Source organism: Ciona robusta, chromosome 1, assembly GCF_009617815.1.
Source record: "Ciona robusta chromosome 1, ASM961781v2".
NCBI classification, from domain to species: Eukaryota; Metazoa; Chordata; class Ascidiacea; order Phlebobranchia; family Cionidae; genus Ciona; species Ciona robusta.
The window spans coordinates 9,026,426-9,134,772 of record NC_143235.1 but is presented as its reverse complement, the minus strand read 5'-3'; the positions used below and the strand labels follow the sequence as shown (position 1 = coordinate 9,134,772).

The following is a 108,347-nucleotide window of genomic DNA, read 5'->3' as shown; positions in this document are numbered from 1 at the left end:
ATGTCGCTGTTGTTGATAATGTTCATCAGTAGAATGAACGTCGTCGATGTAAAAGTTGATGGCTCAACAGGAGAAGCCAAGTCAAAGTTATTTCTTCATATTCATCGCCTCATAAACAGGCGGTGTCAAAGTTGATTTTCATCGAGAATGAAAACGTCATCTTTCCTCTGTTTCTCCGTTTATCGTATTCGCTGCCTAAAAAAAGAATAAAACGATTAGTTTCTTGTCAATATAAGATTTGTTAATTAATCATCAACATGTATGTTGGGATGAATCAACTTACCTCAATATTTGCAGCCGGATTGTTTCTTGTTTCTTTCACTGCATCAGTTGTTCATACAACTTGCATCAGCTGGTAGTTATCAAACGACACCACGCAATACGGTCAGGTGATGCCATCGACTTGTTTTAACTTCTCATCATCTTCAACTGTTGAAGTTTTCATGATGATTATCTTGGTTTTCCTTGAAGTGGAATTGCCGAATGCTTGTCGCTAATGACTTGGATGAGGAGGTGTTCTCGTATTTATAGTGAGCCCAGCGTACTCCACATATCAAGTAAACATATATGTCGACGTAAATTCGACACCGAAACTATTGTCGAAACGCCTGAACAGGCGCCTACAAAGGTTTCCCACATCCCGAATGAGGATTCTGGTGTCGATTACATATCACCGGCGGATGACAACATATGTTGAGGTAGCTTATGCACGCGACCATTGTGAGTTGGCAAAACTACACGATCTCATGAGTCTGAATGAGATTTGGTATCAAATTTCCTAATTGCATATTTTCTGTTGTTTGCATCAGTCAATAAGATTTATAGAACAAACGTTAACCATGGAGTGCCGACCACAACTAATTTTCAAACTTGTGTGGCGTATTATTGATCGAACGACATTTTAATAATTTTATACTACGGTGCACTGCGACAATTTGTGCTATAAATAAAATATCTAACTGTTTTCAAACATCGGTTTCTTGTGTTTGTTTACTTTAGTTTTACCAACATGGAATAGGTACTTAGGTTTGGTCCAAACCTGTTCACTACGAATTTGTTTTTGTTCTTTCTTGTTCTTAGTGGTAGTAAACAAAGAACATGAAAAAAGTATAAAACCATTTCCTTACGACTCCCATAGACCATTCTTAATTGTTTAAAACACGATTAGGATGTTTTGATATAGTGTACCAAATGTTTTCCGAATTACCCCGTAGAACTATATATGTATGATTTCTCGTTTCTCGTGATCTACGACTTGTAATCTATTTGAAACGCTTAATCGAGTTCTTGTTTCCAAACATTAATACATATGATTTTTCGGCTACTCCACTACAACGTTCGTACATACGTCACAAATTTTTACATTGGACTGTATTTTATTACCTTAACATATGTCGAGCTTTCGTCAAAAAATGCGAAAGAGTCACACAACAATAAGAACATGTTACAACACGATTTCAAACACCCTTTCTGGTGTTGTCGTTATTTTGCCACCTTTCGGTCGGTCGTTATGTTTTATGTAATTATACAATTACAATGTCGATAAGTCGAGTCACGTGTGGAAACATGAAAGTCAGAAGAATAAATACAAAGTTTCAGCTGAGAAATTCAGCATTTGTCAATAAACGGAGTATATCAAGTTAAAAATACAATTGAGTAAACTGATGTTACTTCTATCAAATAATATACATTCTAACAGCAGATAATTTGCTGCGTAGTTGTGAGAGTTTGCACTCTGCAAACTTGTCGAAACACAAAGTAAAAGTTAATATTCAGCATAACCAATGTCGCTGTTGTTGAAAATGTTCATCAGTAGAATGAACGTCGTCAATGTAAAAGTTGATGGCTCAACATGAGAAGCCAAGTCAAAGATATTTCTTCAAATTCATCGCCTTATATACAGGCGGTGTCAAAGTTGATTTTCATCGAGAATGAAAATGTCATCTTTCCTTTGTATCTCCGTTTATGGTATTCGCTGCCTAAAAAGAATGAAACGATCAGTTTCTTGTCAATATTAATAATTGTTAAGCATTCATCAACATGTATGTTGATGAATCAACTTACCTCAATATTTGCATCTGTTTTGTTTCTTGTTTCTTTCACTGCATCGGTTGTTCATACAACTTGCACCAGCTGGTAGTTATCAAACGACACCACGTGATACGGTCACGTGATGCCATCGACTTGTTTTAACTTGTCATCATCTTCAACGGTTGAAGTTTTCATGATGATTATGTTAGTTTTCCTTGAAGTGGAGTTTTCGAATGCTTGTCGCTAATGACTTGGATGAGGAGGTGTTCTCGTATTTATAGTGAGCCCAGCGTACCCCACATAATAAGTAAACATATATGACGAAGTGAATTCGACACCGAAACTATTGTCGAAAAGCCTGAACAGGCGCCTACAAAGCTTTCCCACATCCCGAATGAAGATTCTGGTGTCGATTACATATCACTGGCGGATGACAACATATGTTGAGGTAGCTTATCCACGCGACCATTGTGAGTTGGCAAAACTACGCGATCTCATGAGTCTGAATATGATTTGGTTTTATGTTTCTGAATTACACGATGGCTGACGCCAATGGAAGACAACTTTCTAGGAAATTCGCACGCAATATTAAAGTGACGTATGTCAGTGCGTGCAGAACTCATTTTAACGATTCTACTCTGCTGGAGAACGTAACTCGTTGGTTTTGTTTTCTTTACATATGAAATATTCATTTTGCATCTGCACACAAAGAGATTTGAAAACAGGTTGAAACGTTAAATCAATAAATTATTGTTGTGAATTTATCGAGCCTGATTGATATTTGGTAATAGAGATTAACTTTTTATACATGTTTTCTACCGTTTCATAGCAGTGATTTAGATTTGTAAGCCATATGTTGAGGTTGCTTATCCACGCGACCATTGTGAGTTGGCAAAACTACACGATCTCATGAGTCTGAATGAGATTTGGTATCATATTTCTTAATTGCCTGTTTTCTATTATTTGCATCAGTCAATCAGATTTGTAGAAATTACGTTAACCACAGAGTGCCGACCACAACTAACTTTCAAACTTGTGTGGAAACGTATTATTATTTTAAAGACATTATAATAAATTTATAATATGCTGTACTACAAAAGTTTTCGATTGGCTGTAAGTGAAGCGTCTATCTTATTTTAAACACCTGTTTCATATGTTTGTTTATTTTTATTTTACTGAAATAATTTACTTTTGTCTGTGAGAAAAATCATCTCTTCTGTTACCCTTCTTCCGTTCCTTTTCGTCATATAATAGCTAGGGTGGGGAAAGGTGGGACACCTTTTCACTCTATTTTCTCGTCTCATTTGGTAGTAAACAAAAAACATTTAAAGAATTAATAAACCATATAATTACGACTCCCATAGACCGTTATAAATTGTTTAAAACACGATTAGCATATTTGGATATGATGTGCTAAATGTGTCCTATCTTTCCCCTTTCTACTATATACCAAAATGGCATAAACCTAAAAGGAAACATGCGTTACGGTTGTGACTTTTCGTGATCTACGATATATACTCTTTTTAAAAACGTTTAATCCAATTTTTGTTTCCAAATTTTGACATTAATTTTTTTGTACTACTGTACTGTAAGGTTCGTACATATGTCACAACTTTTTGTATTATTGAGTATATTTTATTACTTCAACATACGATGAAGTTTTGTCCAAAAATGCGAAACAATCACACAACAACAAGAACATGTTACAACACGATTTCAAACATTTCTGATGTTGTCGTTATTTTGCCACCTTTCGGTAGGTCGTTGTGTTTTATGTAATTATACAATTACAATGTCGATAAGTCGATTCACGTGTGGAAACATGAAAGTCGGAAGATTAATTACAAAGTTTCAGCTGAGAATTTCAGCATTTGTCAATAAACGGAGTATATCAAGTTAAAAATACAATTGAGTAAACTGATGTTACTTCTGTCAAATAAAGTACATTCTAACAGCAGATAATTTGCTGCGTAGTTGTGAGAGTTTGCTCTCTGCAAACTTGTCGAAACACAAAGTTAATATTCAGCATAACCAATGTCGCTGTTGTTGAAAATGTTCATCATTAGAATAAACGTCGTCAATGTAAAAGTTGATGGCTCAACATGAGAAGCCAAGTCAAAGATATTTCTTCATATTCATCGCCTTATATACAGGCGGTGTCAAAGTTGATTTTCATCGAGAATGAAAATATCATCTTTCCTCTGTTTCCCCGTTTATCGTATTCGCTGCCTAAAAAGAATAAAACGATTAGTTTCTTGTCAATGTTAATATTTGTTAAACATTCATCAACATGTATGTTGGGATGAATCAACTTACCTCAATATTTGCAGCTGTTTTGTTTCTTGTTTCTTTCACTACATCAGTTGTTCATACAACTTGCACCAGCTGGTAGTTATCAAACGACACCATGTGATACGGTCACGTGATGCCATCGACTTGTTTTAACTTCTGATCACCTTCAACGGTTGAAGTTTTCATGATGATCATCTTGGTTTTCCTTGAAGTGGAATTGTCGAATGCTTGTCGCTAATGACTTGGATGAGGAGGTGTTCTCGTATTTATAGTGAGCCCAGCGTACCCCACATAACAAGTAAACATATATGATGAAGTGAATTCGACACCGAAGCTATTGTCGAAACGCCTGAACAGGCGCCTACAAAGCTTTCCCACATCCCGAATGAAGATTCTGGTGTCGATTACATATCACCGGCGGATGACATCATATGTTGAGGTAGCTTATCCACGCGACCATTGTGAGTTGGCAAAACTACACGATCTCATGAGTCTGAATATGATTTGGTATCCTATTTCTTAATTGCATGTTTTCTATTATTTGCACCAGTCAAATAGGTTTGTAGAAATAGCGTTAACCATTGAGTGCCGACCACAACTAACTTTCAACTTGTGTGGCAACATATTATTGATCGAAAGACATTTTAATAATTTTATAATTCGGTGTACTATTCTCTGTGCTATAAATAAAGTATCTAACTGTTTTCAAACAATTGTTTCTTGTGTTGGTTTACTTTGATTTTATCAACATGGAATAATTACTTAAGTTTGGTCCAAACCTGTTTACTTTGAATTTGTTTTTTTTTTGTTTTTTTCTCGTCATTAAACATAATGATACAAACGTAAGGCGAAACATGTGTTATATATAAAAAGAATGGGGAAGGATGGGACACATTTTCAATATATTTTCTTGTTCCTTGTGGTGGTAAACAAAAAACATGTAAAGAATTATAAAAACCATTTCCTTACGACTCTTACAGACCATTCTTAATTGTCCAAAACACAATCAGGATATTTAGTTATTGTGTAGTATAAAGGTGTCCCATATATTCTCGTAGAACTAAATGTTAGGCTTCTCGTTTCTCGTGATCTACGACATGTTATCTCTTTGAAACGTTTAATCGAGTTCTTGTTTCCGAATTCTGATACACATGTTTTTTGTACTACTCCACTACAACGTTCGTACATACGTCACAAGTTTTCGTATTGTAGAGTATATTTTATTACCTTAAAATATGCCAAGGTCACGTCAAAAGTAAAACAAAATATTGCAATACAATAACAACATGTTACAACACGATGTCAAATACCAGTTTGGTGTTGTCGTTATTTTACGACCTTTCGGTCGGTCGTTTTGTTTTATGTAATTAAAAGAAATTTCAATGTCGGTAAGTTGAATCACGTGTGGAAACATGAAAGTCGGAAGAATAAATACAAAGTTTCAGCTGAGAATTTCAGCATTTGTCAATAAACGGAGTATATCAAGTCGTAAAATACAATTTAGTAACTGATTTTACTTCTGTCAAATAAAATACATTCTAACAGCAGATAATTTGCTGCGTAGTTGTGAGAGTTTGCACTCTGCAAACTTGTCGAAACACAAAGTAAAAGTTAATATTCAGCATAACCAATCTCGCTGTTGTTGAAAATGTTCATTAGTAGAATGAACGTCGTCGATGTAAATGTTGATGGCTCAACATGAGAAGCCAAGTCAAAGATATTTCTTCATATTCATCGCCTCATATACAGGCGGTGTAAAAGTTGATTTTCATCAAGAATGAAAATATCATCTTTCCTCTGTTTCCCCGTTTATCGTATTCGCTGCCTAAAAAGAATGAAACGATTAGTTTTTTGTCAATATTAATAATTGTTAATAATTCATCAACATTTATGTTGGGGTGAATCAACTTACCTCAATATTTGCAGCTGTTTTGTTTCTTGTTTCTTTCACTACATCAGTTGTTCATACAACTTGCACCAGCTGGTAGTTATCAAACGACACCACGTGATACGGTCACGTGATGCCATCGACTTGTTTTAACTTCTTGTGATTTTCAACGGTTGAAGTTTTCATGATGATCATCTTGGTTTTCCTTAAAGTGGAATTGTCGAATGCTTGTGGCTAATGACTTGGATGAGGATGTGTTCTCGTATTTATAGTGAGCCCAGCGTACCCCATATAACAAGTAAACATATATGACGAAATGAATTCGACACCGAAACTATTGTCGAAAAGCCTGAACAGGCGCCTACAAAGCTTTCCCACATCCCGAATGAAGATTCTGGTGTCGATTACATATCACCGGCGGATGACATCATATGTTGAGGTAGCTTATCCACGCGACCATTGTGAGTTGGCAAAACTACACGATCTCATGAGTCTGAATGATATGAGGTGTCATGTTTCTTTAGTACAAAATCACTGACGCCAATGGAAGACAACTTTACATGAAATTCCTCACGAAATGTTACAGTGACGTATACGAGTGCGTACAAGACTGTAATTTTCGATTCTACTCTGGTAGCAAAAATGATTGGTTTTGTTTGGTATACATCGAGTGTTCACTTTACCTTTTCGCTCAAAACAACGTGGAACCGGCTTTGAATTAGCAAATCAAGCATTTTTTTGAAACCTTAAAAACTTTTATTATTTTGAAAAAAAAAAATTGAATTGGTTTTCAACTATATTTTTAGTATAGGTTATTTAATTTATTCTGCTTTTTTCCAATCTGAAGGTGCAACTTGGAAGAGTTTCTGCAAAAATACGGTCACTTGCCCGCAACATGAACTTCTGTATCTTTTGTGGACAAAAATAAAATAAAAGAAGAGTCCAAGAGCAAAGAAAGCTATTGCATAAATATAAAGAAAGTGAAGTTCGCTTATCAGAGGTAGAATAACAAACAACAAAGAAATTAATGTCATAAAAGCTGGAATGATCGTCGGGACCTGGATATATAATAACGATTTATTTTTCTTCGTAGAATATGTTAGCCTTCTATATAGGAGTTTAGGTCTGTATACTGTATTTACATTATTGATCCGTATTGATCATGTTGAAATATTGTATAGTTATAATTATGTTTCGTAATTAGATGCTGTACACACGTGTCTACATGCTTAGGCCGAGGGCCTATAGGCCGAAGCGAAGCAAGATTACGTGCCGCTCATTGACGCGTTACTTGATGATAGATTTTTACCAGAACGTTACCTAGTTTGTTCTTTGAGCTGTATTTGCTGTCAAATAAAGAATTTTACTCGTATGTACCTTAAAAGGACGATCGAATTCTGGTCTACGCTTTCGTAAGATTATTACTGCAAGAGAGCTCAATCCAATGAACGTCCAAGTGATAAATCCAAACACATCGATCAAAACGTTAAACTCTCCAAGGGCTATGAGAACAGTACAACCGATCGTATTTAGAACCAGGGCAGGACCCGGAGTGTAGTTGTTAATATGCAACATGCCAAATACCTGGAAAAGATCGGTTCCTTTAATTATAGTGCATGTCCACTATGTCCGCTATGTCTACAATATTTAGATTTACTATGTCCGCTCCATATATTTCGAAAATTGACATTCATGTTTTCATGTACAAAATATAAACTTAACCTGCGGCAAGTGGCCACGTCTTGCTGCCACGTAAGACAATCTACCAGAAGTTAGAATTCCACCATTGTAAGATCCGGCAGTGCACAGACAAACTGTGAGGTAAACTATCCACGATGCTCCTCCCATCGCTTTCAATGCGAATGGTAATGCAACGACTTTAGAAGATGCCATTTCATCAACTGATAAAACTAGAAGCAGAGATTTTATTTAGAGAGGAAAATTTTGAATTTTGCAAAATATCCAAACCTAGGAAGTATGCGCAGTTGATAATTAGGTAAGCCAAAGTGATGACACATATACTGAGGACAGAGGCTTTGGGGATCGTTTTTTCCGGGTTTTCTATCTCTTCCGTTACATTACAAAGAGTGTTCCAACCATCATATGCGAACATGACCTGTTGAGCAAAATTGTTAGAACAGATCGTGGTGAACTTTATTTATTACCTGATAAAACGACCTTGATAATGTAAGAATCGTAATACCTTCCAATGCCTTTTTATCAAATGCTCCCAAGAAATTTTCTCTTGCAATCGAAGCGTCCTTGGCGCAGAAGATCAGGCCACTAATAACAACAACAGCAATGGCAGCTAACTTTGACCATGCAAGCACAACCTGTGACAGTAAGAGCCTTTAATATTCGCCTTTGTACAAACACAAGTTCTTTACCTGGACCCGGATTGCCAACTTGACGTTAAACACATTGATTGCAGTAAACAACAACACCAAGCAGATTGCGACAAGTTTTACGCTTTCTTCTGGTGGCTTTGAGTTTGAACCAACAAAGAAAGGCTCTGTAGCGTAGCGAGCAAAAGTAAGAACAAGTGCTGCATCTGCACTTGGTACACACGTGTACATCCACGGTATAAGAAATGCCAATGCTGGATGATACGCGTATGTCAGGTAAGTGTAATCGCTGCCCGACTCTGGTATCGAAGTTGCAAGTTCACAGTAGCACAGTGTTGAAAGCATAGCAATCAGTCCACCAAATACCCAAATAATCAACGTGACGCCCACACTTTTGTTGGCAGCAACTGTAACGGTATTAATTAGCTTTTATGAGTTTCTATACGAATAAGACCCTACATGGTGACATACTGCAAGAGGTCTGTCATTTCAGTCACAGTTCTAATACGTCAAGCTTGTTTTATACAAAATGACAAAACTTACCCAAGACGCCATTTGGAGTAACAAATATACCAGATCCAATAACAATGCCAGCCGCTACAAACACACCACTAAACAAGTTGATGTTCCGTCGAGTCGTAAAAGTCTCCTGTACTCGTACTGTATTTTCCGATGCCACAGGCGCTGCTGTTAAACCTGAGTAACTTTCTTGTCGAGACAGAAGCAAAGGCGTGCGCTCATCTGTCATACTCTTAGGTTGAACAGTATCAACATTCTAAAAGTACTATACTGTAACTCATAACTCATATTAATACCAGCAACGCTGAGTTAACACATTAACAAAATAATGCAAGGCATGTAAGCATAACATGAGAGACAGTGATGACGTAGCAAAACAACTCGATGCTAAATCTGCTGACGGTCTTGGCGGAAGTCATGCTATCGACAACTAAAACACTGCATTTCTGTGTTGCAATAGGTCTAGCTACTTGAACAGCTCACAACGCTGTAGGCAATTGGCACTTCGTGTCTGATCAGTGTAACTGCTGTTCAGCGCGTGATATATCAGCGTGTGCGTTTGGTTCCTAACCATGTATGTGCGTTACGAGTATAGATCTTTAGTATTTCAGTTATGCAACAGCAATGCAAACACATTTCTTCGCTTTATTAACTTTAATATAATTGAGGTTGATGTATTTTTTAAATATACGTTTCAGATTTCACGTATTATACAAATACAGCACTTTAGTTTGTATACAGAATGTTGGAGAGAATTGGGTAAAACTTTCAGACCGAAAAAGACGACGATGTCATTAGACCAGATTTCTACTGTTTCGTTTTCTCTCATGAGAAAAAATCTTTGCTTTATTATTTTGTAACGCTTTTACTTAAACACAATAGAATATCGTCAATACTGAATTGCGCATTTAATTAAGTCAAAATAGAACACATATCAAGGGTAAATGGAAGGTTAAGTGATTGAAGCAGTTAATTTGTATTCTGTAGTTAAAGGTAGACATCATTTTTAATGTATATAAATATTACTCAAGACCCAAGGTTCCGCATGGTGGAGCTGTTAAGTAATCGTGGTTGCAGATTCCGACGTCAGGGTCAAATACAGTACCTGTAAAAAAATTGTGTTGACGTAAAATACTTTTCAGTTTGTATCATAAACACCAATTTTCTGCTTTTTTAGCAATGTGCCAAGTTAGGCCTAAACCCCATTCCACTGACATATCTTGCCGCTAAACCCCACAACATAATACTTCGAAAATGCTAATAATCTTACCAGGAGCGCATTCTCTGCGCCAAATGTTACCAGAGGCACATTGGTAATATTTTGTGCAATCTGTGACATCCGGCATATAACTATGCTCTGTTTCGTCTTTACATTCTGGGTACAAGGGTTCTTTCGGGCATGGTTTTGGTGCACCTGGACAGTAACATTTACCAACACTGCGGTCCCAACATGAACCGGTGATATTGCACTGTTAGAGAAAATTGTCGTTGAAATGACTGTATTTAGGGTTTATTAATTTTACTTACGTCATGCTCCGTGGTGTAACCAAAGGGTGGTGGGCCAGCAAGCTCTTCGCTTGGGCAGAAACCTTATAATCAAAATTAAAGGTTTAAAGTTTTTTGGTAAAAAATTAAATAAAGATGGCGTGACAAGTTGTGCGAAAAAAAACATTCGGATTTAGTTTCAAAAACACGAAAAAGCGAGTGCTAATTTACCAAGAGTAACTTCATCTTCCAAAAATTCAAGCATCTCGTCCGGGGTGCTGGGTTTGTCAGTCAAATAAATTGCCCCGCCCGTGGTACCAGCCAGGTCATAATACAATCTTTCACTAGTGCTTGTTGATCTTGCGCCTGTTTAAGAATATTTTACTACTGCGCAATAAAAAATGAGTATATTGTTGCCAAATATTTGTTCAATTTTGATTGACAGCTTAAGTTAAATTAAAGTTACCGTAGCTTCGTTTCTTGCGCGACAATGTTGTTCCACGATTGTCAGTGACGAAGTTTGTGCAATATTCCGCGTCTTGAGAAACACAAGGATCTTCGCATTCGTGACAGCAACCGGTTAACATTGGTATAAAAACACAGTCTGCAAAAAGTGCATGCGGTATGAATTACCCCTTTGGTGTTTATTTTTTACTTACTGGTATCTTTGTACAGCTGAAGTGTACTGTCTAGTAGTGAGCCGTCTTTTGCCGTAGCGTCAGTAAAAAAGAAAATTTTGCATCCGCCGTTTTCTTTTGGTATAACCTTAGCTGCATTCTGCAAATAAAGATAGTTTAGCCGGATGTGCAGTGTGTAGCAATTATCGGTTGTTTTTCGCGATACCAACCTGTATTCCTGTCATGCTGTATTCAGGACAATCTCCCCCACCATGAGCATATAGATCACCGATGGCTGATATAATAATACTAACGTCTGTCGTTGGACCAACCAGTTCTCCGAGGTCTAAAGTTAAAAACCTTATTAAAAAAGGAACCCTACACCAGACAATAAAAAAACTAATCAAAACATTTTGCCAAAAAATAGACATCAAAGTATTTCGGTAAATATTACCAGCAGGATCGTTAAATGTTGTCAGGACCCATCCCCCGGTTGGTGCATTCGCGCAAGATGCATAACTACCATCCACACAGTTAGAAATCCATTCTTTTACCGCCACAATCTCATTGTACATGGATCCCGTGTCGTCGACTACGAACCCGACAAACGTTGGAGCTGTTAACCAAATATAACGTTATGAGTCGATACCTTGCTCTTGTTCAAATAGTAATAAATCAAAATTATGCTTGAGCATGAACCTGTTTTTTGTGGTGTTGTCGTACTAACGAGATGGGTTGTTTTTGGTGGCGATGTTGTTGTATCGAACGGTGCTGAAATATATAAGAATACAATTTAGATATGCATGGACGCCCGTGCACATATTATTTTTAAATATTTTGTACTTACGGTCATGTGTTATTGGAACTGTTGTTGGTGGAAATGTTGTCTCAAACGGTGCTGAAATACGAATAGAATTTAGACGTACATGAAAAATTTAATAAAAATGCATAAAAAAAGAAAATTGATGATGCGCCAGTATACAGTACAATTACTTTTGTACTTACGGTCATGTGTTATTGGAACTGTTGTTGGTGGAAATGTTGTCTCAGTGGGTGCTGAAAATCAGATTTAATTTATATTTAAACAATGGACCAAACTATTATTTGTTACTATATATGCACTCACGATGTGTTGTAATAGTTGTTGGCGAGGTTTTTATAGTAAACCCATGATCAGTGGTGGATGCTGAATGAGATGTATTTAACCCAGAGTTATCTTCCGTTACTGGTGAGGTTATTCCTGTTGTTGGCAATAAGGCGACAGTTGTACTTGGTAGAACAGTTGGCATTGGAGTGGCAGGTTCAGTTGTACTTTGTGGCAAAATTGTTGCTGAAGCTGTTAAATATGTTTGGTAAAATAAATATAGAAAAAATTCCAAAGAATATAAAAGCTGTTAAAAAATCCACAAAATAACCAATGCGTTTACCAATAATAGTCATCAGTAATACTAATAAATGCGTCCATACTTACGGTTAACGTTTATATCAGGGAAAACTGTTGTTAAACTTGGGATGCAATCCGGTGGATCAGAAGGATTATCGCACAACATACTGTCTGGCTTAAACACAAGACCACCCGGACATTTTCTCTCCGTTAGTTGTGCTGAAAAATTAATGATATAGATCACTCACACCACACAAACAGGTTATTCTATACCATAGTCTGCTGTCGTTTCTATTATGCGTGATTCAGTGGTGTGAGGTGAGTTGGATACGGTTAGCACATATTGCACCATATTTCAGAATCGTGTTTTTAACAGTCGTGAGGATACAGTTATATGCTGTAAATATTTGTTGTTTAACACCAAATCAGACGATTAAGAGAATGAAAACATAAACCATCTCACCCCATCCGACTATTTTCATCAAACACAATTTTAACGAAGTCTCGCCTTATTTAATTTTGAAATTTACGTATTATTATGTCAAAATATTGCTCCTTAGTTTGAAAAAACAAACATAGGACCGAGAAACAATTTACAAACCATTTGAACACTCGTAGAAAGTATCGCATGTCCCAGGTTTAGGAAATGGCTTCTTTACAACAAAATTTCCCTCCTTGTCGTAGCAATAGTAATCCGTAGCATCTGAAAATGCAAATAATCTGGATTAAATTTTCAATGCATTTTAACATCAACATATGTACCTATTCCGTCTACGTCTTGGCATCCCTTTACGGATCTGGGGTAATTGCATATTCCCAAAACTGGATCAAATGCAAGTCCTTCAGGGCAAGCCACTTCTGTGCGGTATCCTGAGAATGTAAACATTTATGACGCAATTTCCGATTAAACGATAAAAGTTTAAGGCTTTAAAATATTCAAGTGGTCACAGCATACCGTTTGTACAAACGTAGTAGTTTTCACAATCACCCTCGATTGCACTTGGTCCAGCAGAAATAGGTTTGCCGTCTGTCATACAATCGGAGTCTGAAATAAAATCATATTTTTTTACTTTATTTTTTTGTTACATTAACCTAGCTATAAGTAACCTACCTTGGCTCCGACAAACTCCAACAAAAGCTAAAATCGTTACAAGGAACACACTTTGAAACATGGTGGTCATACTTCTTTCAGAAAAACGATGAACATATAAAACGAAAGAGGTAACATCGCCTTTATTTATAGCTCCCAAAGGCGCTAGAACTTACACAATATTTGCGCACGTACTTTAAGAAAGTGTGTGGTTTTTGGAATACGAATTTGCTGTGTAAGCACAATATACAGACTGACAGCAAATAAATTAAATTTGTCCGTCGTTCTATTACCACGTGTGGGTAGTTAAACCGAAATTAAACTTTTGTGAAGTTTTATTTAGTTTAGGAGTTCCTCCGAGACTTTTATATTTAAAATAAAGTACTGAGAATTGTTCTTATTTATATGTTCTACTTTTCTATTAAAATTGTATCTATGTGTGTGGTTCTGGTCCTGATATATTGCTCCCTATTTAAATATAAGTCGAGCATTATTGTACTGTAAGCCCGAGGTAGTACATAATCGACCAAAACGATGCGTTGTTTTGTCAGTTTTATTTTTGTTAATACAGCAGCACCACAATTGAAACATTTTTACACACTAAAACCAAACATGTTAGTTTTCTACTTTCTTTCCGTCCGCATCTGCTCTTCTGCAAGGTGGAGATGTAGAATCACCTGTTACATCCAGCACATTTGAATCGAACAAGGTTCCTGAAAATACAACAGAAGTGACCATGGTGCTAATGCAAATGATGTATCTCACTTACTGGGGGGACACTGATGCAGCCAGGTCGTGCCAAAACTGCATTTGAAATACTTAGTGTTGTCGGTCACGTCCGCCACGAAGCTTTCGCCCCTAACTTTACCGCAATCTGGAAACACTGGAGCTGTCGGACAAGGGCCGGTCTCGCTTGAACAGTAACATTTTCCAACACTGCGATCCCACCAAGAACCCGTTGTATTACACTGTCAATACATCAGTTAAAAATTCTTATTATTATCAACAAGCTTGTCAACTTACATCATGTTCGTTTGTATACCCGTATGGTAATGGACCGGCAAGTTGTCTGCTCTTATAGAAACCTGTAAGAACCGATAATACTAAATAGAAAATAGTTAACCTGAAAATATACAGAACCGGTATACATATATACAAAATAAGTGTATATAAAGAACCGGTATATATATATACAAAATAAACTATAAAGAACCGGTATATATATATACAAAATAAGTGTATAAAGAACCGGTATATAAAGAACCGGTATACATATATACAAAATAAGTGTAGATATAAAACTGGTATGTATAAAAATCCTATTCGGCCATTGCCTATAACACTAAGTTGGCCAAAAATTTAAAATTTCTTGTAGAGGCATAATAGACCGAAATGCGTGGCGTGCCGTGTTTGTAATCAGCGGACGCACAGAAAGCGTGAACCAATAATGATGAAATGTGATGATTGACCAAAACAAAGCGGAATTTTGTTTCAGCAGGCAGCAATGTAGTGGATAGTATTGAACAGATGTTTGCTTTAATGAGGTTATTGTTTTGAATATAGTCTTGTATGTGCTGTGAATAAGAAAACGTAAGTATAGGCTATACAGCAGGATGGGGGATGATGGGACACTTTTAACTCTATTTTCTGGTCCCATTTAGTAGTAAACAAAGAACATTCAAGGAAAGATGAAACTCTATGTCCTCATGACTCTCATGGACCGTTGTTAATTGTTTAAAACACGGTCAAGATATCTGGATATTATGTGCTAAAGGTGTCTTCTTCCCCCACCCTACTATATAGGTTTGGGATAATTAGTGTAATGACAGATGTTCTTACATTGTAACTTGTAGCGTATAGATTCCTATTCTCTATTCTACATTAGTAAGGTCCTGCAGCCTGATAGACGTAGGTTTACTAAGTGATTACCAAGAGTTAGTTCCTCTTCTAAAAAATCCAGCATCTCGTCTGGGTCACTGGGCTTGTCGGTCAAATAAATTGCACCACCTGTACTACTAGCCATGTCGTAGTACAATCTCTCTGCCGGCGTGCCTGGTTTATTAATGTCGAATTTAATGACGATAAGTTTTTATATACAAATTTATAGAGAGGTGTTAAATCAAAAAAAACAGCCAATATGTAAACAATGTATATTGTATATTAACTGCAAATACAATAAATTTTTACCATAGCTACGTGACGCATGCTGTGATGGTGTCTGTACCCGGTTGTCAGTGACGAAGTTTGTGCAATATTCCGCGTCTTGTGAAACACAAGGATCTTCGCATTCGTGACAGCAACCGGTTAATACCGGTATGAACACGCAAACTGTCAAGAAATCCTCTTAATTGCGATAAATAACTTTTGCAAAAAAACTTACGATTTTCCTCAAATATTTTTAGTGTACTTGAAAAAAAGTATGCGTCTTTTGCAGTGGCGTCGGTGAAAAAGAAAACTTTGCATCCGCCGTTGTTCTTTGGTATAACTTTCAGCGCATTCTAAAATAGTTTTGACCGTATATATTTCACCAAGCTGCTTAGAATGAATAATTCACCTTAATGCCAGACATGCTTAATTCGGGACAATCCCCACCGCCATGTACTTGGACTTTGTCAAGGACTGAAATGATATGATTGACATCTGTTGTGGGTCCAGTAGTCGCGCCAAGGGCTACAAAGGGATACGTTTAAGGTTAGCTTTATATAAGGTTATAGTGAGATAAGATGGAACACCATTGGCACATTTATCTTATATTTCTTGATTGTTTTAATAACGTTCCTTTAAAGTAGTTTAGCCACGTAAATAATGTATTTACTACCAATTAAGGATGCGACAAGAAACGAGATTAAAAACATGTCTCATCTTACCCCACCTTACTAAAAACAAATTAAACATACTTGGGTCGTTGAACGTCGTTAGAACCCAACCACCGCTCGGTGCGTTTCCGCATGTGGTGTACATGTTGTTGTACGTGCAGTCAGTAATCCATTTCTTTACTGCTTCTATTTCATTGTTCATCGAAACAGTATCGTCCAATACAAAACCAACATACGTTGGAGCTGCGTGAATAAAACAATGGTGTGTGGTTAAAAGTCGAGTTTGAATACAGTATTGCAAAAATAATGTTTAATGTAATAGATACCTGCCGGTTTTTGCGAAGTTGTGGAAGCGGTTATTGTTGTTGTTGTTGGTATAATCGGGGTTGTTGATAGTCGTGAAGTTGTCGTTGTGGACGAACTGTGTGTGGCTGGCGGTATTGCAGTGGTAGTTGCACTTAAATGAGCTGACAAAGCAAATTTAATCAAACTTGAATATCGGTAAAATTTTACTCAAAAAGTCTGACTTACGGTCGTGTGTTTCAACTGTTGTCGTTGAAGCTGTGATTGGGTCTTTAGAACATTCAGATGTACTTGGACAATAACATTTTCTCACACTATGGTCCCAACAAGAATTAGTGACGTTGCACTGCATGTAAATTTAATGTTATGAAATTAATACAGATCTTTGTTTATATGACTTACGTCGTGTATGTTGGTATACCCAAATGGTGGTGGACCTGCAAGTTCCGTGGTTGGACAGTAACCTGTAAAATATTAACAATTTTATTACATTTCCTCAAAAATGTTATAAAATAATGCATTAACGAACTACGGATTAAATTTACCGAGAGTAACTTCCTGTTCCAGGAATTCCAATAAATGTTCCGGACTTGTAGGTTTGTCAGTTAAACTAATCGCACCCCCTGTGGTACTAGCAAGGTCATAGTACATCCTCTCAGCGGGAGTCGATCCAACACCTATATTTACACAAGGTTTATATACGACATAATGTGTCACTCTTGTACCCATTATATCCATTAATAAAACCGCGCGGTCTAATTCATTTGTATTTACCGTAATCTTGTTTCTTTTGCAAGAATGAATCTGCTCGGTCGTCGCTGACGTAGTTTGTGCAGTATTCCGAGTCTTGAGAAACACACGGATCCTCACATTCGTGACAACAACCCGTTAATACAGGTATAAACACACAATCTAAAGAAAAGTGTTTAATTGTCGCTTACACCAGTTATAGCTCTCTCTTACTGTTTTCTGTAAAAACGCTCATTGTGCTTTTGAATGTGTACCCGTCTTTTGACGTTGCGTCAGTAAAAAAGAAGATCTTGCAACCTGTGTTCTGCTCAGGTATAACCTTTGCCGCATTCTAGCGGAGTAAGAATATACGTCAAAGTATGTAATTCCAAAGGTATTTCTAAAAATTTGTAATTCCGATTCTTTTTTCACCTTTATTCCTGTCATACTGAGTTCGGGACAATCGCCACCGCCATGTACTTGCAATGCGTCCAGAGCTGTAATTATTCGATTGATATCTGTTGTCGGACCTACTACTCTACCGATGGCTGCGAAATATCGAGGCGGTTAATGGACACGTTCTATACATCAATGTAATTAACAAAGTAACTTTATTGTTTTGTAAAAAGTATCTTATTCGTACTTGGATCATTAAAGGTCGACAGCACCCACCCTTCAGTTGGAGGGTTACCACAAGAAGCGTAGTTTGTGGTCACACAATTTGAAATCCATTCTTTAACAGCGACGATTTCGTTTTCCATCGAACTAGTATCGTCAATTACAAATCCAACGTAACTCGGCCCTAAATTGAATTTTAAAGGATAATGCTATCAATATACTGTAGGGTGGGGTAAGATGGGACACCTTTTCATTCTATTTTCTCATCCTATTTGGTATAGTGAACAAAAAACATTCAAAGAATTATAAAACCGTATTGTCACGACTTCCATTGACCATTGTTAATTGTTTATAGCTCGATCATTTGGATAGTATGTGCTATGAGTGTCCCATCTTCCCCCACAGTACTATATATACTTTTACAATGGTATATATGATATATAGAGGGAATAGGGTGACAGAATATGGATCACTTTTTTATTCTACTTCATGCGCCATTTGGTATCTAACAAAAACATTCGAAAAAATTTAAAATCACATTCTAAGGAATACCACAGGCCGTTGTTGATTGTTCAATACACGATCAGAATATTTGGTTATTATGTGCTAAAGGGGTTCCGTCTTCCCAACCTTTCTAAGCATATGAGCGCAAATATTCGTAGCGATTCGCCACAAGGTTTTAATAATAGTTTTGAGTACAAATAAGTTAAAGTATGAAACGGAGTACGTACCAGTTGGTTTTTGTGTTGTAGAAGTTGTTGCCGGCCAGGTTGTTGTCGAAGGTTTATTCGTTACTTGTGCTGTTGTAGTAGTAGTTAATACATCAGCTGCACAAAAAGTAACAATAATAGATCTCAAAAATCAAAAAGGCCAAAAAAGGTGCCAGACCTGGCCTTAATTCTACGACACATATCGTACCACGCGGGACCTTAACCCCCATAAAGTATCGTTGTTATTGTTAATATTGTTTAATCTTGATAAATATTTGTTGTTGTTGTACCTGTAGTATGTATTGAACTATTTGGAACTGTTGTTGAATCAGTTGTTGTTGTTATTTGTGTTGAACTGATAGGAATTGCAGTTGATACTGTTGAATCAGTTATTGTTGTTGAACTGATGGGAATTGTAGTTGATGTTGTGGAATCAGCCGTTGTTGTTGTTTGTGTTAAACTAATGGGAATTGTAGTTGATATTGTTGAATCAGTTGTTGTTGTTTGGGTTGAACTGATAGAAATTGTAGTTGATGTTGGTGAATCAGTTGGTGTTGTTGTTTGGGTTGAACTGATAGGAATTGTAGTTAATGTTGTTGAATTAGTCATTGTTGTTGAACTGATAGGAATTGAAGTTAATATTGTTGAATCAGTTGTTGTTGTTTGTGTTGAACTAATAGGGATTGTAGTTGAAGTTATTGAATCCGTTGTTGTTGTTGTTTGGGTTGAACTGATAGGAATTGTAGTTGATGTTGGTGAATCAGTTGGTGTTGTTGTTTGGGTTGAACTGATAGGAATTGTAGTTGATGTTGTTGTGGTTTGTGTTGAACTGATAGGAACTGTAGTTGATGTTGATGAATCAGCAGTTGTTGTTGTTTGGGTTGAACTGATAGGAATTGTAGATGATGTTGGTGAATCAGTTGGTGTTGTTGTTTGGGTTAAACTGATAGGAATTGTAGTTGATGTTGTTGAATCAGTTGTCGTCGTTTCGGTTGAACTGATAGGAATTGTAGATGGTATTGTTGAATCAGTTGTTGTTGTTGCTTGTGTTGAACTGTTAGGAATTGTAGTTGGTGTTGTTGAATCAGTAGTCGTTGCTTTGGTTGAACTGATAGGAATTGTTGTTTGTGTTGTTGATTCTGTTGTTGTTGCTTGAGTTGAACTGATAGGAATTGTGGTTGATGTTGTTGAATCAGTAGTTGTTGTTGTTTGTGTTGAACTGGTAGGAATTGCAGTTGAAGTTGTTGAATCAGTTGTTGTTGTTGTTTGGGTTAAACTGATAGGAATTGTAGTTGATGTTGTTGAATCAGTTGGTGTTATTGAATCAGTTGTCGTTGTTTCGGTTGAACTGATAGGAAATGTAGTTGGTGTTGTTGAATCAGTTGTTGTTATTTGGGTTGAACCAATAGGAATTGTAGTTGATGTTGTTGAATCAGTTGTTGTTGTTTGGGTTGAACCAATAGGAATTGTAGTTGATGTTGTTGAATCAGTTGTTGTTGTTTGGGTTGAACTGGTAGGAATTATAATTGATGTTGTTGAATCAATTGTTGTTGTTTGGGTTGAACTGATAGGAATTGTAGTTGGTATTGTTGAATCAGTTGTTGTTGTTGCTTGTGTTGAACTGTTAGGAATTGTAGTTGATGTTGTTAAATCAGTTGTTGTTGTTTGGGTTGAACTGGTAGGAATTATAATTGATGTTGTTGAATCAGTTGTTGTTGTTGTTTGGGTTGAACTGATAGCAATTGTGGTTGATGTTGTTGAATCAGTAGTTGTTGTTGTTTGTGTTGAACTGATAGGAATTGTAGTTGAAGTTGTTGAATCAGTTGTTGTTGTTGTTTGGGTTGAACTGATAGGAATTGTAGTTGATGTTGTTGAATCAGTTGTCGTCGTTTCAGCTGAACTGATAGGAATTGTAGTTGGTATTGTTGAATCAGTTGTTGTTGTTGCTTGTGTTGAACTGTTAGGAATTGTAGTTGGTGTTGTTGAATCAGTAGTCGTCGTTTTGGTTGAACTGATAGGAATTGTTGTTTGTGTTGTTGATTCTGTTGTTGTTGCTTGAGTTGAACTGATAGGAACTGTAGTTGATGTTGTTAAATCAGTTGTTGTTGTTTCGGTTGAACTGGTAGGAATTATAATTGATGTTGTTGAATCAGTTGTTGTTGTTGTTTGGGTTGAACTCATAGGAACTGTAGTAGATGTTGTTGAATCACTTGTTGTTGTTTGGGTTAAACTGATAGGAATTGTAGTTGATGTTGTTGAATCAGTTGTCGTCGTTTCGGTTGAACTGATAGGAATTGTAGTTGGTATTGTTGAATCAGTTGTTGTTGTTGCTTGTGTTGAACTGTTAGGAATTGTAGTTGATGTTGTTAAATCAGTTGTTGTTGTTTGTGTTGAACTGATAGGAATTGTAGTTGATGTTTTTGAATCAGTTGTTGTTTGGGTTGAACTGATAGGAATTGTAGTTGATGTTGTTGAATCAGTTGTTGTTGTTTGTGTTGAACTGATAGGAATTGTAGTTGTTGGTGTTTTTGAATCAGTTGTTGTTTGGGTTGAACTGATGGGAATAGTAGTTGATGTTGTTGAATCAGTTGTTGTTGTTTGGGTTGAACTGATGGGAATTGTAGTTGATGTTGTTGAATCAGTTGTTGTTGTTTGTGTTGAACTGATAGGAATTGTAGTTGATGTTGTTGAATCAGTTGTTGTTTGGGTTGAACTGATAGGAATTGTGGTTGATGTTGTTGAATCAGTTGTTTTTGTTGTTTGGGTTGAACTGATAGGAATTGTAGTTGATGTTTTTGAATCAGTTGTTGTTTGGGTAGAACTGATGGGAATTGTAGTTGATGTTGTTGAATCAGTTGTTTTTGTTGTTTGGGTTGAACTGATAGGAATTGTAGTTGATGTTGTTAAATCAGTTGTTTTTGTTTGGGTTGAACTGATAGGAATTGTAGTTGATGTTGTTGAATCAGTTGTTGTTGTTTGGGTTGAACTGATGGGAATTGTAGTTGATGTTGTTGAATCAGTTTTTGTTGTTTGAGTTAAACTGATAGGAATTGTAGTTGATGTTGTTGTATCAGTTGTTGTTGTTTGGGTTGAACTGATAGGAATTGTAGTTGATGTTGTTGAATCAGTTGTTGTTGTTTGTGTTGAACTGATAGGAATTGTAGTTGATGTTTTTGAATCAGTTGTTGTTGTTGTTTGTGTTGAACTGATAGGAACTGTAGTTGATGTTGTTGAATCAATTGTTGTTGTTTGGGTTGAACTGATAGGAACTGTAGTTGATGTTGTTGAATCAGTTGTTGTTGTTTGGGTTGAACTGATTGGAACTGTAGTTGATGTTGTTGAATCAATTGTTGTTGTTTGGGTTGAACTGATAGGAATTGTAGTTGATGTTGTTGAATCAGTTGTTGTTGTTTTGCTTGTTACGAGCGCGGTAGTTGTTGTTTTGGGCAAAATAGTAGCAGATGCTGTCAAAACATTACCTTTTTACTTTTTTGTAATACGTTTTGATATAAAAGTTTTTCTTCATTTTACTGGCTTTTATTATTATTTTTTAGAACCACATTAACTTACGATTTTCATTAATATCTGGAAAAATTGTCGTTGCGCTTGGAATGCAAGTTGGAGGATCTGTTGGATAATCGCATGCCATGCTGACTGGATTAAATATTAGACCAGGGACACATTTTTGTTCCGTCAACTGCCCTGTTTAAACAAGCGAAAAAAGCATCATTTATATTTTTCAATATTGGAATTTGTTTGTTGCTTCATTTAGCATACACAATTGATATACCGTTAAAACACTGGTAATACGTGTCACAGGTTCCAGGTTTTAGAAATGGTTCTTTGTAGACAAAGTTCCCATCCTTGTCGAAGCAATAATAGTCTGATGCACCTGCACAGCACCGAAAAATAAGAATCGGACAAAATGCATATTTTAACGCATTTTGTTGGTTTCATACCTGTTCCGTCCATGTCTCGGCATCCTGGTACATTTTGTATGTTATCACAAACTAAAATTTCTGGATTAAATGCAAGACCCTCCCCGCATGATATTTCGGTACGTTGTCCTGCACAACAACGGTTGTAAAATTAAATACAAGAAGCTTCCGCAGATGCTTCAGACGCAACTTTGTTGGTTTAGGTTTGTTAAATATACATAGCTTAGTTTTAAGTACCATGAAATTAACGAGCTAACGAACGTTTTAAGGGTCGAAAATACGTAAAACTATTTTGTTGTTTGAATACGTAGTAGGGTTTGGGTATGATATAACACCTAACATATATATCAATATTTAAAAGTTAAAATATACGACAGTTTCAGGGTAATCACATTAATTTGTTCTATCATACTTTTATTAGTGATCATACTTAATAACGCGCATAGTTGTATGGTAAGAATATACCAACGAATAATATGAAACATACGTTTTTATATATCATCAAACATATAACCATAAAAGCAGATTTTAAAGGTGTACCAACTTGCCCCATGTTTCAACTTACCCCACCTACTATACTGAATGGTAAGATATGGGAAATACCGTTTGAACACATGTAAAAGAATTCGCATTCTCCTTCAATGGCGGTCGGACCTTTTGAAATCGGAATTCCATTTTCATAACAATCTTGTTCTGTGTTTTCAAATGGACCGCTCAATATTAAGTCTTAAGTTTCTGTATCTTTATATATGTACCTTGTGAATTAATTGTTGATGTCAATATAGTGTATGTAGTTGATTTTACTGTTGTAGTTGGTAAGTAGGTCGTTGGTTGTTGAGACGAAGTATCAAGACTTGTGGTGGATTGTTGAGTTATATCTGGTCTTGTGGTTGATTTGGGCAAAATTGTTGCCGACGCTGTTGACATATAATATATATTTAAAGCAAACATATTATAAATTATAATCTCTTGCAAATAGTCGCCTTAAAAGTTTTAATTTTGTGTGTAATCACTCACAATACACTATAGGGTGGTAAAGTTTCATTTGCTTTTTACGTCCTATTTATCAGTAAACATAGAACGTTTACAGAATAATATATATACCGCGGTTGCCTCGCGACTTTAAAAGTCCGTTGGTATTAATAAATACACGAACAATGAAACTGTACTATATCTAAATTGATGTTACTATTTATTAATTTGGTGCACCCTATACGACTTACGATTTTCATTAGCATCTGGAAAAATTGTCGTTGCGCTTGGAATGCAAGTTGGAGGATCTGTTGGGTAATCACATGCCATGCTTACTGGATTAAATATTAGACCAGGGACACATTTCCGCTCCGTTAGTTGTCCTGAATGCGTACGATTATTACTACTTTTTCAGTTTAAATGATTGCAATTAACAATTTGTAAAACAAATTAGAGCCCAGCTGACCGTATGAGCATTCGTAGTAAGTGTCGCACGTTCCAGGTTTTGGAAATGGCAATTTATCAACGAAATTTCCCTGCTCGTCGTAGCAATAGTAGTCGGTCGCACCTACGTATACAACATATTGTCTCATAGGTTTTATTTGTGGAGCCACTTAAAACAATTAAAATATGTCCTAATTATATAATAAATAAAGTAGGGCGAGGGTAGATAGGACACCTTAAGCACACAATATATAAAACTCCTGACTGTGTTTTAAACAAATAACAATGGTCTATGGAAGTCATGCTCTTAGTAAACAAAGAGCATTTCTTTAAATGCTCTTTGTTTACTAAATGGAACGAGAAAATGGAAATATGTTCCATCTTCCCCAACCTAACAAAATCTTCATACTTTTTACCTGTTCCATCCAAATCACGGCACCCGTTTACATTTTGGATCCTGTCGCAATTTGAAATCTCTGGATTGAAAGCGAGGCCTTCCCCACACGACATCTCAATACGCTGACCTGTTGTATAAGCCTTTTTTGTTTACGGCATTATACCAATTTAAAAATTGTTATATTAATTTAGCACCGCCCTACCGTTGGAACACATATAATAGAACTCGCACTCCCCTTCAATTGCTGTAGGACCTGTTGATATTGGAGTCCCATTATCGTAGCAATCTGTGTCTGCAACCAAACACATCCTTTATATTGTTGTCTGTCTAAAGTAAACTGTCTCTACGATTATTATACCTTGACACAGGCAGGTTTCGATTTGAAATAAAATAATCCCGAAGCACAGCAAAACTCGTAGCTCATAAACTGCCATGACACTTGCTGCCCGACAAATAATTCCCTTTTAAATGTACTTGTTGTTGATATACATTCGTTTCTTAACTTGAACTTGTTTTCATCAGCATGCAAACGATACATAAAACAGACTAAGAAAATATTTGCACATCAGTTAGTCCAACAAAACGTTGTTTTGTGTAATGTACTCCCGCTAAGTTGAAATAAACGTTGCGACATATTAAACAAACTCAATAACGCGGGGGGGTTTAAGATGTGTTACACCGGCAAACATACCTCTTAATTTGATCTATATGAACCGCGCGTTTAAATATATAATTTACAGCGTTGTACTGTTTGCGGAGTCGTGTCTACTCTGCTACTTCAAACTCTTAATATTTTATATCAAGGTTACACGGGTAGGTAGTAAATACATATAGTGGAGTGGGGGTAGACGGGGCACTCAAGCACGCATTGCACAATATCTCCAAAATCGAAATATATGACGTTTTATGGCCGATACCTCGAATTAGTACTATCACATACTTTATTTATTAATTAACAACAATTCAATAATATAACAATTCAATAAATAAAAAAGACGGGTCGGATCTAGCAAATAATATCAAATATTCTGATTGTATTTTAAATATTTAACAACGTCAGTCTATGGTAGTCATGAGAATACGATTTTAAAATGTTTTGAATGTTTTTGTTTACTACCAAGTGGGACGGGAAAATAGAAGGAAGGGTGTCCCATCTTCCCCACTCTACTATATTAAGATACACAAGGGGTTATTTAGCGATTCGCACAACATGTGTGATTTTACAAATTCAAAAACAGACAGTATAAGCAGGATAGTTTAAATCCTTGTTAATTATAATTAATAAAAGATTCACCCATCAAATTTAAACACTATTTTCCTGCCCTTCCGCTAAGGTGCTATATTTTTAAAGGGTTACCCATACGGTATATTATTGGGTATTGCTACACCGTTCTTCGCACATATGCCACTTAAATTTTGAATATAGTTTTTATATATCATCTTGTCATTATACCAGTTGTTATGTTTAAATTACCCCTGAGGTATAAATTATTGACTTAAAAACAAACACAACAAAATTTGGCAATAAAAACAAATAAAGCTATACAATGTGGGGGAAAATGGAAGAAAAAATTAAAAACATTTTTACATTAGTAGTATTCTGCAGCTTATATAGTTAACCTACCGAAATTAACCGACTGTGTCGCTTTCTTTGCCATGTAAGCTTTAAATATTTATCTTTAAACATTGTGTTTTTATTTTTTTAACCTTAATTAAAGCCATATTGACCCTTGATGATTCAAACTAGCAAACTATTAAATTTCGGGAATCATAACATAAATAAACAAGCATTGTAAAATCGATTAAAATCCTGCTTAAAATACAGACTAAGTATTTGCCTCAGTTGATCCAAAGTAAGCAATGTTAAATGCGAACTATATTCTTTGTCTTTGCTTGAGAAAATAGAACAATACTAACAGAGGCGGGTGTGAACTGATTTGGGAGTTTTTTGGTTACTAGTAGTCTAATTATCGGCACGGCAAGATGTCTAACATAATAATAATCAGACATAGCGACGCCAACAGTATAGATAGAAGAATGTTTCTTGGAACGATGTAAAATGTATTTGATAATGATTTTATGCGGAACGTTTTCCATTTCAATAGACTTCGTATTGTTTCGCATGCGCAGGTAGCGTTGGGGCGCGTGAGCATTAGCGCCCGATACAAAAAAAACAAAACAAACAAATATGTCACGACACCGGCCACGGCCTACTAGAAATATCACTGGAGATATATCTCTAGTAGGCCGTGCACTGCTGGTCAATGGAAATTTGCATGTATAAACCCCAAAAAGGTACGTGTGAACCCGTTTCCCATCTTCCCTACTTTACAAAAAGTTGCACATGGCAGCTTCCGTTTGACAAACGACGTAAAGATTTAAAATAGTGTTATTTTGAAGCAATAATATTGATACGGTTAGCTCGAGCAGAGACAAAGTTGTTTCACTGACTCTGTGCTCGAGCGGTTGCGGAGTTGCAGATGTACTGTAAATGAATGAATGAATGAATGAATGAATGAATGAATGAAACTTATTTCGTCTCTTCGGTCACGATGTGAAAGTAGTGTACCACCGCACGTTACTTTGTATAATACAATATTTTGTATTTTGTAATGACTGTTTTACTATTGATTTTTTTAAACGTTTTATATTTTTTTAGCAAAATTTATAACTATTTTGCGGTTTATCGAACCTAAAGACGATAGAAAATACTCTCTATTGACTTAGATTAAACCAAAGCATATATCCTAAGCTTGAATCTGATTTAAATACCATTTCTATTACACGACATGAAAAATCAATGAGGCGTATCGTCCTTAAGATGGCGCGATTTAATGACGTTTCGGCGTGCGCAGTTGTATTGATAAAATTGTAGCTTTGTATGTTATTTATATTGACAAACAAGACAGATAGGACCGATTGTTTGGTGTACTATACTGTGTGTATTTAATAGCCAGACTTAGGTATGCAATTCAGGAAATTTAATTCTGTACCGTTCTTAATGTTTCGATTTCTTACGCTGCCGTGCGTTGATTGGATTTCTCTGTTTAAGATTAACTTTAATATACGTCTAAAGCGGTTGACTATGCTTTGAGTACAGATTTAGTATTTTAGTTTATCCCCATTTCACTGAATGCATAAATAGTTTATACTAATAATAACAGCTGACGCCTGACGAAACGTGATTATTTCAATATTTGTGCTTTGAGCGTTTCCTATGACCCTTGTTATAACAATGTAATATTAGGACAACGATAAGAAACTATTCCCTATAGTGTTACAATGCTGAAACTCTCTCTTTATGTAAAATTTTGTTTCTCACATTTATTTCTGCGCACATGTCTCTTGCCCAGTCTGCAGAGTATGGCAGGTTCACAAGCGATTTTTTACAAACTTTTGGTTATGCACGCCATAATTTGTCCCACACACGCCAATTAATTAAACAATGAACAAAATACGTATTAAATTAAGTAGGATTTCCTATTGTGGCTTGGAAATGTACATGGTTTGCACGGCGTTTTTTAATGATAGCACGCGCGCCTGCGAAAAATAACCGTCTTGCACGTGCGAGATCTTTGAGGAACTGCCATACTCTGCAGACTGGTCTCTTGCCATATAAGAGTCTGATCATGTTGAGCGAGGTGCGAGTACCAGAGTTTAGGACACATGGAGGTAGCCACAGTTCAGAGTTCGAGTACGGCAGGTGGACGCGCACCTGCTCCGCAACTTTGCCCACACGTCTGTCACATATTAGTCATTTAGTAGAACATATTGCTTTTAGTCTACCTATATTGTTTACTAAACTTGTAGGCAAAATGCGCTTCTTTACTAGATATTTAGACTCAATTTTTCGAGTCTGGTAGTGTAGTTAAAATTTAATATCAATCTAGGTACATTTGTGTGTAAAGATGTCATTTCCACCAGGAGTACCACTCCAAATTCCACGTTCAGTGTATACAACAAGCACGGTCCCCTCTGGTGCAATGATGGTGCAAATGGCTCCAGTACCTGTTTCTCAAGTAATGGTGAGGCCGGTAATGCAGCCAATAATTACTGCACAGCCAATGATGGTTGCAAGACCTACTCAGTTGGTACAGACTAATCAGCAAATTTGGATTAAGTCGCCCACAATTCAAGCACCGCCTGTACTTCAAACACCAGTGGATTCATCTACAAATGAAGACAAATCTGCAGATGCTACATCTGCTGAAAATGGAAGTGATACGGACCCTTCAATAACTGTTTTTGTTGGAAACATTTCTGACAGAGCATCCGATGCATTAATAAGACAGATACTCATGAAATGTGGTTCTGTTTACACATGGAAGCGGGTGCAGGGGGCATCAGGCAAGCTGCAAGCTTTTGGGTTTTGCGAATATCGTGACCCAGAATCAGCCCTAAGAGCGATTTGTATTTTACATGACTTTCAACTTGGTGATAAAAAGTTGCTTGTAAAGGTTGATGCTAAAACACAGGAATTGATTGATGAGTGGAAAAAGCTGAAAGGGATTGAAGATAAAAATGAAGACGGTTCGCTTGTTGAGCCAACTGGTGTAGCTGATGCTCGTTCAGCCATCGAAGTTCTACTTATTGAATATGCAGGTGAACTGAACACTGCCAAACCAGATTTAGTCCTGGAAAAGCCGGAAGCATTACAACAGCACAAGCGAGAGTATCCAACTGTAAGAGAATCTCAAAATGTTGAAGAGAATCTTAAAGAACTTGAACTGGAAGAAGAACAGAAAAACTTTATAAGTAAAGAAATCAGATCATTCCGAGAGACCCAGAAAATTCAGGAAGAAAGACACCAAAAGGATAGAGTGCACAAAGATAAAGATTCTGACAAACGCCATAAAGACAGAGATCATGACAGAGAACCTCGTGATCGCCATCGCGAGAGAAGCCAGCGCAATGAAAGTCCTTCAAGAAGACAGATTCATCGTACCAGAAGTCGCTCCCCAAGAAGACGGGAGATTTCCCGACAATCTTCCCCACCTCGTCGACGAAGAACAAGATCTCCAATCCCAAGAAGATCTCCACCAAGAAGAACGCCACGAAAATCCAGAAGTCCCCCTCCTCGCCGACGGAGTCCCGGGAGTCCTATCACTCGCCGGAGAGTTGATGATAATGATGAAGATTCAGAACTACATGAGCAGAGACGTCTGGAAAGAAAAATTCGAGAAAAAGAGGCAGCTTATCAAGCTAGACTAAATGCATTTGAAGGTCGGGAAAGAAGAAGAAACAGAGATCTTGAAAAACGCGATGAAAAAGAGATTCAACAGAGAAAAGAACTAATTCGTGAAGCAAAGCGGCTTCGTGAGTTTTTAGCAGACTATGATGATGATCGCAGTGATAGCAAATATTACATGGGAAGTGCTTTGACCAAACGACAGCGAGAATATGAGCGAGAACAGGATGCTGATGAACGGGACCGAAAAAAAGAGCAGGATGAAATTGATGCTTTACTGAAACGTCTCATTGAAGAACACCACCCTGACCCTGATACCGCAATCGCCAAAGTTATAAAAGAAACTGAAAATATTTGGGAACCTTTGCTTCAACCTGATACCCCACCTTCTAAATCATTTGAAGAAATTCCAGTGGACAATGCTCAGTCTTCTTCTGCTTCCTCATCTGATGACGAAGATTCAAATTCAAATGAGTCCGACAAGAGTGATTCTGATTCCAGTGACAGCGAATCTGAACAGAAACCTAAAAAGAAAGGTAAAGAAGCAGCTCCAGAAAAGCGAATGTTTGCTTCAATGAATGAAGTAAAAACTGAAGCAGTTTCCCAACCCACCCTAATTCCAATTGCTAAGTCTCCGATATTTGCTGATGTGAAAGAGAGTTCGGACCCAGCCCAAAAAATGGAGTTTTCATCCGTACCATCTCCAGCAGCTGCCCCGCTTAGCATGCCCCAGGTTACGATTAATCCTGCTCCTAAGGTAGACGAAGCTGCACGCAAATTGTCTCCCAACCCACAAATACTTACGACTGCAACTAACAAGCGGAAGAAGCTTACTGTTTCTGATGTTTTCAACCAAGATGAAGAAGAAGATGAACTCCCACGAAAGAGGAAGCTTGTTCCCTTACAATACACCGATGAGGAACGTAAAGCCGTCAACAGTGCAAAGCAGGTCGAAGAAGAAAAGAAACAAGATGAGCAGAAACGCAAGATGATAAGAGCTCTGATTGAGCGCATTCCAACAAAGAAAGATGATTTATTTGATTACACATTGGACTGGTCCATGGTGGACTCTACCTTGATGGAAAAGAGGATACAGCCATGGATTACGAAAAAGATTATGGAATACATTGGGGAGGAAGAACCCACCCTTGTTGAATTCATCTGCAGTAAAATCATGACCAAAAGTAACCCCGATAAAATATTAGAGGACATTTCTATGGTATTGGACGACGAAGCCGAAGTATTTGTTGTGAAAATGTGGAGGCTTCTTATATACGAAACTGAAGCAAAAAAGGAAGGCCTAACAAAATAACATCTTTCGGGCAAAAGGCATTTTAGGTTACCTTTATTTTTAATTATTAAGGAGGCAATTAGCCAAAGAAATGCTGTTGCTCATGATACATGTTTAGGTAATTGTGCATTTAATGAAAACAAATTTACATACTACTGTTTTGTTTGCTATCTCTAATTTTTAAGTAAGGTAGTAACAATGTCAAAATTTAAATAATTCTTTAAACTGTCATACATATCTGCAGTCAATGCCCGCACGAAAGCAAAGTCTTTAAAGTTTTCAATCATTTTGGTTTAAATTAGCGTTGTATTTGTAATTGACTTACTGTTATACCTATTGTCATTTTTCATACAGGTTAACCCTTTAAGTTGCGTGACCACTTATGTTTATCCCTGCTTTGCTTATTGTAAAACTGTTTTGTACTTATAGCTGCAGCAAGGAACATTCTTGGGTCTGCATAGACCTTTTACATGCTTTTTTTAATATACTCATGAGTCATGTCGCTGATTTCAAAACTTTAAATCTACCACAGAAACCACACAAATTAATGATGAAAACATATATCATGTCCAAATTATGAAGTTTATTTTAAAAGTTCCAATGATCAATTTATTGAACTAATTGCAATGTTAGTAACTGTCAAGTTTTGTTGCACCACATAATGTGAAATATTTTATATGATTTACAAATTGGTTTTTGGTGACGTTATACAACGTTTTGTATGTGTTATTACTCCTTGCTGCCTCTGGGATATTGGTAAAGCTATCTGACAGTACCTTGTGTTGTAAATACTAATTTGATTCCTTTTTTCTTATGTAGAAATGAGAGTAATGGAAATGCTGAGTAGTTCTAGTGGATCTAAAAGAATAAACGAAGACCTTGCATGCTTTACTTCTGGCTCTATAAATAATGGTGCAAAAAAGATTCGAACTGATCGAATAAACAGCGACCAAGTCTCGAAAGTTATTCACATTCGAAGTTTACCAAGTGATGTGTCAGAGCAAGAAGTGATTCAACTCGGCCTTAGCTTTGGTAAAGTCACAAACTTGCTTATGTTAAAAGGTAAGAACCAAGCTTTTCTTGAAATGGAAAACTCTGAAGTAGCAAGAGAGATGGTGAATGAATGTGCTATAAGTCCACCAACCATTAGACAGCGGGTGCTCTATGTTCAATATTCAAACCACAAAGAGCTTAAGACCGATAGCTCACCAAATCAAGTTAAAGCCCAAGCAGTTTTGCAGGCAATGCAGCAAACAGAAGGCGGACCAAATCATGTTTTAAGGGTAGTAGTTGAGAATATGCTTTATCCAATCACTTTAGATGTCTTGCACACTATTTTTACAAAGTTTGGAGTGGTACTAAAGACAATCACTTTTACAAAGAACAATCAGTTCCAGGCACTTTTGCAAATGGGTGATGCTGTTCAGTCTCAAACTGCTAAACTGTCTTTGGACGGCCAGAATATATACAACGGTTGTTGCACATTACGAATTGAGTACAGCAAACTTCCAGCACTCAATGTAAAATACAATAACGATAAAAGTAGAGACTACACCCGCAATGATTTACCATCTGGTGAAAGTTCAATTCTCAACAACCCGCCTTCATCTTTGCAGTCCATACTGTCAAGCTCTGCTGGTCTCATGCCCACGCCATACTCAAATAATGCCGCAGCAAGCATTGCTGCCGCCTTGCAGCAATCTCAACTCAACACACTGTCTAATGCTGTTAGCTCAAGAAGTGCGATCAACAACGCAGCAGTTGCTGCACAGCTCGCCAATTTGATCAACAGTGGTGGAAGCACAAGCAGCAGCATGCCCAGTAGTGGCACGTCTGTGCTACATGTGTCAAACCTGAATGAAGATATGATATCACCACAGATACTCTTCACGTTGTTTGGGGTGTATGGTGATGTGATCAGAGTTAAGATAATGTTCCAGAGAAAGAGCAACGCCCTTATCCAGATGAACGATAACACGCAAGCGCATGTTGCCATGAAGCATCTTCACGGTGTCAAATTGTTCGGCAATTCCTTGCAGGTAGTGACCTCGAAGCACAGCCAGGTGCAAATGCCACGTGAGGGACAAGATATAGGAAACCTTACACAAGACTTCTCCAATTCACCTCTTCATCGATTCAAAAAGCCAGGTTCAAAGAATTTTCAGAACATATATCCACCTTCAGAAGTGTTGCACTTGTCCAATATTCCCAATGACGTGACAGAAGAGTTTTTAAAGGACAGTTTTGCGGCCTTCGGCAAAGTGCACGGCTTCAAGTTCTTTGCCAAAGACAGAAAAATGGCCTTGATTCAGATGTCTACCGTGGAGGAGGCGGTGAAATCTCTTGTGATGATGCACAACTTCCGTCTCTCCGATACTAACCATCTTCGTGTCTCCTTTTCCAAGAGCCAAATTTAGCTGCTCAACTTTTGCTGTTTAGTGATATAATCAGTACCAACGCTGCCTGACATGGCATGCATGGGTAACGTTGTCATGTCGGTGACAATTTGCTACACTGAAAACAAAAACGACAGCTGTTGATAAAACAGATTGGATTTATTCGGAATGTGACATTGTAGAAGCATGATAGTGTTTGGTGTGGTGCAACAGACGGACTCTTAGTTATCATTACCTAGATATGTACTTTAGTAAATTGCATTCTTTTAACCAAAGCATTCCTTGTCCATGCAGTTATTTTGTTCTTAATCTCGTGTTTTGAAGCCAACATTCCTAAAAAAATTAATTCATATAAAAATATCCCATTAAATCTTTGTTTACACATTCCGTTCCAAAAATTAACAGATGCTTTGATCCATTGTATATAATTGCAAATTTGCATGTGGCTTGGTTTGGATAAGAATGTGTTTGTTAAAATAACATTCATAATTTGTTAAAATACCGTTCATGTGCTGTAGCAATCACCATTACAACTGCAAATTACTTTTTTTTACGTATACATAATGCAAACATGACCTAGTACCGTACAAATCATGCAGCCTTTTATGAGTTGCTGCTGCATGTTATTTCTCTTATAAATTACACCTCGTCCTTATCCCTGCTGAAACTAAATAAAAACTATTTTATCATTATCTAAGATCAACCATCTACCACTGCATTTTGTATCGTATTTTCTCGCTGTCAACATTTTATTTTTTTATCTTTACTTTGTCTTTTCCCATTGCGGGATTTTCAACAATGCCTTGAAAATTTTGTTTCCCAGAATTTGTGTATTTTTGTCATGTGGCACAACATAATGCAGCATATAAATAAATGCTTGGTTATTTAAAAAGTAGTATACTAAACAAGTAACACATTAAATGGTAACACATCACCAACTAAACAATTTAGGCAAAAATTGCCTTAAAAGCTTTTTATTGGTTTTTTAAAATTAATGGCTGGATTTTAATTGAACCCAAGATATCCCAAACAGGACAATATAGAATTTGTTACATTGGTGTTAAATTGATTTTAATTTGTTTGTTTTACATCAGTTAACAAATTGATTGTGTTACCTTTTTTTACAGTATTGAAAAACTGTAAAAGGGTTTCATAATTTATTTCCGAATTATGGTGTTCATGATATTTACAATTATTAAAACTGTGTATCATTTTTTTAAATACAAAATTTCTGTTGTTATATAATACTATCAATCTCACATTGTGATGCATTTGTGCCATGTATATATTATAAAACTTTGTTTAAAAAACTGCCGTTCAATCTTTGTAGACCTTATATAACTGTTGCATGTGTGTTGATGTATTATTAAATATATGTATGCACGTGTGAATGATAAGTACTGTTCAAATACGTTGCATTAACTACATGTTCAAACCTGGGTATATTGATTCACACTATTTTCTGATATTCTAATTGACTCATACATAGTACTGAATTCGTAAATTATGTAACAATCCCTTTCACAAGTCTGCATAAGTATTGGTTCTTTCTCTCTTTGCTGGTGGTGCTCGAAACAGCTGTTCTACTTGACCCCATGACATGTTTCAAGTGCTGTACTTTTGTTTACTTGTTCGCCGCGTGTAAATACTTCCAAATTGCCACGTGTATAACTCCCAGCTCCTACACATCAGTGGCATCTATTAATAGCCACCCTTATCCCATACACTCCATGGATCATCTGGGTACTAAGCTGGTTATTGCACGTCTTCTCTTCTATCTTTTCAGTTTAAAATCTCTCATTCTTCATTCTTTCCATGCATCGAAAAACTTGGAAAAGAGTCTCTTATTATTTTTTATCTCCACTACATTTTTTCGTTAACCAGTGTTTGGTCTTAACAGCAAAACTATTTTAACTGTTGCTTAAGTATGTTCCTTGTTTATCATTTGTTCTCGAATTTGAATGTAGGTAGTAGTTTTAAGTGTTTGACTAAATGCCTTTATCAGATCTGCCTACCTGTTAGCTGGAAGCAAATCAAGATAATAAAAGTCAAGAATATTTGGTATGTTTAGTTTTTATACCTTCAAATTAAAACAGTCCACCACAATTTTAGGTTGTATGAATAAATGTTGCATATTTTATTTCTTAATAGCCACCAACTTCCACAGTGTTTGTAACTGTGTAGATGGTTATTTATTTTTTATGTAGAGATAATAGTTTGGGACATTACTTAATAGAGCAGAGATTTCTGGGTTCATAGGCGACAAACTTGTGGTGGTGGAGTAGGCAGGCTTTTTCTGGAATTTTACTCTGTATTTTAACATTACCACCAAAGCACCAATAAATTAGATTTGTTTCATAAAAAATGGGTGTCTAACTATTCCAGCCTTCCCTCCATTTTAAAGTTTGATCTCTATTACTGTGTTAAAGTATTTGCTAAGTGTGCGGACCAATGCCACACCCCCAGAATGGTGGCAGCATTGAGTTCAAAATATTACTTGATTATAAGAATACTGAATTATAAGCTTGATGTGCTACCATTGTAGAAGTAATTACTCCTGATGTGCAACCAACCTTGGTTGACTTATAATACTATATTGTATAGGTATGTTACCTTTAACATAATAATACATAAGTGTCATGTTGTGCAGGAAAGACATTATATCGAGTCAGGGTGTTAACCTAAAAATTCCACATGTTTACTTTCTAGTTAAGCTTGGCTTAATTTTTATATGTTATTGACAATTCGTACATTTAACTGCAGGTTCGAGTTGAAATCTGCATTATTCATGTGAAGATAGAAGCTCCTATCATAAAAATCAGTAAGTGGTGAGTAAACAGTGTTTAACGAGATTTATTTTGTAATCACAATAAAAAAATACTTTTAGATTCCACAGGTTAAGTTTTCTTATATTTTTTCATTTGTAGTGGCAATGGAAATGGGAATAATTGGGTTAAAAGGATCTGTGTTTATTTTTGAACTCTTATACCGCGCACGTTAGCATGTGGTTTAAATATTCTCCAAACTCGTTCGCTAGATGGCGCTGTTAAGTAAAAATGATCTTTTAACTGGGCTAAAGAGACGGTTTGTTATTGTGCGTAAGCAGTAACGTTTTCCGCATACAGATACAGTTTACCTTTAAACTGTTCGTTAACAATAATCTAATACATATTTAATAAATCGTGCTAGGTATAACATTCTAATTATTTCTTCAGGCAATGCATTTAACAATTTAAGTTTCATGCTTTATCAGCAGCACTTGGTTAATCTTTTTTGTGGAGTTTGATTTGTAATTTGGTATTTAATATTTAGACACTTGTGTAATTCAATCGATTGTGTTCAAACACTCGACCATCACGCCACCCGTCACGTGTTTTCCGCTTTCAAATTTTGTTTTGTAGGGCGATCGAGCGTGCTGCCTGAACTCCATAATTCTGCGCAAATGAGTAGCTCGATTATTGCATTGTGTTGTGCCCTTTGTGGGGTTTCTAAACCTCGTGTTTCAAAGCCTTTGCCAAGTCTTTCAGACTCTTGAAACGGACCTATATGAGTTTGTAAATTGTAGCCTATTATATATGCATTCGCAGCATATTATATGTGAGTTTGCAGCCTATTATTCCACGAACACCACTCGTAACAGTGCCGCTTTGCTCTTTTTGCTGTGACACCGCTGCAAAATCCTGCACCCATGTTATGCTGAACGCGGCATTGGTTCAGGCCCATTTCCTGCGTTCGTTTTATAACCCGTCCAGTGCATCCTTTTAACTGCTTGATCATCACAGTCCCGCTGCCCAAATGAATAGTGTATTCATGCCGATGTTTCATCACTCGAACCGAGCTCACGCCACCGTACTCAGCTGACCCAAACCACATTGAATATTTTTTGTTAATTCAGCGGAAAAGACCATTAAATTCGTCCCTTTACATACTCCCTTCAAACCTTCGTAGTATCTCAATGCGTTTTTCTTATTAGCTAATTAGCGAGCAGTCACAGCGTAAATGTTTCCCAGAAATGTATGTCAATTTTCCCAAAATCAGGCACTGGGGATTTTCGCTTTCATGTTTACATGACATGCTGGTTCGAAGCTTCTCTATATTGTTCCTGTTGACCGCAATCTGGTTGGCTGGCTCTGCTCACGTGTTTCCTATATTCATTTGAAGTGCAGAGCAGATGGCACGTGCGTCGAAAATAGCTAGATCAGTTTACACAGTATTACGTAAAAGTGTCCTTTGCTCTACTGTAGTATTTCTCTATTGTTAATTGAAAGCGAACTCTTAATATTGGAAGCAAATTCGTGATAATGTACCATGTTTAAATTACAAATGGCCGCTAGCGGGTGCCTAAAGACCGACTTCCTCCCAATAGCAGTACGTTAATTTTCTATTCCCATTTCATGACTTTTCGCAGTTATGTGACTGATGTACTTCCAGCAATCCTTACCCTGTATTGAGTAGGACACGTCCTTACTTATTCATAAAAACCTTAGCTTAAAATTTCAAAAATGACCAATTTTGTCGTATATATGTCTAAACACTATCTATAGCATGAAAGATAACAATTTCTCAACTTCGATTATTGTTTTTGTTGTATGGTCCTGCGGTGCGCAGTAATTATTGAACATAAATGTTAAGTCGTTGGAGCACGTTTTAAAAAATTACCCCCTCCCTTTGTTTGCAAAAGCGATGACGAAAGAGTCATCCAACCGCACCAAGTGCTCTTCGTTCTGTAATGCTTCTCGATTGCTCGTTACCCCTTCAATAAATCCAATCACGTACTACTTGCTTGTCGTTTGAGTGCCCTCTGTGACGTCGATTTCGCCGCGCAATGGGGACCTTGCGTTCATCAAAACGCTTGGCTTGGAGTTCCCCGCGAATAAGCTGTAACTGCTGTATGTTGCACTTTTCACAGCTGTTCAGGTTCATTACACGAACTCTACCGCGGGGGTTTCATGCCCGAAACGTCTGGGGTAAGAAGTTCGATTTTCCTACCGGCTTTTTTCCCGTATTTCTAAAGTAGTTTTCAGGCAATGTCGTGTACTTGAGTACCGTGTCACTCTTGTATGTTCTACTTAACCTTCCCTTAACCGGTAAGTTGTAAAACCGCAGAGTTCAACTGCGTTTCAGTTCGACGTTATGTAGTCATGGTTTTTGTCAAATGTGTTTTACCCAAGTGTGGTTGTCATGAAAGGTCGGGACTCCTGTTTTTATTATACCAAATCATGAAATGTTTAAAGCTGTGGGTTTTTAAATAGAACTCAGTTCTCACGGCGACATGGTCACGTGTTGTCTGTGTTACGTCACAAGCCAGCAACCTGAGAAGTCTTTCCTTTGTGTCCAATTCGGGTGAATGGGACGAATCTGACTTCAAAGCTTCAGGTACAAAGCGTCAGATTGTTTTATTACTTGAGACCCGTATTCCGTAACACGATACTGAAGCATTGACTATTCGCACATGTCTACGCAATCCTGGTGCCAACCACAAATACGCATATCTGTTAGCACAGCGGAGCCTCCGAGGTCGTTTCCCATTTTTTATCACCCGCAAACCCAATTTGCTTCAAGTTACCAGGGTCGTCGGGTTTAAATTAAAAATTCAATCCACTGGTTTTCGATTGTCCCGTGCGACATTAGCGAGGCTTCGGCTAACGAAAATAGAGAACAGCTGATACCGGCTTATTAATAATTAACTTGCACCGGCCCCGTCTTTCCCTCTATTCACGTGCTCAACGGGTTTCTTTGTATAGAGCAGCTCTCAGCGAAGGGCTCGGCGTTGCAAAAGGTCAGCGCTGGATGTTATATAACTGATCCCAACCAAACATCACGCCATCAATATACGTGGTCGTTGACCTAGGTTTGAGCGTTAGATCATTGTTGACCAATTTGCTGAGTGTCCGTGTAACTAAAGCTATGTTTACCGACAAAACGTTCACGAATGTTAATTTCGGGATCGTTTTATGGGTAAACACATATCAACGGAGGGCAATTGGTTGTTTTGCCCGCTTGCATAATTGTGTATGCTTGTGAAATGCTTATATTTCATACGCCATTTCATGTGACTCAGATTGGCGTCATTACTGTTTCTTGTTATTGGTGAGCCCCTTCAAGCGTGCCTGCGTCACCACTTCAATTGTACGAGCACCCTGTATTGTTAGTAGTCCTTATTATATAATAGCATGACGTAAGGCTTAATTTGCAACGTATAGTCTTTTAACTGTTGTTTCAAACCTTCTTTTAATCCACCTTAATTTCTCATTACTTTTATCATCCAAGTGCTTTTCATTCAACGGCTGATTGGTGAAACAACAGCACCGTGTGGCAAGTGACACTAATATGATCCTTGATTACATACGTATGACGCATGTGCCCTGTTTATGAGTGGTCTGTAAACAACGATATTCACATCAACCAGCATACGTTTTCCCCTTGATGACCCTAAAGGGTTCACAAGGGAAGTCTTCGTCTCTGTTTTCCGTGGCGTAAATCATTTATTGAACCCTTGTTTTTCATTAACGACAATATTGCTCTGTTTCGAGTTGGAGTCGATGTATGCACGAAAAAAAGGTTGTTTGTTTGACGTTTATATGCCCTAAATAAAACATATTTGAATATGAAATATTGTGACTAAAATTGAGTCTTTACTCTTGTTTTACCAAACCTGGCAATGTAGCAATAAAGAATACCCCAAAAACCTCTGTAAACAAACGGTTTGTTTCTGACTCTCCGGTAATGAACGGATTTCCGCTAAAAACTTGGGCTGTTTTATTTGCCTTTTTAAACGAAAGGGGAAGATTAACTTTGAATCACTTTAACAAGAATGAAATTGCTATCCGTCCAATAGCTCTGATGGAGGGACAATCGTCGCTGATTTACTTAAATTGTAATTGCCTGTGTTGTGCTCCCTAGGCGGTTATAAATTAGAAACAATTCGATTTGTCGGCCCCCGCAGAAGCCGTTGTAATAAAATTATCGCGCATGTCATTGTGCTTTTAACGGTGTTTGTTTTTTCAACCGTATATGTTGGACTTGACTTTCCGAGGTAGCAATTCAACAAAACAGTTTGCTTTGCGTCAACTTTGTGCAACTCAGCCTATATCAGTCTGAAGGAGTTTTATCAGCCACTTTGCCCAACTCAAACACGGACTTTGGCCAACCTAAACACGCAAACATTTAAGAGAAAGGGCAAAGTCGGTGGCGGTCGGTTTTGTTCCGAAGCTAATTTACACAGTTTTACAAAGGCGCATTGTTTATGTAATTCATAAGCCATTCCGGACCTTTAACTCTTTGATTGTACCGTATGCCGGTCTTTTTTTGTTTCACATACCACAAGGAGAACCCCTGGCAGACATGCTGGCAATGCATAATTTCTCGGGTAAGCAGATATCCCAGTCTCCTGTTTCATAATGGTTTAGTTTCATTTCAAAAGTACCGTGTTACCAATAACCTGATTTCCCGAACCGCGCCGCTCGCACACGTGCTCTGCAATAGATTATTGCTTGGTTCCAAACACCACACGCGTGATCACACAGATTTCCACGTGCTCCAGACTATAACTGAACTCATATTTTCAAAATGTACACGCGCTGACGGCGTGAATATTGTAATGTATCCGCAGGACAATACAATAAATATAGACGGGCACATGAGCTACTTGCGTTTCGTTTCACGTTGAAACAAGAAAGCGAATCCAACCACCAACCCCCCGTTTTTGCGCTACATGCTAATTTTTTTGTCCTACATGTTAATTTCCTAGGACAATTGCTTTACAATATTAAGGTAATTATAGTGTGTGTTATTCTCCACGGAGATTTTTTTCAATTTTTCGCTATATAGGTAGACACTACTGGCTAACAACGTGCTAAAACATCCGTTTGTTGCTATAAATAACACGTGTGTTTTATTTTCTCATCTATTTCCAAAAAAAACAGACCAGCAGTTAAAGTTAAAGGGTAGGGAGCGTCATCTGGTGCTAATTAAATTGTTCGACCCATTTCTCTCAAGGCAATACACCGTCTATTTAAATGGAAACCTAGGATTACTTCAACAAAACAGGAAATTGGTTCAAATAACCAGTTTCTTAGCACTGCACGTATGAAACGGGTTATTAAGTCTAATTCTGGCGAAAACTTTTATACTGCGGTTTTTCCGGAGTTATATTTATAAACGCGCCCGTTGTTTAACCGCAGGTTATCATGTGAGTCTCTTTTCGTATTACGCATGTTACCAGACTATACGTAGCAGTCATGTGCAAAACACATTTGCGGTGGTTTCACTCGAACTCGCTCGGGAACAGATTCGATTATGACGCACAAGCTGCTATATTGCGAGTTTACGACGCAGTCGTTAACCGTATATTGAGAACCGAACGGTGTGGAACCTCCCTTTGCCTCATTTCTAATCATGTAATGAAGAGAGTGCGTCATACACGATTTCAGTTTACGTCATTTGTGTATTACATCTGTTAGTCACACACAACTCCTTTATGTATCTGGTTACAAGTATCTATGTAACTCTGATTCGGACAACGGTCGTGGCTAGACTTACATGGTTACCTTGAAACCCGGTCTTACGGAGACGAAAGATGTTGCAGTGGTCCAAAATTAGCGACTTACGTCTTTCAAACCAGATCTACGTCTTTTAAGGGCACAACCGAAAGTGTTTTATTTATCGGGGTCAAACCTTCGGTGTAAATTTCTCCAAGACAGAGGATATGATGACGATAATCGTTGTTGTTGCCGGTACACTCTTTGTCCAAAAACACGTCAGTATCTACTCCATTTAAAGGAGTATCAAATTAGGGACGTTTTTACATTGTCAGGACATAATACCGGTAAACAGAAATGTGAAAACAGTTGCGCAGAACCGATTAGTTCCTCCTGCTTTCTTCATTATTTCTCTTGTTATGCAAGGTTTTACCGCAAGCGGACGAGGTTTATTTACCATTGAAAATGTTTATATTGCCTAACGCGAGCGGAATTTCGTGTACTCATTCTCGGTTTTAACTCAAAAGTAGTTTCTCGGTTTTAACTCAAGTTCTATCGATCCAATGCGAAAGCCTGTGGTGGTCGTGCACGAGATACCTTTGCTTTACCGTTTTGTTGTGTCTTAACCTGCGGTTCCCGTTGACATAACGTTATAATTCCTTATCTTTGGCTTTGCTTGTTGTTTAAACTGAGATTACATTAAAAAGTGCACACCGTGAGTACACTATTAACGGTTCCACGAAATGGTCAGTGTTTGGTTTATTCCGCCTGTATGCAAATAATAACTCGATCGATCTTTGTGTAGGGAGTGGATATTGTTTATTGTTTAGCAGAATTATCAGTCGGAACTTCTGTCATTCATTTACATTGTAGACTTTGCACACCTGCATGTCACGTTTTCTCCTCACTCGTTTCCCGCATTACACAAGAACATTTTGCACATGGTCTCATTGCTCTCCATGAGGACCAACTGGGCACAACCTGTCATTTCTCCCGTCTAGTGAGGTAACTGTTGATTTATTTAAAGGCTCCCACGCTGGCTTCGTCAGCACAACTAACCAACAAGCGTGGGCTGAACAATATGGAATTCACCTTCCAACATCGATCTAATTACAAACAGACCTAATCGGTTTCCCTTATCCAACCCAAGCGTAGACAAGCGGGGCTCTCGTGGCCACAAATTCGCCGCGTCGTCGTCTTTCCAAACGCGACTTTACTCCTCGGAATACAATAGCAGCTCCCGCTCCGCTGTTTGGCAAAAGTCGGGGGAATTCAGTCGCGACATCTCAACGACAATAGCGCAAATGTGATCGTGATGGTTTGGACGCAAATGAGGGATTGAAAATCGGATGAGTGATTACACAAGTCGGTTTGGGACTGTTAGCAACCACCGTCGTGCAGACTTCCAACTGCGATTCACACGAATCGTTAAGGGACCGTCTCTAAATATTTAACATTGACAGTGTGCCATGGCAACCCTCGCCGCAGAACTGTTGATCACTGCGGGGATTTACGGCGAGTTGTTGCGTTACATGTCCACGACAAACACTATTAAACGGTGACATTCAGTCCTGCGTGCTTTAATATTTACATTGTGTAACTCATAAATTGTGGGGGTGCCGAAATTACCGCCACGCTCTTGGTCAAATGGTAGTTGTTACACCCAAAATTGAATAGATGCCCGCCCAGTGTATTTGCCGAAACCTGGTTTGGCGTGCAAGCAAACAGGCAACCGCCAACGATCTCTTTTGAAATATCAATATCGATATTTACCAAAAGCCACGAGTCCCACGGACCTGTTTAACATTTCATGACAATATCTTTCAAAATGTTCTTTGTTCTGCTCTTCAAATTGCGATAGCAGGCTCGAAATTGCTGTTTGCGTTGGGGTATTTTTAGACATTTGAACCTAGCGTTTACTTTATGCTCGAACTTTGTCCTTAGGTTTATTAGCACATTCTAAACAAACCAGCAGGGGTGTGCCGAAAGCTGCTGGTCAAATCATTAATCATTTGTCTAAATCAAGTCCCTTGTCGTTAAAGCTAGTAGTGAAGGAACACTTCAGCGAAAGCGTCAATTTGTATTTATTACTGAATCTACGTGCACCGATTGTTGTTTTAAACGTAGTTAATGAAAAGCGATTACTCTCTCTACCAATGCTTCCCGGACCCTTGGCTGGGTAATTACTTTCCAAGCACTCGGTAGCTATGGGTTTGTTATTACAGCCTGGTGGTGATTTCATTTAACTGTATAAAATCGTTAGCTGCCAATGTCAATATTGCCATGGAGGTGCACCTGTGCGCGGTCGAAGCGAGCAGATTCCTGTAAAGCGAATTTTGTTGCTTTCCCGTAAAAATCTGCGATAGCTTTAGTGAATAGCATTAGTCTAAACACTCTTTTTGGCTCGAAGTTTCACGCCACCGTGTTTACATCGTGAATAAAACAGCAGCCCGATCAGCTGACCCGGTTCTTTGTTTGCTTCAACCCTGACAATAAGAGGAACTGCGCCGAAGTGCTCGTTTGCGATTTAGCCGTGTCAGCAAAATTACTTTTTACCACAAAGAAACCTCAAGGGTTTTGTCGATGAAGAACGGCGAGGCGATGGGTGTATAATTTAAACTGTGTGCTCACTTGACGCGCAGACATTTTCAGTATTATACTTTCTGTCATCCGATAATAATATCGCTATTTAATGACACAGTATAAAGACATTATCTTGTTTGTGCATTGGTATTAGATCGTGAATGGATTAAACCATGCGGCCAAGCAACATTTTTGATCAAATTACATGCGATTCGATACTAATATATATTTTAATACCTCGTATAAAGCGCTTAAGCACTTCACTGCCGATCTGATCCGCAGCCAGTGTCAATTATCGCCGCATTCAGCGGGCAGTATGAGTCATATCACCAGCCATATCGGGCTCGCGCAAGACCACTTACGTCACCCACGCGTTTGCAAAGGTCGTAAGCCTATGAACCGAAGCGCGGCTTAAACGATTGCGGCAAAGAGCTCGTTGAATTCTGCATTTAAATTAGGTTAACGTGTTTACTGCTGCAACCAAACTAGCGCGCGAAGTGGAATAGATTTTGCAGCATTGCAGTTGTAATCAGAAATTTCTTACGTAGCGGAACACATTAGCGCCACCGTTATGATAAGCACGAGTCGGATGCCGGTTCTGAACATTCACATGACCGGGAGTGCGGTAGCGTATATGTATGTTGCGGTGCAAAAGGAAGCGAGATTATATACGCTATGCAATCTTTTCTCAGGTGTACAGTGTACACACGCCCCTTGGCCTGGTTTGCACATTGGCCAATCCGACAACGTAACAGCGTTCTTTCCCGCGTCCCGCCCATGAGCTTTGACCTGCATTTTTTGCCTCAGTTAATGATTAGTTTTTAAATTCGCACGGTGGCGTTATTAATGTTGATATAACGCTTAAACATTCGAAATCGTACCCTCTTTAAATAGTTATAGCGAAACCAGCGCCCTATATTCGTCACGCAGCTGTGTGTTCCGCTTCAAATTGGTATTCATCCGACGTGGCATATTCAAAACTCTTTCATTTTCAGAGTTTTTCAAAACAAAATAAACTTGATAAGTATATGTAAAAAGTAAATTGTGTCCTTTTTTACTTATATTTTTCAACTTAATACGTGAAGTTTTACTTTTACCACTTTTATAACTATGGTATTTAAAATGTCTCTATCCGGCCCCGTGTGTTAAATCCGGATTTACTGTTGGTTCCGGGATCCCACTGCGAAAACTGTTTGTTTGAAACCAAGGCACATCGATTTTCCCGACAACCTTTTAAGTGTTTTAGAATATCGTTTATAGATGGTTTAGTGGCCCACCCGTTTCTGAAGGTAATAAGGTTTTATGAACTATAGTGTGCAGGTTGTTGTTTAAGTTGCGTTCCGACCATGAACCTATGTTTTTAGGCGTAACTTGATCATCTCATAATCGACTGCCTACGTTTGGTTACGCAACACTTGAGTTTCGGCCGCAGTTGTAAATACGGAGTCTCCAATTTCTTCCTTTTCCCAAAAATGTGTTTACGGGGGTTTTGCCGTATAGGAACGAAGCTTCCAAGACTTATCTCTCTTTGTTTTTACTCAAGTCTTGTTTACTTCGGGCTTGAGATGCTTTGCCTAGGCTTCTTGCCATGCTTGACCTAGCCTCCGTTGTCGGGTCGTAGAGTCAGGTTCTGTTACTTCAAGTTGTGGTTCGTCTGAACACAAAGCGTGGCGGCGTTCCACTGGAACCGTAGTGAGTTTTTGCCCATGTAAACCCATTTAAAGGCGCCGGTGCAACCCGTGTTTTGGGTGTCAGCGTACGTTACCTTAAATGAATTTGCTGTCATACTGTCGGGTTAAAGCAAAGCACCTGTGACTATTGCATAGTACAGGACCAGTACCTTTGTATACATACATACCCGCCTATAGCGTACAAACACCGTGATTGTTGAGCCAGAATGCCTTCTGGGAGTTCGCGTTTGAGCGACGATGTGGTCGAGAGACGGATATGCGAAAATATAAGTCGCTTGCGCTAAAATTCTATGATTAATAAGTAATGGTGTTTACGTTGGTTTCTTTTCTGCTCTCGTCCTAAGACAAGGATGGCGTTTTTCTCCTCAGTTCCACAACAACATAATGGGCTCATTCTCGGTAATAGTCAGCTGCATTCTCTGCAACTGTTACCGAAAACACCTTACGCCATACCTTTCGACCCACTCTGGTTTTCTTCGCAAGGTGCGCTATATTGGTCACAACAAACAATAGAGGTTAACGCGCGTTTATAATACAAACGTTCGGTTGAAAAGGTCGTGAACATGATGTAGATTACCTACGATGGTTCGTTTGCATGTACCGTGTTAGCCTGAGGCCAGTTAAGTGGAAAATGACTTTTCCGACTTGACAGATGATGGCCTTAAAAGAATTTTAAGATGTTTTACCTGTGTTATTGCCCAAAAGCTCATTTTGTCGACAAAGAAAGGGATATTATGTTGCTAGAACCCGACAGTGGTGGTGAAAATTAATGGTTTTAGTCTTGCCATCTTCTTATTGAAGATCTCCTGTGGCTCTGCGCACCAGTTTGGCAAATACAAAACCACAGAGGAATTAAGTCACAGCTGTCTTCTAGAAACCTAGTAAATTCCTCTCAGAGTCCCCTGGTTCCACAGAACGACAGCGATTGAAAACATGTCCTGCCCCAAACGTGAACCTATTAAGTTTTCATTAGAATGCCGCTGAGGCCTTCCAGACCCCCCCTGTCGATTTAGACGCCAGTTTAGTGTAAACAAACTTTTAATATATGGAATACCGATCGTTTTGTTATTTTTATCGGAGCTACATGTGACAGGGTCCACAAAAGTGTTTACCAAACGTAAAACCAAATGAAAAAATCGGACCTGCGTGAATATAACATTTGTAGAAACATTGGATCTGAAGTGATGTTTTTAAACAAAATCAAAATTCTCATCATGACTACGATGTATTGTTCGACCCCCTTGAGGGGCATACACATAATTTACAATTTTCGATAACGCGGTATTGTTATGTAGAACTCTGCAACGTCCGTCAATTTTCATGGTTATTATGGTTTTCTTGTTCATGTATAGGTCAAAATCGTTATCACGCTAGGACTTTTTTGGTGCATTAAATTTCCAAGAAAAAGCCTTTTTATTCGTGCACGCGAATGTAATCAGATTAAGCAAGCACAGCAAATAAACGCAACGCAACTGTGCTGGTGGACCCTTTTTCGCCAAATGTCTTTTGTCCTCTCATTTTGCGTGACCCTCGTGAGTTCGTAGCACCTTGTCGAAAACAACATTGCCTTCTTCTCTTCGCTATCTATTTACGAGGAAGGAAATCGTTGCCTCGACGTCGAGTTTTGTCGTTTGTTATGCATTGCCTCATCGCATATAACTAAAGCTGCACTCGTGCAGACTCATTCAAGGCATATTCTATCTCCAAACTCAGTTTATTTATATTTTAGACATAAGTATGTTAACGTAACTTGATTGCCATTATTTACAATACTTCCTCTAACCCAAACCAATGGCAAATAATGAAAGCTTTTCAAAGAACCAGACAATGTATATTTGCTTTTAAAACCAGTTTTCAGGTGCTCAAAAAGTAGCTGTTTGCGTAGCTACAACATTGTTTCCAATACCCGAGGGATTTCGCTGCACCATGGGATAGAGATTAATATAAATAGCGTACTTATAACCGGCAGAAGGCAAATGGTCGTTGCGGTTCTCTCGGTTAAAGTGCTGTTACGTTCGGCAAACCCAGCTTTTAGCAGCCTACAGCCCCCTTGTTGCATGCGGCTTATGTAACTGTTTCTATTTTCGTACAAAGTGCACGGCTTGTTGGTATCGTATTACTTTGCTCGATACCCGTGACTTAAACGTCAACAAAATCGTGTCTGGATTGCTGTTTCTGCTACAACAGCAGATTATCCAATTTAAGCTTCACATGGCTGCAACTCCCTACAATGTCCATCGTTAATGGAACCAAGGAGCGTTTTCGCAAATAATCTAATCCTGCTTGGTTTAAATGTTCGTCCCCAGTAGCCTAGTAATAAGGTCGTGCAGCTCTTGCTCATCATTCAGCAGGAGTTTATTACTTGTGCGTTAGGTCGTTGAGTCAATATTACGGTGTTCCACACGACCGCGTCCGAACAACGAATCGTTGTCTTCCACAGCAGCGTGTCGACTCGCCGTCTCAACAATGAACTGAAAACGCCCTTTAAATCCCCAAAAGTACGCGCTATAAGAGAACACGCTAGCCACTGTCCATTTTAGTCGCCCTTACCTTTTACAAATTAAACTTTTACTCTTGTCCACGCTACTTGTGTTTGTTGTGATCGTTTGCACGAAACCGAATAGGAATTTTGTTTTTCGCTGAAGGCTCGGGCTGTAGTAAAACTTATTTATTTACCTCCATTGAATGCCAACACGTGTTTTTAACCACAAAAATAGATTTCTCCCTTATTAACTGTTTAAACGGTTGTTGTATTTTCGAAACTAGGTCAGTTGACCGCAGCGTAAAGTAGGTCAATGCTACCTTCTGCATGTAACGTTATAGATTCAAACTTTGGATTTGTGTCAATTCGTGTTTCTCCTTGTACCAACACCGCCACCGCAAATGGCATTTAAACACATTTCTCACGGATTGGATTTGCGGCAATTCTTGTTCAATGAAATGTCAAATTCGTATCAGATCAGCCACTTGTTCGATTAATTGCATTCGAAGGTCAGCTTTTGTTCAATATTGGGAGTCGCCAATTTAAATCACTTCCTTTCCCACTGCAGTGACGTGCGCGAAGCTTGAACGGAGAAAATCTCCCAATCTAACCGGTCATGGCCTGCTTCAGCCAACACCATGCACTGAACTACCAATTGGCCTATTAAAATAACCGGATGCGCGCATTTTTCAAGCATCCCAATAATTGCAGCTGCGCTTGTATTCTAATCGACCTGCCGCAAACCCAGGAGGTATAGAAGCTGCCACTCCGGAAAGCTCCGCTCAATCAATTGTAATTTATCCCAACGAACCATGTTTCACACACACCTGCACCTCACTTGTTGAATCATGATCACACATTGGAACCGGTTTTTTAAATTGCCATATGACTCAACCCAAAAGTAAAGGCGATCATTTTTTTAATATATTTGTTACTTGTAAGGGGCTTTTAGAGTTTCGCATGATTATGCTTCTGCCGGGTCATACTGTAACGTCATCTTTTAATGCTTCCGTCTGGGAGGAACTTAACGTTGTTTTTGTTGCGTTTTTTTGTCTACGCCACCAGACACACCAGTTGCTTTGTTCTGATCTTGCCCTTCTAAAGAAATAACGAACATGTTACGGGGTAGTACGTAAATACACTTTACACAGCAACTATTAATCAGTAACTGACAATCTCAACATCGCACTACAGTATGTCCTAGTAACACTGAATTTGCACATTACTCAGTGTATGACGTAAACTTGGAAGTCTCCATTGTTTGCACTTGACACTGGTTTGTTTGCACCATGGTTGTTGCTCTACTGGATTACGTACGTTCTAATTCAATATTGCTTTTGGGTGATGTAATGCTAGACTAGCCAACCTTTACCGAGCGTAAAGGATTCGTGTTTACTTCGGGTAAACCGGCCCCCGCGCAGTGTAATGTGGTAAAACACGTTGTTAACAAAGAAAAATATCGCGCGTTATTTGTACTGTAATGCCTACAGGGTGTGCTTTCTTCCCGTATATCAACCGTACAATTTGACAGCTGAATGCAAAAGCGATTAAGTCACAAAGACACTTTACATATTTGCTGAAGGCAAAATAAATATGCTTGTCGCTATCAGTACGGGAAACTCTTTACCAAGTTTAGTTCCTGCTAAGTTTCTCACATGCAAGTTCCACAATCGTGACGTCAAGTTCATACGTACACGACGAAAATAACCAAAACGCGCTCCTGGGCATGTCCTGGAATCGCGCCCATTTGGCTGTGGCTAGGTTGTGCAGGCTTTATTTAAATCCAGTTGCCGTCATAACCGTGTTGCGGCTCGTGAGAAAGGCCTATCTAATTTAGAACAAAAGTTCGCAAAGTCGTTAACCGTTCTAAAATATAGAGCAAAGTCACGAGGCCAAGTTTATACGATTACCTGGTCACTAAAGTTGCCAGTCCGTGTCACTTTCGCCCAGTCGGCAATGAACATGCGCAGCAAGCGTATCACGTCAAATTGGCGTGAAATTTCCGCATGAGCGCATCTGCGCAAAACGCGTTTTAAAATGTAGACTTTACGGAGATTTCCGTGTTTAAACTTGGCAGATAAGAGCCTGCTTTTGCGCACTCGGTACACAGATCTCTTTACCAAGACGAATGGGGTTGTTTTCTCCACACCGCAGGGTTGCCTTGGCGCCCCTTGGTCCCATTTGTGTAGGTACAACATGGAAGTCGACGACAAACGGCTGCAGCTTCTTTTGTAACTAAATCCATCCACTCGAAGCCAAGCTTAAGTGAGCTGAAATGCATCCTGTTGTTTCCGTTACCACTCGACCGATACCACCGAACGCAAGACAGGTGAAGGTTTACTTGACTTGCACTAAACGGGCAATTATGAAAGAAGCAAAATGTCTGTACCAAGATCTTATCTCAACCGCAGTTTACCGTCTAATGCTCTTATGGATGGTATTGCAATACTTCAATCCGCGATCGTTATGGTGTGTCGACGTCATTCTATCTCCGCACAGTTTGTGTTACCAAGACGGGTTGGTGTTCCACAGCTTGTGGTGAATGCAAACGTTAACAGAATAGCTTACACAAACTCTCCTTTTATTGCCCTATATTTTTTGAAATTCCAAATCACTGCAGAGTGCAATGACAATGCAATACTGCGTGGCATCTCGAAAACATCATCTGGTGAATTGTAAACACTCGAGTTCTGCCGCATCACGGCCATTACTTATACCCTGGGAATATCTCGATGTCTTTGATTAAGAGCGTACAGCCTTTGTAGACCAACACTTACGCAATGACACGTCAAAAATTGCTCTGGTACAATGCCTCTTTTAAAAGTGCGTATTATCAAAGAATCCTATAAATCCCGGTTGCAGAAAGAGCACACTTGCTTTTCACATGTCATCTAGTATATAACCTCCGTATATGTTTTTGTCGACCAAGAAATCGTTTCTTGGAAATGCCGTATATATTGAAGCTTTGTGTATTAGTATGAAGCCGATCCGTGTTTCTTTCGATTAATCCGCTTTGCTCGTGGCTATTCAATGTCTGAGGCGCCAACGATGACCCGGCACAATAAACAATTGCGAAGTATGGGGAGAATGATCTATGGCTGCTCTGTCTTGGCGCGCATATGGCGGTATCTTATTATACGACACACCACAATGCTCGTAGCCAAGCCGGACGCCGCTTGTTTCCAATCAAGCATCACCACTCCTTGCGGCGAGAGATGATCGCCACTTCAAAATTGTATCAGCGGAGCAAGAAAAACTATCAACATTGCTTTTAGCTGGCATGCTGTGATCCCAGCTAATCCGGTCCGAGCAAGCCTACGCGTGTTCTGCAACCCGATGCCGTGGTGCCCATCAAGTGTCCTAATTGCTTAGCCGATTGTAATTGTTATTTGTTGTGAAGCACTAGCATAGTAGCGGGTGTTGCCCACGCGGCATTGCTGCAGTGCAACCCGATCTCGTTACAATCGGCTGCTGCTCCCCGCTTCTTTGTTTTTACCCCGCTTACACGTTCAGTACCCCGCGTAAGCCCTTTTACCGCAGTTCGCTGAAAACAAAGATCATTTTTACAACTAAGTTGGGGCTGTTTGGTAACAATTGTTCACAGTGTGTGGTTAAATCACGCTGCACCGTTTCACCTCAAGTGCTACATCCCGACCATAACCTATTCAGTGTCACGCGGCAATTAAACTTGAAATCCTAGCGCGTGGCTCATCGCAAGACCCATCAAAGAATTTTAAGTATACTGGATCGTTCATAATGATACGTTTCGTTGTTTTCTTTAAACCGACTTGCACCAGACACGAAAATCGCAAGATTGAGAACGGAGAATTTCGTACACCACACAACCAAAGCTCTCTCCGAATCTATGATACCAGATTGGTCAACGGTAATAGCTACAATGCGCTTGTTTCCAGCTCAGCCTCAAACCTTGTGTATTTTTAGCTCGGCCATATCTTAAACCTTAACCGTGTATTTTTCGTTCCGTCATTATCTGTATTATGACAGACTCCTTCATGCTTTAGTCTCATTACGTAATACGTACTTATTTAAACTGCCCTTATAGGAAAGCTCGTTGGGTAGCTAACCTTTCTTGCGCTCTCAATTGCAGTAGGCCATTTAAATTTAAACTATAGGCTTTGAAATTTGTGAAGCGGATTTACCAACTACCCGTTATAGGTCAGCGGTAATTACTTTTATAAATGATATTTAAAAGCTCAAGAACCTTTATTGGAGAGTGCAGACCTAGGTTGCTTTCCAAAAGCAAACGCTTAAATTAATAGTATACCGCTTTAAACATATACGTTAACAGTGATTTGGGTAATTTATTTAGCTGGTTTAATTTTCCTCAAAAGTTTTAAAGTGCACAGACCATACAACGTCCCACATTTTCGTGTATAGAATGTCTGATTTAATGTTAAATCAAGGTGTCGCTTAATAAGTGAAAACCAAACTGCGTTTCTGTAACCACGTGCTCGACAGCAGCCTATTCAGAACAAGCTAATTACAATCTGCAAGTAACGATTCCTCTGTATATAGGCATGCAGCGTATTCAGTGTTGACAAACGGCCGCTTCTTCTAAATATGCGGTGGGTAATTGCTTGGTCTTAGGTTTGTAAGTACTTTGTTATGCCGTTTCGAACCATGGAATCGGACAGCACGACTGTTACCGACAGCTCCTATGGTTTCTATGAATCGGTTAATTGCTTGTATGGAAACCGATCTTCGATATCAAAGCTGATGATTAACTTAGTTAATGAACACTGTCGATATACCACGGCCTCATGAATTTAATTGTATCGTTTGTTTATAAGCAGCTCGTTCTTCTTTGGTAACAATACTAAGAGTAATAGAAAGTCCGCTTCAACGCCACAATCATTTTTATTAAACGTACACCAGCTGCATAATCACCAGTAATTTTAGCCAAACACGATCGAACTATTAACATCTGCACACTTCTTCGACGTCACCATTGATTAGCATTGGAAATCCGACAGTGTTAAAATAGCAACCAAACTTGCACCTGACAATCAAGCTACGTAAAGAATTCACGCAAAAAAATCTGACACGTGCATTTATGCATGATCACACTCGTTGTGACATAAACTTATCAGTTGTGAAATGTTTGGTTTGCTGCTGTATACGTGACTTAGTCGATTTAATATGCGAACGTGATGCCGAACACATACAACTTCCACGTTCGTTGGAGTCATTGAAATATAACGTCAAAGTGTGGTTACGGCTACGGTCGACGTGCACGTGCCTATAAATTTTAAACAAACCCAACATATATCATTGCGAAAGATTTATATTTTATTCTGAAGGGCGGGGTCTTCTAGCATGGCAGGCCATGATTGTATTTGGGCGTGGTCCTACACCCGGGGTGTGGGCCAGAGTTGACTTAAGGCCGATTACCTTAAATTTAGATCACAAAATATTTTCATTGTCCCAGCTTATACGAGCGATACGCCAACCAACATTACATCATCCTCGTGACAATAACTTCCTCATTTCTTCTGAAGTTTCGTCGTATGATAACCACGTGGCTCCGGTATTATCAGTATGAAATATTTCATCAGCTTATATCGTGTCAAAACAATCTTGTTGGGGTGTACATCGTCTTGGTGTAACTTTTATATCACTGTAGGCGTTCATCGTTTAGAAAAAACTACGCGTTTTTGTTGTTTAGTGCTAATTTATTTAGTTGTCCTTTACTATTCAAAGTTCTCTACTTTTCCACAGCGAACATATGTAGTGGTTTAAATTTAAATTAATAATATTGCAAACTGTGTACGGTGACAGCATGTAACAAACTCTCCACAAACAACAATGTTGCATAACCTAACATCATTTCGCCTCACGTCATCGAAATCCCGCTTTGTTTTGGTAACGCGTGTGCTTTAATCGTGCTATCAAAGCAATGCAATGTGTTGAAACCTTACTTTTTATGGATTATGGGGATTTCTTGTTGGGAGACGTTTAACCCTTTGTTTTGCTCGTATTGGCGACGGCAACGGGAGTCGTCTGATAAACCTAATATTCCCATGAACCGTTGGTAAAAGTTGCTGCTTCAAACCAGCATTCGCGCGATAACGAATTCCAACCACCAGCATTCAACCTGGTCGACCTACTTGTAAACAGTGGTAGTACTTGTATTCCACGAAGCAGCGTTTGATAGCCACTCCCAAGGAATTTTTTTACGACCGTCTTAGTCCATGTTACTCCTGTCGCCGCGAACAACATTTGCGATAAGACGGTAGTTAACGCATCTCGGACATGTTTTGCTCTCCTGTGAGACCTAGGTTTCTCCCTGTATTTCAACCATGGGTGTTATGTCTGCTGTTGTGGGTAGACGCCAGTATTTTTAGAATTCGCACGCTCGTAACATTGTGTTATCGCAAAAAGGCTTTTGCCTTTTTCTCTTATTTTTATATTAAGCTATTTATTATTTCAGATCACATAACAACAGGAAAACAAAAATTATATTACACCCTTCTTAGATTCCACCTCCTACCTGGGGTCGCATTTTTGTCGCTGGTGCGCAACTTGCTTTCCAGACATTACGTCATACGGGTTCACTTCGTGTCAACTATATTGTCGCTTTTTCGTCAGTTTATGGCGTGACCCTTACATCATGTTGGCCATAGCTCACGGCGACAATTACTTACCGTTAATACGTCATTTACCATCAAATTACCACGTATGTATGCACGACATAACTACGCCCGAATTAATGCGCGCTCCAATGCCCGCAGTCAATAACTTGACAATTTAACAGGTTTTTGTGTAAAATATTTTGACGTATAGGATAACGTGTGCAGCCAAATTTGTTCGGGGTTGCGCAGTTTTCAACGAAAGCTGTGGTATCCGTCATAATATACACCGGGGGCTTCCCACGCGACTTCACCTCGGTGTTTTCCCGCCTCCCTTCCCGTTCCGTTTGTTCACTCACCAAGGAACATATTTGGGTATAGATAGTGTTCCTCGACTACGTTGCGTTTTTTTCCCTTGACAAGGAACATTACGCAATGAACGGCATGCATCACCTTTTCGATACATTATGTTTTGTTTTTAAAGTCTTTAGTCACTGATACGTATTCAACTACGTAGCGGAAATTTTCACTCTTTGTGAAAATACACACACAGTTGTTGTTAATATTGAAAGGTTTGTTGTTGTGTTGGTCATGTTGTGACGCTGCTGAAGCGCAGCACATTCACTCCTACACGTGCGCCGCCATCTTGCATTACCGCATAACATGTGATGATAATTTGTCCAATCGCGTTTGTGCCGGCCGGCGTATGACGTAATTGCTTAATGACTAATCCAGTTCTGCTAATACCAAAACCACGTTGTCTTTAGTTGCCGCTTTTCTGATATATCGTTGTAATAATAAAACACCGGTACTGTCATGCACACGTCATGTAAGATTGCAATAACATGTCATTGGCATGTAAAATGTCACAGCTAAGCAATGCATGCGTGTTCTTTGAATCTGACAGTTTAGTCTCGACCGGCTACTTGTTATACGTCATAACAAATACATGCTATGCTGTAACAAAAACAAAACAACATGTCATAGAGTCATATAGGTTCTGATGAGTGGAAAATTTTCGCAAGACTCATGCATTGGTCAGCCCTATCTCTTTATTTGTGCAAAGTAACGTATACATTTACGTACCGGATGTTTGTGGACAGTGGCAAGTATTACGGTGGACTGTTTGTATTTTCTTCATGTGACCATATACTGCAGATTTTGCAGTGCGTCATATGTTTGTGCAACATGACGTGTCTCGTTATTTTTTTTAAATATGTGCTTATTTAATATTCCAAGTATTACAGTGACAACTAATTCATATACAGCTTCTACATAACTCGCACCAACGTATACGCCGCATTAGTCAACCTTGTGTGGCATGAAATTACCGAATTATCAAATTACTCAAACATCTAATTTGTGCGGGCTGTGTGGTGCAGAATGCAGAAAGCAATTGGCCTCCCATGCACGCCTGTCATAGGCATCAGCTGTTTTTGGATCTCCCGGAAGCGACCTCATGACAGATCGCCCATTCATTATTCATGTGTTTTTCACATGCTGCTATCAGCTGATCACAGCTTGGTCCTGTTGCGCAACTGCACGTCTTCAGCCTTTCCAGTCAAAAATTGGTATTACACACTGGAAATGGTGTATTCTACATTCCATATAATTTTTATTTAATTTGACCTATATTTCATATGTAATGAAGCATGCTTTGTCGTATGGAATCCTAATCGATAAAGGGTAAATACGTTCAATTGATTGACAATTTTCTCGTGTTTACCAAACCTATGTTGAACGTTGACTGCTATAGCATTAAACCATAACAACCGTGAATGCCATCATTATACCTGGAAATGCGTGGACAGTATACACGTTAAACGCTTAAAGTCGGACTACTATCTCTCAACACAAACACGCGACAAATTTACCAAATAGACCATTATATATAGGTCCTTATTGATTTTCGTTCAAACGCACAAAAAGCGAAACATGTGGGGTTCGTGCTTGCTTGAGCAAGCCACCCGGTTGACGTTTGATATTTTAAGAACATAAAGCTATATGTTCGTTTGCCATCGATCCACAGTCTGTTCGAGATTGATTTTACTTTTTACGACGTTTCTCTATTGAACGTAACAAACAACACGGGTTTATGTTGTCTTGGGAAGCCATCCCGGCGGTGCTTCTATAATTACGTTAAAAGCTGCGGCGGGAGTACAGTAGTTCCTCTTTCCTCATAATTTAGTGTTGTTCTTTCGTGCGCATAGATATTGGATAGGAAAGCTGGGTCAAACCGGTTTAAACCGCCCTTCTTCAAATCGCTCCAGCAGAGTGCGGTTTTGGGTGCTCGAAATTTAACGATGAGGTATCAGCTGTGGGTTTCTCTCTGAGGCCAAGTGCAGCGAATGCTTTCTCCTCGTCGCCGCGAGACGAATGGTCTGCGTCAAAAGCTCTTCGCGGCCATGACTTCGGCGCCGTTTCTCAGGGTTTCTAGATATTAGCGGCTTCAATCCATCGTAATTGAACGCAGCAATGTTCCATAGATATGGCGATACAGACTAACGCCAAACCACCGGCCAAAGATATCTCGATAAGCCGACACGCCGGTGAAATCGGTTTCACCAGCAACAAGTTCAAGATGAGTCCTTGCAGACAAATCGTGTTTATTTATAACCAAGCTGTCTCCTTGTGTTTCTTTAACGCAGAGGTAGTGGATCTTATCGTTCGTGGGTTTAGGCTTGTCGTTTATGGATAAAGCGGGCTTTGTATGACGTTTTCTCCGGATTCTATGTTGTACCATCAGGAAATCCATCGTTGTTATCCGTGGATCTATAAAACGGTAATTGATTTCACGTTTACAAACCCATATGAACCTCTTATGCCGCGTTTGAACACATTACCATGCCCTCTGTGGGACCGCCATTGCCGCGTAGCTGGGTTAAAGAGCATGCTGCAGGTCCGACTTAATGCCCTTCTCCTGAATTGTAATCATCTCCTCGATCAATAATACAAAGCTTGAAGACTTCTTCGACCGCTCCGTGTAACTCGAAGCCGAAATTATTCCGCGGCCCCCAATCAATGATAAAATCAGTAGATATTTGAGCTTCGATTATCTGTCCAGTGTGAGTGTTTATTCTACGTGGGACCAAGTGCACACGTACTTCGCCTCAACAGATTGCGGCTTCGCACCTCAGGCGCCAGGCGGCTTAATGCGTGTTGACAGTTTTTATATAATTGTGAATTGCTTCTCTTTCATACCCGTTGTCTTGTGTCAACCACACAGCAATTAGCTTCCAACATTGCAACCGGCGGTATTAGGGACAATAGTGAATTGTCAAGCGTTTCAAGTTTTAATAATTCAGCAGTCGACAATAACCCGCAAATCATATTGCTGTCCGCAAAGCTTAAAATTATAACTTTTACAATATAGGCAAATGAACTGCCATTCTGTTTAAAAAAATGAACCTAAAAGCGCGTAACGGCCGCCTGAAACTGGTTTATATTATACTGGTTTAAACAGGCCTCTAACCGCAACCTTAGTGTTAAGTTTTCGCTTAACTTTGACTAACGCGAAGTTTCGCAAAAAGCAGTTAACTGGGATTTTACTGGGAAATTCCACAAACTCAGGATTTCTCCTGTTAATAGGAAAGTTCTATTAAGTTTAGTTTTCAAATTCCCAATGTTACACTCCGTAGCGTTGTAATAATTGCCGTAAAGGTTTAGTATCGAAATAGTGTTACCAATTATTTTAAAGCTAACATTGGGGAATCTTTTTATAGACAATTTTATCAATTTTACGGTGTTTGGTCGTAGCTGCACTAAACCGGTTTGCTGCGGTTTGTAGCCGAGACAAACCAATTTAGGTCAATTTTCGAGCTAAGATTAGAAATTGCCGGCTTAGCTGACTGGCCGGTGTTGCGAAATATCGCCTCCGAAGGTTGCGCAATCTTTCCTGTACTGGATGACTCCTTCGTATGGGGGACTTACGGTTTTCCTGTTTGCCGGTGTACAGGCAAATTTCTGCAGTTGCGCAATATGGAAGGTCTGGGCCGCAGCTGTGCGACTCTCTCTTGCATGAATAATTTATTTCAATTGAATTGATTATATGTACCCGACGCATATTAGCAACGAACAATAACCATCCTTTACTTGCCCAAATTCGGTTGTCGGTTGGCCTTCTATCGCAACTCAGCACGACAGGGTGACGCAACCACATATTGCGCAACCTTTCTGTCGCCTTTGTTGCGTTGTGTGCTCCTCTCGAACAGGAGATGTGGTAACGTTTTCATCATACGCCGCTCAAGTGAACATCCCGTCTGTGCGAGAACAATTGCGTCTACGCCACTGTTAATGACGTAATAACTCTTACGAAACCGCCGGCCGGTTTGTCAGCGATTGCGAAATTAGGACCGCGTTCTAACTTCCCCACAAGCGTCATACGCCGCCGGTTTTGTTCTCAGGTCACCTCCGTCAAATTGAATCACCTTCTCGTACTAAGGTTCCGTTAATCTTTATTAATTATCAATTCATGTACACCGAAAACTATTTTTTGCCTTTTTTGTTAGCCTGTACAGTCTATTAACGTGACCTGGTATTACAGCCGGTTTAATTAGGCCTTTAGTTGCGTTTCCGCGTACGTGCTATACAATACACTGTAAAACAGTTCTGTGAAAAGTTTTCACTCCGGTGGCCTAAATGCCTTCTCAGTGTTCCACAGCTCTTATTAAAGCTGTTTTGACAGCTATGATTCGATCTACACCGGCATAATGCATGTGAGGCTGTGTCCTCAGGGCGGGACAAGTTCTAATTGGCCAACGGGAGAAGATGTTATTACGTAAGATTGGCGTTGGTACACACCGCTTTTTCAGATTTAAAGTTCGGGGAACCAGCGCAACGTGTCTATCGTCACGTTTGTGTCGTTTGGTTCCAGATAGAGCTTCGATTTTGTGCATCTGGTTTTACACTTTTACGTTGAAACAGCTGGTGTTTTCGTCATATGTTGCCTAGCATCTTTGCCGCTGTGACGAAACAGTGGTTTCGCAATCGCCGCTACATCGATTGACAGGCCGATATATTGATCGCATTTCCATTCTATTAAAACCGGCGATGGAGCCGATGGCAAGCACTCTACCGCATTCTTGCCAAAAATGATTGTTACACGCTGAAATAATGTCTACCTGTTGTCAACTAGTCAACTAACCTAAAACAATTTGTAATGACATTGTTTCAGAGGTTATCGTCGTAAATTCGTATGCTTTAAAATACAACCAGCAAGGATCAAACACTTGATTTTATGATCGCAGTTTTTCACGCTGAGAATGCCGGCTCTGACGTGGCTTATAATGCCGGTTCGTTCACTGATTGGTCGCTGCTAGTATATCAAGCATCTCATTTTCCTCTCTTTGTCTCTTTATTCTCTTTTAATGAACCAATCTAACCCCTCAATCTAATCCAGGTGTGTTAACTGTACATTGGGTTGTTGTATTGAGTTAAGGCAGTTACGTATTCCAAGAATACCTGCTCGTAATATATTACGAAAAAGTACCGGCCTGCTTAACGTTGGTCATCAACGGCGGTACTCCCGTACATATAATAGGCTTGTGTTTTATGGCTGTATACTGTATAATAGAATGACTGCTTTTGTGCGGTATACTGTGTTGTTTCGTAGCCTGTTCTAAATTTTGCATAGTGCATCCTGATTACGTTTAAAATTGCCTGGAAATTGCATGTGTTCCTAAATGGTGGTGCAACCGCTCAGCTCGTACACAACATGTCCGGACTTGTGCTGTGTGGTTTTTAACCATCTCCCAGTTCCCCATTTATTGTTTTCATTACTCACCCTGTATAAGCTTGTACGACTTCATTGATTGCTTATGGTTTACCTTATTTGCATAGACAAGGGCAAAAATGCAAGGTTGCATTGGCCTCTTTAATCTATTTCTCTTTACCAATGTATGTTTTTTCATTGGTAAGCTTAGCGCAGCATATCGCACAGTGCTGACTGGTGTTTACGTTTGTGTGAGGAATGGATGACCCTACAAGTGGGTGGGTGTCTATTTATTTTGCAACGTGCATGTTTTTCCAACACGTAATCGACATTTTAGTCAATATGGATTACGAAATCCGAAGTTTCACGCCCGGTTACGACATTAAAACGCCAACAACATTTCCATATTGGGATAGGCACACGACATACGAACACACTGCAACGCTAAACTAACATGGCGAAACCCGTTCAACAAAGAAAAAAATAGAAGTTCGACCTATTGATTGTTAGGGTAGCGAATCTGACCGGCGAATAGATACGAAGCTCCCATCTTTCTCTTTCCTTGGATCGAAAAAAAAAACGGTTTCATTTATTATGTTAGGGCGCTGTTTCCCTTTATTGTGCAATCTCCGCCTTCTCTTCTCTCTCTTGTATAAAGAAGGAAGTTAGAATTTCGCAACACACAGCTATCGGATTGCTCAATGTGCTTTAATAATGGTTCTGCCGGGTGTCGCAGTTGTTTTTGCTTTATTTAGTTGGCTGTTTTATGTTTTTTTGCAAAATGAATTTAGCCATAAAACACATTTATAAGATGTACTGAAAGATTTGTAATATATGCACGATTTTCGTTCTGTTTATGGTAAAATTAATCGAGTAAACTCGACACGGTACCCCGCTGACTTGAATGGTTGCGTCGCTAACGCTTTTCTTTTTTCTCACTGCAGCTTGGCCCGACAACAACGGCTAGAGCGGCTTTCAAAGCTTGTTTATCTGTAACCAGCAGACTGCTAGATATTATGAAGCCGTCAGTCCGCTGTGCAGTCAGTACCTATCTGAACGAGCTAGAGTCAACTTGCTTTAACAACTGTGTTATGATCAAGATCGAATAAACCATGGCACCACAGACAGCCAGCACGGGAAACGTGAACCTTATTAACGGACGAAATGCAGTATCTGCAAGTAAAGAACTATTAGATTGCAATCACAATGCTGTAATCAGCGAGAAGGCCGCACAACAACAGGCTACCGTTGGCGCCCCGAACAAACGACCCTCAAACGGGGGCGATGTAAACGATCGTAGTCGTAAGTTAATCAAAAGCTGCTTCACCCATCTCAACACTAACCTCAATGTGCTGGTCATCGGAGCCAAAGGGGCAGGTAAGCGAGTTAAAAATTGTTAACATTGTTATGAAAATTTTAGCTCAAAATTTTGTGTTGAAACTGCTGTGGAAAAGATCTGTTTGTTTGGATTGTTTTAATGTTTGATTTTTGTTTTGCAGGAAAATCTTCCCTCATTAACTCCATGAACATGGCTCTTACACAAGAGTGGAAGGACAGGGCAAAATACTGTCCTGGAAGAAATCATGTCATCGATGAGTGTGTTATGTTCCACAACAAGAAAGCAGGCGGGAAAGTAGTTTTCTGGGACACCCGTGGCTTTGAGGACATTCATGCAGATGATCATGCCATTCTCATTCTGCGATACGTCCTCGAAGGTCGCATCCCAGCCAAATGCATCCCGTGTGTCCTTCTCATGTCCAAAGAGATCATTAAGAAGCGATATCACAAGATCTCAGAGACCAAACGACGGATTGACCTGGTTCTGTTCGTCTCTTCCCTCACTGAGGAGCCCAACACCCGGCTTATGTCACTCACTGAGCAAGCCATCACCACCTCCAAACACACCTGTGTAAACAGTAAGTTTCTTTTATTTTTTGTTTAATAACGGATATTGTACCCACGTACGCGAGTTTAAAAACTAATGTGTCCTAGTTAGTAAATGTTAAATATGCCAGTGGTTTGTTTCCACGATAGTGGTTTGTATGTGTTAAGGTTTATTAGGGTATATCCCTTGGGCCCGTGGCAGTTAAAAATAGACAATTATGAATACTTAGGTATTTTTATATCCCCTGAGACACTGTTGTAATGTGAATTAGAACTTGACACTGCGAAGTCCCATTTCATTTTTGGCTGAGCTTCCGCTTTAAAAGTTTTTTCCACGCTGTAAGGGTGAGGTAAAAACAAGAATTATGTGGATAGGTTTAGCGCAGTTTTTGACACCAGTGTGAAAGTGGTCCACGGGTGATTGTGTATGTTGCGCAGTCAGAGGTGCGAATCTAAAACCGTTATGGTACGAATGTTTGTGCCGCTAAAGCGCTGCGGTCGCCCCGAGCGGGTTGCCGCTGACTTGTTTACGAGCTCGACGAAACGAACTTGATGAACGAGCGCTGGGAAGAAAGGCACGAAGTCGATTGCCGCGTGCACTCGTGCAAACCGACACCGGCCTACTTCTCCCTTTCTTTTCTTTGTTCGTTGACACGAGTGTCGGTGAGCGTTGCGGTTGTCCAATTCTCTCGCTCTCCTTATGCCAATGATGCCGCTCCTTAGCGCCACTTAGTAAACAACCATTCTTTGCCGAGTTTAACCGCTTTGTTTGCTTTCACAGGAGTCCCGATCGTATCGGTTGCAACCAAGAGTGACTTGTTCAACACAGTGAAGCCGGACGAGCTGCACGACTACAGCCTCGAGCATGTCGTCACCGAACGCCGTGATTCCGCACGTGCTTCCCGCCGAAGTCGACTCGCAACTGTGCCTGAAGTGGTTGCAAGTGCAAAGGTGGTTGACAACTACCGATGTGAGCTCGAACCCTGGAGTGACGAATCAGCCAACCCTTCCATGGTCAAATCATCACCTGACCGCGACGCTCTCCTGTTGTCAGTTTGGAGAGAAATCGTTTCGAGAACGGCTGCGTGCGCCGGCAACTCCGACCGACGAAAACGAGCTTACTCCGCATCCTCACGACCAATGTGCCGTTGCCTGCCCTTCAAATTCGACTACATGCGACTGAGAAGTGCTTCTTTCTGACTGGCCGGACACAAAATAAGCAAAAGGCCCCAAGCCAAGAGCTAATATGTACGGACACAAGCGACGCTGCATTCTAAACTGCAAGCGAGTTAAACATTATGCGATTTCGGTTCCAGAGGTGACTACCGCAAAGACAATTTTGCTTTACCCATTCATGTAAAAAGCTGGTGCTCTTTGTACGTTTATTTGCACTCGTGATGAACTGCAACTTATGGCAGTGCGTCCCGCTGTTACACGGATTTCCAGCAAGGACGAGCGTCATCACTGAGCGCTCTAAAAACTCAGGGTGCAACGAAGTACCTCTTGAAGTGTACTTGACGCGAGGGTTGGCAACCCTTCAATTCAACCAACATTTATAGGGACTAGAAAGGTGTCTTCGGGAGGCCACAGCGCCCCTCTTATTGGTTAAGGTGTATATCGAGAGCCCCGTCTAGGTGGCATTGCGGGGCAGTATTATTAGCCATACATTTTCTTGGCTATGATAGCTACAGACTTGCCAGAAGCAACGTTTTATTAAACCCAATCGTATTAGGAAATTGAGTGCCTTTTCACGCACTGGTAAATTTACCCGCTTGCCAATCTATTAAACACAAATCTGTTGGATCAAGTCGGGATGTAAATTAGATCATTGTGCTACCCAACCGTCCTTGCGACAAACTTTTTTTGTGTTCATTCTGTGGTTATTGTAAACATTCAATTCATCTCAGGCTTGGTGATCTCCCTAACGCTTTGAACACAGCAGCCGGGCATCGCCGAATAAAACGTTGCTGATTTTAATAAGAGGCTAAATCAGGCCTTGCATTTGAACATGTTGTTCCACGCTTTTCTCTCAGTGTTCGTTTTCGTGGGCCCTTGCCGCGTTTTATTCAAAATAATTCTTTTCTTCTCTGTACGGTGCAGAGGCTGACGCAAAGCGTCGTTTTATTCTGAAGCTTTTTATCACATCTTAACATTTTAGTGCTGCGTTCTTTTCAATCGAACCCAAGAGATAAATAGCAGTTTAATCTTTCACTGTTCTTACCGTTGTCTGCCTTGTTCAATGATCATTCATTTGAAAAGGTGATCGTTCTAAACGTGTTTCTTTGGCGTTTTTTCACCTCAACATTTGTTAGTACTTATTCCATTTCTGCATTTTATTTCAATACTTAAAACAATAAAAAAAAACTTTATAAAATGTTCAATGTTGCCTTCTTTTACACCCTACTCAGTTAGTATCTGGTTATAAATTTAACAGTAGGTAGTATTCCTTTGTATGGTTTGGTGGGGTTGTAAGACGGGACATCGTTCGCACATTATATCAAATATCCTGATCATGTTTTGAGCAATAAACAACGGTCTATGTGAGTCTTGAGGATACAGTTCTTTAAATGTTGATTGTTTGCCACCAAATGGAACGACAAATTAGAATAAAAAGCTGTCTCCTCTTTTCTCATTTTACTATATGTTTGAATTTTAATGAGTGAGGTTTTCGTGTTAATGAACTTAGAACTGAGACCCAAATTAGCGCATCCCCTTTTTAGTTGCATTTCTGCTTTACTTTACGGACTCACTACGTTATGATATTTGATCGACAAGTGACTACTAAAGTTGCTCTCTGGCGCCACACTGGTTTAATGGTAGAACGGAAACGTGTTTGCCATATGGGTTTTCGGACACAAGCGTAAAGTTGCGTGATTAAACAGCCTATTAAAACAGCACCTAAACTATTACCCAACTACTTAAACTCTATACATTTGTTTCGCTTTCGCCAATGTTTGCGACAAGTGAAACATACAGCCAAGATTTTTCCGTTTTTATTAAATGCATGAAATTAAACTGCACGTTGAATTAAGTTCGTAATTTATTTCTTGAACTGTTTCTTTATAATTTGGTCATCACGTGTTGAGCAATGACGTCAACTGCTGCGTAAGTTTCTTCGCAAGAAGGAGCAATCTGAAATGAAATAAAAAATGATATTTTTTATCATCCAACTAGAACCATGTTTCGTCATTAAACCTTTGATTTTTAGGCATCACAAAACTAAATGTTTGTGGTAACTGAAATACGACCAACTTACATTGCTGCAGTATAGCAATGAAAAACGGAAACATATACAGTTTTAAACATGATGAAAGCACCTGGGATTCTGGTAGTATGAATCCATATCTTCCAGTGTCTCTTAACTCAATGGTATATACCAGTGGTACACCAAAGTCCTTGCTGAAGTCGTCCGATCCTCCGGCAGCAAGGTCTGCCGAAAAGTATTTAGTAATATGGAAGTGCAGAAGCAATACGTTTAATATGCTTTATCTGTCGCATCAGTGTAATAAGACACTGTACTTATTCCTGCATAAAAATATTCAAACGTATGTATGTGAGAATTATAGCTTACACATTGATTGATATCCAGGTCCATAAGTGTATTGTTTTCTGTGTACAGCTTCCAATGCAGCAGCCGATGCTATAGCTATATCGTTCTGTTGATATGTTTAATTAGTGACATAGGATTGGGCGTTTAAATACTTTAATATAGATATAATACGTTGTTTGTGAACTTACATGTTCTTGTTTATTGTCGACGTCCTTCACTGCGTCTGAATATGGGTAAATGTACACTTGGCCGTAGCTATGGAAGGTAAGGTAAGCCTGAAAACAGAAAATATCGGCTGTTTAATTCTGAAAACCGTATTTGTTTATAGAACACACCTGTATTTTACCAGTGTGCGATAGTACAAAGTTTGACAGTTCCTTGGATAATTGTTCCGATGCTACCTCGGGGCCGTAGTAGGTATCGGAGCAAGGATTGGAGCTGGAACCTGGGCCGGACCACTCAGCATCGAAGTTCCTATTTGGGTCTACACCGGTGCATACTGTACCGTAATTGCTGCGCGTCTTTCTCCACATACGATCCTATAAACAAGGCGACAGTTGATAATAATATCATAACTGACATTGAATACCATGATCATTTTTTCCTTACATCGCTCCAGGTGTAAGCGTAACCGTCAACGTTAAGAAGTGGGTATATGACGAAAGTAAGGGCGTCCATCATGCTTCTAACATTTGCGTCAGTATTGTATTGGCTCAGCATCTGTGTTGGGTAAAGGAATAACAAAATTTACGTTTGTTCTCTGAAACGACTTAGCACACCATAAAAGCATAAAACCAAGGAATATTCTCACTGGGATATTTTGTAACAACTTGGGATTTAGAATATGGTTTATCCCATTAATCCACCGTATTGACTTACGCGGTTGACGAAGCATTGGCAGAATGCTGGAGAGATCCACTCACGGGCATGGATTCCACAATCAATAAGGAAAATTGGGTTATTCTGGCTTGAGCCCATTGTAAGTCGGACGATATTTCTGTTTTCTTCAGATTTAGTTGGTGTTTCTACTTTAAGAAGGCTGCTGTATTGGCTTTGCATATCAAAAGCCCAACTTTCAATCTGAGATAAAAAAAATTACATATAGTGATGATGAGGGTAGACCCGGGAAAAGACTGGGATTATTTTAAATCTCATTTTATGGGTATCCATTTAAACTAAAATTCCGTGTTAAACGAACAAAAACATTTTTAAAACATGTTTTCACCTCTACGTCAGTGTGGTAAACGTCGTAATCATACGCTCCAGCATAGGGAGTTTTGGTTCCGGTAAACTGGTGGTCAATTGTATCCTGCACGTCATTTACTTTGACTTCAAATTCCATATTAATAGCTGCAAGTACTCTCTTGGTTTTAAAAAGGTATTCTCTGAAAAGCACAAGACGAAAAAGTATAAGGAATGTGTTAACTGTGCACTACATACCGAAGCATTAAAGTCCTACATACGTACAAGACAAATTAAACCCTGCTGTTCTCCATGCAAAACTTACCGAGGGATTCTTACGTCGACGGGAGAGCCCTCTCGAACCAAACTAGGACTGTCCGGTCTCCAGAAATCCGCCTTAAAAATATGGATATTTGAAACTTGCGTTCAGTTAAGATACAAGTTTATTAAAAAAATCCTTACGAATTCCTCCATTTCGTTGATGGTTATAACATGTTCGGAGCTGGTTGGGTGAAGGGTCAAAACCTGATCACTGTGAGAAAAATAAAATGTGAATCACCTAAATTAAACTAAATGCAAAAAGCAACCATATGCAGTACTGCAATTTACCCATCAAATCTTTTGGCAAAAGCCAATGTCGCCAAGGTGAAAACCAAGAATAGCTTCATCTTTCCGTTAAACGTTGATAACGAAATGCCTATGATATGTTTTCCGCCACATCCTTTTAAAGGGAATGTTGTGGTATTTTAAAACTGCATATAATGTTATGTTTACCACAACTATTTGTATTATCGTGTACATAGGGGAAGTGAAAAAACAAAAAAAAACGTGCACGGGCACGCCACGTGCGACTTTCTCAGGAGTCATGATTATTTTTAATGGTTACACAACCGCCTATGCTTACCATCCTATTCATCAGTGATTACAAACCATGGTAGTTACTCATGCCATGCATTGGGTCTATAATTAATAACCGTAAAGTGCCAGCTGTTAGATTATATTGGTCGTGTTTCTGTTTGCGCTGACGGCTCACCTGTAGGTTTCTCACGCACATAGTGACGTATACAGAATGTTTATTTTTCAATGGTACATTCTTATGCTGAAAAGTAACATGACGGTTTGCAGGGAATGCTGATAAAATTCATTAACATGATAAAAAACATTGACCATTAACGCACGGATTATACACGACGTGCTTGGTTAAACAACTTTATATCGTGGATGTTCCTCACTGCATAAAATATGTAAAACAAGACCGCATCAGAACAAAATATTCGGAAACGTTTTGGAACTTTCAACTATACAGTGTCCACGAACACGCTAATTGGTCAATAAGTGGGAAAACGCAGTGTTTACAAAACGTAAATTGCCTAGACGCCGCATAAAACCAATCAGCCTTTTTCATCGGCACCCCGCGTATTGTAAGCATCGGATCGAACACTTGAGTGCAAGAGGTTGTAAGCAGCTCTGTAGCAGTAATCATTGTCACAGGTACCAGCAGGCCCGGCAGGTCCCTATACAAAGTGTTATGAATATCATTTTTACAATTGCACTTGAACAATAAAGCGATCAGAGGTATGTAATTCATATGTACTGGTCGTATTTATTTAAACAACTTACAGTATATCCCGGTGGTCCCTGACTCCCACGCGGACCTTGGCGACCGCGCGGACCTCTGTCACCCGGCTGGCCATGAACAGTTTCACCTGGGAAACCCCTAGGCCCCGGAATACCCATCGGCCCTCTAATTGATTTTCCGGTCTCTCCTTTATCCCCCCTTTCACCTGTATAACCTGAACCAAAGTAAAACAATTTTACAATTTTTTAAACCGTCAAAGTGAAAATCAAATATGCTATGTTGTTGGTCATAGGTTAGCCACTAGACAAGCTTACTGACTGCTGTTAAGTTATTAGGTTTACTTGGTGCACAGCAAAGTGGTTGGTGCGAATGCCTCTAACCAAGAAGTTAAGTGTTTAAGCTTCATTGTTGCTACCATTGTGGGTATATGTGTCTTTGGGTAAAACATAATGTCAATTGCTCCAATCCAGTGGTAATGGGTTGTCTAAATTGTCAGACATAGAAAAATACAAACAAAATGACATATGTGGTTACTCTAGTCGGCATGAGTTGTTTGAAACAGAACACACCTGTTATAACGACTGTTTTTATACCAAGCAACAATAAAGTAAGTAAAATTAACAATCATTCTTCTATAGCGAATAAGTATAGAAATGCCATCTAACTATACCAGGTCGCCCACGGAGGCCAGGTATGCCTTGGATCCCAGCAAGTCCAGGTTCACCGGGTGGACCTGAGGGTCCTATGGGGCCTTGTTCACCAGAGTAACCTCTTTCACCCCTGGGCCCTGGTGCACCCCGTTGTCTAGTGCCAGAAGATCCAAGTTCTTGCTCAATCATTTTCAGAACAATTCTTGGAAGTTCATCTGGATTGAAGAAAAACAAGGGTTGGTATAAAAAATATTAAGGGTGCTGCATAATTTTAACGTACTTGCCAATACTTCAGATACAACTTCTCTGGCTATTTGCCTCACTCTGTTTTCTTGCAACCCCTGTCAAAAGCTTGGTAAATATTTAATATTTATACACAAGGAACATGTATTACCCGAGTAACACCCTTTTGAACACCATTGACACCATTTCTACCAACTTCACCCTTCTGGCCTTTTGGACCTGGCAACCAACCACCGGTTCCATCTCCAGTTCCTGCCCCATCTCTTCCTGGTGGACCTTGTGGTCCAACATCACCCTTCAGAAATTAAACAAGTAAAATTGTTTGCTGAGTTAACACTTTTACTGCTCACCTTCATGCCTTTTTCCAAAATTGTTCCAGGCACACCAGGCAAGCCATCTTTACCCTGTTTATCAGTAAAATGCTTGTTAGCAATTTGAGCAATTTGAAATAAAACCGCAGTACTCACGTTTTCTCCAGGCACACCAGGTTCTCCACGAATACCTGGGTTACCATCAGCGCCAGGGAAACCAGGAAGCCCATCTGCACCAGGAGTTCCTGATGTGCCAGGTGGCCCGGGTGGACCTGGAGGGCCAGGTGGTCCTGGTGGACCAATTATAACTTGTCCTACATCTGGTGGAACAGGTTCCGTTGAGGTAGTTGTACTTTGAATAGGGTTGGTTGTGAACCAAACGCTATCTGTTGCTCCAATACCCGGCAAATCTGGGTTAATTGTGGTTGTAAGCACTGGGGAAGGAGTTTCTGTTTGAATCTGTAGTGGTGGCTCTACCACACTGCGACGGCACTAGATAAAACATTCTGTGTTACTTATTTTCATGTACAAAGTATAAATTCTCTAAACAAACTTACCCGTTTGTTTTTGTAATTTTTTAACTCGCAACAGAGCTCTGGTTTTGCTATGTCACTTGGTGTTCCTTGGTGACACTTAACCACCATATCTTGAAGTGAATACTAAGAATAAAAACATTGTTATAATTGTTTGAACATTTATCAAAGTTTCTTTTTAGAAATTTAATGTTTTTTTATCACAAGCAAACTTAGCCTACTATTGCGTTATATTACCATATATGACGTATAACAATATTTTTATTTTTGCCCAAACACGCTCCTAAAGGAAAGTAATTATTTCCACAAAGCAAAAATGTTGTGACCACTTTTTACCAAAGGTGCTTTGCCACTTCTAACCCTTCCAAGCATAAAGTCTCCTGTATCATCTATCACATGACGCAATGGTACACCGAGTCGATATGAACCAACATGGCGACAGTCCAGGTGAACATTTACGTCATACCGGCCTATGGCAACTTCCAGCTTGTGCCACTTCTGGTTAAATAACTTTGCAATTTCACGATTTTTCACATTGATGTTTGCACCACCTTTCCTGCAATTCAAATTTACAACTGAGTTAGTAGGAAATTGTTAGCTTTTTAAAAATAGAAGCTTAATGGTATTTTAATCTAAATATCCAGAAGTGCAGAACCTGTTTGGTATTCAACCGTATGTTTTGGGGTTAACAAAGTAGAAGCATTAAGTCTTAAATCTTTATCTGTTTGGTTGCAGGCAGTCATGCTAACCGCTGAGCCACAGTACCAGACACTAGCAGTAATTTGAACACAAATATTATTTAAACATAAAAAATGAAATTTTAAAACATCTTTTTTTTCATATTTTGTTGGTTTGAATCTAATTTTTGCTAAATTTTTGTGTCAGAAGATAAGTTATTACTTCTTAGATATGATAATGCTGTTTAGTCACAGTATTTCATATTAATTTAATTACCTTTTAATTATAAGTGAGTTTCGTGGCCCATTGCAAGATATGGAGAACTCTGTCCCTCCCGATGCATCAGTAAAACTCATGATTTCCCAATTGCTCTTTGACACAACTGACTTCTTCAATTTAATAACAGATATCATTGTAAAGTGGCTTGGGCAACTACTTGGAAAGACTTCTCTGGAAAGCAAAATTTCTTATCTCAATTTTTCACCTATTTGCAGGTTGAATTTGGTAAGAAATCTGTGTTTCTTTCTTTTGTTACCTAATACATATTCCTGTATAAGCTTTGGTGCAAAGACTACAAACGTTAACTTACTTTTTAAGCCTGACCAGGTTGCACTTTCGTCCGTTTATCCGGTAAGCCACATCATCTTCCCTAATCCCTACTATTTTTTTAACTCCTCTTTGAGGAGTTCCAAGTCCAAACGATTCTATGCAGTTTACTCCTTTAAAAATAAGTCCAAGTTAGGCAAACTGTATTGGAATATCAGTTTAGAAAAAAACTGGGAATTTTCTATTTTTGCACGATAATGTAATATACAAAAACAAGGTTACAATGTTTGTCCTTTTTATTAAGAGGTACTATGACATTGGTATCTCCACTAACGAGTTTTATTATCGTTAAATAATGTGCAATATACAAAAAAATGCTCACCTTGAATGTATGTTCTATTTCTTTGAATGGTTGGGCATTTGGAATCTATTGAGCAATAAATATACATTAAATGAAGTCATATAACTTATTTACCATCAGTTGTCACTCATTATGACATGATTGTTATGTTTCATACACTTAATGAACACTAAGTTACCACATAAGTAACTGTGTGCATAATTGGATTAAATTTCCGTTTAATGTTATGCCCGAGGTACTTGCACCCATATAAAACATGTATCTTTAAATAAACCAATTAAAGCCTTTACTACAGCTTATTTATAACGAAACACATGTTTAAAACACCTCTTACCTTGGCAGATCCTATGGACCAACCTTGACCTGAGCTTTTCAATATCTTGGTAATTCTGTACAAACATGGTGTGCTGTGAGGTTGGCAAACTTGACATATCTTCCAGTTCACTGAGCTGAGCTTCACCAACTCCAATGCCAAAGATTTTGATTCCTTCTGTGTGAGCCTGGATATTCAAGAAAATAAAATGGATGTATTTTTTGACATACCTCAAGTAGTTGGAAACAATAAATGTAAGTTTAAATATTTTTAAAATTTGCTGTAAAATCAAATTATTATCATACTTCATATTTATTTTTTTCCTTAAAATACAAGAAATGCCAAGTTGACTACATTAGCCTGAACCCTGAAGTGTTAAAAAATGAATATAGACTTACTCGTTCGGCTTCAGATCTTATATTTCTGTAATCTTGGGCTCTACCATCTGTGATTAACAGCGCCACTTTCAATACATTTGGTCTTCCCCCTCTCTCTGTTGAGAATGCATAATTGGTGACAAACTTGATTGCTTTAGCAGTAAATGTGTTCCCAGTACAATGCTCCAAACTCATAATAGCTTCCCGTAGGTCTTCTCTGTTATCGAAATCCTGTATAAAACAATCTATATAGATATGTATTCAGAGGGTAATATTTTTCAAATAAGTTATTATACTTACTGTTAATTGTGAGTAATTTTGTTGGTATCAACAAAAGTCTGTAAACTGTTAAAATCAAAATATAAAATCAAATATATTGAGTAGTTACCCTTAGATCAAATTCCACAGTTGGTTCATTGCCATACTGTACTAAACCAACCCTAGCTCCTTCTGGCCCAATATCGAAACTGTCAGTTAAATTCACCATCAGCAGCTTGACAGCAGTAAAGTCAGCGTTTGTAACAGAAGAGGAACCGTCAATCAAAAATATGACATCTACTGCGCGCATTCGACATTCTGCCAAATAATTTGTAATCTATTTTTTGGTATCCTAATTATCTATAGGGACAGTGTTAATGAGTTTGAAGCTACGCATCTAAACTAGTTGATACTTGGTTTAAGGTTCTCCATGCTGCTATCATTGTGGAGTGTATTTTTAGCACAACAAATACTGGTTAATGCAGTAACCCAGTGGTGACTGCATATTTTAATTATGCAGAAAAATACATAGTAACAAATAAGCAATCCTGATGTTTGAAACCGAACATATGTATTACAATTTTATTTGTTGTAAAACAGTTTTTTTTAAATACATATATTAATCAGTAGATCTAAATTCAAACCTGGGGCAATGGCTGCACAAATTCCTCTTGATAAACTTTTCTCAATTTTAGGTAATTCTCTAAAGTGACTGACAGAGTAGAAGAAAGACGAATATGGTGCGGTAACAATCTATGTTGGTAAGTTTGTTATGAGTTTCAGGGAACTTTTATAAGAAAAACATTATGATTAAATCTGTTTAAGGCATAGATAATGCATATAAGTTTTATGCACAGTTTCTTGCACTACATAGGTTTATTTATATGTTTTTGCAACTTTCAAATGTGAGTGTAAAATGTAATTCCCCTAAGTTTCTGCCACCTTTTGTATCTGCGTTCGGTTCACTTTAATTCCAACGCAAATAGAGAATAACATGGTACCATCATGCATTAGTTCAGTTGCAGGGTATGTCAAGTCATCCATGGAATTTGAGGCAGTGATTACAAGAACAACCTGTATAAATGACAGCCAGTTTTTATTTTAATTCCAATGGGTCCCAATATGTTTTTATTAGTTTTAAAATATAACCAATGAGACCAATCATATATATTGTACTGTTGACAAGTGTTGGGTTATATAGCCATTTAATATTATTAGGAATATTAGATATATGTAGTTTTAAAAGTGGTTATTCTAATTAAACCATTGTGTTTTCTTCTCTCTATATAGTTTGCAAACAACTGTTTATAAATGTTTTTGAGTGTCAGAAGCATGAACTGTGAAAATGGAATTTATTGTAGTCAGTCACTAGAGGCAGTTACATGGAAAACTTGCCTTAGGAACATTTGGTCTCGGCCCAAAGTTATTATTTAGAAGTTGCTCTCTGACTTCAGTTAAAGCAGAACCGAGTAAACAAGGTGGTTCCCCTGCTACGTCATACTCTGGTGAGAGGTCGGCAATTGCTTGCACAAGCGTCAGTGACGAATTGTGTTGGAGCAGGTTGAAGTTAATACTGAGATAAAAGGAATATTATTTGACGTAATTTGCATCAAAACTACAATGTTGTTTACTTGGTTGAATTGTCGAATTGAATGACGGAAAACAAACTGTTGTATGGACCAACCGCAAACGATGACGCAAGCTCCTTGAGGAATTTCTTTGTGTTAGCGAATGCATTATCCCGGGCGCCAATGGAGGAGTCCAACAAAACAACTAGATCCATTTCGGCTTCAGGGCAAACTGCAGAAATGGAACAATATATCAAAACATACGCATTGCTGAAAACAAGGAAAATAGGCTGTAAAGTAAGTGAGTCCGGAAACGCACGCTTCATTCTTACGTATTCTGTTTCTCTTTCTTCCTTCCCCACAAATTTTCGTCACCAAACTACCACGAATCGAATTGATAGCGTCGAAGTTGCTGACTTTGTACACGTATTTAGTATCTGGATCTGATGCGATTGTTTGCAATTGCGGCAACGACACCTCGCCTACGCCCACCTTCGATAAAAGTTGAAATTTAGAAATAAAAAACAAGTTATTTAAAAACATGGTAGATGAAATATAAGTTACGTACGGCGAAAGTTTTAACATCCGACATGTTGTGCATCAAGGCAGACGCCTCTTGAATCGAGTCTTGCGAAACACCGTCCGTCATTACAAGCAGAACCTACAAATGTTTAAAATATTCCTTACTGCAAAAGGTTAAATTCCACAGATTTAATATGGATAAATTTTATCGATAGGAATTCAAGGTTGCTCTGTGTGTCATCGAAATAGTTTCTGTTGAACTTGTGCAAATATAAAGAAGAAATATTTTCGTGTTTTGAATTGTTTGCAGAGTCAGTTTTACCTTTTTTACAAAGGATCTGGCACCCGCTGCGGGGGTAAAGCTGTTCACACGAGTGAAGTTAATTGCTTCTCCGATGCTGGTACGGCCCTTTTTGTACACGATATCGTCAATGGCACCAAGTATGGAGGTTTTCGTGAAGTAATCTGCCATTGTGAATTCTACATTTGGGTGGTCGCTGTATTGATTGATGCCTGCGCGATAATGAACTTCATGTTATGAAATATTTAACACCCTACACGAAGCTGTGGTGACAGCCTTAATCAATTTGTATCGTACTACAGATTCGCTTTGCTAAACAGAGCTTACTTGTATAAACCAATAACAGTTAAACTATATTCCGGTCGAGTGTTGGGTCACACAGTCCTTATATACTTGCTCAACTGTTTCGCCATTGAAGCTAAAAACAACTCGTAGTTTGCCAATGATCGTTCATTTCTTCAATTAGTTTATGGACAAAGAAACAGGAAGGACAACCCGTTAATGAAATTCAATTGAGACACGGAAATGAGCAATAGTAATAATTTTACGTACGCAATAATCAACGCCGCTTTAAATGTATTAATTGCTGTCTTTCAAACAAGAAAAGTTCATGACGTTTGGAGAAAAAAATGCTAATAGTTCTCCAAAGTTTTATTTAACTTAAAGGAGAAAAAACACAAAACAAATTGAATCTTTATATATTTACATATCCGTTTCCATTCTCATGCGACGTCAGGAACTATATACGAACAAAACCAACGCTTTATTCTTTTATGCACTAAATGATGATGTGCGCTTACCTACTCTGGTCGTGTAATATCCAATCTCAAAGGTAGATGTCAGTGATTTAACCCAATCTTTCACCTTGGCGAAATTAGCTGAGTTGATGCTCGTTGAACCGTCCAGCAGAAATTGCACGTCAAGTTCTATGTTCTCACATTCTGAAAGCCGTTAGGTCATAGTTTAGACATGCGGTGTGTAGGAAAACCTTACAAGATCTAATAATACATGCTCTATATGTTCTCGCATTAATTCAAGTTCTATGTTCTCGCATTAATTCACCAATAGTGGAAAACATTGTCACAATTTAGACCAGGTAGTCTGTTTTGTATCCGCAGACCAATTTCCTATACCTGTTTTCGCAGCGCGAGAGATTCTGGTCACCAGTTCCGAAGCTTGGCTGGGAAGCAAAGTGATATCAGAGTTTACAATCATCACATTTTGTGAAGATGTTGCTATGCTGCTTAACTCTACTTGATCGATTCCTGAACCAATCCCAATACTAAACACTGGAATCTTTAATGCACGAAACTCATTTCCAATGCGTGTGACGTCATCGGTGGATCCCGAGTCAGTTAAATGAACCACTACCTGAAAATATGGGTCCCGTCATCAGTTGTGTTTGAGAAATATAGATCCAAGAACTGGAACGGCAGAATAAACGTGCTATGGGTAATGCAAGTTCGAACATTTACCGAGTTTTCAATGGCATACATATTCGACTGGTCGGTATAACGTAAAACTTCTGGAACACTGCCTTTCAACCTTTTCTCGGTTGGTGCACATACACTTTTGACTTGGCCAAAAACTGTTAACCAAATTCTTACAACATCGCCGCACACGAATGTTTAAAAAGTATTCCTAACATAGTGTATCGAAGTGTACGAAAAACAGCATTATAAATTTCATTGACTTATTAGCGGACGATATAGCTTAAACAAACTCACCGGCTGTGCATCAACACGTAAAGAATTTAAAATATGTTTTAGTGTAAAATTCAAGGCAAACCCCGCATTGGATGGTTCGTCTTGTACGAATGACGTCATGTTATTGATATATTCCAGCAGTTCTCCTGGATTCGGAAACATATTGAATCGGTTATGATATATTATACGTACTAATTACTGTTAAAAATAGCTGCACACACCATCCTCATTGCCCAAATCAAGTCTTTATTGCTTACAACTTGTAAAATTGCCCAAAATTTAATTATATTTATGCTTTTTGATGTAGTCCCTAAAACACGGACTACCCAGTACAATATTTCATTATACACTTATATATTTGCGGTTACCTTTGCGTAAATATTCTTCAAAGGAAAACTCCAACGAGCAAGTGCCACTGTACACAACAATAGACACTCTGGTGTAATGGATTCCTATGAAAAAGCTATCCACTACTTGCTTGACGAATGCGGCAGTGAAAACGTTCGTCATGGTCGCAAGAAACCGAGTGGTGTCAATATCACCACCTTCGTGTTCGGGAATTGACGTATGGATCAAAAATTGGAGGTCGATTAGAACGGACGGTGCCTCTGTTGAAATGGGCGCAATTAACTTTTATTTGTCTTTAAAAACCCCGTATTGCTATACGCTTCATCAGTTGTCTGAATTCGACCAAGGTAATAGCTCTAAATTTCCTCTTCAATAACTCTTACTTGGATGTAAATGTCGACATATGCGATCGATAATTTGTGACTTAGTCGCCGAGAGTTCACTGTAGCTTGCTATTGTTGTCACGTGGTGTGACGCAGGTCGTGACGCAATCATACGAAGCTGTGGCCGACTAACCATCCTTCCTACGCCAATCTGTCAAAAGCAAACAAACATGTATGTACATTATGAAAACTGTTCGCTTTCTGTGGGATATTTCGAATATAAAACTATACTCCTGAAATATCGTATATTGAGTTGTAACCCGATGCTATGTTTCATACTTTATATACCAAGCGTGTTTTAACAACAGCTGTTTTGCTATTAGACCTCCATTAATATGTCCTTTGTTATCGTGATCGAAGAGTCAAAGAAAAAAATGTTTTGATCACAAAAATATGTGTTGTTACTGAAATCTAAAGTGATCGTTTACTTACTGTATACACCAACGCACCCGAGAACCTCAGCTCGTTGAGGATTGTCTGTGATTCTTCGCTATCGTCTACAACGCCACCGTCAGTAACAAATATAATAATTTGTGAAACATTTTCTCTTGAACCTGTGGGACAGATTGTAACTTAAGTGACTTGATATATCAGAGTGGTAATGCAAAAAGCATTCTAAACAATAAATATTTTGAGTAGGCGGGTAATAACAGATATTGTGTCGTAGTGGCTGCCAAAGACTTTGTTTTTGCCTTTTGTGAACCTATTGCTTGTGCGTCAAACGACCCCCCGAATGAGTCAGAATTTGCGGTTAAAATGTAAGTATATTTCTTCGTACAGAATAATCGAAACTGAACAATCGGCTGCATGCGCCGTGCTATGGACGTGGTTTACCCATAATAATTGGCACGCTGAATCAACAGGCACCAACGCGAAACTTTTGCTGTAAACACCACTCGATCACGCCAACTAATCACCAGAGTAAATTTACCGTATTGCGCGGTGAGAGATCGTCGTAGGACTTGCAGAATCGCAGCGTACGGACCGGATTCTCCCCCGATTTGAGTCACGTTTGAAATCGCTTCAAACACTTGCGATCCATTCTTTTGCAGAAGGAAAGGTCAAAGTTAAAACTGTTTGTTTGAGCTGTCTAAATGATGCGTATGCGGATCTATCGGCAGAGAAATGCCTCGCAGAGACAAAACATATCAAAATTGTATTTAAAGTTATGTAAAGTAGGACGGGGGAAGATGGGACACTTTTTCATTCTATTTTCTCGTTCCATTTAGTAGTAAACAAAGAAAATTCAAAGGTTTATAAACCGTACCATTTTTACGACTCCCACACTGGTTTTACTTGTCTAAAACAAGGTCAGGATATTTGGATATTATGTGGTAAAGTATTTGGATATTAAATGATTTTGTTGTGTGTTACACCGACAAACTGAACACATCAAGTCATTTTAAATACCTGGAAGGTGTTCAAATCAAATTCTGTATGTGGCTCGTCACCGTACTGCATCATGCCCACCCTCGTGAACTGAGAACCAACTGTGAACTGTTCTGTAATATCTCGCATCCACGTTAATGTGGTGGAAAAGTCATTGGGACTGATGGAGCTTGACCTGCGCAATGTAACGAAAAACATGTTGTCTTGTAGTGTGTAAAACAGACAACTATTTATAAACGTAAAGGTACCCGTCAAGCAGGAACAATAAATCATGATAAGCTGTTCTGCATCCGTGGATAGCAGCGTCGCATAAGCTTTTCCCAACATCGTTGTCTATCACCAGCAATCGTCCAGCATTTTCTATCTTGTGCATTTGAGCCACATGCATGCTTTTCAGAGACATGATCCCGGCTCGAGTAATCCCAATCGCAATAATGGTAAAATCGTAATTGCACCCTCTTGATTCTGTGTTGAAGCACGACAGGTTTTGTGGAATGATATCAGCTGAGCCACCCGCTGATATCACGATTATAAGTTTAGGAACAGCTTGCCGTCGGTCACTACAACTAGTCCGGTTTCTCGCCATGTTGAAGACGTTATCACACACGTGTTGAACAGCGTTTCCAACTCGACGTCTCCCGCCCAATTGCTTTATCCCAGAAATAATATTGACCACGTCACTTTTCTTCAGCGAGTGTGTCCCATCGCCGTAGGAAAAGTTAATATCAAACAGCGAGTTGTACGTAACCACATCGTGACCATACGCGCTGATGGATGGCCGTACGGTGTAAAAACTCACATCGTAAGCTTGTACTACTCTCTTCACGAAGTTCTAAAAAAGTCAGGGATTCGGTTACATATTTAAATTCACGATTGTCATACAGTAGGGTGGGGGAAGATGGGACACTTTTTTGTTCTATTTTCTCGTCACATTTAATAGTAAACAAAGAAAAATGAAATAATTATGAAACCATATCGTGACGACTCCCATAGACCGTTATTAATTGTTTAAAACACTATCAGGATATTTGGATATCATGCGCTAAAGGTGTCCCATCTTCCCCATCCTACTATATATATGAATGTTTCGTGCCCACCTTAAAATGACGCAAAGATGAATACGACACATCAGCTGAAGAATCGATGAGAAATGCAACATCTAGGGCCGATGTCTTACAACCTAATAATTTAAGATATCTTTATAAATCTAACCGAGAAAACAAGTAACCTCAGACTTACCAGGTGCTAACCTTCTGATAAGGGCTTCGTCGCCTGGCACTGCGCACACCAGCAAGCCAAACAACAAACAAACACGGGAAAGTGTACCACTAATCATTACGATAATATACAATCATTGCCCTGTAAAAAAATCAGGAAATATTAACGATACAACCTCCCTTTGAAACAGGATTTGATAAAAACTTATGCTTAAGCGTGTATATAAGCTTCTGCCCTTCTTCTTTTACTTAATTACATCATCAGGAAACTGGGTACAGGGTGTGCCACTTAATCCTGATTAATACACCCATAACATGTCACTGGTGTAATCTGGTAGTACTAATCAATTATATGGCTCACGAGTAACCAACTTAACAGCTGCAGATGCTCGCACTTGACAATGTTTGTTTGCATACAAAAGAGTAACGAAACCCTGGCAAATCACACGGTTCACATCTACACAGCCTCAAATTATAACTCACAAACCGCAACAGCCTGGCCAGAATACGCAACTGCTAAGAAACGAGAGAATTTGCTTCGTAGCGATCACGGCTGTTTACAAATTCGGTTCTTTCCTTACGATTCCACAGGCAAAGCCTTTTTTCTTAAGAAACACTGAAAGGATCAATAAGGAAACCTCATTGTCAAATGTTTCTTCCTAAAAGCTGGGTCCTTCCGTGTCTTATGTAATAACAATATTTTACACGCCACTTTTAAAAACAGTTAGATCGGATTATTTTTCCAAATCGAAACTGAAACCTTGTTGGTATTGCAGTTATTCCTTTCCTGATAAGATTCCTATAACATTACACTTGGCAGGAAACCGACATATTGTCGGCTAATAGCACAGACAAGGTAAATACCTCAGCCTACCCTATCCCGATGGCCTAACCGAGTCGGAAGTAATATTAACACAGCAACTTGCTAGTCTATAGGTGAAGCCGTTTGAGGATCTGACTGGAAAATCCTGCTTTTGTGTCGCTGCAGAGCTCCGCGAATTGCTGTAAAACTTGATAAACAAACTTCTATTCTCGTTCCTAATCGCCAGTACGGCAGCGAAAGCCATAGAGCTATACATCACGTTCCGAATACAAGGTTCTATAGCACCAGCCACGTTCAACAAATATTCACTATTGTGAGCGGTGTATATTACGCTCGACTTACACCCAAGCCGGAAGTAATAAAACTACACGCAACAACTTGAACAGATACCAGCATGTCAGCATATATTAAAATATGATACCAACAAAACCTCAAGCAATGTTGACCAACTGGGTGGCCTGGAGCAGCATATCGCTCGTGTTGTCGAATCTCGGTAATTAATTTTCTCGGTTAATAAGTAACCGCAGTTCAATGAGGCATTCCGCCTTTTTTCATTGGTACAGTTTCTCCTAATTTTCTGATAAAACTTTGTATATTTGGCCTTGTTTTACAATACTTGCTATCTAAACTTCAAGCCCTCTCCAATAAAAATGCCAAAGATAATTTACTTTAAACCAAGTGTATTGCTTTAAGAGTTTCTAGCAAATTTAACTACTGCTTGATACTCTTTAAACCACCTTATCGACAAAGCTAATATTTGAAATGTCGGACCTTCTTTTAAAAGATACCCTCTGTACAAAGAACTTGCTGTTAGCTTCTCCAACCGCCTTAGAATCATCTTATATTAGATCATGCTACTGTACTAGTACTATCAGGTGGTACTGTACTTAACCAATTCACTAGCAAATCACATGCACTCCTATAAATGCGCCCGCACTCCCTTTAGCTCTCATTCCTTATGCGGTTTGTAGGATTGTACAGCAGTGTCACATTTCTCCTTGCTGTCGTAAATCTATGCCGTAAATCGTTCGCCTTTCGATGTGCACCTCATCCACGGTGTACTTCCTGTCATATACGACATATGTCTAGTCCAATGTTTGCTTTCAGCAACATTGTGTTTGGAGAACCTCAGCAGCAGCGACCACCCACGACACAATACCTGGACGGGGTAGATTTAATACCGAAGCGAAAAATACCAAGTTCATAAATCAGGGATCAAAAAGTGGTTGCGATGTATAGGTGTGCAAAAGGAAATAATGAGGGTATAGCAGACGAACAATATAATAAAATGTTATTTGATACTTTGCCATTATAGATTTAAATCAACACGATTCAATTACATAGTTACGTAAGAGAAACATTTTTTTATTTATATTTTATATTTATAAATAAAATGGCTGCTTGTTTAGCTCGCCAAAATGCAAAGTTTATTAGCCAAAAGCTTTACGAATGGTAGCTGTTTTTATAAAATGTATACAGTCGCTCTTGAAAGGTAATACTTGACGAATAAAATATCACATGAAAGATGTCATTTTTAATATTAGGTTTACCACAATCACTTTACAATGCAAACAAAATGTTATTACCAAAATAATTTATTGCCACTAACTATACTTCAATAAAATCGGCCAAAACAGAATTATTCGCCGAGAAGTCGCGTGGCGATCATCGTCAGTCGTGACTACATCCGCCAAAACTGTACAGACCTTGTTTCTTCAGGTCTGTATTGCGCCTGCGTGACGCAAAGGATATTTGCGTATTTGCAATAGTGCGTCAACGACTATGAACTATTACGATTCATGAGTTCCTGATACGTGGGCAGCGGCTCAGCTTCGTTTGATGGAAATTCTAGAACATGAATAATCATTATTGCGGTTTTTATTGTTTTCAGACCTAATTTTTACGAAAAAACCCAGACCTAATTTTTACGAAAAAACAGCAGAAACTCATATCCGCGTCGATTTCGTTACGAATTGTATCCCTAAACTGTAAAATGACCCAAATTTTGGGCATAATCATCGTTAAAATTAAGGTCAGGCACAACAACAACACACCAGTGTGAAAAAGGTTGCATATTACCTGTTGTTCGACCAGAGATGTGACTGATCACCTCCGTGTTATTACTGGAAGGGATGCTGTTATTACTTCTACTGTAAAAACTGCCCAGTGATGGTGCTGTTGGGTTGGTTGGTCCATGTGTGCGGTCCCATGGTGATACTCTTAGTTGTCCCGTGTTATAGTTTGGAGGAACTAAATCACAAATATTGAATTTTAGAAATCCACAAATTATGTTGAAGTCTTGATTTTACAAACTCTTTTATGTTGAAGCCTTGAACAAGCTGTGATTTACAGCTTTAACTGTTTGTTATAACATGCTGATTGATTGACTTGTGGTTTGGGATGACGTTGAAAGGCGGTTATGTTATGTGGCGAGTCACGTACTTCAGTGATTTTGTTTTGTTTCAAAGTAAAAACTAATACACTGTAAACAGAAAAACGTGTAAACATGAAATGTCCGCAAGTTAACAACATAAACATGCAATTATTTTCCCTATTGCGCAATAAGGCCTGTACATTGATGTTCTGCGATTTATGTTCAATGCTCCACATGCATTGATTACATACAAGGACAACTAATCAAAAAACATGCAATTCATTCAAGCAACGTTGGCCAAACCGATGCAAATCTTACTTAACGAAGGATAAAGCGGAAGAACCCGGTGGTAATTTGCAGGCATATCACTTAACGAATTCTCACCTCGGGTTCCATCTCCCGAACGAAGCGCAAACGATTCTTCTCGACCTGTCAATGAAACACAAAGTTGTCTTTAATTTTTATTTAATTTGTATTACATCATTATGAAACAAAAGCTTGAGAAACTGCTTGATAAAAACACAAATTTAATCAATTAGAAGTTGTATTATATTGTAGGGTGGGGGAAGGCGGGACACCTTTAGCACATAATATCCAAATACCCCGATCATGTTTTAAACAATTGACAACGGTCAATGGGAGTCGTGGGATGCAGTTTTACAATTCATTGAGTGTTCTTTGTTTACTAGCAAATGAACGAGAAAATATAATGAAAAGGTGTCCCATATTCGCCCACCCTTTGATATATAGAACCAACAGTAGGTATAAGGATAAAATACCACTTTGAATAACATGTCGAGGTTAAAGTAAGTTACCAGAATTAAGTTCAACTGAGAAGGGATCTTCCACCTCGCTGTTGTGTCTTGCTCCTTGTAGTTTCGGTTCGCAATAATTCTTCCATATGAAGTAGGAGACGAAGAGAATAAGAACAGAAACTCCGAATGCGGCCAGAAGGAGGATAAGAATTTCTAATGACCAAAACACAATAAAAGTTTATATAGTACTGTAGGGTAAGATGAGACACCTTTAGCACAAATTATCAAAATATCTTAATGGTGTTTTAAACAATTAACAACGTCCAGGTAGTCGCAGCGATACGATTTTACAGGTATTTGAATGTTTTGTGTTTCAAATTGAACTTAAATAAAATGAAATAGTGTCCCATTTTCTTCCACCCTACTATACAGTTTGTTAAGTGATATGAGATACAAGACATAACCTACATAATAAGTTTACATTACCTTTTTGTACCTCTGATAAGTTGATCATGCTTGAAGAAAATTGTCCGTAGATTTGTAGAAAGCTGCAAAATGTGAAACGAGTTTCTTGCCACCTTTACTACTATTATGAGTCAGAACGCAAATACGTCATGTATATTACATCAGCAATAGCAATTAGAGCATGAGATCCTACGCATACACGGCATAGTAAAAATAAATTTTCAATGAATGAAACTATACTAGACTAGATAATATAATATATTTAAACAGCTATTACAGTGCAAAATGTAGCTGTTTAATACGCTTAGAAAAATTAACCCCGTATATAATACAGCGATTTGTTGCCGTACTTTGCACCGGTTAAATTAAACATTGTACTTCACAATAATCAGTGATATATATGTGTTTCTAGCTTTAACTGCTCAATAATATCCCACCTGCAATCGCAACTTGCAAAGTAAACACGTCACTATACCTTTTCCTGAATTTAAACACGTTTTGATGCGATAACTGACTTTGGTTAATATCTCAATTTAATCGAATTGAAGTAATAACGTACTTTGACTGTCACTGATTTAGTTTATATTTTAAAAACCATAACAACTAACGACTGCTACGGTATGGCTTGCATTAAACCACACAAAGACAGGAAATACCGTCGTCGAGAGAATGAATACGGCGGAGCTGTCTGATTAGTGTCTGGATTGATTACTCCAGAAGAGTGAGTGGTTAATTGAATGCGAACGGGTTGCTAAAGCTGCTACGTTCGAACCTCTATCTCCGATGTTTTATCTATACTTCCTGCAAACACCTTTTACTTAATCAATAGGATTGATTAAAAGTATAAGCAGCCCTTAGCGTTCCCAAGAGCTTGTAAATACGGCACTCCATAGATCAATTTACACAATACCTTTACCAGTAAGCCATAAATGCAATATGTTGGCGTATTCTCTGTCGCTTCATTTAAATTGTTTTCATGACCCGTCCTGGCACAAACGTATGTGGATCCACCTACATCAGTGTTGTTAATTTATCACATGCATGACGCATTCCTCACACATTATACAACGAAGTAATTGTATGTACGTCATACCGTAGTCATATACATCACGTGCGCCAGTTTAAAACGGGAAGGCTGCTTTAAACTCAGGTGCTGTGGTTGGACTATTATTAGTTTTAACATAACGCGCAATCGCAAAGCATTGCAAACTACTGTTTTATATTTTTAATGCATATGTATACAAAACTCAAGCAAAGGTTTATTTTTGGCTGACCAACGGAAAATAACACAAAATAGCATAAATAGATACAGTAATCAACTAACCACGCTAAACTGAGGGATAGCTGTAAAATATTATTACTTCATTCCATTTTTTCTGTTTCCCCATGTTAAAATGTGACCATGGTCCATGGTCGCATCACCCAATGCCGTTAGACAATGGTATTTGTGGCCACGCAGCCAAGATCATTTCTTCAATTCCACATTCATTCACTCCTTTGCGTATCCTGAAGTACCCGCCTTCGCCCCAGTTGGCACCCCATGAGTTTTGCACGATCTGTATGAATGAATGAATGTAACTTACTTTATCCTCGCGTGGCCGGAAAACGACAGTCGTTATCACATGGGTTTAACACCTCGTGCCAGCTTACGAGTTACCATGTATGTTACTTTGTGTGGGTAATTATTTTTTTGGGGGGGAGATTTTTTTATGTATGGCTGATAATTTAGACAACCCATTAGTGACCACTGGGTTGGAGCAATTGACGTTAAATGTCTTGCCCAAGGACACATACGCCCACAATGGTAGCAGCGTCGAGACTTGAACCCATCACCTCTGGGTTACAGGCAGGCGCGCTAACGACTACACCACGGCGCCGGGCGATTATCACATGCATTAGAAGAAACAAAATTGTCAGCTCTACTTTATCTTACCCAGTATTTGCCGCTGTTCGTTTTACTTTTCTTTTCACCCCATCTGCAATTTATTACAACATATGTTTAACTCCACATACAAGGAAATATTGGCACATGATTGTACCTGCTATTTTGTAACCTTATAGTTTATGTAATACGTGAAAGTTTGCGTTGCTTACCCAATAATTTTCACAGAGTGATACGTGTTGTCTTTCGCTTGTTCGACCACAATATTGTCAATTGCCGTGGAAGAGTAGACTCCGCTTTTGTAAACGAAGAAATCAGGTTGTACTCTCATAACAGCTTGCTCAAAAAAGAAAAAAATAGACACTGAAGTGTTAGATTACAAAAATCAAGCAAGTTTCGATAAAGTGGTAATGACTAGTGTACATTCATATACCTTGTACGGGACCGTTTTCAAATATTTCTTTCATAATATTTTCTTCATTGGACGATACTCGATATACGGGAGAGGTTTTGTAAATCTCATTTGATGAAATGACGTTTCCATTCGGGCATATGTGGGCGCCGGATGAATGCGCAACGAGGCCGCAAGATCCGATTCCTTGTGTTGATTTGCTTCTGGATTCAGGGTAGCAAACTGTAGAAACCACTCTGTAATAAAATGTATTTTACGCTATGTTCATTTTGTCATCAGTGACTGACCCTTTTTTTCTCAAATACCACCATGTACGGTCTAATCTTTCTCCTCTGCCTTCGTGACTCGAGAAGCAAGACACGAGGTGCTGGGGTGACAGTTCCACAACCGTAAAGTTTTTCGATTGGATGGCCAATCTATCTGATAATACACCTTCGAATATACAAGTACTGTTAGTTAACAACTACTTTGAACTATGTTCCAACATGCCTTGAACATACAGTCACTGTGTGCTTCTTATATAGTTTTTTGTTTAAGGTATTTTCAGTTTTTAACCGTACTTGTTGTAGAAAATGCCCAAGACGTTCCTTCGTTTTCCTGATCGCGTGGTAGCGACAAAGAGCCTGGCCATTTTGTTCGGGAATCAAACGTTTTTGGTAGATTACTCGACACGGAGAGAGGATGCATTGCGTTCATATTTCTATAAAAAATCATGTCTTGATAAAAATTTTTGATGTTTACCGAAAATATAAAATATGCGATTAACCAAATTTTAAATATGGTTTACCTTACTTCGTCGGGGACTCTCGCTGTGCCAAGTTTATATTTATACCCTTCTAGTTGCGTCAAGCCCCACAGGAACGTAAAATTTGAAGCCGTCCACCCAAAATCACCTACATAAGAAAAATTGGTTATATTTTTGAGTTATTCAGAATGTTGTACATTGTATCGACTTTACTCATACTTCGAACTTAACTACATCAGTGGTCAATATATAAAGCTAAATACAATTGATTATATGTTAATCGGTATTTAATAAAGTGTTATAGCTCAAACGCCAAGTTGTAAATAATCTACATTTGGTGCTGTTTAGTTCCAATGTTTTCACATTCCCCCCCCCCCCCCCCATGGTCTGCGTTATGTCACCAAACGGTATGGAACCCCACAAATTACACATTAATCCGATAGATAACTCGCGGCAGCAAACACAATGATAATGGTTCGGCAATTCGATTCACCGGCGAGTGCTTGCTCAGTTTAAACACACCAGGAAAAGAGAGTTCGCTGCCATACATCAAAACCGTAGCGACAACAGCTCGAAATGTCGGTAGCAATACAACTCGTTACTGCTCGTGGTGCAACCCGCCAATGTATTGCTTATTAGCGGTCTAGGTACAAACAAACTATTGGGCGATTTCGACAAATTTGTTTGCGCTTGTGGCGAATTTATGACTGACGTGTCATTGTAGTTTCACCTTTAGATTTGCCCGCGTTTCCTGCTCGAAACAAAGCGTCATTATCCCAGGCGCAGCACTGCTAATGACTCATATCGATTAAACAATGTCTTAGTCTTACTGACATTTATTATGAACTTGCGAACCATTTACCACATATTTTCAATAACAGTTGAAGTAATTTTCTAATTTTACCGTGAAATCGTAAAAAGATTCCTTTTAGGAAGTCTATTTTGCCCATAAAGTAATTTTAACTAAATCAGAAAAGCCGTCTTTGTTGACTTTACCTTCGTTTATAGCTTCGATGACATTCGGGCGAACAAGGCACACATTCTCCTCGCAGTTAAATTGGAAGTAGCCATTTATCACATTCTCACAAATGCTGTAAAACAACTATGTTGTAAAGTGCACGTATAGTTCACGTGTTCAATATTAGAGCCTAAATTAGCGTATATAGGCCTTAGGTATAGGTCAAAACATTTATGGTTGCGCTACGATCGCTGTATATGAAACGTGTAAGCCATTACATTTTAACAAAATAAAATATCGTTTACCAAACGTTGCAGTTCCGACGCTTCTTTGATCCTAACCTGTAGCCAACACCATCGAAGAAGCAAACTAAAAATATAGTATTATTTTAATATCCTGTTTCAAAATAATCATACGTTTTCTGTGTGGGTACGTTATTAATATTTGCCTATATGTACAGTACCTTGTGTTAAGATAAGATATAGCCTACCGTTAACATCTATTCTAAATCCCTTACTTTCCTGACCGTGTTTTGAAACTTAAACAGGCTTTTTAGATTCGTGAGGATTTATATGGTTATTTATTTATGTAATTTTATTTTTGCTTACTACCAAATGGGACGAGAAAAGACAATGAAACATGTCCTATCTTCTTCCCTACTAAAAGGAAAGGGACGTGTGATCATAATTAATGCGTGAATGGGTTCTTACCGGTTTCAGATATCGGTAAGTGGGTCGTTGTTGGGATTGTAAGGGTTGATAAAGTTCGAGGTTGAGTGGTTGAGGTACTTGGGCTGTTTGTGGTTTGTGGATCAGTCGAGGTAGAAACCGAAAGCGTCACTGATGGAGTTGCAAGTAAAGTAAAGCGCGAACAAATCTGACTGTAGTCGATACAGCAATCCGGTTGCGGTGGTCGATTGCAGAATTCGTCGCAATAACAGAAATCCCCGTTCGAACCAACGCGACAGTTTTCATTCCTTCCCTTACAACATGGTTCCCGTTTCCCGAAAAACAAGTTTTGTCTTGACCCGCACAATAGACTATCAGCTGGTTGCCTTCGCGGTCCGCTTGCCATGAATGTATTATGCTGGATTCTTGATTGCTTAAGAGTATGAGCAATGCCCAATTCTTTTAAACCATCCGACTCTTTTGCTTGGAAGTTGTCAAACGAATTCTGTTTCTCGCTTTCTGGCCAATTGTACTTTCCGGCCCAAATCCCATTGACGATCATACTTGCGGCAATGTTTAAAATGAGGTAATACTGCATGGTGGCTATGGAGGTAATTCCTAATCTTTACAAAACAAATATACGTATAAAGTTACCACAGAGATGTGTTTTTTAAAAATCTGCAAACTTCTTCACTCGATCCACTACATGTCACGCTATATATAAAACTGCAGAATTATCGAGATATATACACAGATTAGACCAAGTCTGACACACAATGAGCACTCCATGCTAACACACGAAAGAGAATTGCTGAACATATCTATGTATATATATTACCTGCAGAAGAAGTGCTTCGCTCGCGAGTGTATATAGAAACTTTTGATAGGCAGCTCAGAACAAAGCTGTAACAGTCAAAACGCGATTTAGGAAACGAGTATTTGTCCGACGTGTGTTGAAAACAAACTGTGTTCGTTTGTACACAGACGTTGTTTGACTAAACGTGGTGCCCTGGGCTAGGCCATTCGCAGCGTTCACGCGCTACGAAAGAAAAATTCTGTCACGGTTACTGACTTGAAAGAAAAGTGGTTTGTGGATCGAGATACAATACGAGAGATTGGGCAGATACGCCATGTTTCCGTTGCTCCCTCAGCGTTGCATTGGCTTCTTTCCACATTGCTGCAAGCGTTTATACAAAAGCTTTTATGTTTGTTGAAATTATTGCTCATCTACATACGCATGAACACAATGCTTTGAATAAACTAGGATGCATGACATTGTTTCTGACGTATTAAGTTTGCATTATAATTAATGCTATATTGATACGGTTTGCTAATTAGTTGAAAAACAAATAATTACTTTGCCGAGTGCAATTAAGATTTTTACATTATTGCTGGGTCATACAGTCTGGTTTGCGCATATTTGGATAGATTTAAAGTATCTTGGGCATCACCTAGCGACAATGAAAAGTTTTTCGCCATGTATAGTATATTGCAGTTACTTAAGTACTGCAACTTGCAACAAAGTAAGTTATATAAAATACATGTTTACGGTTTTTGTAAACTTATAAAGTAATTTATCCAAACAAACCAAAAAATATTCATTCTCCATTGTGTAGAGATTTTAAAACATTGTCCTAAAGTACACAGTGGACCTTGTCTAATTTCGCGCATTGTTGTGACATAATCGACAGATTCAAGCATTGTTATAATTATTGAATGGTGCTTTTCTTACACTACCGGGATGCAACCCGAGTCCTTCAGAGGGCTTTCATGCAAACCTATACCATATGAGTCGGCGGTAAGTTTTCCTTCCTTTCTTATTTAAAAACTTAACACAACACAATAATCTATTGGTGGTAAGAAAGAGTAACGATTTTTCATTGTCCCCCGAAAATTTCTTTGTACTTTGTTTAACACACTAGAGCAAAGCCTTTGTTTTTAATAGTCTAAATTTTCCGGGAATTCTGTTTTGTTCCCTTGCCTATATATACAGAAAGATTTGGTTCATAATCAGTATCTAAAGATTCTAGAATATTTGGACAAAAAAATACATTATGAAGTTTAAGTACTCCTTTTTGTTTCTGGTTGTAGTAATGCTGGTTGTTCAGGCCGATGCGTGGTTCAGTAGCACTAGCAAAACAACCAATGGGACGACAAGACGTCGTCGATTTTGGGGGTACGCTTTTGTTTCTAGTTGTTTGAAAATATCTTATATAATTAAATTTGTCTGTTATGTATTTTTACGTGGCGGCGCAACTGCAGTTCTTTAACACGCTGCATTTTTTCGAGTTATAGTGTACGAGTTATACCACCACAGAACATACGTGCGACTTTCTGGGGGATTGTTCTTTTTATATTTTTTATCAAATGTAAGCCTGAAATCTTGCCCGTTGACGATTACGCGCTTGGTAAAACAAATTGAATGGATGAATGTAACTTAATTTATCCTCACGTTGATGGCGGAAAACGACAGTCGTTATAACACAGGTGTTAATACGCTCCGTGCCAGCTCACGAGTTACCATGTATGTTACTTTGTAAGTGATTTTTTGGGGGTGGCCCTTTTTCACTTTTTATGTATGGCCGATAATTTGGACAACCCGTTAGTGATCACTTGGTTGGAGTAACTGCCGTTAAGTGTCTTGCCCAAAGACACATGCGCCCACAATGGTGGCAGATACGAGCCTTGAATCCATTAGGCTACCCTTGATGGGTTACAGGCAGGCGCCCTATAAGTACTTTGCCATGGCGCCGATATTGAATTGAAAAATTTAATTATGTTTCAGGCAGCTAACGTCAAATCTTGGTTCCTTGGTGAGCAGTGGAATTAGATTCTTCGGGGATGAAGCCAGATTGAACGAGTTATTTGATCGGGTATTTTAAAGTTGATTTATTATCGTTGTGTTCAAGTTTAACTTATTGCATATATATTACATATTACAGCAACGGAAGAATTTACTTACAAAAGGTGAAAAGGGCGAACTGGAGGAACTTCTGAAAAGGGTAAGTTATTTTGGATAAATAATAACGTATAAATGAGTAAGCTTCTTATATTCAATATATCACCGAGTTATCTCATAGCCTATTGCGTTAAACTTATACACTGGTCGTTCAGATAAAGGGTCTCAAACAAGAAGATATTTTTGAACTGGAACAGGCCCTTGACGATCTTGGTAAGTTCACAACTGATAGTTCGTTTGTTCTTATTTTATGGAAGGGTGGCTCGAATTATAGTAATATCGTACCTATATAATTTGACAACACTTCCAAAAAATATAATGGAACAAAGGGGGAGCGATTAGGAAACCAGGTGTAATTTAACCAAATCAATTTAAAATCATTGGTAATTTAATTAATAAGTTATAACTTATTATTAGCAAAACGCGTAAAGAGCACAACAAAATATTTAACGCTTTAAAAATCAAACATTCTTTTTCTTTGGTCCGCTGCTATGTTTGCATATAAACTTGTAACATCAGGAATCTGATAACAACTTTTATTAAAGTTTTTATTTTAAAAAGAAATTCGGTATTGCTGTTCTATATTTTGGACAACTCACTTCTCATAAATTATTTTCAAGCGCCTGAGACTGACTTTCGAATATATATACTTTTTATACATTATCTTAAAACGTACTCAACTACAAAGTGGGGGAAGACGGAAGATTTTTTTAATAGTATTTTTTAGTATTTTAATACTAATCTGTAATTTGTACAACCATTGAAGAAACGTTGTATTCGTTTTGTTGTCATTATGCCAACCTATATGAGCTTTCTAAATTACTATAGGATATGCTTAACTGTAGGAACCAAAGTTGACTTTGAAAAGCTTCTTGGCGACCAACTTGACGAGACAAAGCTTTTCAATTAACAACCTTACGAACACAACGAACATTGAGCGAGGCTGCTTTGAAATAAAGTCTTTATTATTGTATTTTCATGGAAAATTTCCAACATAAATAAATGGAACAATGCAAAGATCATTTTTCGTGTAACGGATGTTTTTTAAAGTATAGTACAAATTAGATTCAGCAATATTTTGTTTAATGATTTTGTGCCCTAATAGGTATTTTTTTAAAACATGGTATCTTTAGTCTATTTTAACACACGAATAGGAAGAAAAAAAACTAATCTGAAAGTCACAATTAATGTTCCTGTTTGGGCCAATTCTTATCGAGTAATTCTAGAGGCTTTGATTTGGAAATAGGGATCAAACGTTAGTGTCACTACTGTCCATGCTGCAGACCTTGGTGTAGTAGCAAACTTTGGTATGCTTTAGTTTGAGATTGATTTTGGATTTTCATGATGCGGTTCAAGGATTGCGTAATACACGTGCATGTGATTCTGTGAGGAAAATTTTTCAACGAATAAAGCGATCGTATCTAAAGACATTATTTTTATATTTGATGTTTTTTTTTAATAACAATAACAATATCATTTCCTTTGTTTTTGTTTTTATTTTAACAAACATCGTTATGAGTCTTATAGCCCGCATAACACCATTAGGGTTAACATCATCGTGTGTTTAGCAATACTACATGGACAGAAGTAAGTTACGAGATGCTTTAAAGCTTGATTTCTTGATTCAAGAGATTAAAGGTTTGGAAAATTTGCCAAGTAGTGACGTAAGTGATACGAACGAAGATGACAACGATATAAGCATTACTGACGATGGACCAGTTTTCTGTCCCAGTGGCCTTGGTACTAGTTTAGATACTGTTATCAAAACAGATAGACAATGGTTAAAAGATATTATATGTGATGAATCATCAGATTCTGAAACTGATGATGAATATTTAGAACACGAGCTTCGCCTGCGAAATTCTGTTAAGTTTTATAGAAAAACTCTTCAAGCTGACCCGTATTTATCAAAATACATGTACTTTGGCTCGGATGTGCATACGGGAGATGAAAAGTGGTTCACTAATTTTGAAAGTGTTGTCGGTAAATATAAACTAAAAGGAAACAAATCCAGAAAACCTGGGAAATCAAGGGAGGATCTCTCTGAACTGGATTTGGAGATGCATGATGCATTTATGTCGCCAAAATTTAAACTTGAGCAAAGATTTACAAGTAATAGTCAGTGGCATTTGCTTGGGCAAAACATGCAATTCAACATGAATTTAGTTCGGCAAAGGGTGTGGAAAACTATAGCAAAAAGAGAAATTCCAAAAGCCCACAAGCAACGCTGTCGCAATCAAGTTGCAAAAATATCATCATTAAAAAAGCTTTGCAAAGAAACGGCACAGTATGTACGGAACAAGTCAAAAACAAAGTTATCAAAAGAGGCAGCAACAAGTTCTTCTAGACGTCAAATGCGAGAACATGGTTTAAAACAAATACCGCCAGAGAGGTGTAAGAAAAGGCAGACAAAAAAGGCTGTCACAACCCGATACCTGTTTTAATAAACACTGTATTTATTCTAATTTCTAACCACATTATTTTTCATATCTAGACCTTTTGGAATTTTTATTGTTTTAGGACAATTTTGGGAAAACTGGTAATTATAAAAAGGAAAAGATTTTCTGACTAAATTTGATGAAGAAACCGTTATTTTATCCTTAAGTCTTGAAAAGAAAAACAACAAAATTCCGTCGTTAACACAAACAAAGACAGTGTCTGTTGAAGCAATTTTCGTAAGTGATACAATCTGTCTACTATATAGCTTTCCAAATAGATTTACCTTTAATCCTAATTTTACTTATGAGTAGGATTAAAGGTTCTGTAATTGCCCATGTCACTAATACTACGATTAGTAAATGTATTATAGACTCTAGAGCAATGGTATTTTCAATGAATAGCCTACTTCTTCTAATAAACAAAAACTGTACACATTTCTTAACTTAAGTTACACCATATTTAATTAAACCTATGCATTTTATATTTTCAGTCTAGTTTGGCAAGCAAGTACATCTCCAGGCAGGAAGGTCTCTGTCTTTACAAACCACAGCTTGACTTCAACTTTGATCCACCGTGGGACCCCAGCTAGCACCTCCCGGGCATATTTTTAGTTCGTTGTGTATATAACATCACCTAATGTAAGAAAAACCCGATATTTCTAACTTACACAGTCCTATAATTAATTCATTACTTTGTTTTTATTAGTTTGCAGATATAAAGCTTTTGTGTACCACACTTATCAACTTTTCCAAACATTTTCACCCAAACAAAATGAAGCAAGATTGTAGTGTTGAAACTTCTGCTGTTGAAATATACCCAACAATAAACACCAGTGAAATCATTACATCCAAGATTTTAAATGATGGACGTGAGGTATGTTATGTTTATGTAATCCTTTAGGAAAAAGGTGTATATATTTTTAAGCACGTTAGTGGTCATATAGATCCTTTTTTGTTGAACAGTTGTTGTTGTTGTTGTTGTTGTTTTTTTTCGTGACTTTTTACGTATTTATCACAATTCTTAATTCCAGCATTTTTCTTTATTCTCTTGATTGAAATCAAATCATAATATATATTCATAATTTTTGGACTAAATTTTCAGATTTAATACCGCACGATGAGCGGTTAATTAATGATTACTTTCCTCCTGCACTTTACCTAGCGGAAACACTGTCTGGGAGTTTGGCGGGGAACGATGGCACGTGTTGTATCCACACAACGAGTCACGACTGAATCAAACTATTAGCATTTAAGTGGGGACGCATTAAATGCACTACTCTAATACCGTATTACCATTAATCTAAATTGAAACATTATTTTTAATTCAACATTATATGATTATTATTAACTTCTAACATTACCAATTACTACATGATTACAGTTTGTCGAAATTCATGAAAACAAACGTTTTTAAGCGACGACAACGTTAACTAGTGTAAGTTTACAATAAACACATGGTACAGGAATTGTACAAAGCGTATTTACACATATTCTTTAATGTTTACCAATCACTCAATCCTCATACGTCATAAGTTTCATTAGTTGTAATACATCTATAAATACATTCTGCCTACTGCTCCGCAGTCGCAAATCTTTTCATTTGGTAGTAAACAAAGAACATTTAATGAATTATAAAACCGTATCTTCACGACTTCCACAGACCATTGTTAATTGTTTAAAACACGATCAGGCTATTTGGATATTATGTGTTAAAGGTGTCCCATCTGCCATCTTCCCCGACTCTACTATCTTATGCTAATTAGTTTAAAACGTGCTCATTCATTAGATCTGTGATCTCTTGTATTTTATTAAATATAATATATATATATTCCATTTTTGAATATTCTATTTTTCTATATTGGTAGATAATTTCTTCGTCTTTTAAAGAAAACTAAGAAACTACTATAAGTGAACGTATGAACATTTTTGTGAACATCTGTTTCAAAATGCATATTTCCATTACTCCTCCCCAGGGGTTAACACTTGACCAAAAGCGAGAAAATAATATTTTTAATAGTCTTATCTTGTTATATAATATATATATATATATAATGTATTATTATAGTTTTTATGCATGTAGTTGCGATTACAGATACAGTTACCTGCTAAAATATTATTTCCAATGATCTTATTTAAAAAGAAATCATTAGTATTTGTATTCTGTATGCTGCTAATGTTGGGTTAACTATTATATGCATCAGCTTGTTCGTTGGTTTTAACAAAATGTAATATCCATTTATAACTAGGACCATGATGATGGCTTTTTCATATGTGATCTTGGCGATGTTATGAAAAAATATATCCGTTGGCAGAAGAATTTCCCCAGGGTCATTCCTCATTATGCAATCAAATGCAATCCAGATGAAATCCTTCTTAAGATGTTAATTGGTCTCGGCACTGGCTTTGACTGTGCAAGCAAGGTATGTATTATATATAATATATTTATATATCTATATAGGAATATTTAATGTGGACATTCCAGCAAAAAAATAGCAGGTGCCTAAATCAAACACAAAATGAAAGATTTTATTATACATTGGTTGCATCTCTCAATAATTTTAGGTTTGTCAGGGTCTGACTCTGGTTATTAATATTTTATATAACATGACTCGTGACTATGGAATATATAACAGAAGCTATCTTTACTGTGGCTAAGTACTGCTCTGGAAATAGGCATGCCGCATGATAAGTGGTTCAAGACAACAGGCATGGATGGTACTTAAAAAGAAAGTAGCCTGTAAAAGCTTAAACTAAATACTGCATGAGAGGACTTGCGATCTAGTATTGAATATTTAGTCCTTTAAGCATTATGTACTCTTTCAAATTCAAGCATATAAATATTTAATACAACCTTTTTAAAGTAACCAATTAGCATTTGTTATTCTAAGCCAATTATCTGTTTACAATTACATTATCCATAGTAGAGCAATTATACTATTTGGGTAATTGAAAATTTTTCATAAAATTTTAATGCTGGTATTTAAATATTTTGTTCGTCAGTCTTTTCTAATATATTTCTTGGTTTTAATCTTTAGTCGGAAATTCGGCAAATGCTCGCCCTTGGTGCGCGACCGGAACAAATCATTTTTGCAAATCCGTGCAAGCAAGCCTCTCATGTGAGGTATGCCAGAGATAACAATGTCAAGAGAATTGTATTTGACAATGTTGAAGAACTGATCAAAATGAAGAAGAATTTTCCAACAGCAGAGTAAGTTCATGCGGTTTAATTATATTGTAACACCGGCTACGTATTGATTTTTCTGTTTAAACTTAGTTCATATCCACAATTTCTCATTTTGAAAACTGAATTATACTGCCATTACTGCCTTTTAGAAACTAAAAATATACATAACAAAACACTATAACTTGTAATAATGTGTGCAACAGTATTGTTTTTGCTGGAAATTTGTTTCTAAAGTCATTCACAGCCAAGTATATGTTTCAGTCTAGTTCTTCGCATCCAAACTGACGATTCCCAATCCATCTGCCGCTTCAGCATGAAGTATGGCGCTCATCCTGATGTATGCAAACAGCTGCTGGATACTGCTCACAAAATGAATCTGAATGTTGTGGGAATAAGGTATGAAGTGACGGATCACAGTCTTATTAAACATCACTTATGTTTTTAACATGTTTAAACACTTTTATGTTAAAGGTAAACTTTAATGCTTACTGTATTGAACAAATTAGCCCAGTAAGTAGCAACCTGATAAGTATGTGGGCCCCCAATGCCAAGAAAAAGTTGCCAGTGCCCATCACTCCAACTGTACATAACATAGGTGGTAACAGACAATAGAATATGCCGTTTAATAAGTGCAGTAGACAACTTTTCAACGACAATTCATTATCAAAATGCTAAAACAAACATAAGGTTTAACCTATAATCGAATAATAAATTAAGGACCCACCACATTATAGGCCCATTCGTGACATTAACCTGGGTATATGTATAGCTTCCACGTTGGTAGTGGTTGCCAGGATGTACAAGCTTTCGTCAAAGCCTTGCAGAACGCGCGGATCCTGTTTGATTATGCAGAGTGCATCGGATATAAGTTCAACCTGCTTGACATTGGTGGCGGATTCCCTGGAACTGAAGACGTGGATTTAAAGTTTGAAGAGGTTTGATCAACTTGTGGTCTGGTGGTATAATAGCGTTATATAATTTTAATTTGGTTAACACTGTGCTTGGCTATGTTTATGCATTGATGTTGTTCTTGTTTGGCATATTTTTTTTTTAACAGAATGTGTTGTTGAAAATGACATAAGAAGCAAAATTGGTCTTTCTATAACCAGTTTTCAGTGCTTAAAGTGCAGCTGATTAATGATTTTTTTATAGTCAAAAGTGTTAAAAACAGACAGAAACATGTCCTTCCAATGTATTCATAGTACTTTACTTTTATTTTAAGCGTTGCTATAAATACACTGCAGATACTTTAGTTGGAAAGTTCTAATAAATTGTGTTATTCTGTTGCATTAAAATCAGCACGACTAGTTTTATTTAGTACAACGGACGTCGTTCAAAACAACAACATAATGACTGAAAACCCGCACGAACCGCATAACCTTTTAAACAGGTTCAACCTTTTAGGTGCATTTTCAAACTAGTTTAAAACTTCACACGTTTTTACTTGAATAATGCTTTGCTGTCATGAGTGTCATGCCAGACGGTCTACTCTAATGGCATATTAAAATTACACAATTTGGCACTTTACATATGAGTTAACTCATGCGACCTACAGATTGCATCCGTTGTCAACATGACACTGAAAGAGCTATTTCCAATGGAGGAATTTCCGCACGTGGATGTTATAGCAGAGCCAGGTCGGTATTTCGCAGCTTCGGCTTACACATTGGCATCCAACATTATCGCAAAGCGCGAAGTAATGCGAGACGTAACCGAAGAAACAATTTGCGAACAAACAGGTGATTTCTGAATAGACATTGCTATAATAATGAACGTTGGTAGTTGTTTGAACTGGTAGCTTCCAGCTTATGTACCGGTATGCGTCATCGGCACTTAAACCATCCTGTTTAGAACTGTTTCAGTTTTATAGTGTTGGTTTTATTATACGACCTTTTATATTGCACCACACAGTAAATATGTCCTGGTTACAACACCCAGATACCGAACATGCGTCATACCAAAATATGACACCGTGTTTTACATCCAGGGCACACCGATACAATTGAAAACCGATCTTCACCAACACGGTGTGACGAACCAGCTTACATGTATTACATCAATGATGGCTTGTACGGATCCTTCAATTGCTTGTTCTATGACCACGCTCATGTGACGCCAAAACTCCTCAAGGTAAAGTTATAACTCGACCAAATTCCACGAACACTGCTCTTGTATTGCAACATACGCGGGTGACGTCATTTGTGTTTGTTTAGACAAAGTTCGTTCATAAACAAGATTCTGTTTGAAATCGCATTTAATACAAACATTCATTCATAGCTATTTTGAATAAAATCAATAAAATCATACACCTATTTCCCGTGTTTAATAACATGGTATTGTGCATCTGATTGCGTTGCCCTTTATTTTATTTAAATCGATATATTGGACATATAGGAATGTATTTGATCTGTTCTTATCCGACTTCAAGTGAACGCTGGTTCTATAAGTCTGTATCTATTTTGGCAGCCTGTTTAATGCAGAACATTTTAAATTAATCTTCCATTTTCGTTTACGATAGCTCGGCTTTGTCAAAATAATATGTAAATGAAGAATAAACTCCTTGACACAGTATATCTGTTCACTTACCACTCTTAACCAACAAATGTTTTTTCACTAAATCCAAAAAATATATATTGAGTGAAACGAGACATGCCTTATTCCCAGATCCATTGGCGTATCCCAATATGTTATTTTTCTGCAGGAGCCAAGTGAAATAGACATGCTATACTCGTCCAGTGTGTGGGGTCCGACATGCGATGGTTTAGATCGCATATGCGAGCTTGTTCAGTTGCCTCAACTGGATGTTGGAAACTGGATTTTATGGGAGGGTGGGTATTTTCGCTGTATTTCATATCTGTTTCGTGGCGGTGAATTCCTACAACGTGGCGTGGGGTTTATATCAGAGTTGACCTATTATCTAATAACTTGCTCTTTGAGCACGTTAGTGGTCATATAGATCATTTTTCGTCGAACAGTTGGGCTTGTTGTTGTTTTTTTTTCGTGACTTTTTTCCGCACCTATCTCAATTCTTAATTCTAGCATTTTTCTTTATTCTCTTGATTGAAATCAAATCATAATATATATTTATAATTTTGAGACTAAATTTTCAGATTTAAAACCGCACGATGAGCGATTAATTAACCATTACTCTTCTCATGCACTTTACCTAGCGGAAACACTGTCTGGCAGTTTGGCAGGGAACCACGGCACGTGTTTGTGAGATAAGAAATCCACACAACGATTCACGACTGAATCGAACTATTAGCATTTAAGTGGGGACGCTTCTAACATTACCTAATTACTGCGTGATTGCGATTTGTCAAAATTCATGAAAACAAACGTTTTTAGGCGACGACAACGTTAACTAGTGTAAGTTTACAATAAACACATGGTACAGGAGTTGTACAAAGCGTTTTACACATATTCTTTACCAATCACTCAATCCTCATACGTCATAAGTTTCATTAGTTATATTACATGTATAAATACATTCTGCCTACTGCTCCACAGTCACCGATGGCGACGAGAACCCGTTTTGTTGGTTACTTCAGATTTGTTTTTGATCGAGCCCAGTCGACCGTTGTAGTAAAAGGATTAATTAATATAGCAGGGTGGGGGTAGATGGGACACCTTTTGTATTTTGTTTTCTATTTTCATTTAGTAGTAAACAAAGAACATTTAATTAATTATAAAACCGTATCTTCACGACTTCCACAGACCGTTGTTAATTGTTTAAAACACGATCAGGCTATTTGGATATTATGTGTTAAAGGTGTCCCATCTTCCCTGACTCTACTATATTATGCTAATTAGTTTAAAACGTGCTCATTCATTAGATCTGTGATCTCTTGTATTTAAATTGTTGAACTCGTCCTACCACGTGTACAAATTGGTAGGTTATTTTATTCTTTTTTTTTGTGACTGAAAATTAGGACAACCTATTAATGACGATTAGTTACCGCACGCTTCTTAATAAGCCCCACGTGCCCACAAATTGCGTATTATAATAGGAACCGTGTGACTAAAATACGTTTTCATTTTTCCCCAACCCAAAATATTTTCCGTAACACACTAAAGTTAGGCACCATGTTTACTAATGTTATTTTATATTTTTACAGACATGGGCGCTTATACCATGGCAGCCGGTTCGTCATTCAATGGTTTCAAAACTAGCAAGGTTTATTATGTGATTTCCGAACTCGGGAAGTGAGTACCTTGCGGTTATCGTGTGTTCATTTTTATTTACTTCTCCCTTTTAATTTTTCATTATCAACCATGCAAACATAATAAAAATTAAAAAAAAATCAAAAAAAAAAAATAATCACCTACAAAGTAACATACTTGGTAACTCGTAAGCTGACATGGGGTGTATGAACACCCGTGTTATAACGACTGTCATTTTCCGGCTACGTAAGGATAAAGTAAGGTAAATGTATTACATTACATTTTTTCAGCAATTTGCTGCAGGATCAAATTGCAAAGAAGGAATTACCGGGCGTCGTCTTCGGACCTGCATTTGTAGATGATACCAGCAGCTCTGAGGTATATGTTTGTTATTTGTACTATGTTACATAGAACTGTAGTTCTCAAAACTGGGCGAAGTTTCTCAAACTGTGCGTCGCTGCATATTGGCGTCCCATGTAACTTACTAACCACTAATATTGCCTAACTTTAACTGTGGCTTATTACAAATTGCTTATCACAAAATCTAGGCATGTGTTGCGTATTTGCAAAATGCGAATTCCGCAGAATCTGGCCCCTTCCCAACCAGTGCACCTACGTATGACCTAAAGGTCCTAAACCAGTGGTTCTTAAACTGGGGGCGCGTCCCCCTAGGGATCGTTTAACACTTGAAAGGGGGGCGCGAAAAACTATAAAGTAAGGTGTTGTATGTCTTATTACAGTGGTGTTCAAAAGGCTTAAATACGACGCACGCAAAAGTTAAATTAAAATAGCAAACCTTCAAGTCTGTTTTTTAAACCGCGCCGTGTGAATTGCTATTATGTCGTAATTAATTGCCAGACAAAACATTCGCTATGATGATGCAATGAATCCCTACTATTTCGTAACAAACAGTCTACCTGGGACCTGGCTAAGAAAAACATGGCAAGTATAAGGCTAAACTACGACGCAAACGTAAACCGAACGGTTATTTTATTTCACTTTTGCCTTGATCGCGATAAATGTGTTTTACGCAATAATACAGGTACAGTCAACCAACACGGCGCGGTTTAAAGCATGTCCAATATGTCAGGTTTGGCTGTGGTAGATTATGGCAGAAATTAATTAAACACCACTGTGATAATTTAACAAAAGGGGGGGGGGGCGCAAGTTTGTTGAGATCTTCATTGGAGTGGCGTGCTTCAAAAAGTTTAAGAACCCCTGTCCTAAACAATTAAGAACTTTATACTGTCCGAAATATCTGCTTCAGTTCGCCATCACCATAACTGATCGTTTGGTAAAACAACGTGTCACGTTTTTACACGTGACGGATGGATTCCTAGTTGAAATTAATTATCAAAGGCGTCTTGAAGCTGGTCCCATTAATCCACTTAAAACGTCGTGCCTGTTTCTCGTATTCCCAACAACATGTTACTTAGGCAGCACTCAACGTTTTCAGTTACTTCACTCTCGAATCTCATTTATTCTGTTTTTTTCATTCTCTATATCGTTCTCTTCGTCTCTTATTGAGCACGTTAGTCGTTAGTGGTCATATAGATCCTTTTTCGTCGAACAGTTGTGCTTGTTGTTGTTGTTGTTTTTTTCGTGACTTTTTTCCGCACTTATCTCAATTCTTAATTCTAGCATTTTTCTTTATTTTCTTGATTGAAATCAAATCATAATACATATTTATAATTTTTAGACTGAATTTTCAGATTTAAAACCGCACGATGAACAATTAATTAACGATTACTTTCTTCATGCACTTTACCTAGCGGAAACACTGCCTGGCAGTTTGGCGAGAAACGACGGCACGTGTTGTATCCACACAACGATTCACGAGTCACGACTGAATCAAACTATTAGCATTTAAGTGGGGACGCATTAAATGCACTACTCTTATACCGTATTATCATTAATCGTTAATGAATCATTTCTTTTAATTCAACATTATATGATTAATATTAACTTCTATAACATTACTTAATTACTGCGTGATTACGGTTTGTCAAAATTCATGAACACAAAGGTTTTTAAGCGACGACAACGTTAACTAGTGTAAGTTTACAAAAACACATGGTACAGGAGTTGTACAAGGCGTATTTAAACATATTCTTTACCAATCACTCAATCCTCATACGTCATAAGTTAGTTATAATACATTTATAAATACATTCTGCCTACTGCTCCACAGTCACCAATGGCGACTAGAACCCGTTTTGTTGGTTACTTCAGATTTGTTTTTGATCGAGCCAAGTCGACCGTTGTAGTAAAAGGATTAATTAAATAATATAGTCGGGTGGGGCTAGATGGGACACCTTTTCATTATGTTTTCTCTTCTTCTATTTGGTAGTAAACAAAGAACATTTATTGAATTATAAAACCATGTTCTCACGACTTCCATAAACCGTTGTTTATTGTTTAAAACACGATAAGGCTATTTGGATATTATGTGTTAAAGGTGTCCCATCTTCCCCGACTCTACTATCTTATGCTAATTAGTTTAAAACGTGCTCATTCATTAGATCTGTGATCTCTTGTCGTATTTTTTATACGAATAAAACGGCAATTCCTCTAAACCAGAGCTTTTATTTAAAAATAAAAACCCTCTAAGTTACATACAGCAGGGTAAATAAGCGATTTCGTTGTATACAATACAACCCTGGTAATAAAACAAGTGTCGTTGTCCGCCATACGAAGATATACGCATGTTACATTATTCATTCAACCTAAATCGTATTTTTAACCTCCAGGACGAACCATGTGGCGATATAGATACTTTCTACAACAAGCAATTGTCGCCCTACCCCGTCCTTGTTGACCAAGATGCAATGTACGAAGCTTGTCGTATCCCAGTTGAAGTTTAGAATTTATAACATGATTTTAAGGTGCTATGGTTTCAGCAACACGTTCACACTGGTCTTAACTTTCGTTTGGGTTAAACACTCGTTAAAAGCACGAATTCTTAGAAATGTAATATCATTATCTAAATTGTGTACACAACTGTCTTTTATCTGCAAAATTTGGTGATATTATATCACATAATGAATGTGTACATATATGTGCGTGCTTGTGTGTGTGTGTGTGTGTGTGTGTCTGTGTGTGCTTGTGTGTTTCGAAACCATGTCACACGTCATCAGTTTCCTCAAAACATGAATAACCAAACGCAGTAAAACTGCAATTAACGATAATTCTACTTATTTAGCTAATGATCAACTGTTATATAGATGATTTTGTATATAACACCCGTAATGCCAACCAACGTTCTGCGATTTGATGATGGTTTTCGTTTAATTTCTTCATATACTTGGTAAAAGGTCTTATTAGTTTTAGATCTGTGGTTTTGATTTCGTTTGGTGTTTATTTACACGGATTTTACCAGGGTAACCTGTAGATTGAATATTTGGATTTTGTAAATACATAAATTTGTTGCGTACTCGTTTATCTTACAAACCACAGAAAACGAATGTAGTTTTAACAAAACCGTGTCAGTTTAAATTCAGTTATTTCTCGTGCACTTCCGCAGTCATTTTCAGCTTATTTCTCCTATCCGTTTCCAGCACGTATACAATTGTTACTTATCCAGTTTTTTTACTCCTGACCTATTTAAGAAATGAAAGTTCAATCACAAAGGTTTTATTTGTGGTCCTCCATGTCTTATTGTGCTAATATTAGCATGTGGAGTTTTCATAAATCCTCCATATTGCTTCCTCATGCGGTGTTTTACACCGGGATGAACGTGTTATATAAGAACGGTGGGCATGTGGTCATGGTAGACTATTGGAGAAGGGTAAGGGCAAATCATGGTTATTTTTGTTGCCGTAGATTTGTATTATGTTTTACTATTTAGCTGATTAGAATTATAGACTGTGCATGATTAAAAGAGATATAGACTGCCTATGATAAAGCTAAATATTGTTGTGAAGTTGTTGGTGTTTGTAACATTAGATTGTGGATATTTGATATAAAAATCGAACCAAAGGAAGTTGAAATAATATAAAGAATATGTGGTGCAGTACAGATAAAATTCGCGGGTAAATGGAAACGAATGGCTGTCTTTAATTTCGCCTTGCCGCTAGGTGGCAGCAAGGGAATGCAAAAACCGTTCTATTCGCACGTAAAAATTCAAACATTATTTGCGCTCTCTTTTTTCAGTACTAGACACTAACGCCCCTTGTTCAAAACCCAGTCTTTTGAATTCCAGCGGCTCTTGGTTCTTGAAACATTAGAATTCCTGAATTACAAGCAATGCAGCAGTAATAGGCCGCGCTACCGGTTTTAACTCTCATGGGAGCAATGGCAAGGTCGCTTAACGAGTTGTGCTGCGAGTGTCACATTGGCAGAGGTGCGAATGACTCATTACGACAGCGATAATAGAATTAGGACTTTGAAGTGTAGCGATCTCACCATTGACCCAGGCATCCTGCGCCAGGATACCGTATTAATATCCACATCAGAAACTGCTTACGCCCGGCCGTGTACAATAATGAGGGCATTGGATTTTCCCTGCGCGAATCTGGTCGGTTTCTTGCGTAGACTTGATGTCATTTCTATTTTAAAATGCAATTTAGTTCTGCCACAGCATGCGTGGCTAATTCTACGGAAAGTCGTCGGTTGAGACCAAGTTGAAAGCTCAGGAAATGAGAGATAATGTGCTCGGGGCCGGAAGCGGCCAGAGCCGACTTGAAAAATTCACCTCACCGTATCCTTGGCAAATGGGATTGGTTCAAGGTATACTACAGCATGTCACGAAATCAGTATTTAGCGGGCGGTACCTCAAATGCTAAGCGAAATCGAACATACAACTTTGTATTGTGTGGCGAATATATCTAGCGGAATCGACTACGATCGGCGAGGAGGAGGGAAAAGGCGGCGTGGATTAAAAGATTAGAAGATTAGATCGATTCGCGACCCCAGTTCTATTGGTAGAAGCGCCGTCCCTTTTTATTTGCTGTCGTGCGCGTTTGGAATAGGTTTCCGGCAGCGTCTGAAGGATCGCTTCTGCCCCACCCAATGTAAAGTTCACCTTATGGAACGCCTCTCATGCCTCCATGTTTAAGATTTAAATCCACTTATCTGGCGGATGTTGAAAGTAAAATACCGATACACAAACAGGCAGGTGGGCGGAGCAATGTAATTTATAGAAAAACGAAACGTTTTACTTTGAAATGTTTCATCTGAGTTAAAATTTATCCGGTCACTGCCAATCGGTTTTAACTCATTTGATGGATTTGGGTAAAAAGCCTCTTGTACGTGTTCTGAAACTACAGTGAATCTGTTCAATTCGAAACCCAATTAAAATGTTATTAAAAATGAAACACCAACGCTGCATTTAAAAATACTGTTCCATTCCTTAGCATTTAAAAAAATCTAATTAAGTTTTCACAGCCCTATCTTTAGCTGTTTAAGATTCCTGAGAAGAAACGGTTTTGGAGCAACCGACAAGTCAAACAGTTTTAGCCGAGAGCGAGGTGCCTTAGACGTACGCCCACCGTTTACTTATCTCTTAATATTATATTTGTCATAAGCAAATCTTCCCAATGTACTTTGTTTCGCCGACGCCTGTAATCCTCATAGTGTTTGCGAACACTGCGTCACAGATAAGAGTTGAGTTTACGCAAGAGGTGTACATAAA

At 38.3% G+C, this 108,347-nt stretch overlaps 13 protein-coding genes and 1 long non-coding RNA gene across 16 annotated transcripts; 5 read left to right on the top strand and 9 right to left on the bottom strand.

Moving 5' to 3' along the window:
• Positions 1-6,944: 6,944 nt before the first annotated feature.
• Positions 6,945-9,516, bottom strand: LOC149742828 (b(0,+)-type amino acid transporter 1-like). The gene is made up of 7 exons (XM_089893720.1): positions 9,100-9,516; positions 8,599-8,963; positions 8,377-8,544; positions 8,180-8,327; positions 7,934-8,121; positions 7,589-7,795; positions 6,945-7,269 (listed from the first exon to the last, which is right to left on the bottom strand). The coding sequence occupies exons 1-7, from the start codon at positions 9,302-9,304 to the stop codon at positions 7,033-7,035; spliced, it is 1,518 nt and encodes a 505-aa protein (XP_089749846.1). The 5' UTR covers positions 9,305-9,516; the 3' UTR covers positions 6,945-7,032.
• Positions 9,517-9,731: 215 nt separating this feature from the next.
• LOC149742827 (uncharacterized) lies at positions 9,732-13,821 on the bottom strand. Its single transcript, XM_089893706.1, has 17 exons — positions 13,673-13,821; positions 13,517-13,606; positions 13,324-13,431; positions 13,163-13,264; positions 12,649-12,780; positions 12,304-12,513; positions 12,183-12,233; positions 12,025-12,075; positions 11,877-11,948; positions 11,632-11,793; positions 11,408-11,523; positions 11,220-11,337; positions 11,027-11,164; positions 10,792-10,926; positions 10,603-10,664; positions 10,346-10,544; positions 9,732-10,180 (listed from the first exon to the last, which is right to left on the bottom strand). The coding sequence occupies exons 1-17, from the start codon at positions 13,740-13,742 to the stop codon at positions 10,098-10,100; spliced, it is 1,899 nt and encodes a 632-aa protein (XP_089749832.1). The 5' UTR covers positions 13,743-13,821; the 3' UTR covers positions 9,732-10,097.
• Positions 13,822-14,054: 233 nt separating this feature from the next.
• Positions 14,055-22,600, bottom strand: LOC149742826 (uncharacterized). The gene is made up of 19 exons (XM_089893666.1): positions 22,398-22,600; positions 19,118-22,291; positions 18,849-18,944; positions 18,143-18,301; positions 17,932-18,047; positions 17,734-17,851; positions 17,545-17,682; positions 17,316-17,447; positions 17,173-17,234; positions 16,999-17,116; positions 16,794-16,934; positions 16,549-16,710; positions 16,206-16,321; positions 16,032-16,149; positions 15,839-15,979; positions 15,581-15,703; positions 14,675-14,736; positions 14,421-14,619; positions 14,055-14,364 (listed from the first exon to the last, which is right to left on the bottom strand). Exons 1-19 carry the CDS (start codon positions 22,474-22,476, stop codon positions 14,267-14,269), a joined length of 5,352 nt encoding a protein of 1,783 aa, XP_089749792.1. The 5' UTR covers positions 22,477-22,600; the 3' UTR covers positions 14,055-14,266.
• Positions 22,470-25,590, bottom strand: LOC149742825 (uncharacterized). Its single transcript, XM_089893760.1, has 7 exons — positions 24,598-25,590; positions 24,204-24,305; positions 23,989-24,120; positions 23,521-23,682; positions 23,369-23,458; positions 22,787-22,894; positions 22,470-22,719 (listed from the first exon to the last, which is right to left on the bottom strand). Exons 1-7 carry the CDS (start codon positions 24,689-24,691, stop codon positions 22,592-22,594), a joined length of 816 nt encoding a protein of 271 aa, XP_089749886.1. The 5' UTR covers positions 24,692-25,590; the 3' UTR covers positions 22,470-22,591.
• A 1,858-nt stretch (positions 25,591-27,448) lies between these two features.
• Positions 27,449-31,879, top strand: LOC149742824 (RNA-binding protein 25-like). Its single transcript, XM_089893688.1, has one exon. It carries the CDS (start codon positions 28,487-28,489, stop codon positions 31,076-31,078), a length of 2,592 nt encoding a protein of 863 aa, XP_089749814.1. The 5' UTR covers positions 27,449-28,486; the 3' UTR covers positions 31,079-31,879.
• Positions 31,879-35,420, top strand: LOC149742823 (polypyrimidine tract-binding protein 1-like). The gene has a single exon (XM_089893708.1). It carries the CDS (start codon positions 31,879-31,881, stop codon positions 33,472-33,474), a length of 1,596 nt encoding a protein of 531 aa, XP_089749834.1. The 3' UTR covers positions 33,475-35,420.
• On the top strand, positions 35,382-65,248 carry LOC149742821 (uncharacterized). The gene is made up of 5 exons (XM_089893756.1): positions 35,382-35,514; positions 36,217-36,281; positions 61,934-62,366; positions 62,489-62,905; positions 63,655-65,248. The coding sequence occupies exons 3-5, from the start codon at positions 62,102-62,104 to the stop codon at positions 64,071-64,073; spliced, it is 1,101 nt and encodes a 366-aa protein (XP_089749882.1). The 5' UTR covers positions 35,382-35,514; positions 36,217-36,281; positions 61,934-62,101; the 3' UTR covers positions 64,074-65,248.
• On the bottom strand, positions 41,636-55,316 carry LOC149742822 (uncharacterized). The gene is made up of 2 exons (XR_016387328.1): positions 50,317-55,316; positions 41,636-49,787 (listed from the first exon to the last, which is right to left on the bottom strand). It is a non-coding gene; the product is annotated as an uncharacterized LOC149742822 (long non-coding RNA).
• Positions 65,249-65,850: 602 nt separating the features above from the next.
• On the bottom strand, positions 65,851-68,774 carry LOC149742820 (carboxypeptidase B-like). The gene is made up of 12 exons (XM_089893755.1): positions 68,639-68,774; positions 68,215-68,326; positions 68,068-68,137; positions 67,931-68,001; positions 67,649-67,808; positions 67,303-67,503; positions 67,033-67,143; positions 66,759-66,962; positions 66,612-66,698; positions 66,445-66,529; positions 66,191-66,303; positions 65,851-66,005 (listed from the first exon to the last, which is right to left on the bottom strand). Exons 2-12 carry the CDS (start codon positions 68,271-68,273, stop codon positions 65,934-65,936), a joined length of 1,233 nt encoding a protein of 410 aa, XP_089749881.1. The 5' UTR covers positions 68,274-68,326; positions 68,639-68,774; the 3' UTR covers positions 65,851-65,933.
• On the bottom strand, positions 68,662-81,067 carry LOC149742819 (collagen alpha-6(VI) chain-like). Its single transcript, XM_089893665.1, has 33 exons — positions 80,911-81,067; positions 80,769-80,851; positions 79,920-80,503; positions 79,693-79,846; positions 79,214-79,325; positions 78,715-78,836; positions 78,283-78,433; positions 77,920-78,159; positions 77,573-77,697; positions 76,979-77,216; positions 76,646-76,786; positions 75,867-76,057; positions 75,591-75,683; positions 75,355-75,514; positions 75,086-75,254; positions 74,850-75,027; positions 74,397-74,528; positions 74,099-74,207; positions 73,585-73,772; positions 73,218-73,427; positions 72,841-73,006; positions 72,528-72,572; positions 72,189-72,318; positions 71,876-72,049; positions 71,258-71,477; positions 70,946-71,047; positions 70,545-70,880; positions 70,428-70,481; positions 70,229-70,372; positions 70,115-70,175; positions 69,855-70,049; positions 69,226-69,398; positions 68,662-69,119 (listed from the first exon to the last, which is right to left on the bottom strand). Exons 1-33 carry the CDS (start codon positions 81,005-81,007, stop codon positions 68,997-68,999), a joined length of 5,400 nt encoding a protein of 1,799 aa, XP_089749791.1. The 5' UTR covers positions 81,008-81,067; the 3' UTR covers positions 68,662-68,996.
• A 1,800-nt stretch (positions 81,068-82,867) lies between these two features.
• Positions 82,868-85,528, bottom strand: LOC149742818 (uncharacterized). 2 transcript variants are annotated; one of them, XM_089893777.1, is made up of 5 exons: positions 85,327-85,528; positions 84,901-85,053; positions 84,404-84,514; positions 83,791-83,961; positions 82,868-83,559 (listed from the first exon to the last, which is right to left on the bottom strand). In XM_089893777.1, exons 1-5 carry the CDS (start codon positions 85,352-85,354, stop codon positions 83,492-83,494), a joined length of 531 nt encoding a protein of 176 aa, XP_089749903.1. In that variant the 5' UTR covers positions 85,355-85,528; the 3' UTR covers positions 82,868-83,491. The 2 variants fall into 2 exon arrangements, with proteins under 2 accessions (XP_089749903.1, XP_089749904.1); XM_089893778.1 differs by having other exon boundaries at positions 84,470-84,514; positions 85,327-85,527.
• A 1,018-nt stretch (positions 85,529-86,546) lies between these two features.
• LOC149742817 (tubulointerstitial nephritis antigen-like) lies at positions 86,547-90,969 on the bottom strand. Of its 2 annotated transcripts, XM_089893707.1 has the most exons (11): positions 90,809-90,969; positions 90,013-90,593; positions 89,608-89,671; positions 89,341-89,435; positions 88,387-88,492; positions 88,160-88,299; positions 87,887-88,031; positions 87,621-87,835; positions 87,400-87,523; positions 87,239-87,281; positions 86,547-86,861 (listed from the first exon to the last, which is right to left on the bottom strand). In XM_089893707.1, exons 2-11 carry the CDS (start codon positions 90,566-90,568, stop codon positions 86,724-86,726), a joined length of 1,626 nt encoding a protein of 541 aa, XP_089749833.1. In that variant the 5' UTR covers positions 90,569-90,593; positions 90,809-90,969; the 3' UTR covers positions 86,547-86,723. The 2 variants fall into 2 exon arrangements, 1 of the variants encoding a protein (XP_089749833.1); XR_016387221.1 differs by lacking the exons at positions 86,547-86,861; positions 90,809-90,969 and having other exon boundaries at positions 87,400-87,527; positions 90,013-90,746.
• Positions 90,970-91,941: 972 nt separating this feature from the next.
• Positions 91,942-93,951, top strand: LOC149742816 (uncharacterized). Its single transcript, XM_089893792.1, has 5 exons — positions 91,942-92,146; positions 92,756-92,843; positions 92,913-92,972; positions 93,085-93,142; positions 93,775-93,951. The coding sequence occupies exons 1-5, from the start codon at positions 92,025-92,027 to the stop codon at positions 93,837-93,839; spliced, it is 393 nt and encodes a 130-aa protein (XP_089749918.1). The 5' UTR covers positions 91,942-92,024; the 3' UTR covers positions 93,840-93,951.
• Positions 93,952-95,422: 1,471 nt separating this feature from the next.
• On the top strand, positions 95,423-106,148 carry LOC149742815 (ornithine decarboxylase-like). Its single transcript, XM_089893732.1, has 13 exons — positions 95,423-95,604; positions 95,859-96,006; positions 96,074-96,241; positions 97,614-97,787; positions 98,403-98,575; positions 98,813-98,947; positions 99,321-99,486; positions 100,107-100,290; positions 100,539-100,681; positions 101,253-101,379; positions 102,670-102,757; positions 103,006-103,093; positions 105,466-106,148. Exons 3-13 carry the CDS (start codon positions 96,140-96,142, stop codon positions 105,577-105,579), a joined length of 1,494 nt encoding a protein of 497 aa, XP_089749858.1. The 5' UTR covers positions 95,423-95,604; positions 95,859-96,006; positions 96,074-96,139; the 3' UTR covers positions 105,580-106,148.
• Positions 106,149-108,347: the final 2,199 nt, after the last annotated feature.

Bases quoted from the DNA above. Each gene is read 5' to 3' on its own strand.
- LOC149742828 (XM_089893720.1), bottom strand. From the start codon at position 9,304: ATGACAGATGAGCGCACGCCTTTGCTTCTGTCTCGACAAGAAAGTTAC. The intron at 8,964-9,099 runs GTAAGTTTTGTC...ATACCGTTACAG, and splicing joins TACTCCAAATGGCGTCTTGG to TTGCTGCCAACAAAAGTGTG. The intron at 7,796-7,933 runs GTTAAGTTTATA...GATCTTTTCCAG, and splicing joins GACGTGGCCACTTGCCGCAG to GTATTTGGCATGTTGCATAT.
- LOC149742827 (XM_089893706.1), bottom strand. From the start codon at position 13,742: ATGACCACCATGTTTCAAAGTGTGTTCCTTGTAACGATTTTAGCTTTT. The intron at 13,607-13,672 runs GTAGGTTACTTA...ATTTTATTTCAG, and splicing joins TGGAGTTTGTCGGAGCCAAG to ACTCCGATTGTATGACAGAC. The intron at 13,432-13,516 runs GTATGCTGTGAC...TTACATTCTCAG, and splicing joins CTACTACGTTTGTACAAACG to GATACCGCACAGAAGTGGCT.
- LOC149742826 (XM_089893666.1), bottom strand. From the start codon at position 22,476: ATGGCATGCGATTATCCAACAGATCCTCCAACTTGCATTCCAAGCGCA. The intron at 17,683-17,733 runs GTAAGAGAGAGC...ACTTTTCTTTAG, and splicing joins GAGCGTTTTTACAGAAAACA to ATTGTGTGTTTATACCTGTA. The intron at 16,935-16,998 runs GTAAGTCAGACT...TTGCTTTGTCAG, and splicing joins AACAGTTGAAACACACGACC to CTCATTTAAGTGCAACTACC.
- LOC149742825 (XM_089893760.1), bottom strand. From the start codon at position 24,691: ATGTCGTGTGGGGAAGGCCTCGCTTTCAATCCAGAGATTTCAAATTGC. The intron at 24,306-24,597 runs GTAAAAAGTATG...TTGTATACGTAG, and splicing joins CCGTGATTTGGATGGAACAG to GTGCGACCGACTACTATTGC. The intron at 23,459-23,520 runs GTACATATATAA...TTGAAAACACAG, and splicing joins ATCAACAATTAATTCACAAG to AACAAGATTGTTATGAAAAT.
- LOC149742824 (XM_089893688.1), top strand. From the start codon at position 28,487: ATGTCATTTCCACCAGGAGTACCACTCCAAATTCCACGTTCAGTGTAT.
- LOC149742823 (XM_089893708.1), top strand. From the start codon at position 31,879: ATGAGAGTAATGGAAATGCTGAGTAGTTCTAGTGGATCTAAAAGAATA.
- LOC149742821 (XM_089893756.1), top strand. From the start codon at position 62,102: ATGGCACCACAGACAGCCAGCACGGGAAACGTGAACCTTATTAACGGA. The intron at 62,367-62,488 runs GTAAGCGAGTTA...TTTGTTTTGCAG, and splicing joins CATCGGAGCCAAAGGGGCAG to GAAAATCTTCCCTCATTAAC. The intron at 62,906-63,654 runs GTAAGTTTCTTT...TTGCTTTCACAG, and splicing joins CAAACACACCTGTGTAAACA to GAGTCCCGATCGTATCGGTT.
- LOC149742820 (XM_089893755.1), bottom strand. From the start codon at position 68,273: ATGAAGCTATTCTTGGTTTTCACCTTGGCGACATTGGCTTTTGCCAAA. The intron at 67,144-67,302 runs GTAAGTCAATAC...TACCCAACACAG, and splicing joins GCCAATGCTTCGTCAACCGC to ATGCTGAGCCAATACAATAC. The intron at 66,304-66,444 runs GTAAGCTATAAT...ACTTTTCGGCAG, and splicing joins ACCTGGATATCAATCAATGT to ACCTTGCTGCCGGAGGATCG.
- LOC149742819 (XM_089893665.1), bottom strand. From the start codon at position 81,007: ATGATTAGTGGTACACTTTCCCGTGTTTGTTTGTTGTTTGGCTTGCTG. The intron at 78,160-78,282 runs GTAAGAGTTATT...CCATTTCAACAG, and splicing joins ATGTCGACATTTACATCCAA to AGGCACCGTCCGTTCTAATC. The intron at 70,176-70,228 runs GTAATACATGTT...AGCTTTTGACAG, and splicing joins TTCAAAAGGGTGTTACTCGG to GGGTTGCAAGAAAACAGAGT.
- LOC149742818 (XM_089893777.1), bottom strand. From the start codon at position 85,354: ATGATCAACTTATCAGAGGTACAAAAAG. The intron at 84,515-84,900 runs GTAACTTACTTT...TTTCATTGACAG, and splicing joins CTCAGTTGAACTTAATTCTG to GTCGAGAAGAATCGTTTGCG. The intron at 83,962-84,403 runs GTAAGATTTGCA...TTTGTGATTTAG, and splicing joins TCCGCTTTATCCTTCGTTAA to TTCCTCCAAACTATAACACG.
- LOC149742817 (XM_089893707.1), bottom strand. From the start codon at position 90,568: ATGCAGTATTACCTCATTTTAAACATTGCCGCAAGTATGATCGTCAAT. The intron at 88,032-88,159 runs GTACGGTTAAAA...GTATATTCGAAG, and splicing joins TTGGGCATTTTCTACAACAA to GTGTATTATCAGATAGATTG. The intron at 87,282-87,399 runs GTAAGCAACGCA...AATAAATTGCAG, and splicing joins CACTCTGTGAAAATTATTGG to ATGGGGTGAAAAGAAAAGTA.
- LOC149742816 (XM_089893792.1), top strand. From the start codon at position 92,025: ATGAAGTTTAAGTACTCCTTTTTGTTTCTGGTTGTAGTAATGCTGGTT. The intron at 92,973-93,084 runs GTAAGTTATTTT...CTGGTCGTTCAG, and splicing joins TGGAGGAACTTCTGAAAAGG to ATAAAGGGTCTCAAACAAGA. The intron at 93,143-93,774 runs GTAAGTTCACAA...GCTTAACTGTAG, and splicing joins ACAGGCCCTTGACGATCTTG to GAACCAAAGTTGACTTTGAA.
- LOC149742815 (XM_089893732.1), top strand. From the start codon at position 96,140: ATGAAGCAAGATTGTAGTGTTGAAACTTCTGCTGTTGAAATATACCCA. The intron at 96,242-97,613 runs GTATGTTATGTT...ATTTATAACTAG, and splicing joins TTTTAAATGATGGACGTGAG to GACCATGATGATGGCTTTTT. The intron at 103,094-105,465 runs GTATATGTTTGT...TTTAACCTCCAG, and splicing joins ATGATACCAGCAGCTCTGAG to GACGAACCATGTGGCGATAT.